Source organism: Sorghum bicolor, chromosome 4 (assembly GCF_000003195.3).
Source record: "Sorghum bicolor cultivar BTx623 chromosome 4, Sorghum_bicolor_NCBIv3, whole genome shotgun sequence".
NCBI lineage: Eukaryota > Viridiplantae > Streptophyta > Magnoliopsida > Poales > Poaceae > Sorghum > Sorghum bicolor.
Genome location: NC_012873.2, coordinates 67,263,325 through 67,381,010, shown reverse-complemented (window position 1 = coordinate 67,381,010; position 117,686 = coordinate 67,263,325). Strand labels below are relative to the sequence as shown.

General features: G+C 43.1%; 22 protein-coding genes across 31 annotated transcripts; 12 read left to right on the top strand and 10 right to left on the bottom strand.

The window, feature by feature from the left end:
* On the top strand, nucleotides 1,343–3,440 carry LOC8056440 (exosome complex component CSL4). Its single transcript, XM_021458692.1, has 7 exons — nucleotides 1,343–1,577; nucleotides 1,652–1,726; nucleotides 2,032–2,120; nucleotides 2,315–2,399; nucleotides 2,618–2,699; nucleotides 2,799–2,911; nucleotides 3,147–3,440. Exons 1-6 carry the CDS (start codon nucleotides 1,395–1,397, stop codon nucleotides 2,885–2,887), a joined length of 603 nt encoding a protein of 200 aa, XP_021314367.1. The 5' UTR covers nucleotides 1,343–1,394; the 3' UTR covers nucleotides 2,888–2,911; nucleotides 3,147–3,440.
* LOC8084705 (carboxyl-terminal-processing peptidase 2, chloroplastic) lies at nucleotides 4,120–8,923 on the bottom strand. Its single transcript, XM_021458472.1, has 13 exons — nucleotides 8,691–8,923; nucleotides 8,111–8,450; nucleotides 7,854–8,006; nucleotides 7,347–7,429; nucleotides 7,041–7,249; nucleotides 6,804–6,872; nucleotides 6,582–6,697; nucleotides 6,398–6,473; nucleotides 6,280–6,321; nucleotides 5,050–5,158; nucleotides 4,802–4,899; nucleotides 4,622–4,715; nucleotides 4,120–4,486 (listed from the first exon to the last, which is right to left on the bottom strand). Exons 1-13 carry the CDS (start codon nucleotides 8,775–8,777, stop codon nucleotides 4,358–4,360), a joined length of 1,605 nt encoding a protein of 534 aa, XP_021314147.1. The 5' UTR covers nucleotides 8,778–8,923; the 3' UTR covers nucleotides 4,120–4,357.
* On the top strand, nucleotides 9,111–11,961 carry LOC8056439 (2-(3-amino-3-carboxypropyl)histidine synthase subunit 1). The gene is made up of 2 exons (XM_002454727.2): nucleotides 9,111–10,654; nucleotides 11,666–11,961. Exons 1-2 carry the CDS (start codon nucleotides 9,268–9,270, stop codon nucleotides 11,740–11,742), a joined length of 1,464 nt encoding a protein of 487 aa, XP_002454772.1. The 5' UTR covers nucleotides 9,111–9,267; the 3' UTR covers nucleotides 11,743–11,961.
* LOC8056438 (alcohol dehydrogenase class-3) lies at nucleotides 12,127–16,147 on the bottom strand. Its single transcript, XM_002452987.2, has 9 exons — nucleotides 15,945–16,147; nucleotides 15,675–15,811; nucleotides 15,166–15,212; nucleotides 14,748–15,073; nucleotides 13,835–13,917; nucleotides 13,682–13,757; nucleotides 12,842–12,999; nucleotides 12,551–12,712; nucleotides 12,127–12,456 (listed from the first exon to the last, which is right to left on the bottom strand). Exons 1-9 carry the CDS (start codon nucleotides 15,982–15,984, stop codon nucleotides 12,340–12,342), a joined length of 1,146 nt encoding a protein of 381 aa, XP_002453032.1. The 5' UTR covers nucleotides 15,985–16,147; the 3' UTR covers nucleotides 12,127–12,339.
* On the bottom strand, nucleotides 16,379–19,403 carry LOC8056437. Its single transcript, XM_002452986.2, has 9 exons — nucleotides 19,120–19,403; nucleotides 18,945–19,004; nucleotides 18,666–18,713; nucleotides 18,417–18,549; nucleotides 18,243–18,319; nucleotides 17,748–17,843; nucleotides 17,598–17,668; nucleotides 16,991–17,081; nucleotides 16,379–16,886 (listed from the first exon to the last, which is right to left on the bottom strand). The coding sequence occupies exons 1-9, from the start codon at nucleotides 19,342–19,344 to the stop codon at nucleotides 16,770–16,772; spliced, it is 918 nt and encodes a 305-aa protein (XP_002453031.1). The 5' UTR covers nucleotides 19,345–19,403; the 3' UTR covers nucleotides 16,379–16,769.
* LOC8056436 lies at nucleotides 20,876–21,720 on the bottom strand. The gene has a single exon (XM_002452985.2). It carries the CDS (start codon nucleotides 21,601–21,603, stop codon nucleotides 21,103–21,105), a length of 501 nt encoding a protein of 166 aa, XP_002453030.1. The 5' UTR covers nucleotides 21,604–21,720; the 3' UTR covers nucleotides 20,876–21,102.
* On the bottom strand, nucleotides 22,194–24,368 carry LOC8084704 (28 kDa ribonucleoprotein, chloroplastic). The gene is made up of 4 exons (XM_002452984.2): nucleotides 23,801–24,368; nucleotides 23,463–23,564; nucleotides 23,060–23,332; nucleotides 22,194–22,636 (listed from the first exon to the last, which is right to left on the bottom strand). Exons 1-4 carry the CDS (start codon nucleotides 24,260–24,262, stop codon nucleotides 22,586–22,588), a joined length of 888 nt encoding a protein of 295 aa, XP_002453029.1. The 5' UTR covers nucleotides 24,263–24,368; the 3' UTR covers nucleotides 22,194–22,585.
* On the bottom strand, nucleotides 27,454–29,196 carry LOC110434862. The gene is made up of 2 exons (XM_021459624.1): nucleotides 29,166–29,196; nucleotides 27,454–29,013 (listed from the first exon to the last, which is right to left on the bottom strand). Exons 1-2 carry the CDS (start codon nucleotides 29,194–29,196, stop codon nucleotides 28,502–28,504), a joined length of 543 nt encoding a protein of 180 aa, XP_021315299.1. The 3' UTR covers nucleotides 27,454–28,501.
* LOC8084703 lies at nucleotides 31,618–33,183 on the bottom strand. The gene has a single exon (XM_021459414.1). The coding sequence runs from the start codon at nucleotides 33,143–33,145 to the stop codon at nucleotides 32,324–32,326; it is 822 nt and encodes a 273-aa protein (XP_021315089.1). The 5' UTR covers nucleotides 33,146–33,183; the 3' UTR covers nucleotides 31,618–32,323.
* On the top strand, nucleotides 34,136–36,157 carry LOC8056434 (nicotinamide/nicotinic acid mononucleotide adenylyltransferase). Its single transcript, XM_002454725.2, has 10 exons — nucleotides 34,136–34,291; nucleotides 34,377–34,459; nucleotides 34,573–34,658; nucleotides 34,748–34,831; nucleotides 34,915–34,999; nucleotides 35,071–35,150; nucleotides 35,278–35,379; nucleotides 35,473–35,531; nucleotides 35,633–35,765; nucleotides 35,885–36,157. Exons 1-9 carry the CDS (start codon nucleotides 34,230–34,232, stop codon nucleotides 35,745–35,747), a joined length of 756 nt encoding a protein of 251 aa, XP_002454770.1. The 5' UTR covers nucleotides 34,136–34,229; the 3' UTR covers nucleotides 35,748–35,765; nucleotides 35,885–36,157.
* LOC8056433 (glutathionyl-hydroquinone reductase YqjG) lies at nucleotides 36,363–38,428 on the bottom strand. The gene is made up of 2 exons (XM_002452982.2): nucleotides 37,291–38,428; nucleotides 36,363–37,162 (listed from the first exon to the last, which is right to left on the bottom strand). The coding sequence occupies exons 1-2, from the start codon at nucleotides 38,052–38,054 to the stop codon at nucleotides 36,715–36,717; spliced, it is 1,212 nt and encodes a 403-aa protein (XP_002453027.2). The 5' UTR covers nucleotides 38,055–38,428; the 3' UTR covers nucleotides 36,363–36,714.
* On the bottom strand, nucleotides 38,586–41,060 carry LOC8084702 (60S ribosomal protein L23). Its single transcript, XM_002452981.2, has 4 exons — nucleotides 40,925–41,060; nucleotides 39,851–40,135; nucleotides 39,003–39,044; nucleotides 38,586–38,870 (listed from the first exon to the last, which is right to left on the bottom strand). Exons 1-4 carry the CDS (start codon nucleotides 40,935–40,937, stop codon nucleotides 38,788–38,790), a joined length of 423 nt encoding a protein of 140 aa, XP_002453026.1. The 5' UTR covers nucleotides 40,938–41,060; the 3' UTR covers nucleotides 38,586–38,787.
* Nucleotides 41,127–44,410, top strand: LOC8084701. The gene is given in 10 exon segments (XM_021459411.1): nucleotides 41,127–41,412; nucleotides 41,553–41,651; nucleotides 41,731–42,170; nucleotides 42,294–42,495; nucleotides 42,595–42,762; nucleotides 43,231–43,331; nucleotides 43,420–43,488; nucleotides 43,576–43,619; nucleotides 43,725–43,772; nucleotides 43,775–44,410. Coding segments are annotated over 10 exon segments (1,368 nt in total). The 5' UTR covers nucleotides 41,127–41,244; the 3' UTR covers nucleotides 43,804–44,410.
* Nucleotides 44,566–48,297, top strand: LOC8056432 (protein PHOSPHATE STARVATION RESPONSE 2). 6 transcript variants are annotated; one of them, XM_021459413.1, is made up of 8 exons: nucleotides 44,566–45,315; nucleotides 45,711–46,333; nucleotides 46,535–46,736; nucleotides 46,883–46,959; nucleotides 47,048–47,078; nucleotides 47,226–47,277; nucleotides 47,525–47,594; nucleotides 47,709–48,297. In XM_021459413.1, exons 2-8 carry the CDS (start codon nucleotides 45,734–45,736, stop codon nucleotides 47,889–47,891), a joined length of 1,215 nt encoding a protein of 404 aa, XP_021315088.1. In that variant the 5' UTR covers nucleotides 44,566–45,315; nucleotides 45,711–45,733; the 3' UTR covers nucleotides 47,892–48,297. The 6 variants fall into 6 exon arrangements, 3 of the variants coding, with proteins under 3 accessions (XP_021315088.1, XP_002454768.2, XP_021315087.1); XR_002452380.1 differs by having other exon boundaries at nucleotides 44,566–46,333; nucleotides 46,883–46,941; nucleotides 47,491–47,594; nucleotides 47,709–47,786; XR_002452379.1 differs by having other exon boundaries at nucleotides 44,566–46,333; nucleotides 47,497–47,594; nucleotides 47,709–47,786.
* LOC8084700 (cytochrome c1-2, heme protein, mitochondrial) lies at nucleotides 48,148–49,211 on the bottom strand. The gene is made up of 3 exons (XM_002452980.2): nucleotides 48,838–49,211; nucleotides 48,535–48,757; nucleotides 48,148–48,444 (listed from the first exon to the last, which is right to left on the bottom strand). The coding sequence occupies exons 1-3, from the start codon at nucleotides 49,005–49,007 to the stop codon at nucleotides 48,316–48,318; spliced, it is 522 nt and encodes a 173-aa protein (XP_002453025.1). The 5' UTR covers nucleotides 49,008–49,211; the 3' UTR covers nucleotides 48,148–48,315.
* On the top strand, nucleotides 58,982–62,651 carry LOC8084699 (protein ECERIFERUM 1). Of its 2 annotated transcripts, XM_021459213.1 has the most exons (9): nucleotides 58,982–59,181; nucleotides 59,288–59,362; nucleotides 59,519–59,736; nucleotides 59,935–60,167; nucleotides 60,255–60,877; nucleotides 61,007–61,114; nucleotides 61,538–61,741; nucleotides 61,884–62,174; nucleotides 62,254–62,651. In XM_021459213.1, the coding sequence occupies exons 4-9, from the start codon at nucleotides 60,035–60,037 to the stop codon at nucleotides 62,437–62,439; spliced, it is 1,545 nt and encodes a 514-aa protein (XP_021314888.1). In that variant the 5' UTR covers nucleotides 58,982–59,181; nucleotides 59,288–59,362; nucleotides 59,519–59,736; nucleotides 59,935–60,034; the 3' UTR covers nucleotides 62,440–62,651. The 2 variants fall into 2 exon arrangements, with proteins under 2 accessions (XP_021314888.1, XP_002454767.2); XM_002454722.2 differs by lacking the exon at nucleotides 59,288–59,362.
* On the top strand, nucleotides 63,186–70,320 carry LOC8084698 (phospholipid--sterol O-acyltransferase). 3 transcript variants are annotated; one of them, XM_021459214.1, is made up of 16 exons: nucleotides 63,189–63,503; nucleotides 64,211–64,346; nucleotides 64,924–65,068; nucleotides 65,573–65,742; nucleotides 65,831–65,907; nucleotides 66,441–66,654; nucleotides 66,756–66,930; nucleotides 67,938–68,037; nucleotides 68,115–68,212; nucleotides 68,444–68,495; nucleotides 68,578–68,649; nucleotides 68,812–68,980; nucleotides 69,239–69,343; nucleotides 69,434–69,518; nucleotides 69,596–69,678; nucleotides 69,756–70,320. In XM_021459214.1, the coding sequence occupies exons 1-15, from the start codon at nucleotides 63,270–63,272 to the stop codon at nucleotides 69,675–69,677; spliced, it is 1,914 nt and encodes a 637-aa protein (XP_021314889.1). In that variant the 5' UTR covers nucleotides 63,189–63,269; the 3' UTR covers nucleotide 69,678; nucleotides 69,756–70,320. The 3 variants fall into 3 exon arrangements, 2 of the variants coding, with proteins under 2 accessions (XP_021314889.1, XP_021314890.1); XM_021459215.1 differs by having other exon boundaries at nucleotides 63,191–63,503; nucleotides 68,118–68,212; XR_002452275.1 differs by lacking the exon at nucleotides 69,756–70,320 and having other exon boundaries at nucleotides 63,186–63,503; nucleotides 69,420–69,518.
* LOC8084697 (desumoylating isopeptidase 1) lies at nucleotides 71,971–73,576 on the top strand. Its single transcript, XM_002454720.2, has 3 exons — nucleotides 71,971–72,316; nucleotides 72,427–72,524; nucleotides 72,612–73,576. The coding sequence occupies exons 1-3, from the start codon at nucleotides 72,308–72,310 to the stop codon at nucleotides 73,300–73,302; spliced, it is 798 nt and encodes a 265-aa protein (XP_002454765.1). The 5' UTR covers nucleotides 71,971–72,307; the 3' UTR covers nucleotides 73,303–73,576.
* LOC8084696 (transcriptional corepressor LEUNIG_HOMOLOG) lies at nucleotides 82,080–91,820 on the top strand. Of its 2 annotated transcripts, none has more exons than XM_002454719.2 (18): nucleotides 82,080–82,419; nucleotides 82,539–82,571; nucleotides 82,655–82,752; nucleotides 85,104–85,213; nucleotides 85,298–85,590; nucleotides 85,705–85,780; nucleotides 85,879–85,990; nucleotides 86,820–86,869; nucleotides 86,959–87,261; nucleotides 87,371–87,475; nucleotides 88,449–88,664; nucleotides 88,758–88,899; nucleotides 88,967–89,076; nucleotides 89,186–89,335; nucleotides 89,759–89,914; nucleotides 90,024–90,140; nucleotides 90,385–90,582; nucleotides 91,163–91,820. In XM_002454719.2, exons 2-18 carry the CDS (start codon nucleotides 82,540–82,542, stop codon nucleotides 91,304–91,306), a joined length of 2,412 nt encoding a protein of 803 aa, XP_002454764.1. In that variant the 5' UTR covers nucleotides 82,080–82,419; nucleotide 82,539; the 3' UTR covers nucleotides 91,307–91,820. The 2 variants fall into 2 exon arrangements, with proteins under 2 accessions (XP_002454764.1, XP_021314951.1); XM_021459276.1 differs by lacking the exon at nucleotides 82,080–82,419 and adding an exon at nucleotides 82,954–83,020 and having other exon boundaries at nucleotides 82,533–82,571; nucleotides 91,163–91,653.
* On the top strand, nucleotides 93,094–95,289 carry LOC8084694 (5-pentadecatrienyl resorcinol O-methyltransferase-like). Its single transcript, XM_002454717.2, has 2 exons — nucleotides 93,094–94,133; nucleotides 94,658–95,289. The coding sequence occupies exons 1-2, from the start codon at nucleotides 93,258–93,260 to the stop codon at nucleotides 94,955–94,957; spliced, it is 1,176 nt and encodes a 391-aa protein (XP_002454762.1). The 5' UTR covers nucleotides 93,094–93,257; the 3' UTR covers nucleotides 94,958–95,289.
* LOC8084693 (5-pentadecatrienyl resorcinol O-methyltransferase-like) lies at nucleotides 96,097–97,824 on the top strand. The gene has a single exon (XM_021458897.1). It carries the CDS (start codon nucleotides 96,324–96,326, stop codon nucleotides 97,530–97,532), a length of 1,209 nt encoding a protein of 402 aa, XP_021314572.1. The 5' UTR covers nucleotides 96,097–96,323; the 3' UTR covers nucleotides 97,533–97,824.
* On the top strand, nucleotides 112,484–114,692 carry LOC8056431 (3-ketoacyl-CoA synthase 3). The gene has a single exon (XM_021458801.1). The coding sequence runs from the start codon at nucleotides 112,863–112,865 to the stop codon at nucleotides 114,249–114,251; it is 1,389 nt and encodes a 462-aa protein (XP_021314476.1). The 5' UTR covers nucleotides 112,484–112,862; the 3' UTR covers nucleotides 114,252–114,692.

Sequence of the window (117,686 nt, the reverse complement as noted above, 5' to 3'; positions counted from 1 at the left end):
ACTGTTAAGTTAAAACTTAAAAAAAGGGATGATTTGTTTTTTGCTAGAAAAATCAAAGTATTAACCGACTACCTCATTTTGTTGGACTGAATGGCTTATGCTAGTTGTTGACTGAAATATACAACTGCTAGCAAAAATATATAGCTCAAGCCTGCATTTAAGTTATCAACGTAGCTGTTTTAAAAAGATATTTGAATAACCATAAACTATGTCTATATATATTGTCATATAACTATTAAACACGAACCATTAGCTCTCATATATGGCATGGATTAATGGACTAATTTATAAAACAATCAATAATTTAGATTCATACCTACACTACACATACTTATAATTACTAGATCATATTGGTATTTTTAGTCAAAAACTATATAGCAGTCTACACTTGTCCTCTTCCTTTTATCTCTTTTGGAGTTTTGGTTTAGCCTATCCTATTACATGAGGTTCTCAATCATGACCTATTTTTTTCTCATTCGATCAGGCTATGAACCTGTTTGGTTCGCTTGCTCCTTGCCTCACCTTGCTTAGCTGTAGGAAATGGGAAAAAAATAGCTGTTTGATTAAGAGGCTAGCTTGTCTTTGAGACTTGTGCTAGCAAGAAATACCTTGCTGTCATGGGAGAGCCAATCTGGCTAGCTCCAGCCATCAAGATAAGGCTGACCCTACCCTCGCTAGCAAGGAAAAATAATCCTTGTCTCAACCAAATATACCCTATATCTTATATGAAATTAGTTGTTTTCTATTTATCGCTCGTATCTTGTTAGATATGAATGCCATCACAAGAATGGTTTAGTTGACTCACCATGAAAATGACCACTCTACCCCATGCAACGCAAGGGCGTGCACTATTAAGAGGCTGAATAGATGCTAGGGCAAAAAAAGAAAGGTAGGGTAAAAGTGAAGGCGACAAATACATGGGAGTATGGGATCCACTCCTAAAGTGGAGAAGTGACATGGCACCGCGTTCAACAAAACTATGATTTAACCGTTCCAGGGTAGTCAATAAACAATTTTAATAATATTGAAGGACCATAAACATCTTCTGTTTTATTTTATTCGACGGTAGAAAAGTGAATTTAATAATATAGAGAGAGCATAAACCCATTATTTGGGCCTGAAAATTCGGACTATGAGAAAAGTGAATCTACGTGTTTCTAGTGGAGAAATTCGGACTATGAGAGAGCAGTGAGGAATGCCAAGAGGACCTTTTCTATCCAAAATAATGGAAAGAAAACAAATGGGCCTAATCTGTTATTTGGGCCTGGAAACCCATTGCTCTGAAGCCCACTGACGACTAGTATCATTAGGAAGCCCACGTAATAGAGTGAGGAGGAAGGCAACGAAAACCCTCCTCCCCCGCTTTGCCCCCAAACCCCAGTCACCAGCTACCAATGGCGGCCACCGCGATGGACCACGACGGCGGTGGGGGCGACGTGGTCACACCAGGGGAGCTCCTCGGCAACTCCTTAACTCTCGCGGCCGGACGCGGCGCCTACGCCGACGGCCGCTCCGTGCGCGCGTCGGTCACCGGGCGCCGCCGCATCGTGCCGCCCGCACCTGGCTCCGACGACCAGGTAGGGCTAGTTTGGCAGGGTTTCGGAATCCCTTTTATTGGTGCGTGTGATGAGCTGCTTTGATTGGGCTGCAGAGATCCACGGTGGAGGTGGTGGGGCACAAGGCCCATGGAGCTGTGCCGCAGCCGGGAAGTGTCGTCATCGCCCGAGTAAGATGCTAAAATTCCTCATCAATAATGGGCATCATCTGGTTTACAGAATTGCAATTTATACTTGTTTCTGTGAAAACACTCAATGGCCATGCTCGTGTGAAATTCCGATTGCCACACGCATCCCCTGGTTCAGGTTGGTGGTGGGGTGATGCATGTGTCTGACAGTCTAAGCTGTCACAGTGGTATTTTTCAGGCATCTTTGCTGAAGGAAGTCTTCGAACATAGTTTAGTGCGTCATTTTATTTGAAAGTAGGAGTAGAAGTTTGTAAATCTCTGATTCCTGAAAGGTGTTACTTTGGCAGGTAACAAAGGTTATGGCTAGAATGGCCTCTGCAGATATCATGTGTGTTGACTCAAAGGCTATCAAAGAAAAGTTCACTGGCATGATAAGGTGGTGCCTTCCCCATAATTTTGTTTTGCCTTGTGTTGCTTCCATCTTCTACTGTTTCCAGTTGATGTCCTGCACTACATTTGCTTTAGTTGCTTGCTGAATTCTATTCTTGGATTCATGCTGTTGTTCATCTTAGAGATTTAGGCAACCTATCAGGGAAAATTTCTCATGTATGTCCTTTGTTTTACTTGCAGGCAGCAAGATGTTCGTGCAACTGAAATTGACAAGGTTGATATGTACCAGTCATATCGGCCTGGGGACATTGTTAAAGCTATGGTTGTATCCTTAATTAGGCAAATGATGCAGTACAAATAATAATCTGTGTTTTCTTCTCTTGTTATCAACCTTGGTTAGGTTCACTTGCCCTTGGGTTATCCACATCTACCTGCTTCAACTGTTGTTATTTTTTTAATCTTTAAACTTTTGCTTTAAATATCTTTCCTGTTTGGAGTAGTTAATATTTTTGTCTGTCTTTGGATCCTTAAATGATGCCAAAGCTTTCCCTTGGTGATGCAAGGGCATATTACCTTTCCACGGCGAAGAATGAACTTGGAGTCGTTTCAGCACAAAGTATAGCTGGTAGGAAAGGGTGCAAAAGGCAATTTGTTTGTATGAATACATGGAACTGCTCCCATTATTCTAGATTTTGTTAATGTTGCTGCCCATGTGCTTCTTCAGGTGGCACATTGGTCCCAATCAGTTGGACTGAGATGCAATGTGACTTGACTGGTCAAATTGAGCAAAGGAAAGTTGCGAAGGTGGAATAGATGTGCTGGCCTTCCTGACAAATGGTAAGCATGTTAGTAACTTATCTTAGATTGAGTTTTCCCTTGTGTGGGATATATGTACTTCTATCTGCATGTACTATGTAAATGGTGATGATTTGTTGCATCATGACTTATGCTACTCTATACTGCTGTAGAAATTTGACTACCTTTGTTGTCATTCACAGTCGAATGCTCGTCTGCCTTGCCATTTGGTCTCATTCACTCATTTCTCACAGATTTCTTTGTTCTCACATTACAGGTGGTGATGGTGTACAAAATGTGGACCAGTGACACCAGGTCCTTGGGCGTACTACTGATTCTTCGATGTCCAACTTCATTACAGCTGATTGAGCATGATTTTAAAAACCCGGGCTGAATTTAACTAGACAGTTCACAATGAATCATAGACATGGATCCTGTAATCCAACAACCTTGTGATCTGAATCATCGCCTTGGGTCCTGTAATCCAACAACCTTGTGATTTGTAACTCGTGAGCTAATGACATTACAGTTTTGCCCCTGAGTTATAAGTTTTGTTTGGTCGTTGTTGAGATGTGTTGCTGTCTTTCTGGCATGATGGGAAATGGCTTGAGTTTTGAGGACAGGACTTGTTTCAAACAGGTCTGGTCAGCATTTCATTTATGGACCACCCTAGGCTTTAGGCTAGTCTCAATGTATGTTTTATGAGAGTGTCATGCACATTAAATAGGATGCCACATAAGCAAAATTGCTGACTTGGTAGGGTCATTAAATGTAGGACTCATGTGGCTCGGTTACCTAGTTTAGTCTTGGTAACTGCGCCATGAAACTATGCATTGAGACTGGCCTTACGAGAGTCCCATGTCTCCAGCTCTAGTTTCATACACTGGCTTTCAGGGAAGCTCTTCCAAAATTTCCAAAATTGGTCTGAACCGGCACGAATGGCTGTCAACATCATGGTAACATGGCTGATGGTGCAGACCCAGCGCAAGCTGCCCGAAGCAGTTGGTAGTGGTTGTCATTCTTGCTTTTCAAGAAGTCATGTATTTTCACTTTGACCAAATATATATAAAAGAGATTATTAATATTTATAGTACATAGTTAATATCATAATAACATTGCATATACTTTTATAATAAACTTATTTAAAGATATAAATATTGCTAGTTTTTTTATGAATCTAGTCAATTTAATCAACACAAACCCTACAGCGACACGGGGACGGAGGGAATTCAGTAACACTGATGCATAAATGACTGACAATGAAGGACAATTTGCAGGTTTCCTCAGTGCTTCCATTCAAAATTGTTGAAGTAAGGATCTGTTCAACACGACCGTGACTTCACCCAGTAAAACTGGAACAAAAATCAATGCTAATGAAATGAATTGTGGATGCTGAACCATCCACACACCACGCACAAGCAGCTCCTAGGAAACACCATGGTTATTTGTACAATCCATAAGACCCAAAATGCTGAGTGAAGGGCTTGGTCATGATCTTGCAAACAGCTGAGCAGCATTCAGATTGCAAGCAGCCGTCGAATCCCTAAGGCAGCTGCAGAAGCCATCTTCATCTGTAGGGAATGACGCTGGCAATGGTCGGTCTGGAATCACACCAACCTAAAAAAAAAACATCATTCACAACGACTCAGAAACAGCTAAAATCATAAGAGGTATCAAATTCTGTTTTTTAACGCAAAGAACTGGTTCGCTTGTCCTATATATATGTATATTAAATTTTTGCTAACAACACACCTTGTCAATGTCGGTATGTGCAGGAGTTTCATAGCGTGCTACAGTCACAGCTAAGCCAGATCCATCAGATAATCCAAAAACCGACTGAATCTTCCTGAATGTCCGCAGGTAATGGGAGTGAGACAACACACATTCAGAATAAGAACAAGGAGATCATGATAGGGGAGGGGAAAGCAATACCCTTTTCCATATGTTGGTTCCCCATATACGACTGCCCTTTTATTGTCTTTCAGTGCTCCAGCAAGGATCTCACTTGCACTCGCAGTTCCTTTGTTTACCTAACAAGTTTAAAAGTGGTATCATTTGATGTGTACTAACCTAAGAAACAACAAAATAAGGAAAGCAGAAGGACATAAAATGCAATAATCTAGGTAAAGATTTACTAAATCTATCAGTCAATATTTTCTTTAAGCAATGGTAGGTCATACCAGCACCACCAAAGGTTCTGATGCAGCAATTGTATCAGCTCCATCTGCCTCATAAATGTCACGAACACCTTGGCTATCACATATATATACAATAACACCCTTGTCCATCCTGGCAAAGCAGGAGTAAAACTTAATACTTCAATCAACATAGACAGCAGTTCAAAGCTAAAAAATAATCAACTTAGATAGCAGTTGTTATTTATTGCAAGGATACTGAGTGATGAGTCGCTAGATATATTGTGACAGCATGCACAACCAACACAAAGGTGACTGACAGAGAATAAGTTTATATATGAGCTTTTTTAATGTCAAGAAATATATAGCCCATTCACTTCTTTCCGATCTAACGGACTAGATTTGGTAGAACTTTTATGTACCCCTCATGGTGATAAGGAGGAGTACGATCTGTTGGAGGGTGTAATCTTTAAGGAACAAGAAAAAAAAAGAAAGAACAGAAGTTCCATGTTTCTAGGAATTCAGCATTCTTCGGCTCTGCCTAGGTAGCCACCAGAAATCAATCAAATCCTCCACGGAGAAATTGCTCTAAAAATACTGTGGAGATTGATTTTGCACTTCTGTTGATGAATCATTTCCAAGTTGTACTAGACACAAACAAGAACGTGGATATCATATTATCTTCTTTTGGCATAATTCACGCCTCTACGGTAAGGTGTCGTCGACTCATCGTTGATAAAAAAGTTAAACAGTTAATTATCAATCAACATTAAGTTTCATTCAATTATTGACAGATTTCAATGGACCAATGGAGCCTATTCATCAGAATGATGTAGCACAATTGCTGCCTCCATCGTAGAAGACATATGGTGACTGAGATAGGAGCAGAAGGTCTTGGCATCTTGAGAGTTATGAGTAAGCAACAATGGAGATGGACAACTCTCCAACAATGGAGACAATCAGGGAGAGATTAGGATGCAAATAGTTAGATCTCAGCGCTCCCCTGTTTAGTAAGCAACTACGTAGGAAAGTTTCTAAACGAATTATTCAGGCAAAAGGTACTGGCCTCTAAAGTTCAATGATCAGATTTAGTCTATTATTCCAGCCTGTCTGAGTTGGAGTAGAAGGTGCCGTAAAAGTTCTGTCTTAGAAGGCCAATTAGTATTCCAGTAATTTTCTAGGTGCACCAGGACATATGCACAGTTAAGTAGGCCACCAAGACATATGGATAAAGCTCGCATACCATGAGACAATTTGTGGTTTAAACAAGCTTACCAAATCTTAGCAATTTGAATTCCTTCAGGAAAAAGGCCACCACTGCATAACACAACCACGTTAAAATTCCAACAAAAAAAAAACATCAACAAACATCCCAATTTCTGTAGACGCAAACCTGTTATTTCTCAGATCCAACACAAAGGATTTGACATTGTTGTCCCTTAATGTCTTAATGGCTTCCTTAACAGATTCTGTAGGAGGATAATGAATTGACATAATCAGCACTTAAGCAGGACTTCGCATCTGAGAAACATCATGATGCTTCACAATGATATTATAAATTTCTCAAAGTGGTAAACCTGCAGCATTTTGGTTAAATGTTGTCAATTTGATGTAACCGATCTTTGAGCTATCTTTTGAACCTGGAATCTCACACATCCTTGACCTCACTGGGTTTAAAGTGACTGTTTGTCTCCTGTAAATAATAAACAGAGGATGGAACACTTAATGGCTAGTTTTCAGCAAATGGGTTTTATCCTTCTGTTCTCACTATGTAGAAGGGGATTGTATGTATGGCTTACTTCAGAACGACATGCCTGGTATTGGTCCCACTACGAATAGACAAATCTACCGGACTTCCTTCAGGGCCCCTAGCAAATCAGTTGACAGAAGAACATCACCTCTTATTAAGAATATTAAAAAAGCATTGACCTAGGGCAACCAAAATTAAGGAATACAAGTATATAATTATCTGTCTTTTTGTAGTACTACATTTTAGCCACTGATTATATTTACATAGCAATGATAGTTGGCCTTACTGTAAGCGTTCTGCGGCATCATATATATCCATGTCTTCAGTGCTTCTGTCATCAATTGCCAAAATGATATCTCCAGGAAGAATGCCGGCCTTTTCTGCAGGACCACCAGGGGTGGCTGTCATGACAGCAACTCCTGAAGGTGATCCATTAATTGCCATTGGGTAACTAATCGATAAACCTACACCCGTGAGTGCGCCTTGCGTACCAGACTTCCTTCAGAAAAGATAATGGCCTGCTTTATAAGACAGATTACACTAACTAATTGGATCAAAGGCTTTTATGGGAATCAATGACTGAGTTTTATACCCGCAAGCTCTTCAATTTCTCAGGCTCCAAGAAACGAGTAAATGGATCATCCAATGTTGAAAGCATTTTCTTGATTGCTGCATCTGAAATTCAGTATTGATTAAGCAAAATGATCATATGGAATTGAAATTGTACAGTGTGATGGTTTGCTTTCGCACAAATCTATAATGCACTTGAGTTCTGGATCATAGAATTCCCATAGATAATTAGTAATATACTAACAGTGCAGTTCACAAATTTAGCTCCTACCAAAGGAGATGCATTGTAATATCTGTCTGCCTATGATAGAAAAGTAAGGGGCAATGTGCAATGGTGGTTTCCTTTAAACACTTAAACTTGTCCTTGGTTTGTGACAAATGGATTTGAAACACTAATATTAAATGACTGCCAATGCCTCATGCAGTTATTCTGACACGATAGAAGTGTGGTTGTGATGTATTGTACTAAAGGCGTGGTTCTAGTTGCAGTTACGAACGGCAAAGTTGAGGCAGTATTCAAGAATCATACATGTCTCTTCCCTTGTGTTCATTGGTTCATTGCGAAGGGCATTTTCACGGTATCTAAACCAACTTTGCCCATTGAAAGATTTGTCATAGTATGCTCGATCAACCGCGCGCCAAGCCTCCAGGAAAAGCAAGTTTTCCTCTGTAAGCGCCGATGCTTGGATTGCCCAAGAACCAATCATACAAAGGCGTCAGCAGACATAAGAAAGAACATGGAGAGACGATAAAGCCATATGGTTGTACCAATGCTGGAACACTTACAAGAAGGTGCTGTATAAGAAGCCGCTGAGATGGACATCACCAGCACCACCCCTAAAACGACGCGTCCGAAACCAGCAGACATGAAGTGCCTGGATGCCCCATCTGGCCGCAGCGCGCTCATGGCCTTGTAGCACCGGCTGAGGTTGCCGTGCAAGGTGATCATCAGTGAAGAGTAACGAGACAGCATTCTCCTTATTGGCCGCGTCAATCTGGACACGGATGCTCCACTCGCCAAACACTCGGTGGATCTCCTTGAGCATTGCTTCGTTCGGGAGAAACGCCAGGCTACAGCCCGCACTGGTGGGCGGGGTAGGGGTTCCCATATCGATACTACTGCTACCTGCAGTTCAGTCAGCAAAGGTTCACTCAGGAATTGAAGCATCAAGACAGTAGAAGCAATCAACAGGAACACGGCCCACAAGAGTTATCAGTAGGTAGCCCCTGAACCAGAACCCGCCCGCACGCCGCACCCGGCCACCCGGGCCGGAACACAATTGCTTTCATGGAGTATATATCAACAACAGAGCTTGAGAGAAGGAAGGAAGGGTGGGTGGAAGAGACAGAAGCGGGGTGTCATCACCGTGTGAAGGCGGCGAAGGGACGCCCGCGACGGCGAGGCGGAGGACGCGGAGTCGGAGACGAAGAGCGGGCGAGAGCACGTCGCCATCGATCTTCCCCCTTTTCGCTCACCCGGCGATGCCTTTTCGAATGGAATGGAGACTCGAGAAGGCGAGGCCTCCACTTTTCTGGGGTCGCCGCTTTTCCTAAGGCCAAATTGGAAAATAAATTCTTCTGGGACTGGGAGGAGAGGAGCCGAGGAGTGGATAATGGCCACGCGCTGAGAGCCTGAGACACCACGAGCTCAGCTGGAAGACGACGACGACGGCGACGCTGGATTGGGCTAAGCGGTCTGGCCCACCATTCCGACGAGGCTTCACCTTTTCCGGGCGGGCGCTGGCTGGCTGGGCAGCGGCCACGCCACTCGATAGCGACTCGCGTGTGTGGGCCGGGCCAATGAGGTGGCAACTATTGGGCTGGGCCGTATCTGTCCGAGGCCCACTTGTCTGACCTCGCTTCGTCGTCTTGTTTTGCTGAAGAGACACCCGCCGGCGACTAACTAAACCCTCGTCAGCCTTTCCTACCCGCCGGCCGCCGCCATGGACGCCGGCGACGCCTCCACCTCGCTTGCCCTCACGGCGGCGGAGCCATCACCGCCGAGCCCCACCAGGAGGAGCACGAGGCCGGGCAACCCTCCGAAGCGCTTCGTGCACACCCCGATCCCGCCCTCCATCCTCTCCGACCCGACCCTGGCCGCCGCCGCCATCTCCCTTCTCCCGGCCAACTACAACTTCGAGCTCCCCAAGACGGCGCACCGCATACGGTCCGCGGGCGCCCGCCGCGTCGCGCTCCAGCTCCCCGAGGGCCTGCTCCTCTTCGCGCTCCCGCTGTCGCACCTCCTCGCGCCCTACCTCGAGCCCGACCCGGCCAACGACGTCCTCGTCCTCGCCGACGCCACCTACGGGGCCTGCTGTCTCGCCGACCGCCCCGCCACGGCGCTCGCTGCCGACGTCCTCGTCCACTACGGCCACTCCTGCCTCGTCCCCGTCACGTCCTCCCTCCTCCCGGTGCTCTACGTCTTCGTCGAGATCCGCGTCGACGCCACCCGCCTCGCTGCCGCTGTCCGCAACGCCTTCCCGGACCCCGCCGCCGCGCCCCGCCTCGCCATCGCCGGGACCGTGCAGTTCATCGCCGCGGTGCACGCCGCGCGCGAGATGCTCACCAAAGAGGGGTACCGCGACATCGTCGTGCCGCAGGCGAAGCCGCTCTCCGCCGGCGAGATCCTGGGGTGCACCGCCCCGACACTCAAGAAATCGGAGGAGGTGGGGGCGGTGGTGTTCGTCGCTGACGGGAGGTTTCACCTCGAAGCCTTTATGATCGCCAATCCCGGGGTGAAGGCCTACCGTTTCGACCCATTTCTCGGGGTTCTCGTGCTGGAAGAGTATGACCATGTTGGCATGAAGCAGGCGAGGAAAGCGGCGGTGCTGGCGGCGAGGAAGGCCAAGAACTGGGGAGTCATACTCGGCACCCTGGGCAGGCAGGGGAGCACGAAGGTTCTCGACAGGGTGGTGGAGCATCTGGAGGAGAAAGAGTTGGAGCACACAGTGGTGCTCATGTCGGAGCTTTCCCCGGCGAGGATGGAGCTGTTTGGAGATTCAATTGATGCCTGGGTGCAAATTGCTTGTCCTCGTTTGTCCATTGATTGGGGGGAGGGTTTCAAGAAGCCAGTGCTGACAACCTTCGAGTTTGATGTCGCACTGGGCTATGTCCCTGGGTGGTGGGAGAAGGGGAGTAGGGAATGTGGTGGTGAATGTGGTAGTGGGTGCTGTTCAGGATCAGGAACTTGTGGAAACTGCAACTGCAGTGGTGGGGATTTTGGTGGTGACTACCCGATGGATTACTATTCGCAAGATGGTGGTGATTGGAATAGCTGCTATATGAAGAAGAAGCCATCTACTGGCGAGAGGAAATTGCGGGTTCGGATTGGTAAGCACTCATTCTTAACACTTCGTACACAGCCTCCATCTGCCGTTTGACTTGTTCTTATCCTGCACATTACAACTCAAACATAGGCAAATATTAATCACTTAACCAACATTAAGTGCAATGACACGATCGTACTGTAAAACTACAGATGCATGCATCTTGCTGTTGAACTGACCTAGTAGCTTATTTTAATTGGTCAACATGAATCAACATTCTACAAACTCTGGCATCACTGAATCATATACTTATATTATATGACCCAATATGTTATTTCCAACGAGGTTATTTATTTACTACTCAGAGGTTAGGCTTAATATTAAGAAACAGGGAGTGTTTTATAGCCTCATGGAAAGAAAAACTGAACATTAAGAATGCTTTCAATGCTGTACGAATATGTAGTTGTCTGTCGTTTCATGTTTCAGCCTCTGACCCTAGTTTCTATTTACTACTCTGTGGTTAGGCTTCATATTAAGAAACAGGGAGTGTTTTATAGCCTCAAGAATAGAAAAACTGAACATTAAGAATGCTTTCAATGCTGTACGAATATGTAATTGTCTGTTGTTTCATGTTTCAGCCTCTGACCCTAGTTTCTGTATGTAAGTGTGTTAGGTCATGGCAGGGAGAAGTTTCATTTGTCTAATGTCACAGAAGACTGAATAACCCTAGTTATTATGTATATGATGTTTATTTGAGGAATCCCATCTAGAATGTAATGGTCGTCCCATGAATTTTGGTAGGATGAACCCATTCCTAATTATTAAGTTAACCATGTGCTAGTGAGAGATGGGATGGTAATGGATCAGTCTATTCCATTCCTTAAGCCAAACAAAATTGTGAGTGAAAAGGTGCGTTAAACCAAACACCTCCGTAGTGCTTTGCAAACTTGACTGTGATGCAAATTGCCCTGGTTTAATCGTGAGGTCATTGTTTCATGGCACGGCTTAGGTTGCATTGTTTTGATCCCATTTTTCTGGTATGGTAATGGTTTATGTTTTTTGTGATTTTAATTAGCAAGCAACGGAGTTCAAGCCGAGAAGCGTGGAAATCAGGACTCTTGTGGCGTGGAAATCAATACTCTTGTGAGGTAGTCAGGTGAATAGGGATACCGAGAACAGCTTCATGGCATTTAGAAGAATTTTTGACACCAGGGTTTAATGTGGTTGTAACACTATTTAGTTACCAAAAGGAATCTTGTGACATTGTACCTGTATCATTATACTCCACCCTTCATCATCATATAATGTAAATTTGTATCGTACAATCTTTTATGGTAAACATCTTCCCAATATGTGGCCCTATTTGTTTGAGCTTATCTATCGAATCTACTAGCCATTCAGCAATGTTTTTTTGTTTAATGAACAATATTTTTAGCTATAACTTTTCTGACGAACTCTTTAGATTTGGTCAACCGTGTTTTACATGTCTCATTTGGGCTAAGCTAGATAAAATGACGGATGCTTGATACCGTTCAATTATCCATGCAAGGAAATTTGACACGCATAAACTTATTTTAGAAACAGCACTTGTTTACAACCGTGATACAGATCAATAAGTACCACATACCTAGCACACAGCAAACGAGGCAAACGGAGCTCTAGTTCCAACAGGACAAACGAGGGCAAAGGAGTTCTAGTTCCAAAAGAAGTCTATGACGACATATATGCAAACTGCTTTGCTTAGGAATTTCAAATTTGCATTGCCAGCACGCAGCGCAGGCAGCCACCTTCGTGGAGCAGGTGGAACGCGTCGTTGATGTCAGCCAGGTTCATGTTGTGGGTAATGTACTCGTCCACCTTAATTTCCTGCAGACAGCATCAATTTTGGTTGAGCAGAAGAACAAAAATTTCATTCAACACTTGATCTGGTAAGTGTTCATGAATCATGATAGTGCAGTACCTTGTTCATGTACTTATCAACAAGCCATGGGACCTGGGTTCGGCTCTTGAAGCCACCGAAAGCTGTTCCCTTCCAGACACGACCAGTCACGAGCTGGAATGGCCGTGTGGCAATCTCCTGGCCAGAAGCAGCGACGCCAACGATGACAGAGGTTCCCCAGCCCTAAAAGGTGTGCACCCCAAATTTCAATAAGTGAAAGGGAAGGATATAGTACTTTCAAATGGTTGAATAAACAAGATACAATTCAGAGATAAGCAGCAACACTCCAGATGTTGCAATGGGAATGCTTACCTTGTGGCAGCATTCCAGTGCAGCCCGCATAACTGAAACATTTCCAATGCATTCAAAACTGTAATCCACGCCACCATCTGTAAGATCAACTAAGACCTGCTGTATTGGTTTGTCATGATCTTTTGGGTTAACAAATTCTGTAACTCCAAAGTTCTTTGCTGCAAACAGTGAGACAAAGATTAGAGTAGGCATGTGTTTCGCAGGTATATACAAAGGATGGAATAATGAATACATAATTTGTTTAAATGATAGCTCAACCAGTACAAGTAACTACACATCCTGTGCCAAAAGGCAATTTGGACTAAGAAGCTACTCCAACTGGATTGCTTGTATCAAGTTTGTACATTTGCACTCATGGATTGTTTTGGAAATTCACAATATCCCCAAAATGTACCTTTGACTGTTGGGAATACATTAACACGAGGAAAGAAAAATCAGGTTCAGGAAATTCAGAACTCACAAGTCACTCAGATTCAGTAACTACAGTTGTTGCATCAAAGTTTCCCTGCACTTAATAAACATATGCTTTGAACTTCTATTAGCTGGGGCGGTAGATATACTGCTTACATGGTAGAAATTATTAGGTTTAGCCTACATAACATAACTTTGGAGATTTTCTGTTCCACATTAGATAAAGGTGAGCACTAGTAAAAAAAGCAACAGAACTTAGTAGTCTCAATTTATTAACAGGTTCCACAACTTGCACAAGAGAATGGACACTTTCAATGCATTGGAAACAAAAGAAATTGGATTTGCCCATTTCATCAGCTGATAAACAAAAAACAACGCAAGAGGAGAATAGAGGGTTCATGAACAGAATTGCAAGGATATAAATCATACCAACGTCAAACTTTTTATTGTCAATGTCAATGCCAATGATTCGAGAAGCACCAGCAGCTTTTGCACCCTCAGCAACCTAAAATAGAAACTCAGAAATCAAAATCCTATTCACTAACTCAGGTTTATGAGAATGACCTAATAAGAGAAACTTACTGCAAGTCCAACTGTGCCAAGGCCAAAAACAGCAACAATAGAGCCAGCTTCAACCTTTGCAGTATTCCACACTGCTCCAAGACCTGGATGATTGTACTTTGTTAGATGTATGGACAAACTAAACACCACTTATTATTGGAAAACATTTAGAGGATAATGAGAAAATATGTAAAAGTGCTAAGCTGCTAAACATGTTGTCAGTAGTTCAATCAGTGTAGCAGCAGTATGGTAATTCACAATTAATTCATTTCACTGAATAAAAAATTAGGGATTTGCATCATCACAAACAGAAATGGAGTGCAAGTTTCTGCATGAGATCAAAACCACTAACTTTTTGCTAGTTGCACAGGTCATAAACAGATGTAAGAACATCTTGGTCATTGAGTATGTTAAGAAAACATTGGTGCTAACTATTGCAGTTTAGGCACAAACAATGAGAAAAAACGTTGGTAGTGATACAAGTATACAGCTATACACTGAGGCAGACAAATATATACTGTAGCGTGTGAACAGTGCCGGATTGGATTTGATTATATTGATTTGGTTTGCTAGGGAAGAGATAAGTTAGATTGGTTTGGTTTGTTAGGAAAGAGATAAGTTAGATGATGATTCAGTTAGGATATTTCCTTAGGAGTCAAGTCAGTCATCTCTATAAAAGAGAGAACCCGGTATCAATTGTAATCAAGCAAGAACTAAGAAGTAGTCTACGGACGAAAGGATTCTTCCTGCTCCCCCAGCTAATCCATATCACACATGCAAAGTTACTTAGCACTAAGCCACACAACAATCAGTATGGCAGGATAACTGTCCTGAGGATCAAGGAATCCTCAAAAGAATGGAGTAATATGTAGCCTGAGTCAGCAATTCATATCCTAAACATAAAAGCCAGTAAACATATATGAAAAGAACATACCAGTAGGAACACCACAACCAAGCAGGCAGACTTTATCTAGGGGGGCCTGTGGGTTGATCTTTGCAACACTGACATCATGCACCACAGTGTACTGGCTGAATGTTGATGTCCCCATGAAATGGTAAATGGGCTTTCCATTTACAGAGAACCTGCTCTTCATATCATTCATCATGACACCTACGCCTGTGGCACTACGAACCTTACCACAGAGGTTGGTCTTTCCGCTCTTGCAAAACTTGCATTCTTTGCATTCTGCTTGGTAACAAGGAATGACATGATCCCCAGGCTGCACCTCAGTTACTCCTTCGCCGACACTTTCCACAACTCTATTAACGCAAACAGAAAAAAATTTGTCCACCACAGCCCAACAATGAGTTACTTCATGTATGAAACCAAAGCAAATATATATGCTTATTACCCGGCAGCTTCGTGGCCAAGAATGCAAGGAAACAGACCCTCAGGATCCTGCATAGCAAATGGAAGTATTAATATTGATCTAGCGTTATGACATGACCACATGGTCAACTAAATAAATACCCACAACTGCACAGCATGCGTCTAACTAACAATACCAAGTTTCAGCAATATTCTTAGGTTACCGCTGATGGCACGATCCCTGATAAGAGGGAAAAAGTCTTACAGTGCGCCATCAAATCCTCGTATTTGTTTAGGAACATTATTTTTATCAACCATTCTATAAAATTCTAGGGACATAGGCACATAGCCACAAGATGAAGTGCCAAAACACGAAGAAAATGCCAAATTACATCAGAACAGCGACTGCCCATCAGCATCAGGATTGCCATTTGCCACTATGGCAAACTACACCCACCAGTGTGAGTGACCAATTCATAGAATTCCAAGAACCCTAGATTGGAAGAAAAACCCCAAGCAAGCATGGGTGAGTTGGGGGAAACAAGACAATACCTTGCCGCTCCAGGTGTAGTGGTCGGTGTGGCAGAGCGCGGTGAAGAGGATCTTGACGCGGACCTCGCCGGCCTGCGGCGGCGCCACCTGCACGTCCTCGATCACGAGCGGCTTGTTCGGCTCGTACGCTACCGCCGCTGCACGCACAGGTCAGCCATGAACCCCCCACGCCAGATCAAATCAAACGTCGTACGAACTCGGAACAATACCAGGGAACTACTACCACCACAGATGCGAAGAAGCTAGAGAAGACAAGATCAAGCAGGTTACCTTTGCAGGTGATGACCTGACCCTGGGTGGAGGAAGCCATTGCTTCCTGGGGGGAGTAGGGTTTTGGGTGTGGGTGGTGGATGTGATGGAATGGAGCAATGGAGAGGATGATGTGGCTGTGAGGTCCTCGGGGATATAGGTAGGGGAGAAGAAGAGCAGCCGGCGGAGCAGGTGGAGGATGAACTGGGCTGGGCCCGCTCTGGACATGGGCTTCCCAAATTATTGGGATGTAGCCACCTTGGCAGATCAGTCTGAGGTTCGTATAGAGAATTTTCTTTCTTTTTTTTCAGTAATATATAAAAAAGAAAGAGAATCACGCGGAACATAATTAAAGATACGTGTTAAAAAAGGATACCGTCAACTCTTGTTTCCTGGTTTCTTGTTTTTGAGCTTGCAGATTCATAGGAAAGATCATGCTCTTCCTCGCTAAAAACTATGCAGAACATATCATGCTTACTCATTCATTATAATTAACGATGATGGTAAAAAACAAAAATTTACAGTTTTGAGTAACAGCAGTACCACATTCTGAAAGCACAATTTTGAGTATAAGCAGTTCCCTGTTGACCTGTTGTGTTCATTAACAATTTGTTCTTCAGTCAGTCCCAAGCTGACGACTTCCATGTTTGCTTCAGCATCTTCACCGATTATTCGTAATCACAGACAATTGGCTCTTTGTTTTTGTACAGAACATTGCATACACTGATACACGCATGGTTCCAGTGTCAAAAGTATAGCATTACAGCAGTTCGCTATGAACGTTTGCCTTATTGGAGCATAGAAAGGCATGGCATGAGGTCCACAACTTCAGCAAGTCTCTGTCAGTTACTCCGATTTGTTCTCAGAGTTAATCCGCTGGGCTAGCAACAGCAGCCCAAAAGCCGTGAATAAGGATAGGCCGGTAGATGTGTAGCCAAGAACAAGCAGTGCGGTCTTGAGCGACTGTTTTTGGAAGAAAAGGGTATGAGAGAAGTTAGCTGGAAGGTCGAATAGAACTCACAAGTTGACTGAACTTTATAATATTCAGGTTAGCTATGTTTTATTACCTTGGCCAGCTGCAATGCATTGTCATTTGCGTATTGCATTGTACTGTCAGGAACATTTTGCACACCTTGTGCTAGTTGCCATGAGATGAATCTGCGTCAAGAAACAAATGTCAGATCAGATGTATTTACTTCCTAGTTCCGAATATCACAGATGCACTAAACCAGCCCGTAGGGCATTCCAATGATAATGCAAAATTGCAAAGTATGTGGAGGTGAATTCTTTAGACAAAGAATGTGACTGGCTGACCAGGGTTTGAACCTTGTTTCCACGCCAGTCGCCAGGGGCGCGATTCTATTTCTACCCTCTACCCCGTGACAAGAAAATAGAAGAAAAAATTTGTAGTGTGGTGTGTCTCTACAATCAAGGGCACCGCTAGGTTATCCATCTGATAAATGGTGTTAACTAGTTGCAGATAACTTAGGAGAATCTTTTGACGACAAATCACGAAACATGTTGGCATAAATTATGTAGCCACGTGAAGTGAAGCATAAACATCATACCAAGCATACCATAAACTATGTATACTTGAGAGTTGACCAATATCAATCTAGTGAAATCCAAATTATACTTTCAGAATAAGAAATTTTGTGGGAGTCTGAATATTACCCAAAAATTGCCGCTACTGCAGCACCGATATTGGCACTTTCAGCAGTCACTTCGAACTCCAGTTCTCCAAACTGGCAGGAGCAAAAGATTAGATTTAAACCATGTTCACAATTCACATAAGGGTCATCAATGTGCTTAGAAGCTTATTACCTTAAGTCTCCTTTTTTCTTTCATAGCCTGAACATCAGATTGAACCACTGGGCGTGTCCAAAGTAGCTTACCATTCTTGATCATTGTTTCAGCAATCTACAGAAGTACTACAAAAGCATGTTACATTTGTACATGCCCTGTGGTTTAATCTCTTGACAATTATCGATAGAAGGTAAGTTAGCAATGATGCAGAGGAAAAAAAATGCCTTGCTGTAAGTAGTGGACATATTTGTCATGCTAGAATCAAATTCTTTTATAAAAAAATGATTATGTGGAACATTTTTTTTTGGGCAAAACTACGGCAGGCGATTGCTGGCCTGAACTTTGTATATAAATCATATGCTAAGGTCAGAGCATACAAGATTTGTAAAGGTATGTGGAAGTTGGAACCATTTTTATCTCTGATCCCAGTCATAGCATCGACAAGGAATAATGTAGTTAGCCAGGAATAAGGTGGACCACAACTAATGGTTAGAGCGTGAACAAGTAGCTGACCTTCTTGAGTTCTCCCTGACCATACTGCCCCATTGACTGAAACCTCCTTCCAGCTGACACCAGCCGCTTGCCAAATGCTACACTATGTAAAGCAAACAGCAAGGGACGCAACCTTCAAACAATCGAGGACTGAATGCTGACAAGTGAAAACATCATATAGGTGGCAGTCCATGCCTGGTTTGGCGCTGTGCGTCAAGTAGGGCTCCATCGATGGCAGCTGCTTGGCGATGCTATTCGATGCTGACGTATCAGCCAACTCCCATGCTTTCGCCAGGTTCAGGAGCAGATCACCCACTTCTTGGCCACACTATGTCTCAGCAAAGAAATGAGCATTGTAAGCGTGGTTGCACTGCTGCACTGAGTTCTCTAGCAGTCTAGCATATATCACATTGCTGAATGCTGAGCTCTTTGGTGCATGTCTACCTCATCGAGAACTGGCCCATTGGAGAGATCAAAAGCGGCATCATTGAGCTTCAAGAAAGGAAAAAACAAGTGCTGTTATAGCAAAAGAATATTTTCCCACTAGATAGTAGAATTTCAGTGTGGATGCTGTGTGATCATGCATACTGCTTACTGAACCAGTGGTATTTCCAGTAGAGCATAATATATATTCTGAATGAACTTTCCCACTTTGCTAACAAATGTGGGAACAAGCAGGTGGATCCTAAAATAAAACGATGAGCCTAAGCAGCAGCCACTTACGTCAAGACGAAGGTCGCGCGGGAGCTGAGCGAGGAACTTGGGCGGAAGAACCAAGCAATCCTGCAACCAACCAACCAAATTACCAGCCGGCCGCACGGCACGGAGACAATCAATAGCTAGGAATTTGAACAGGTAGCGGCATAGACTAAACACTGTAGGAAGCACGTGGTCTTACCGCGAGCTCCTGGAGGAGCGGCAGGACCGGCGGCTCCTCCTCGGGGCTGTCGCCGCCAGCGGGAGAGGAAGTGGATGCGACGGGCTTGGGGGAGTCGGAAGACACCGCGCGCGCAGGAGGCGGGGACATGCGTCTCCGGAGACGGAGCCGGGAGGGCCCGGACTCCCCGGCGCCGGCCGGGAGTAGCGCGGCGAGGAGTGGGCGGCGGAGGACGGCCGTGGCCATTCGGAAACGGCAGTGTGTGTTACTGTGTTTTCTTGTTGGTATTTCGTTTCCTTGTGGTGCTGGTATTTTCGGAAGGAACCGAACGGAATGCTGGCCTGTTCCGGTTGGGCCCACGCTATCTCTTCGCTTCCAATGGAAAGCCCGGGCCGTCGTCTCGTCGGCGACAAAATGGATCGCACACGAGACGGCGACGCAAATCCACCCCACCTCTGTCACTACTGGAATCATCAAGCTTAGACTATCTGCATCACTGCAAAAATGGCGATGCCCGGGTAAAAAAGAGAAGGCCTAGGAGTTGAGGATGCATGAACAAAAGATTCTTCAGTCGTCAATGTTACTCATCCATTTTGAACTAAAAGACTTTTTGTATTTGTTGATGTTGAAATCCATCCTAAGCCAACATACTAGCTGGACCTTGAACGTCCAAAAAGATTGTACTCCGTCCCTAAAAGCTTCAATTTCTAGAATCCGTGTCAGTCAAACTTGTTTAACTTTGACCAACTTTATAGAAAATAGCATCAATATGTATAACATAAAATGAGTATCTTATGAAAATATATTCAATGATAAATCTAATGGTATTAATTTGGTACTATAAATCTTAGTGTTTTTTCTATAAATTTGGCCAAAGTTTTAAAAAATTGACTTAAGACAACTTTAGAAATTACAGCCTTCAGAGACGGAGGGAGTAGATAACCTGTAACACAACAAGAATGCAGTGTCATTGATCAAATCGATTTAGAGACCCATAAAACTGATGTAGAGCCTGTTCTTGGTGAAAACTCTTCCGAGTTTCACATGGAAAGACCCATCAAAAAAGAGCACGTGAAGAATCTTCTATAACTAGTAAGGCCGCCTAGGATGCCAATAAATCTTGCCAGGAGACCTACTAAATAGGAGGAGTTGAGATAGTGGAGTCAGGGTAAAGGAGTTGATATGTTTTATTTTTTTTTGATGATTGGATAGACGGGATCTCAATCGTACGTGGAGAGAGGGAGTGATCTTATCTTATCTTAGTAGAAAACATCTTGAAAACACGTTCTTCAAGTTTTACACATAAAAAATTACCTAAAACCGAGTTTTAGTCTGAACCTGGTCGGTTTCCAAACACGAGCAGGCTAAGCCGACTTTCACGGACCTGACGAGGTTCTGGTTGCCTGAAAAGGGGGTGTCAGCTTAGCCGACTCAGGAAGTTACTGGCACTGTTTAAGTCGGCTAAACCGACTGGATGCAGCTCGCTATGGCTCACTGTTTTCACTATGCAATTTATTGGTCTTTTTACCGTGTTGTTTGACCTCAAATATATTCATGATGTCTTATAATTTGTTCATGGTGCTCAAAATCACCTTGGGACATTCTTGAGTGCCAACAGTTTTTTTAGATATGTAATTATAAGATGTTTTGATTATTTAGATCTATAGTTAAATTAATTGGCCAGTCTTAGTTACTGACCTCTATTAAGCTCTACCAGCCAAAAGCGTGAACGTTTGCAAAATGGATTTTTAGGCATTTCTAAGATGAAAAGCTTGGATTACATACTAAAATATTATCCAGTATTCATCAAACAAAGGATCCACAAACTTTTTTTATTTGCACAAATCCACACTCTAATTGCTACTAATTTACACCAAAAAGGTCATCAGCATTTTTCTTTGAGAAGGTCATCAACAAATTACAGCAGCACCGACAACGAAGCACTAAAGCCCAAACGCTTGTTGGGCCAAAGCTACAAGGCCCACCACACACATCCTCTTTCCTCTAAGCTTCGGGCTTCAAGATGCCATTGACCACGGACAGGCCCACGACGACCCCGAGCGCCTCGGCGCCGGCGACCACCGCGGCCTGCACCAGCCCGTCCCCGGCGATCTCCGCTCCGGCCACCAGCTGCAGGCCCTCGCCGGCGACCTCGCCCGCCTCCTTCTCCGCCTCCGCCACCGCCTCCTTCACGGCCTCCCCGCCCACCGCCGCAGCCTCAGCCGCCGCCTCCTCGACGGCCTCCTCCACCTCCCGCACCGCCTCGGCCGCCGCCTCCTCCGCACGCTCCAGCTTCTTGCGGATGCCGAAGAGCCCGATGCCCGCGGCGCTCGCTGGTGGAGCTTTCGCTGCCGATGCCGCGGGAACCGCCGCGGACAGCAGGAGCAGGGCCGCAGAGCGCCGGTCGAGCCGCGCGGCTCCCGCGGCTGTGGCCACGCTCCCGCGGCGGCGAGTGGGCGGGGCAACGTGGAGGCGGATGCTGCTGCCGGCGATGGAGACGGCCATGGTGGATGGTGGAGACCTCTGCTCTGGTCTGGTGGTCGCTCAGGCCGTGGGGGACGACTGGGCAGTGGCGAGTGGCGCGGAGGTTGCCTGGTCCAGGATGTGGTGGGTGTTGGCACCAACGAGATCCGGACATGTCACACGCAGACGAAGCAGCACATGTGGCTCTCCCTTCGCTGTCTCTTTGTGCCCTGACCAAAAATCTCTCTCGCTCTATCTATGTATGGCTGCCGTTAAATTCCATCGAAATCAAATTTGTTAGATTGAATAGACTGCAAACAATTTCTATCTAGAAAAGAACATCCAGTATTCCAGTTACTTGACAGTCCGCTGAAACTGAAAGAAATCTGGCCCTAGTCCGGATACAGTCAACGTAGACAGGGGTGGCCCAGGATTTGAAGGATGGGTATTCAAATTTTAAATGCAGTTTTTTTTTTCTTTTTAGGGCCTTGAGACTAGTTTTTAGCATGTACAATTGATTATAGCATCACTTAATACTTATAAACACAGAATTGAACATTATACTACCCTTGATTTGAACCAGGCCTCCCCCGGAATGCAGAGGTGACCTTAAGTTCTGGACTAGTCATTGGTTTAAACGGAGAGAAAGTATCTGTCAGTACTTCGATAATCATTTGTATTTTGTATACAGCTGTTGCTTTCAGACTTGAGTCTATAATCTCTTTCAGCAACAGTTGCTTCAAATGTGCATGGATCCAACCAAATTTGTGTTCCAGTGATCAGAGGAACCAGCAGCCCAAAACCGTCAGAATCACAATTCACAATGTATGATCCTTCTTTGCTAAATACAGACCAGATGGCAACCAATTTCCATGCTATGCTAGATTAGAAAGATTTACATTTCGTGTTCCCCACTCCTGTGATGTGCTCGTAGGCGGCGAATTCTTTGCTGCATTTCAAACCTCGCATTGCAAGGAGACATCCAGCACATAACAATTGCAGCTTCCTCCCCATCTGAACCATGTTACTTGTTTCCGAGGGCTAAGTTGACCCTGATCTCCCTGCCTTCCAATTCCTGCATTGTGCAGATTAGCATTCAGCTCGACACATTCTGCAGATTCATCAATATCCAATGCGCCATTTGAACAAAGTAAACGTTGTTTTTTTCTCGATCACGCAACAGGTTTGCGCATCAAAGTAAACGTTGTTCAATCAGCAGAAAGAAAGAGCAGTTAGAATTCAGTCCCTTTTCAAGTCTATGTGAGCCATAAAAATATTCCGTTATCTGTAGTAACTAGTATCTAGTAAGCAAACATACTTCAGTCTTCAGCACAACACATTTTGTCTGAAGCCATTCCTCTTTTCGTGGTTGGGTAGCATCATTAGTGGGTGCATCTGAACCATGTGCTTAATCAGGCAGCAGGATTTGCAAAGAAGTTTTTTTTTCAGAGATACCCGTGTGCAAGTTTCCTTAACTTCACAGATCTCTCGTACGTACCGTTCCGTTGAGCGAGGAAATAGCCTCGTCCATCTCCTCCTTGGTGGAGTAGCAGACGAAGCCGTAGCCCCGGGAGCGGCCGGTCTCGCCGTCGTAGAGCACCCTCGCGCCGACCACGTTGCCGCAGCGTCCGAACGCCTCCGTGAGCATCTCCGAGGTGACCGTCCACGACAGGTTGCCGACGAAAAGCTTGTGCTCCGTCTCCGGGTACAGCGGCAGCTTCGGCTTCGGCCGGTCGGCGAAGTTCACCTTCATCGTCCGGCCACCGTACAGCTGGTCGATCGGAGAAATGAGATCGATCGAAACCCGTCACGAACAAACACAATAGAGTGATGTGCTGCTGGAAACACTGCTGGCAGTAATGGTAATGCGTGTGGCTGACATCAGCACTGTATATACTTACGCTGCCGTCGAGGTTCTTGATTACCAGCTCGCAGTCTTGAACCGTGGTCATTGTCACGAAGGCGAACCCTCGGCTTCTTCCCGTGATGCGATCGTACAACACCTAATGAACATGTAAGTTCACATGAAGTTAACCCAATGTTGTGCAATTTCAGTTTGTCGCAAATACATCGATGTTAATTAGATTGTTCTAGTTGCAACAATTGTGTAAAGGTAACAAATTTCCTGGGACAAACGAAGGATAATTCTGAAGATATCGGACTGCAATTACTGGACAGCCGATTGATATGCACAAGCAAAGATTGTTCATTTCCGTATTTGAGCGAACACTGCACGTACCTCGACCATCTCCGGGCTGGCGTACTCCTGCACAATGCCGGCAAGCTGCGCGCTGTCGCAGTTGTACGGCAGGTTGCCGAAGTAGAGCTTGGTGGTGGTGGTGGTGCTCGCGGCCACCGACGGTCTGCTGTCTTGCGAACTACCCTCGACGGCTCCACCTTCCCCATCCTGAACTTCGTCTTGCTCTGGTAACTGTTCCTCTCGCTCCGCGACCTCCTCCAACTCCTCGACAGCCGTGGCCGCGGCCTCCTCCCGCGACGCCATCACTGTGACCGCGAGCGCGCGCCTCCAGTGCCCGGGCACTGCCACCGCGGGCGCGGCGACGAGCCGGTGGTGCGGTGCGCGCGCCGGGCGCGGAAACACTGATGACGACGCGTGATGGAGCTGCGCCCCGGCAGCGCCGTCGGACAGGAGGCGCAGCGCAGAGTGCGCTGCGGCGGTGGAGAGGCAGGAGTTGACCATGGTTTCCGGTAGCCGGAGGAGCGGGAGGGAGGCGGCGGCCACGGCCACGGCGAGGCAACGGAGCGGGAGCAGCTGGGCGTTGTGATGTGGAGGGGCGCGAGGCCAGCCAGTGGGAGGGGATAAGTGGCGGGGTTGACATGAGCCGTTGACACGTGGGCCCGTTTGTGTGGTTCTTGATGTGGGTACGTGTACGTCATATAGTAATTAGATTATCTATTACTTTACATTTTGGTTTGGTTCTTTGTAGCATCACACGTCAAAGTCTTATAAAGATTCACATCTTTTTGGAAGGTTATTCAAGCCCTACGCTCATTTGCCAGCTTGTTCCAAGCTAATGTCAATGCTTTTTCTTTCTATCTTAAGTACTCCCTCGGTTCTAAACTACACAATACTAGTTTATTTTATTTTTTTTATGAAACTAAAGTGCAGGCAATAGGCATTTAGATGGTGGAACGGCTTTCACTCTTGGGCAGCGGAGTAAGCATCTGCAGAAGAGCTTCACTGGCCTTTTCTTATGAATCATGCAGAGCGGTGCAAACTGCAAAAGGCTTTACATAAATAGTTGGGAGAAGCCTCTCATTGCTAGACCAATAGTTTTGATCAGTGATCACAGCAACTTGATAATGATGTAGATTACAAGAAATCCTATTATACATGACGGTTTACAGGTGACATATTCTAAAAACATCATAGATCAAGGATGGGTTTATTTGGACTCCAACAGCTAGCCCATTTACAAGCATCGAGTATTATATAATAACAGACTTAGGATTTCTAGATCGACTATCTCCCACCGCCGGTGGTCTTTCTCTCACTATGTTATCCTAAACGCTAAACGGTAAACAGTCGGTCACCCTTCGTTTAGCGTTTAAACTGTTTAGACGGTGTTTAAACGGATTAAAACGGTCTAAACGGTTTTACACAATATTACAAAAATGTGCATATTTTTTAATGTAAAGTCAATCATTCTATCATTTATACATATTTATGCAACTAAAAACCATTTATTTTATTATGTAATATATGTTTATGCATGTTAGAAGAATTAAATATACATATTTATGCATGTAACAAATCAATTTTATATATTTATAAATACAATAAATTAAAGTATACAAATTGTTGATATAAAATTCAACTAGATTCACCTGGTGTTTGCCTAAACGGCCGTTTAAACAGCCGTTTATCACGTTTAATACCGTTTACAACCGTTCCGTGTAGGCCGTTTCGTTTTCTCCTTTTTGACCGTTTAAACGGTCAACCGTTTAATTTCCCGTTTACCCCCTAAACAAAACAGTTTGCCACCGTTTACCGTTTAATCGGCCGTTTAGGCCGTTTAGGCGAACACTAATCTCTCATCTCTCTCTAAAGCAGATCGGACTCCCTCCGATAGCGTCCCCTCCCATGCCGAGCTGACTAGTCAAGGGACAACCTAGCTCGAATTCAACTGGTTCAAGATTGTATACCATTTTAGTATTCTTCCTGGTACGAATAATACCAAGACCAAGGAGCAGATGGAGATGAAGATAATGCTGCAAAATGGCATGCAAGCAGAGGTCCTTCAAATGGTGATTTTCAATTTCCTGTATTAATCCTTTTAGATCAACTGAGTTTTAGAACACATGGTGCTTACATGACAACTCAAACCTATGACGGAGAAACATCCTACATGGTAGATTGCTATAACGATCAATTTTTTCACACACTATCAGGCCCAGTTTGGGCTAACTGGGCTCCCAGGGATTCCATTATAAACACAAATATCAATCTATGATGGTTCAGTTTGGTCCAATAAATATATTACGCGGGATACATAACTTTTTTTCAATCCTCATGATAAGTTAATCGTGACATGTTTTGAGTGTTTATGATGAAAGTAGATCGTCATGTACACCATATTTCTTGTAGTGGTAACTAATCAATGTGGAAACCTAGAAGGAAACAAAAGAATAGTAAAGATCTTGCTGGGCCTAGGCCTTCGGTCCTAGCTGGATAAATTCCTAGAACTATAATTACAATGCTTATTGTTGTGCCTAATGTGTTGCCTATGCTATGAATACAAATACTAGCAGCTTTTGTTTACTCGAAAGTCAAAAATGAAGCTGTTTTGAAATTCCATTTACAGAATTTTCAGTATAGATATTGGGCTGACAATCTGTATTGTGTTGTAGTCAATCTTACTATTTAGATAACCTGTTTTGTTATTCTTAGCCTAGAATTGCAGTAGTTTGAAGACTGTTGGTTCTAACATTAGCCGCTCAATGGATGAATTCAGCTTTCCAAGGGATCTATGGCTACACTGATACCAATTTCAATGCCATGACCATACGGTCCATACTCTTTTCTCTTCACTTATGACAAAAGCACCAATTTACAGGCACAACACGCCCTTGGGTTCTCATGCGAGGACCCGAGGCAACGATAGTGAGCGTCGATGTACGACTGCCACGTGGCAGCAACAGACTGTGACCAGTCGACCACGTTGAGTACGTGAAGGCGTTCAAACGCTTAAGAGCAAGTATAATAACAGGCTTATAGCCAAACTAATGCTGATGTGGATGAGAGAAAACACGAGAGAGATGATAGTTTGGCTCTCATGCAAGCACCAAGCTGGGCATGAACCCAAATAGCAAGTGTTGTGAAGAGGAATAGAAAAGAGGAAGTATATTAGAGACAAGTATGAGACAATTTACAATATAATTTGACTCTAATCACTTGACTTATAGTCAATTATTGACCTTGCTCTAAAGAAACCGACTGAAAGAGACCCCTTCCTCCCCTCCGTTCTCCCGATCCAAGCCATGATAGATCAAATCAGCTAGCCATAATTGTAGAGCTACGTGAGGGTAACAACTTTCGTCAAAAGAATCATGGTCTAAAATGGCTTGATTTGGAAGATCAAAGGTTTCAGAGTAATGCACCGGAAACTGAATTCGAGATTTAGAGAAGTTAAGTGTAGGCAAAGCAGTAAACTAGCTATCTTGGTCTGTAATCATGGACTCTTCGCGCGGCGCCAGGCTCAGGTGCGGGGCGCAGGCAAGCGGCAGGGCGGCAGTGACGGGTGAGGGACGCCGGCGGCACCAGCCCAGTCATAAACTCCAAAAAATGATTCGATTATGAATCTGTTTGTTTATAACCAAAAGAAAATATAAAGGACAACCTTACTACATCAATGCAGCGCGTATCAAATCTAAGTCTCGAATATTATTTTCAGTTGTATTAAAGGATCCGATGCATTGATCAAGTTTGACTTCTGTGGCTTGGCTTCAGGTTACATGGGAAACACATGAACTGTGGTAACTTGGGGTCTGTCAGACGTAGGAGCAATGTATTTGAACAGCAACTACTGCTTATGACCTAAATACTAGGCTGTTTTCAGTCATTAATTAACCTGTCCTATATCTGAAGATGCTACTGTATGTGATTGAACAAGCTCGGGATGCTTTGTCAGCAGGAGCCACCCGTGACCACCGTGTCGAGGCCTGAACCCGCGCTAGACGAAGCCATAGCCCGGGAGCGGCCGGTCTCGCTCTCGCCGTCCTAAAGCACCCTCGCGCCGACCGCGTTGCCGCAGCGTCCGAACGCCTCCAACAGAGCGTCGATTGTCGCTCGTCTGGCAGATAATGATAAACCATGACTGAAAAAAATACTGTTTGTTGTATAAAAAAATATTATTGAATGGATTGTTAGATTTGACAGCGAACACAGCGGCATCATGCGGTTGCCGACGATGAGATAGTGAGCGCCTCCGAGGTGGCCGGTTGCCGACGAACAGATGGACATGTGCATACTCACAGACGACTATTATTTTTTATTCGCATAAATAAAGTCGATAGATAGAGACACAACCAGGCTCCCTGTGTTTAACAAAAAGACAGGCTTTTCTCTATACGAGATTAACTCTGCTTTTTTATTCCAGTTTGCGATAACAGAACGAAAGACACAAGTCTCAGTCACACAAGAACAAAGATATATAAATAGGAGTCACTGCTTTTACTACGCGTGTAAACGGGAGTATTAATCATCACATCATCACTATGCACGAAATACTATAAAATCGTTCACTTATCTTTATAAGCTATATTTTTTCTATCAATCAATAGTATTTTTTCTCTCACAATAAATCAGCGAACGATACTTTCAGTCATATCTTTTCGGACAAGCACTTGTCTGATTAGTTTGTAGTAGGTACGTGAATTATTTCTCTGGGCACAATACGATATGCACATAATTAATCTATCACTGGGAGCAGTGATATATTTTTTCACAGCGACGATTGTACGGGTAACCGGATTTGCCAGGGCAGTGGGGATCGCACGCGGCTCTGCCTGCGTTGAGCACGCTGCCATAGGGCAACGACGCCGCGCCATGCAGCGCCGCCAGCACCACCCTCCGGTGCGCCTCTGAGCTCATCTGGGCCGCCGCCTGATCCTCCACCCTGCTCGTGCTGCTACGGGCTGCCGCCGCCTCCATCACCATCGTCATCGGCGGCGCCAACACCACGGGGGTGCCCATGGCGCCGCCGCTCAGCGGCACCGCTGATGCCAGCGACGCGAAGACGACGACGCTCACGCTAACTGCAACCACGGCGACGACGGCCGCCGCGCTCGGCCGCAGCACCGGGACCAACATCCGGTCGATCACCTGAGTGCCTGACCACTGCCGCCGGGGCGTCGTCGACGACGCGTTCGATCCGCACGGCGCGGCGCACGCATTTTTATATACTAGTACTGGATCGGCTCCGGCTGAGCCTGAGCGAGCGCGCGGTAGGGCGGTTCAGATTCAGAGTTGGTGGCGCGTCTCTCTCGCGCGTGCGCGCGCGGCCGGCCGGCTCGAGGTTGAACGGCGGGCCCTGTTGGTGCTGCTGCTGCCACTGCCCTCCACTCCACTAGCTAGAACATACTGTATCCTACAGCTAGCGCCGGCGCGGCCATCGTCATCATGCGTGCTCGTCTGCCACTCGAATGCTCAGCTGCGGTAGTGCTGCTACTCGAGGAAGGGTTTGAATAATATAATACTCGGTACCATACCCACATGGAAGAATGACATGAAATTTGCGTGGAAGCTTTTAACTCCTAGAATATATGTCAGTTAAATATTTTTAAGTTTGATTAACTTTATAAACAACATCAATATTTGTGACATAAAATAAGTATCTTATAAAAATATATTCTATAATAAATATAATGGTATTAATTTTGCACTATAATCTTAATATTTTTTTTCTAGAATTTTGCCCAAAGTTTTAAAAGCTTGACTTAGAACAACTCTAGAAGTTGAAGTTTTTAGCGATAGAGGGAGTAGGTTGATTAATCTGTAATGATAACAAACTTTTGCTAAAGTTTAGAGAGGTAATGTAGACTTTTTCTAATCCAAAATAGATTGGTAGATACTCCCTCTATCTCTGAAAAAAAATCAATTGCTAAAATCCGTGCCAGTCGAATTTTTAAGTTTGACTAAAGCCTTGTTTACTTCTAAAAAATTTTGTACAATAGGAATAGTAATACTTCTGTTTGTATTTGACTCAAAAGATTCGTCTAGCAAATTACAGGTAAACTGTGTAATTAGTTATTTATTTTATCTATATTTAGTGCTCCATGCATGAACGCAAGATTTTGATGTGATGGGGAATGTGAAATTTTTTGCAAAATATTTTGGAAACTAAACAAGGCCTAACTTTATCGAAAAGAGTATAAAATGAGTTGTGAAAAATATATTCTATGAAAATTCTAATGATACTAATTTTCTATCATAAATCTTAGCATTTTTTAGAAATTCGGTCAAAATTTAAATTTTTTGACTTGAAACAACTTGAAGAATTAATTGTTTTATTAGGGACAGAGCTAGTAGATACTTCAGATATGGTCCTCCTGGCTTTGGACTTGAGTGGTTACTTGGGCCAGTGGATCGGACTTGCCAGCCCATGTACGCGTCGATATGGTCCATGGCACTGCTGGCATGACACGAGTCCGATCCACCAAGGAGTGGACCGACAGAGGAAATCGATCGAGGAGCAAAACAGATCGAGCCCACGTACGTACTTACCCTCCACCAAATCGTTGGAATCGAAATTACGAACCCAATGCAAACCAAGGGGGATGAAATCGTACTCGGACCAGCTCACCTATAAACGGACCAGCTCACCGCACCGGCTCCGGCCTCTCTTGCCTTGTGTTGGTGCTACTGCTAGCTGCCGGAGCGATCCAGCAGAGCAGAGCAGCGCAGCGAGATGGCGCCGCCTCTGCCGCCGGGGCTCATGGACGACCTCATCGGCGAGATCCTCCTCCGCCTCCCGCCGTCCGACCCGGCGTGCCTCGTGCGCGCCTCCTTGGTCAGCAAGCGCTGGCGCAGCCTTGTCTTGGACCGCGCTTTCCTCCGCCAGTACCGCGTCTTCCACCGGACGGCCCCCGTGCTGGGCTTCTTCCACGACCAGCAGTGCGGGTACGCCGACGACATCTTCGTTCACCGCTTCGTTGCCACCACCACCATGCAAGCGCCCCCGTCGCTTCCCCAGCCGGCAGCAAGCGCCGGACCCTCCGGCAGCGCCGCCAAAGGCAAACAGTACTCCTGCCGTACCCTAGATTGCCGCCACGGCCGCGTGCTCTTCCACACCGTGACCGTGCTGTGGCCATCATCAACGCTCACCGTCTGGGATCCTGTCACCGGCGATCACAAGAGCTTCCCCCCACCATCGGACATCGACCCGTACTACGAGTTCACAGGCGCCGTGCTCTGCGCCTCCGCGGCCGCCTCTGACGGCGGCGGCGGCGGCCACCTCGAATGCAGCGGCGGGGGGCCTTTCCTCGTGGTTATTGCGGGCGTAGACCACGGCGAGGACTACGACGAAGACGGCGTGGCATGGGCTAGAGTCTACTCATCGGAGACTGCCGCGTGGGGCGAGGCGACCACCCTTGACGTCGAGTCCTTCGTCGACCCTGCGCAACCCAGCCTGCTCGTCGAAGGCGCGGTCTACTTCATGGTCGAGTTCGGCAGGAGAATCCTCAAGTACGACTGCCCTGTCGGTGATGAAGGCGCCGCCGCACCATGGACATGGAGACCCAGACATCATCTTCGCCGCGGCACGGGATGGCGAGCTGGGAGCCGCCACAGTGGAGGGCTACAAGTTGTACCTGTGGACGTGGGACGCTGGCGTTGGCGAGTGGGCACGTGGCAGGGCCATCGAGCTTGACATCATGATCCCAATCTCCATGGGTGACCCCTCCACTGAGTTTGATCTGGCTGGCTTTGCTCAAGGCGCTGGCTTGATTTTTATTAGTGCAAACGATGATCATCATAACATCTTCACCGTTGAACTCAAGTCTGGACAAATTACCAAGACAGGCAAGACAAGACATTACGGCAAAATGTTCCCTTTAATCAACTTCTACACTCCTGACCTGCTTGGTACTAGCTAGCAGGTTCATGCACCACATTCATTTATACACTTATACCGGTGCTGATTGGAAGACCACTGTGTTGTCGGAAGAAGCCAAGGCAGCATTGCTGATCGGATTATAATGATATAGAGAAGGAGACGTTGATTGGAAGGGAAATAGATCCAGCTTTGCGGGTATCGGTGAAGCGAGCGTGGGGATGTACGTAGTTTGGTGCTCTTGTCAGTTCTTCGTCTTTTAGTTGTCAATTCTTCTTGGAAGGGAAATGGTTCCGCACAGTGTATCGTTTTTTTGAGGCTGAACTACTCTGTAAGAATGCTTAACTGTTGGTTTTTGCAATAAATAAACCCATTGCAAGCCAATGATGAATGAGTGATCAATGGCATACTACTGTATGCATCTCAGGACGAGTTGATGCTTGTGATGTTCTGTATCAGCTATTGTCGATGAATATCTTGTTATGGTTTTTCGTCTTAACGAGGAGTCCATGACGGTCATTTTTATTGTTTTTTGCAAGGGTTTAAATTAAACAGGTAATGAAGCCGAATCACTGCTGCAAATCTAAAAAAATATTGAGAAAATTTACTGTGTTTTTTTTTACATGCCCATGCATCCTCCCTCTCCGTTCAAGCCGTGCATCCTGCTCCACTGCTCAATGCGATCATTGTTACCTGTCCCAGTCGCCGCTGCCCCGGAAGCAGGAGGACGCCCGGCGCCGCCTCCGCCTGCCACTGCGCCGGCCTTCCTTGAGGCCAGGCCACAGCTCCGCCTTCCACCTCTCCAGCGTCAGCTCCAGCTTCCTCTGCTCCACGGCGGCGCCCCTGGGGTCCAGGTGCCCGGACTGACCGACCAACTCCGGGTTGCTTCGCGCCTGCTGGCCGTCGTCCACACCCGTCTCCTCGCTGACCTTGCACAGCGACGCTGCCGGGCTCTTCATCACGAGGTCTTTGACGGCGACGGCGTCGGGCGAGCCGCCAGGCACGCCGTATAGCGGCGGCGCGCGGGCGACGTCCAGCAGCGCGACGGCCACGTTAACGATACCCTGTGGGCGGAGCGATCGCGGCCGCCGGAGCTGCAGCGCCGCCACCTGCGGGCCACCGCGGCCTCCGGCACCGCCGGGGCGCACGAACGTGCTCACCACGATGCGCGTGACGCCCAGGACGGGGTCCGTGCCCAGCCCCCCCGTGCCGCGCACCTCGACGGTAACCGCCGCCGTGTCGGAGCGCAGGAAGGCGCCGTCGACGCGGAACAGGAAGCGGTCGTTCCACGTGGGGACGGCGCCGCCCGCGAGGTCCACGCCCGTGCGCAGCTTGTGCCCCGCGTCCGCCCACGCCACGGCGTACGCGCGCACGCGGCGGCCCAGCCGGCGCCGGTGCAGGTCCTGCGCCGAGATCACGGTCACCTCAAGCAGATGCAACGGGGAGGACGGTGGAGGCCGTGATGGTGACGACAGGGGTTCGTCGACGACGTTGTCGGCCGGCGCCGACATCCCGCCGGCTGGGGATGATGGAGGTGTCCGACGAAGCAAGAAACATCAGCTATTACCAACCGGGGCACGGTCGGCTACGATGAAAGGAAAATTATAGGAGTGGTCAGAGACAAGTTTAGGCTGCTTGCAGAGTTGACCACAGCGCAGATGCTGCATATTTAGCGTTCTCCAGAGGGGATTCCTAACAGTTATTATTATTACCAGCGAAGCCAGCACCTTTGTCAGCCAGAAATGCTACCGTTTCACCAAATTTACCAGCAGGCTATAACCCCCTTACAAACAGAAGGGTCACTGGTACTGCGCACACTCAAGTTCTCAAACAAACATGATAATCATATATTCATATCACAGGAGATTCATGAAGATACCATATACTAATAACCAAAAAGAATCACAAAGGAAGCTGTAGACAATTCTGTAACCAGGGTGACAAAACTCACACTCGGACACTAGCAATCTGGCACGATACAACATTGAAAACCGACGGATTAACATCTATGAAATGACATAACCAAGCATCATATCGTTTGCCTCTCATTTAGGAACATACAATTTTTTTTGTAAAGCAACAAAAACACTAGTCTCATGAGTCATGACCCACAGCCCAGTCTAGCATATAAGTGGAGAACATATTTATTTAGAGTATGTTCACTTGAGCTTATCTGCCAAGTCTACCAGATATTCAACAATATTTTTTTTTTCAAAACAAATCTATTCAGGTTAGGAGTTTAGCACTTCAATGTCAAAAAATCCAAAGGATGGACTGGATGTCACAAGAAAACAGAACAGTATGGGAAAAAAAAAAGAACAGGAATTTACCCTCTCTGAACTTCTGAAGTTGCTGATGAACCTCCGGGGCACGTGGTGATTGTACCTCATATGGGCCTAGCGAGCTTTTATAGAGCAGACTGAAGGGTTTGTCTTCTAGTAGGCCTCATATGGGCCTCATTGGTTGGTCTGCTAGTAGGCCTCATATGGGCCTCATGCCAGCGACGAGTCGAGGACGAGATTCCCCCCGCCCCCACACACACCGCAGCACCGCGCGGGCCACGGCGAGGCGCCGCCTGCTCTCCTCTCGCCGGCGATGGAGGAGGTCGGCGCGGACGTGCCTCTCCCGCGAGAGAAGCTCTCCTCTGGACCGGTCAGGTAGCAGAAATCTGGTCTCGTCCTGTTTCGATCGCGTGGTGGATGGGATCGTGTCATCTGATCCCCGGATTCTCTGATGCGGCAGGGACGGAGGAGGCCGAGGTGGCGTCGTGCTCGTGGCCACCGGGAGCTTCAATCCTCCCACCTACATGCACCTGCGCATGTTTGGTATGCTTCGAAGCTTGCTAATTTCTGCTGCCACTTCTTTGGCACCCCTTCGGTTTGTGAGTTGTGACTAGGAGCTACCAGTGAAGTTTCTTGCTTGTCCCTGTTTGCTGTAGAGTTGGCAAAGGATGAACTCGAGCAGCGAGGTTATTCTGTGTTGGGCGGCTACATGTCTCCGGTGAATGATGCATATAAGAAGAAGGTGCATATATGGCCTCGCAGAAAGCATATGGAACTGTATTGTTTATGTTCATGTTCCCTTGACTGAGTTCAGATTTAAAAGTTATTTAGGACCTCTTACCAGCTGCTCATCGAATTCGCTTTTGTGAACTTGCGTGCAAAAGCTCATCTTTCGTGATGGTTGATCCTTGGGAGGTAACTTGAGTTTACATGCTCCCAATCGTAAGTTTCTTTGGGTTATGGTATGAATAATATGGATATTTGTCTTGTCTTGATAGGCAATGCAGAAAGGTTATCAGCGCACTTTGACCGTTCTTTCGAGAGTCCGGAACTCACTGTGCAAGGATGGTGTAGCTGACCAAGGTATGTACATGAGGATTTTTTTTTCAATGGTGTCATTTCCTTTTATATCAGCTACTAATTAATTCTTTCAGGTAGCCTAAAGGTAATGCTTTTATGTGGTTCTGACTTGCTCGAGTCATTCAGCACTCCAGGTGTTTGGATCCCAGACCAGGTAGGTATCTTGAACTTTGCTAATAATAAACTTTTCCATTCTTTTTGCAAACTTATGGCATGGTCTGTAATTGCATTTTGATTTTCCTTGATCAACTTGCTTTGATGGCATTTACTTTTGCTTCCAGGTCAGAACCATATGCAAGGACTTTGGTGTGATATGTATACGCCGAGAAGGAAAGGATGTTGGAACAATGATAGCCAACAGTGATATATTGCAAGAATGCAGGGTACAAACTTACTGTCTGACGATTTTAATGGAAGTAGAATAAGTTTCTTTACTGATGTTCGCTGTGTATGATCATTTCTGAACTCTTTTCCAGGATAACATCATTTCAGTCGATGAGATTGTGCCAAATCAGATCAGTTCATCCAGAGTAAGGTATATTCTTGCAGGCATCTGTTTGTTGATAGTTTTATGCTATTCATGTCCATAATCACTTCTTGAACAATGACGTGCTTCTATGTATGACTGAATTTCAGAGACTGCATAAGAAGATGTCTATCGATAAAGTATCTTACTAGTGATGAAGTAATTGAATACATTAGAGAACACAAGCTGTTTATGGAAACTGAAGGCGTTGATACAACGTTGTAAAAATAGTGTTGTTTGGAGGTAATTTTAGATGCTGTCTTCTTCATCTTTGAGCATATACCATATTTATAAGCAATCCACGTAATGTGAATGAGCATTGGAATATGTGGTCCTGATGCAGATTTTTCACTATTATGCAGTTAAACTCTGTAATCAACATGTATCGGCTGTGGACATCTGCCTCTGGATAGCATCTAGATCGTGCATGCTGAGCAGTTACTTAACACAAACTCAGCGAAATAAACGGTGCTGACCACTTAAATCATACTACTACAATTTGGTTAAATGTGGTTCTGGAGATTGCAGTGAGTTGTATTTTGATTAATTTTGCTCGAGTGCCAGAATCAAGTGCTACATACAACATGCAATTCTCACTCGCAGTTATATAAAAAATGCTCACCTTTACTTATTAACCAGTGCCACACGATGTTCTAAATACCAGTTCTTGCGAAATAGCAATCGTGGATATACTATCGTTTAGACAAACAAATCATATAGAAGTAAGTCTCATTTGCAGACAGTTCTGATGCATATTTAGACAGTGATGGGCTGATGGCTCTACGATACAGACTAACAAAGATATCTTGTAAGCTGTACCAGACAATTACTCATGGAACATACAAATGCCAATAGTCAATAAGATTCATCTTTTATACAACTCATCAGCTGCTTTACAAAATTTACATGTCCAAAGAGGAGCGGTTTATTACACTAAGGATTCTAATAAGTACATGGAAATTCACAGTTTGGGTACACTGAGCAGAACCAATTCTGTCTTCATCCAAAAGACTATCATAATCATCACTGGCAGCACAGATCTTGACAACATATTTAACCAGTGACTCATATAGCCAATAGTTTGCAAATGCCAGTTACTGCTGATGTGATTTGATCCTGTGAAGCTGAACCATCAGTATCTGGTATAACTATAAACTCTTTCTGCAGTTTCTAGCTTTGTTCATAGCCTGAGTTATGAAACAGCAGCTGCTTCAAGCGGCGTGTCAGCAGCAGAGGACAAGGCCTCCCTGCCGTGTGGCCTCAAGAGCGACTCCCTATCGCACGTCGCCGGCGGGAGTGGCTGGATCCCGCCGGGGTTGAGCGGGAAGAGTGTCTTGAAGTATCCTGCCATGATGGCCTCCGTGTCGCATGTCTCGGCAACCTTGGGCATCTGGTAGATGTCGCGCGTGTAGGCGTGGAGGCTGGGGTACTCGGCCAGCTTCCGCCTGGTGCACCGGAACAGGGTGTTGTACACGAGGTCGAAGCGGATGAGCGTCGTGAAGAGGCAGACGTCGGCCAGCGTGAGCCTGTCCCCGCACAGGTAGCGGGAGCCGGCGAGGTGCGCCTCCAGCTTGTCGAGTGCGCCGAACAGCTCGGTCGCCGCGGCGTCGTACGCCTCCTGGGTCTGCGCAAACCCACACCTGCAATTGTCAAATTGTTCACAGAATTATCAGTTGCTGCAGTTGATAATTTGAATCAGAGAATTCAGTTGCTGCGATTGACGATCTGATCAGGGCAATGGGGCAGTGGAATCCAGTTCTGAATATACCTGTACACGCCGTTGTTGATGCTGGGGTAGATGAGGCCGTACCAGCGGTCGATGTCCTGGCGCAGCTCCGGCGGCCACAGGTCGAGGCCGCCGGCGCCGTCGCCCACGAGGCCGCAGAGGAACTTGACGATCTCGATGCTCTCGTTGCAGACCACCTCGCGGCGCTCGGCGTCCCAGAGCATGGGCACGGAGGCCCTGCCCTCGAACCCGCCGCTCCGCAGGGTGTACACCTCTCGGAGCTTCCGCTTGCCGTAGAGCCGGTCGGGGCTGCCGGGCGTGAAGGACCACGCGCCGTCGTCCCCGGGGACGGCTACGGAGACCGGGAGGCGGGCCTCGAGACCGAGAAGCGCGCGGACGACGAGGGTGCGGTGCGCCCAGGGGCAGGGGAGGCCCACGTAGAGGTGGAGCCGGGAGCTGGGCTCCCCCGCGACGGCGGGGAAGCGGGCAGGGGTACGGGTGAAGGCGCCCGTCGACGGGTCGGACGGCGCTAGCTGCCGCATCAGGAGCTGCCACGCCGCGGTCCAGCCGTGGCGCACGGCGAGGACGAGCTGCGCCGGCGGCAGCGCGCGCCCCCACAGCACGCGGGTCAGCGCGGTGAGGGGGTCCTGTGAGGCTGCGATGCGGTCCAGCCGCTTGTTGTGGCGGCGGACGAGGAAGGGAGGCGGCGGCGGTCGCCGGAGATGGAGTGGGTGTGGCGAAGGAGATGTGGCCCACATGTCCGATTGAGTTCGACAATCGCCACTGGAGATAGAACGGCTGTCCATCTCTAGTCACCGGCGTTTAGGCGAGGCTGGGATGGGCCCGACCTGGACATCTATTGGGCCATCTGGCTGGCCCGCTGCCGCGAATAGGCCCGGGAGGAGGATGGGCTGTATAAGCATGTGCCTAGTAGCCTGACATTTTCGGTATAGTCAAATTGAAAAAAAATATCCAGTATTCTTTTCAAATTTTGAGCACATACAACTCATTTATAAATCGGGATGAGAAAGCAAAGACAAAATCAACAAGTATCTCGAATGAAGGAATCTTTTTCTTTTGAAATGGAGAGAACATACGTCAGGATGACAAAGCAAAGACAAAATCAACCAATATTTCGAATGACAATTTCCCCGGTTTCCAATTAACCAATATTTCGAATTACAGAATTTTTTCCCCTGTTTCTTGTATCTTTTTCAATGAAAACTAACAGATTCACTTGAGATTCTACACCATTCCAATGAAATTCCTGTATTCCATTCCAACACATCACAAGATTTCAGCTCTCCCAAGGAAAAGCAATGCAAAACAGCACGAGATATCAAAACTTATAACATTTAAACTCTGCCAAATGTCAGGCTAAGCAACAACTTATCGATATGGAGAGATGTCATCAAAGCTAGGAAACGATCTAGCAGCACAAACATCAAGCGGGGAAACATCTTTAGGGCCATCGAAAGCTGTCTAACTAAGAACTCTCAAGTCTCAACACAAGAAATAAACTTCAACTAGCTGCTTCCATTACACGATCGCATTTGCCGCGCTAGCAATCCTGGGCCAGAGATCAGCACACTCCTTTCCGATGGGTCCAGTGATGGCAGAACCTGCAGCATTGAAGACGTATTAGCGTATACTAAAGCGATTAGCAGCTTGCTGTATTCAGGGATGATTTTCAACTACGGCTATAGCAGAATAGTTGTAATGCATATAAACCATCAGAACTTTCAGGACTATACCTTTCATCTCTCCCTTTGGGTTCACAATCACTCCAGCATTGTCTGCAATATCACATAAACAGAACATTATAGAAGTATGAACCTTGAGGATAAAGTAAATGTGATGAACACAAGAGCAGGTAAATAAAAGAGTTGCTGACCACCACCAAATGTCTAATCTAAATCTAACAACATACAACATATGTGAGGAAGGCACCAAAAATGTCAGAAGACAGAAAATATAACTCAATTTTCATGGCATAACTAATATCAATCCAACCAAGATGCAACATTAACTCGCACGTATTCTTTCATGTTTATAAGGGGCCATAAACCTTCACCGTTAACTAGAGTTTGAATTAAAAAAACATGAGAACATGCTATTGCTGTCTGAGCAAATACATAGTAATAGGCATTGTTCCACGAATATTTTAACATGTGCCAGGAGACAGGTAACACTGCACAGCAGAAAAATGCACAATGCTGTTTAATACTGGCCAAGTCGCTTATATGCTTCCTCTTGACAAATGGCCATACTGGATGGTCACTCTTTACTATGTAAAGAAGCAACACTGTTTACAGAGCATCAAGCTTCCTAAAATCTAATAATAACTTCTTAGAATAAAGTATTCTAGAGCACAATTTTGCAGAAAACAACTATCATGTGTTGATCATCATGTTTAATAAAATTCAGAAGTAATATCAAAAATAAACGTAAGCTAAGCAGACATCACACTCTAAACAAACAAAACTAAATAAAAAAAGCCTACACAAGAGAACTGAATTCTCAATAATTTTACAAGCACACAGAAGTCAAAATGAGCAAACCATTTTGACTCAATGCATCCAGTCAGGATAAGGAAATGTACCTTCAAAGTACATGTAGACACCATCCTTTCGGCGCCATGGCTTGCGCTGCCTCACAATGACAGCTGGCATCACCTTCTTCCTAAGGTCAGGCTTTCCCTTCTTCACAGTTGCCATAACCATGTCACCAACACAGGCAGAAGGAAGCCTGTTAAGGCGCCCCTTGATTCCTTTCACAGAAATGATGTACAGGTTCTTGGCTCCAGTGTTATCAGCACAGTTCACAGTAGCTGCCACCGGTAGACCCAGTGACATCCGGAACTTGTTACCAGCAGTACCTCCACGTCCTGCAGTTCAAAGCACATTTAGACCACAGAACTCCAATACATCATTATGAAGTGTAAACTATAGATAACAAGCAGCATTTAAAGCACAGAGATGCAAAATGAATTGTATAGATGCCCAAAGTTTGTTTACAGAAAGCTTTCATCTGATTGTCCAGTAATAGAGGAGCCTAAGTAGGAGTAAATGGTAAAATAGAGAAATGTGACATGCGGCGTTTCACTTAAGATCAACTAGATTAGCTCTATAATGCACATGAAACAGGAAAACAATGGGACAATTCGATTAACTCTACACACATGAAACATCTCACTGGAGGACTAGTAGCAGCTAAACATTTAACACTAATATTGGCTAAATCACGCTGCCACCAGTCATCTAAATAGCATCATTTTTCAGTCTAAGTGTGGATCTGACTACAAGGAAGGAAGTGTAACACTTCAAGCATTAGAACTGAAACAAAATACGTATATAGAATAGCATCCGTAATAAACCACAAAGCTCAACGTCTAACCCCCACCACAAAGCTCAACGTATATCCTCAGATCTAACTACGTATCAAACTCATGCCTTGGCATCAAAATTTAGACTAATTCGTTTAAAAAGATCAATAATCCCGAACCCACCAGCTGCGACATCAGATGATCTACTCAATTACGATGGGCTACAAATAGGGCAAGGACTCGCGCATCAGAAACGAAAATTTTCAACATATAACCGGAACGATAAACTACACAGCACAAGCAGCAAACCATGCCAGAGAAGATCGTGTGGGAAGGGAGTATGGGATTTACCTCGCTTCGACATCTTGGAAGCGGAGAGGAGGAAGCGCAAGCGCGGCGCTGAGTGGCGGCGGCGCGGGGGTGGGCGGGTTGGCTCGTTTATACGGTCGCGAGGTTAGGGTTTTTGCGGCTATTAATCGATTAACCCCTTGTTATATTCTCGTTTTCATTTTCCGGTCCTCAAAGCTAGTGTGCGAGGTGCGAACCAAACAACCGAGAGATAGAAAAGGAAAATGCGTAAGAATAGGGTTCTGAGTGGAAAGTAGAAAGTGCAGATTTCTTTCCCATTAGTCCCTGAAGAAGTCAGAATTTGTGACGAAGGGACTCGAGAAATGGGGTGGGCGCACCCGGCGGTGGCCATGGAGGAGGTGCTCCGTCTGGTGCGGGGATTCGTGGACGTCCTTGTCCTTGCCGGCGGTCGCACCTCGTCGGGCGCCGCGGCTACTTGGAGCGCCGAAGAGGTCAAGAAGGCCCTCCGGTGGGCGCTCTTCTTCGAGGAGGTTAGTGTCTTTTCTGAGCCGCTTTCTTATATTCTAGAGATTTGCAGTATTTTTTTGCTACAGTTAGTATGAAGTAATGCCGATTAGTGCGTCGGAGACGTGTCTCCTGAATTGCTCGATTGTTTCTGCTTTGTGTTCAGATTTTCAAGGACCTGCGTGACTCGGGCCAGTACGAGGATTCTGCAAGAGAGCTCGATGCGGCACTCCTCGAGCTCACCTCGAGCCCCGGGTTCCCGAAGGTGCTTCTCCAAAGCTTGTATGGTGTATGTATTGATTTTGGGGGGTTTTACACGTAGTGATGTCGTGTTACATGTGCAGGGTCTTGCTGTTGTGCGTTCAGAAATGCTTTCCATGGCAAGGGTGTTGGTTGTGCGACATTTTCTGAAAGCAAAAACAGTGAGCGTGGAAAACCTTGGTGCTCTTCTTGAAGCGGTTGTTGAGATAGATATTGATGGCATTTGTGCTAATGGTGTGCACAATGCATGCCAAGAGTATGCTGAGTCAATATTGAATATGAATCTGCCATGTTTTGCGCAGACCATGAATGCTCGTGTTGGTGGACTTCCCACTAGTTCTGATGAACTGCATGCAGAATCCACGGGCCATTCACGGATTATAGTTAAAGAATTTCAGAAAACGCTGGATTCAGCATTGTGTGCTTGTTTGGCTGAGAGAGGACTGGAAACACTTTTGAACAGTGTGAAAAGAAATAGCTTGGAAAATAGTATTAATAAGCCATCCATCCCAGCGATTCCAAAGTAAGCATTCACCTTTGATATTTTGCCTTTTGTTGTCAAAATCCACATTTCTGTGTCCTTTATCTTACATGATAGCATGCCCCAGTGCCCAGTCTGAACTTACTCAATGCTATTACAACACAGAACATCGCGAATGATCGACGAGTTTCTAATGTGGAAGCAATGGAGAGCCAAGTGTTTGTCATATTTGCTTGATGAACGGATCATTCGGGTTTTAGCTGGAGCTAGTTTGATTTTTAAAGCTCCTAAAGAGCAGTGGATGAAAATATTTGAACCCTTAAAAGGTTTAGCCGAACCATGTCATAGTGGTCTTGTCGAAACTATGGTAACTACTCATTTTGGCCTTCATCTGTATACGGTTCTAGTATATAAGCTTTCTACATTGTCACATCATTACATCAACATGTATATGTTATCTTTGTAGGAGCTATGCTTGCTGGGTTCAATTACAGGGCGATGGAACACATTGATAGAGCGCTTCATATCACACACTTTCTGTTTCATTCCTATATCCAAGATGTATGCTGATCTGCACCAGTGCCTTCACAGAACTTCTCAGGAGAAATTCCAAGACGAACATCTTAATTTGGAGGTTTTTCCTATTCTGGACTTAGGATTCTGTATGTGGGAAATTTAACTCAGTGAGAAATATTCTGAAATATGGGGATTGTACCCCTCTCAACTAAGTATTTATCTGTACATCTTAAGAATAAATTCTAAGGTTCACCTAAATACTGAGCACTGTTATGTGTCTTTGTGCAAACTATCAAGGGTTTTGGAACACTTACTGATAAGAAAATTTGACACGCTATGTTGGGCCTTCTATATGTTTTATCTACAAAAAAAAATCTTTGGAACTGATTGCATAATAGTTTTATTAGTTATGATTAGCATCCCTTTCAGAGATCCCTCAGGAAATAAAATGCATAATGGGCCTGTCACAAGTCGCAATAACAATTGTTAGCAAGAGGGCATATATTTTTAATCTTGGTATCTACAATGTTTTGTTTTCTCAGACCTCCTGAAAAAATGTATCTTCATCCAAAGCATTGAACTACAGGAAAAGGATATTCTTGACTATGCAAGACAGTCAATAGAGAGTAAACCATCCTTACTGTGGCTTCTACCTCCAGTTCTTACCGCCGCAGCAATTCCACCATGGTGAGCTGACCTTTTACCTTATGGGATGGCTTTTCTTAATTTTTTGTGATCATTAATGGTAATTCCATGTTTGTAACTGATCGCATAGGTCAAGCTTGTTCCAGATATACCTTGCTCAAATAGATAAGCAATTTCATGATACTACTTCTGCAGATCGGTATGCTATTAAAAAAAAGTTACTATGAGATATGTCACATTTCAAATTCCTGTGTTAGTTATTTGTGTTAATGTTTACTGTTTTCAGAAAGTGTAAGTGCAGAGGAGATGAAATAGATCAGCATAGTAACTGTAAGTTATTCGTAATTGCAGCTGCTCCCTTTCTCAGATTTCAAATGAGATGAGCACCCAAGTGCTCAGAATTCTTCAGCTAAAGCTTGTTTTTCTTCCTTCCAGGTGAGATTACTGAAAGGATTCAGTGTCTCTACGCATTCCATATTCAGCAACTTCATTTAATGGTTCCACGATGACATAGTTATAGTTCAAGATCATGCTGAATATTACAATTTGCACGCTGATTCTGACATTTCACTTTTAAGTTTTAAAGAATGACTGATCGGCTATAGCTTCCTTGGTTGTATCTTTTACTTTTCATGTAGCATGATCAAAAACTAACTTGTGTCACTGGTATGTGTTCGTGCGTGCGTGTGTGTGTTGCCGGGGTCAGGGTGATGTTGTACATCTTTGCACTCTTCTGCTTTAATGAAATGACGCCAACTCTCCTGCATCGTTCAAGGAAAAATATGAGTGACTGATTCCCCAGCTGACTGCAAACATTGATTGGCTGAACCTGAAATAGCAGAAAATCAATTGATTCCACCTTTTTGCATGCTGGAAACAGTTGAAATGAAAAGGATATAGATTATGGCCATTTCATGCATGTAAACCTAGAGACTGAATTTGTTCTTGCTCTTTTTTGTCTTCAAGGTGAAATGGAAGACTGTTACTAGATTCACCCTGTGTTCATTCTTCTATATTTTTTTTGTGCATTCTGCACATGAAATGTACGGAATTTTTTTAGGGTGATAAATGAACTGTTTGTGATATTATATAATAATATTTTAGTGTGGATTTTCTTGTTATTTTGTTTGCAGTCCAGTTTCATCTCTTTATCTTGACTGCAAGCAGTGTTTCACATCGGCCTAAGTATGTTTTTACCTCTGTTAAAGCTGCTACCATTTCGATTCTGCAAACCAATCAATGCCTAGTTGACTTTTTCCTCATTACCTTCTCCCCTATGCTTTTAGATTCTACCTACCCCAGATCAGAACTCCAAACGTAAGTAATGAGGTGTCTGAGAACCTCTGGTTTTCTATTTCTGCTACTCTAATTGAAATTAAAAAGTGTGAGATAATGGATAATGGCAAAAGAGAAATCTAATGTAGAATGGGTCATTGTCAAGCCAGCTTGTCAATGAAAGTTTGGTACATGCCAAATCGGGTTTGTCAACTACAAGGCACATTGCTGCCAAGAGAAATCCTAGAATGCAAGCTCATTGTTGGAATTTATTATAGATGGTGCTTCATCCACACAGTTTGCTGATCAGACAATAAGCTTTGGGAAGGTAGATGCTGGTAATTTAATATAACCAGCTTTCACAATATAAACGGTTGGGTCTGTATATATCTGAGTCACTGGTTCCTGCTTGTACTAGCAACCTAATTTAACTATCTTGAGAGTTGCCAGCTTTTAAAAATTGAAGGTATACATGTTGCTCGTAGGAAAGGGTGTGCAATAGCTTGTTGGTTTCGACAATTATCATTTCTAAATTAAGAAAGCATGTTGTTCAAGTTGCTGCAGTATGGAATGGCAGTGGACTATTAGTTTGGTCATTGAAGAAAGGGGTACATGTAGCAGGTCCAGAACCATGGTCCCCACTCCAGATCTCTGAAAGGAAAACAATTGATGATTCCAGATGATGCTAACCTCACATCTATCTAAGATTTAAAGTTTAGCGGCACTTCTTTCATCGATTCCGGAGAAACGAGTAAGTAGCAACCCAGAAGCCAATTTGAGCTTACTCTTGTTGCAGTTTGTTCTGTCTGTTTTTTCACTTATGATCCCTTTCTTTGATGTTCTATTTCCCTTGTATTCTTCGTTGCATTTATTAACTCTTTTCATAAACTAATTTATTAGGTGTATCTTGCTCTAATCAGTTTTCTGATACTTCTTTACTTTTATCTCTTATCTTTATGTTTAAGGAGCGGTTTAACTCCGCAATTCATGCTAGATGTCTTTTGTCAATCCTTTGCAGTTTGCTCTCTATTACATCATGATTACAATCTTTAGTTTGCCTGCAGCCACTTTTTTTTTCTCTCCTATTGTTTTCTTAACATGATTGATAAACTAAATCTCTGCACTTGGTGAATGATATGAATGAAGCTTCACTTGAACAGATTAAACTGATGGGTACTGCATGCAGCCATACATCAACCATGAATAGGCTTCACAGTGGAAGAGTTCCCCCATGTCTTTCATCAGCTATAACATTAGTACCAGCATTCTCAGAGGTGTCATTTCCTAGTTTTCCAGAGCAGAGATTATCTTTTGTTGAAAGGGAACTGCCTATTAGTTCTGTCACTTCATTTGACACTTCTATGGCTGCACCTGATACCATGTCAACACATTTAGCTTCCAGTTTCACCAACGAATCACCTAATGGGCAGCTTTGTTCTGGATCATATGTTACTGAGCCATGTGATCCTGATACTCCATTGCTAGCAACACATTCATCATTAATGGGTAATTCAAGGCCTTTGGTGATGGACTTTCCAGAAATATCTGAACAGATATGTTCGAACCAAGAACAGCTCCTAGGTTTATTTGATTATCCAGCAAGTGTCGATTGTTCCAAATCGAAAAATGTGACCACGTTTGGCCAACAAGTTCAAGCCACCATTACAGTCGATCCTAACACTCACCTTACATCACAAAATGAGTGGTTCTCATCTGGGAGTCCTATGCAGCTTCAGAAGAATGTAGGTTCTGCTGAATCTGTGCTGAAGGTATCTGGATATATGTTTGGTTCATGCCATGGCCTAACTATTTCATTACTTCTTCTCCTTAGTTTTATTCTGTATTTGTACTACCTGTAAAACAATATGATATGATCTTTATCAGTGAACTTAATTTGAAAACTAAAGTAGCGGACTTCTTCTTGCAATGTCGAATGCAGTTAAAGACTTAAAGTTATTCCTTGTTTGTAGACAGTTGATGCAAGAAGTGCAACACCTCAAAATTACTTATTCTGCCATACTCAGAGGAGTGTACCAGATCCTTTCAACTGTGACAGACTTGGCGCTGACAGCCTCCCTTCTTCAAACACTGCTCCAAAGCCAAGGTTGCGCTGGACACCTGAGCTCCATGAGCGTTTTGTTGATGCTGTTAACAAGCTTGGTGGGAGCGAAAGTAGGATACTGATGTTTCTCTCTAACATTTGTGTTACATTTTTCTTACTTGGACATTCAAGTGCAAGTCTCAATTTTTTCAGTCACGCTGCGAGTCGCCTTACCCTTGTCAGCAGATAATTTTGTTCCTTCTCTTTGTTCCTGCAGAAGCAACTCCAAAAGCAGTCCAGAAGGTTATGAAGGTCGAAGGATTAACTATATACCATGTAAAAAGCCATCTGCAGGTTTCAATTTGTTGCTTCTAAGTTCTCAGTGCCTTTTTTCTTTATCATGCTTGTCTTTTTACTGACAGACATGTTTATTGTTCTACAGAAGTACCGTACAGTTCAACATCGTTCTGATGGTCCGTCCATCTCTCTTTGTTGTAATATCAGTTTGAAGGCATCCTGCATCATACGTATATAAGGAGCATATAGGACAATGCAGTCAAATTATTATTTGGCAAATTGAATAAAGTTATAATTTAATGATTGCTTCTCCTTCCTAACAGGTGTGTCTGGAAGAAGCGGCAAAGCAGATGAAGATTCCATTCCACAATCGAAGTGAGATGACTTTTACTTGACATCAAGTCTTTCCCAGCTTCTACTTTTACATAGTCCATATGTTGCCCATTTTTGTAAACAGTGATGCATAAGATTTCACCTATTTACCTGACTGGGTTAGTTTTTAGTTACCACCTATTCACCTATTTTAGGTCCAAAAATATGTTTTCCTTTCTTCAAGGGCATGAACTTATAGTGAAGTTTCCTTTTAAGGTTCAGTTCAGATTTAAAATTATGCCTACTGCAGAGGCAAAGGGAACGTTGAAGGAGTAATGGCTCAGATTGGCTTGCAGAAACAACTTCATGAACAACTTGAGGTATGTTCTTTAAAAAAAGATATATGCTGATTGAAAGGAAAATGGAACTGCCAGGAGAAAAGAAAGAGAAGGCATGCCGCCTCGTGCACCCACTTATATTTTTCCTTTACACAGATCCAAAGAAAGCTGCAGCTGCAAGTTGAGGAACACAGCAAGTACCTTGAAACGGTGATTGCCAAGCAAAAAGAGAGCCTTAAAAAGCTCGGAGCGCTACGAGGCTTTAGAGATCAAGTGCGTCAGATTTTGAAAGACGGCGAAGCACCTGAAGAATGGACACATTCAGCACAACAGAGGTAGTGAGAAATGGAATGGTTGTGGAACTCATTGCTCCAGCACGCGCGAGTCAGAGCCTAATTCTTTTTCAGATAAGAGTTACAGCAACTTATCCGTTTCTTGCGGATATTACTCTGAAACTACGTTTTGTGTCAGTGAGACTGCAATTCATGGTTCATCGATTGAGAGTCAACACAGCGACTTTGGCATCACAAGCTTAGTCATGCTTGTCACATCGTCTTGTTGTTGCACTTTGAGAGTTTGAGTACTGTCAACAACATAGCAAAGACCAGAGTACATAACATAGTGGTGTGGTAGGATAGGTTTCATTTCAATACACAAATAGAGGATCATCCTACACAGATCCAAATGTTATTTTCACACATGAACATCGCACACTGACATTGCAGCGGAGCTGGGTTCTTCTAAATAGTGAGAATCTGGCATTTCAGGCTGCCTGGGGAATCCTCATGTACGGCTGAAGAAACTGCAGCCAGACAGGAGAAGGCAGCGCCACCGGCTTCTTGATCTCGTCGGCGTTGTTGTACAGGTCGCCGTGGCGCAGCACTTCCAGCATCTGGTTTTGGTTTTGCCATGGACAGGACAGACCAGCAACTCGTGTCAGCAACGGATTATGGTAGCAGAGTTGGAGTTAGAAACATCTTACTTTGGTGATGACGGAGAGGTCCGGCGGGCAGGCCCCGCCATGGAGCGTCGCCGCCAGCGCCGTCGCCGCCTCCTCGTGGTCGTGGACGACGACGATCTCGGCCGCCTGGGCTTCCACCTCGCCTCCGGCCACCAGGGCCTCGTCGGCGAGGCCGGCGTACGGCAGGCCGGAGTGGCACGCCGCGCAGTCGTGCTGCATGAACACCTTGTGCCCGCCACGCGCCCTGCTCGAAGCACACGCAGCCAGCAGCAAACTGACTCAGAAAACCACGGTGGAGTGGAGGCTAGCTAGCTACGAGCTTACCCGTCCTGTGGTGACCACGGGTAGGCCGGGCAGGCGGCGCCGTCGGACGCCGACGCGACGGTCGCGGCGCTGAGGAAGCCCGCCGCCACGCCCACGGCCGTGCCGCAGAGCCGGCGGGTGCCCGTGGTTCGCAGGAGCTCACGCAGGAGGCCCATCGCCGCCGCGGCCATTGCGCCGGATTCGCGGTCGCGGCAGGAACTCCGGTGGCCGGCTGGTCAGCGGTGAAGTGGTGGTGAGTGCCGCCTGTGGTTGGTGGAGCTCGATGATTTGTAATAATCCCTCCACTGCCAGTGCTCTGCGGATAAGAGGGCCGTGGCCGTGGGCATGTGTGGCCATGTGAGAGACTGAGAGCTGCTGCTGCTGGCTTGGAGTTCGGACTGGCGGAGTGACGATGTCCTTATCGAATTTACTTATCATTTAGTATTATTTTTTTTGTTTCACTGAAGATCGTCGTTGGAACCACCCGGACCAATGGACCAGCTTGCCTGCTGGAAGGAGGCGGCATTACTGCAATTCATAATTAGCTACGTCGTTGATCTTTCCTGGTGATCTTTTGTACTAGGGTCCAAAATAGAGAAAAAGAAAAGGCAACTCGGTGTCACAGCAGCCTTATTGGGCTGGCACACGTGCATGCATATGCTCTCCTTCCTGTCACAAGCCTTGTTGGGCCGAAGCAACCCAGTCGGGGTGTTTGTGATTGGGCCTGGTGACACGACACGATCTCTCTTGTACACTGCGGCCAGCCCAAACAATGGGCGCTGGTTGGTTTTACTTTTACTTTGACGGCACTGCTGTCATTGCATGCGGTAGCTCCCCGCCACGGCCCGGACAGGAACCGCTGGCAGTTGCTCGTCGGCATTTATTTTTATTATTATATATACACGCCGTGGCCTGCGCTGCTACGACTGTGACCACGCAACGCTGCAAACCTAGCTAGTAGCCTAGACTCCGTACCCCAGGGCCCGGCCATGCAGCAGCGGGTGCACGACATCAGTGGGGCACGAGGCCACGAGCTGCCGACGACTTGCATTGCATTGCATTGCATTGCCGCCGTCGACCAGAGCTTCGGGCCAGCCGATCGACCGGGGACCACGCGCAGGTGCATTGTCTCCGGTTACGCCTGGATTGTTTAATTCCACCTAAAATTTAAGGAAAACAAAAAATCAAGATTTCCAATCACATCTAATCTTACGGTACATGTATAAAATATTAAATATAAATAAAAAATAACTAATTTCATAGTTTTTCTGTAATTTGCGAGACAAATTTTTTAAGCTTAGTTAGTCTATGATTGGACAATAATCGTCAAATACAAACGAAAGCATTATAGTAGCCAAATTCAAAAAGTTTACATATGGCCAAATTTTTTGGTTTTTTGCTACTGTAGCACTTTCGTTTGTATTTGACAATTATTGTCTAACCATAGACTAACTAGATTTAAAATATTCGTCTCGCAGACAAACTGTGTAACTAATTTATTTTATCTATATTTAATACTCCATGCATGCATTCAAAGATTTGATGTGACGGGAAATCTTAAAAAAATTTAGGAACTAATGTAGCCTAGTTTCTAAAAATTCCAAGATTTCCAGCCACATCGAATCTTTGGACGAGAGTATTAAATAAAGAATAAACAAAACTAATTATGCAGTGTAATTTGCGAGAGAAATCTTTTAATTCTAGTTAATCCATAATTCATTGACAAACGAAAATGATACAGTAACCGAAGCCAAAAGTTTTTTGCAAACTAAACAAGGACTAAACTGTGAAACATAAAAATTTAAAATCTACTAGTAGTAGCAAATTCCACCAGTACCTTGAACATGCATCATGCATGCAATGCAATGCAATGCAGCTTCCCGCGGATCTTTTATTATTTCGGAGAAAACCACTGGATAATCATACTCATACAATGATACAGACAGCACACAAAGACTCGAGCGTCAACAGAAAGGGAAAAAATCGATCAGTAGTCAAGAATCAAGATAGGCGACAGCAGGCAGCAACGTTCGGAGAGATGAGGTGAGCGGAACCACCACCAGTACGTGGCGAGGCATCGTCTTCCTCTGCTCCTGTGTTTGGTTCCTGCTGTCCTGCTCCTCTCTAAACCCTTTCCATTTTCTAATTACTTTTGATGAGATTGTATCTCAAAAACTAAACAAACAAAAGCCTATTTATTTGTTCAAAATGTTATAACTTACTGTTTGCTGATTTATTACGAGGGAAAAAAATAAGAAGAAGCGAACGAATGTCTGGTTTAGTTCCGAAAAGTGAAAAGTTTTCGTACTGTAGCATTTCGTTTGTTTGTGACACATATTATCTAATTATGGACTAACTAGGATCAAAAGATTCGTCTTGTGATTTACAGCTAAACTATATAATTAGTTTCTATTTTTGTCTATATTTAGTGTTTTATTCATGTGTCATAAGATTCGATGTGACGGAGAATCTTGAAATTTTTTTGATTTTTTAGGGTGAACTAAACAAAGCCGAACTAAAAAAATCTAATTCACAGCGTCTTGAATGCTACTCCACAGTAGTAACTGACAAATGCAGATGAAGAAATGGCGGTTGGTTGGTACTGTATTGTCCTTGGACGTGAACATTACTTCTATCCAACTAAGGCTAACTAGAGTCAAAAGATTCGCGATTTGGCAAACTGTATAATTAGTTTTTGTTTTCATCTATATTTAATGCTTCATGCATATATCGCAAGATTCGATGTGGCCGTGGTTGTCGAGTAGAAAAAGTTTTTAAGTACTATAGTATTTTTTTTATTTAGTAATTATTATACAACTATGAATTAATTAAGATAAAAAGATGTGTCTTGCAAATTACATACTCTCTCTGTCCCTTTTTAATTGTCGTTGTTGGTGTACGTGCCACAAGTTTTACTCGATTTATAGAAAATACGTGCAACATTTATATCTTCAAATAAATTTGTTAAAAAACTAGATTCAAAGATCTTTCTAATGATACTAATTATGTATTATAAATATTAATATTTTTTTAATATATAATTGACTGTAGTTGTTTTTCGGAAAGCGCAAGCGACAGTTAAAAAGGGACGAAGGGAGTATAAACTACACAATTAATTATTTTTTATTTATATTAATGTTCTATGTATATGTCATAAGATTCGATATAATAGAAAATTTTGAAAAGTTTTTGTAAATTACATATAAACTGTGCAATTAGTTAAGTCTTGTTCAGTTGACAAAATTTTGGGATTTCAGGTACTGTAGCTTTTTTGTTTGTATTTGACAAACATTGTCTATCATAGAGTAACTAGACTTAAAAGATTCGTCTCGCGATTTATAGGCAAAATGTATAATTAGTTTTGTTTTCATCTATATTTAATACTCTATACATGCGACGCAAGATTCGATATGACGGGAAATCTAAAATTTATGGTTCCATCTTTCATGTAGCACTTTGTTGTTAAATCATAGACTAATTATTTTTTAAAAAATTGTCTCGCAAAGTAGGTGTAATCTGTATAATTAATTATTTTTTAGTTTATATTTAAATTCTATGTATGTGTCTAAATATTTAATAAGATAGACAGAGGCGAAGCCACGTTAAGTTTGGGTGGTGCACAGGCACCAGGCAAGAAAAAATATTTAGTACTAAGTAGCTTATTTTGACCACATAAATCAGTTAAAAATAGGCATGTTTCTACACTACCATAAATTTTATGGTAGCTTCGTCCCTGAAGATAGAGTATAAATATTTAGAGAGAAACTAAACAAGGCCGAGAAGTGCTCCATCGGCCACCGTGGGTTTGGTGTGACTCTGCTAGTGGTAATATGTACCAAAAATACAAATATAATTAATTTATTTGTAGGTGATTAAATAAGAACTTTTAATACTTTATTATGCCTAATAAGGTTCTAGTAATTGCAAACAAACATGAATAGAAGATGTCATATATGACTGCACTCTATCCTCATCCTCTAGCCTCAAGCGCTTCATGGAGCAAATCACAAAGCCGAGGCAGACATCACTTCTAGAGTTGTCCGATGTCACGATCCACAGCAGATGTACGCTGTCCATGCTCCCCATTCCCCAAGCAGAGCAAACGGATAGCGGTGCAAAGTATATCATGTTATCCTGACTTCTTCGACATTGGCCTTGTTTAGTTCCGAAAAGATTTCGGATTTCGGTACTGTATCAATTTCGTTTGTTTGTGACAAATATTATCCAATTATGGACTAACTAGGATTAAAAGATTTGTCTCGTGATTTCCAGCTAAACTGTATAATTAGTTTTTGCTTTCGTCTATATTTAATGCTTCATGCATGTGCCGCAAGATTCGATGTGACGGAGAATCTTGAAAACTTTTTGCTTTTTGGGGTGAACTAAACAAGGCCCTTGTCTTAAAGCGCTTGGCACTAACCATCGGGATGGTGACTCCTTCGACATTGGCCTTGATTGAAGACGTACGATGTAATTTTTAACGGGGATCCCGATGATATACAGGCACTATGTGAGTTGTTCCCATCGGATGGTGACGTGGGTCGTGCAAGCAGCGCCGTCGCTCGATAAGCCCAGGCATAATGTCCTAGCCGGTGTCACAATTCAGGTCGATTAGTGTCCATTGTAATAACATTGTTTTAGTACACTATGCAGGGTCCGAGCATCTATATATATCTCCTATGACCACCTAGGGCGCCGGCCAATTGTATTGAACTTTTCCGCTGTAATAATACAAAGACGTGCAAACCTTTTGCGTGATTGAGAAAAAAAAACATGAATAAAAGATATATGTACACAAACACTTGGCGGCATGAAAAATATGCAATTTGTGTCAACCATTTGAACTGAGCCTTCGGTTCATATAGGTTTAGAAAAACGACGTGAATCACCGAGGAAGGGAAAACGGAATTTAATTTTATAGCTAGAGGTAGGTGATTCATTTTTGTCCCGACCAGCATATTTTTTTTATTAAGGCCTTGTTTAGTTCGCAAAAAAATTTAAGATTTCTCGTCACATCGAATCTTTGGTCGCATGCATGGAGCATTAAATATAGACGAAAATAAAAACTAATTGCACAGTTTACTTATAATTTGTGAGATGAATCTTTTGAGCCTAGTTACTCTTTGATTGGACAATATTTATCAAATAAAAATGAAAGTGTTACAGTAACTAAAAATCAAAATTTTTGCGAACTAAACAAGGCCTAAGATGAATTAGAGTTTGAAAAGGAATAAGAACTCGCAAGTAATTATAGCTAGGTTTACCATAGCAATCCCAAAACACATTGAGGAGCAAGAGAAAAGCATAGGAAAAGGATCCTCAACCTCAACACCCCAACAGACTAAACCTGTGTCAAAAAAATACATCGACAACAAAGTGGCATAGAAAAGACTAAAGTGACATTGTGAGCAAAGCATCACCCAAGAAAGCCGATACAACAACACTGGCCAAAAGCATCCGCTAGAGAAAAATAGTGGATAAGTATTTAGTAGAGACAAGACATACTCCTTTAATTCCAAATTATAAATCATTCTAATAATCTTAAAGAGTCAAACTATTTTAAATTTGAACAAATTTATATGGTAAGATAATAATATTTATGATGTTAACTTAGTATCATTACATTATTCGTTAATTATATTTTTATATTATACTTATCTGATGTTATATTTTTTTTAATTTTCTCTATAATTTTGATAAAGTTGAGATATTTTGATTCTCTAATATTTTTAGAATAATTTATAATTTGAAATGGAGGGAGTACAACCCTAACATCAAACTCGTATCCGCTGCGAAAGCCCCACAACAGCAGCACAACAATCGCAAGAGAAGAGACCTGGAGCGGCAAAAGTTTCTGCTCAACTAGAACTAGCGACAGGTAGTTGATTCATAGTCATAGGTTAGGTTACATGAATACAACATGAAACGCCAAGAAAAGGAAAAGGTAGTTGATTCATAGGTTAGGGAAAACAACACAGAATGAGTGAGAAAGGGCAAGCAGAATTTAATTTTATAGCTAGCCTAGAGGTATGTTTTGTAGCTAGGGGTCGTCGGTTTTTTTTTTTTTGTTGAGGTCGTTGGTTGTAATCCAAGAACAAGGCAGGCTCGGATCAGGTTTGTTCACATTGAGAAACACATGTTTGTGGGTTTGTTGAGCGAGATGAACGACAAATAATGTTTAAATATTTATATTTATCTGTCATATTTATTAGTGTTTTTCTTTCATAATATCAGTGAGTAATACTTTTTTAGCCAAGAGAGCAGACTATAGATATGTGATATAGTGATAGGATATATATGGATGTTGCACGGATGAAAGAACCATATACTATGTATCACCAAATCTTACATCTACTTGCCCTTTTATCCTTACTTGACTGTATTTATAGAAAATAGTATCAACATTTGTATCTCAAATAAATCTATTATGAAATTATATATCATTATCTATTTGACGATACTTGTTACGCGCCATATCTGTTAATATTGTTTATATAATTTGATCTAAGTTAAGATGCATTGACTCTTGTAAAGAGGGAATAATATTCTTTTTAGAGTGGATAAAGTATACTACTGTCATATGCTCCCTCCGTCCCAAAAAGAGTATCGTTTTAGGTTTTTGTGCCATAAGTTTGACTCGATTTGTAGAAAATATATACAATATTTATATCTCTAAATAAATTTATTAAAAAAATAGACTTAAAGTTTTTTCCAACGATACTAATTATGTACTATAAATACTAATATTTTTTACTATATATTTAGTTAGAGTTATTTCTCAGGAAGTGATAAATACAATAAGCAATTCCTCTACTTTTCTTCCTACTATAGAAGATAAACGTACATGCAGTAGCATGTAATAAGCGGCGATTGTGTGTGACTGAACCATGCATACGACCTGAGCGTTCAGTTCATAATTAGGTGCGATTGCGAACCAGCGGTCGTAGCATGAAAATGACGCGATTTATGTGTAAACCAGCAAGAACGTAAGACGATGCAATTGCCCTGAAGAAGAACCACACGAGGCAGTGTATGACACGACTGGCCGAGAAAGCGACAACAGAATTTATTTTTATAGCTGGGGTAGTAGATTATCTAAATCAAAGAACAGTTTCATAAAAAAAATCAAGGAACAAGACAAACTCGGATCATGAATTCATGATGTTTTTTGTACGATACAACCTCCTCGTCTACTAATTAATGTTTCGACATTGGAATATGATTTTAATATTGACAAGTGCTTTCAGCGGTGTCATATTAGGCCTTAGTTTTGCGAAAATTTTTAGCTTTAGCTAATATAGTATTTTCGTTTGTATTTGATAATTACTGTACAATCACGGATTAACTAGGCTCAAAAAATTCGTCTAGCAAATTATAGATAAATTGTGTAATTAGTTTTTATTTTCGTCTATATTTAATATCCCATGTATGTGTCTAAAGATTTAATATAACGGAAAATTTTGAGAAAATTTGAAAACTAAACCAAGCCTTATTATAGACATATGATAGAGGGAGTTAAAAAACTACAGTGATTTTTATTATATATCTAAAAACATTATATATCTCGCTGTATAGCAATGGCTACATATTTTTAAAAAAAGTCAATACAGTTTGTAATTTGGGTGGTGATTAGTGAATCTACGATCATAAAAAAATGAAAGCAGCATACCAATCCAATATATATGTGGATCTTTTTTATGACACATAGATGCAGGTATCTGTGTGTACATGTGTGTGTTGCGCCCTGTCAAGTATGTGTATAATATGGCCGCTGAAAGCGCTTGTAAATGTCAAAATCACTCAATACTAAAACATTATTAATTAATTAGTAGACGAGGAAGTTGTGTATTACGTTTTGAGAAGGGAGACGCTTTCTTGAAAACAAGGGAATAATACCAAATGGGTTTTTCCCCTTTTTTTTTAAGTTACATACTAGTTCAACTTAGATATCCACAACATGTACCTACACTTACTTCTATAAACATACATACATAAACGTTTTCTTATGATCACCTCTGAAGAACTGAGTCGGTAGAGAACTAAGTCGGTAGATCTTAAGATTCATGAAGTTGCCACGCATCTCTGTGACGGGAATGTCGCCTATCACTGAAAGTTAGGAAAATACGAGCATCTGAGTCAAGTCGAGGGCTTGAATCTAGATGGATAAGTTCTACCACAAAGAACCTAATCAACTAAACTATGGGCCTGTTTAGAGCCTAAATCTTTGCATCCCAAAACTTTTGGCTGTAAACTTTACATTCAAATAGGTGTTTAGATGCTTTCCAAATTTTTTGGTATGCAACACACAAGACACGGGTCCCTAAGCAAGTTTACACAGTTTTGGGGCTCCAAGATCTCAAATTCCAAATCTTTACGGCCAAGTTTTACAAGTCATTGTTTAGATTCATTCTTCCAAAAAGTGCTCATTTCTCCAAAAGTTTTGGCTGTTTGGTTGTGTATCTAAACAGGGCCGACCAATTCACAATGGGTTCTTTCTTGATTTCAGGAGGAAACTATTTTGCATTCCTACTTCAAAACATTCGTAGGAGACACCCTAAAGAAAGATGTTTCTTTAGAGTCAGTTCATGAGAGCATCCACAATGGTCCAATAATGTTAACTTTTAGCACATATTTTCTCTGTCTCTAAATGTTTGTCGTCATGATTTACGTGACGACAACTTTAACTCGAATTATAGAAAATACATGTAACATCTTTATCTCCAAATAAATTTATTAAAAAACTAGATTCAAATATCTATCCAAGGATACTAATTTTGCATGATAGATATTATTATTTTTCAATATATATTTAGTCAAAGTTGTTTCTCGAGAAGCAAAAACGATAGACATTTAGGGACGAAGGGAGTAGCTTTTAAAATGAATAGCCCCTTATGGCACGTTTACATAATCTTGAAATGTGTTTTTATTATCTCTTCCATAGTGTATATTTAAATATATAAAAAATATATGTAGCTAGAAAAATCAAAAATTACTATAATTTGAAACAGAGTGGATAGTTGATAATCTTTTTATTTGGCATCGTCTATGAACTAAAATATCCAAACGTTTTCTTTGAATTTTTTATGCACCTTTCTGATTGAAATATGCTAGATATTCTCCGTATCAAAACTGTACTCGTTTCAAATTATAATTTATTTGACCTTTTTATCTTAAATTTAACCACTCGTCCTCTTTACGTAAAATATTAGTTTTTTTTGTTGTGGCTTGTTTTATTAATAATTTTTTCAAAAGTAATTTAAATTTAATTATATTTGTATAAATTTTTAAAATATAATGAGATATTAAATTTAGAGTTAAAAAAGTCAAATCAATTTTTATAATTCGGAATGGACGAAGTACTGGGTAAAGTAAAATTTGCACCTAAAGGTATATGTCCTCGTAATATAGATTATAAGATTTGCATTGAGATTCATGCCTAACAGAAAAGAGACAATTTTCTATTATTTCTCTCCTAATAAGGCCTTGTTTAGTTCCAAAAAAATTTACAAAATAGGAATAGTACCACTTTCATTTGTATTTGACAAATATTATCCAATCATGTACTAACTAGACTCAAAAGATTCGTCTCGTAAATTTCGACCAAACTGCGTAATTAGTTTTTATTTTCGTCTATATTTAATACTTTATGCATGCGTCTAAAGATTTGATGTGACGGGGAATCTGAAAAATTTTATAATTTTTTTTAGGAACTAAACAAGGTCTGTGACGTTTTTGACTTTTTGAAATCGTATTTGACCGTTCGTCTTATTCAAAAATTTTATATAAATTATAAAATAAATAAATCATCAGTAAAGTATCTCTAACTATAAAATAGGTCTTAATAAAATATATAATATTTATGTAAAAATTTTAAATAAGATAAATGATAAAACAAGATGTTTGAAATTATAAAACGACGTTTTTTTTTTGGACGGAGGGAGTACATATGTCGTGAGGGCACGTGCACTTGTGGTAAAAATACTGCGTTCCGGAGTACAAGATGAGCAGTACTCCTGCTCCGGTGTGGATGGAAAGTTTTGCAGTTACTGCTAGACTCCTAGTGCTAGCTACTCGGGAAGACGACGACGAGCATTGGGACCAGAGCTGGTAAAATAAAAGCGAGGCTCCATTGCTATGGTTATGATCGATTCCTTTGGCACCTCTCCCTTCTCCCTTCTCCCTCTAGTCCTCTATATAAAGATGGCAATGGACATGCCATCTCACACTCACAGCCAGCTTTGTGAAAGCAAGGCCCTTGTAGCCAGCTACACGCAGGAAGCCAGGAAGAGAAACCAGCAGCACAATATGGCCTCAAAGCCTGGCCCTCTCAGTCGCTGGCCATGGCAAGATCTCGGAAACTACAAGGTATAAACACACGCGCCCGCCATTGATTGTTGCATTGACTGTTGTTGCATGCATTATATTCAATAATTCTGCTCACATTTCTGATGGTTGCATGTATGTATGCAAGCAAACGCATATATATGCTGCACGCAGTGGATGAGATGAAATTGAATGAAGAAGATAGAAAACTCTTGTTGCATATGTATGTTTGTTATTATGCCTTGCCAAGCTGTCATGCATCGATCAAATAACTGGACTGACGATGCTTATTTGTTGCCTGCCTTGCCTTGCCTTGCCTGTGCGTACTGCACCGGCCGCGTGGCTGACGGCGACGACGAACTGAATACTATAAACGAAGTACGCGCTGGTGGCTCCATGGGCGGTGCGCAGCACGTACAGGTTCGTGACGAGCGGGGAGCGGGACCTGCTCGCCTTCGCCGTGCTGCCGGTGCTCCTCCTCCGCCTCCTCTACAGCCAGCTCTGGATCACCGTGTCCCGCCACCAGACGGCCCGGAGCAGGCACCGGATCGTCGACAAGAGCCTCGACTTCGACCAGGTCGACAGGGAGAGGAACTGGTACGTTGTGTACTAGGATTATTGGATTGGATGCATGTCTGTCTGTCTGTCTGTCTGCCTGCCTGCGTGCATGCGTTTATGACGACGACGAAGAAATCCAACAGAAATCCGATCCGTCCTGCTTTAATTTTTCTAATTGCGGCGCCCATGATGCATGCGTGTCCAACAACAATTTTTTTTTTTTAAAAAAAAACGCAGGGACGACCAGATCCTGCTGACGGCGCTTCTCTTCTACGTGGTGAACGCGGCGTTGCCGGCGGCGCAGTCTTTGCCGTGGTGGAACTCCAAGGGTCTGGTAATGGTCTCCCTCCTCCACGCCGGCCCCGTGGAGTTCCTCTACTACTGGCTCCACCGCGCCCTCCACCACCACTACCTCTACTCCCGCTACCACTCGCACCACCACGCCTCCATCGTCACCGAGCCCATCACATGTACGCATGCATCTTTGCTAGCTAGCTGCATCCATGTACATATAAAATGAGATTTTTTTTTTTGCATGCATGCATATCTGTATGCAGCGGTGATCCACCCGTTCGCGGAGGAGTTGGTGTACTTCACCCTGTTCGCCATCCCGCTGCTCACCATGGTGGGCACCGGCACTGCCTCCGTGGCTGTAGCAAACGGCTACCTCATCTACATCGACTTCATGAACTACCTCGGCCACTGCAACTTCGAGGTCGTGCCCAAGCTGCTCTTCGACGTCTTCCCTCCGCTCAAATACCTGGTGTACACGCCGTCGTTCCACTCGCTGCACCACACGCAGTTCCGCACAAACTACTCGCTCTTCATGCCGCTCTACGACCACCTCTACGGCACCGCCGACAAGTCCAGCGACGACCTGTACGAGCGCAAGCTCATGCAATGCCGGAACGAGGAGCAGGAGGAGGCGCCCGACGTCGTCCACCTCACGCACCTCACCACGCCGGCGTCCCTCCTCCGCCTCCGCCTCGGCTTCGCCTCCCTCGCCGCCGCGCCGGCGCCGCTCGCGTCTTCGACCCGCGGCTGCACCAGCGTCCTGGCGGCTGCCGCGCGCCCGGTGGCCGCGCTCCTTGGCCGGACCGCCACCGCCTTCAGGTCTGAGGCCAACAGGCTCCACAAGCTCAACCTCGAGACGTGGGTCGTGCCAACATACACCTCTCAGGTACTACGTGTGTGTGTGTGTGTGAGATTTATTTAGAAAATGATTTATAGTGTTCTTCTTGAATTTTGAGGGTTGAACATTTTTTTTATTTGGATGCAATGCGATGCAATGCAATGCGATGCAATGCAGTATGAGTCGAAGCAAGGTTTGCATGCAGTGGGGCGGCTGGTGGAGAAGGCGGTGGCAGACGCGGAGGCAAGTGGCGCCAGAGTACTCACGCTGGGTCTACTGAACCAGGTCCACCACCCGCCCATCTTCACTGTTCTGTCGTCCTGCAGCTCCTTCAATTTTTGTTTCTTGGTAGTCGACCAAACTCCTCTCCGGTCTCCCCGTGCGTCTCCGGCACCCCCGTCCCCGTGCCGTGCATGTGCATGTGCACCGCCGGAGACTTTTTGCATGCAATGCCTCCCCGTGCGTGCTGCCAGTAGTAATGTCTGCACGTCGCAGCAGGGGTCAGGCTGTGTGTGTATTAAAAAATCGCAGCGTGCCAGGCAGGCTGCATTGAACCCATGCCAACCACTCCTCTGAATTCGAATTGAAAATTTTTCACCGCTACCGTCGTAGCTTCGAGTCAAGTTTTCACCGCGCTGTAAATAAAAGACAAAAAAAAGGGGAGAAGATGAGTGATGAAGGGCTCTGACAGCGCCAGCTTGCCTGCAGGGAAGCGAGCTGAACAAGAACGGCGAGCTGTACGTCATCAGGAAACCTGACCTGAGGACCAAGATCGTCGACGGCACCAGCCTGGCCGCCGCCGCCGTGCTGCACATGATCCCTCGGGGCACCGCCGACGTGCTCCTCCTGGGAGACGCCGGCGCCAAGATGGCGGCCGTGCTGGCGTCGGCGCTCTGCGAACGCGGGATTCAGGTACTACATACCTGCCTCCTGTTGTTGCCATGCATTGTGTTAACACTGCTGCCATCACAAACGTTGTTGGATTATCCTGCTGTCGGATTTGTTTATGAACGAGAACCCTCTAATTAATTTTTGGTGTAAATGACGCTTGCAGGTTCAGATGGTGGACAGGGACCTGTACGAGTCTCTGAAGCAGGAGGTGCGCCCAGAGACGCACAAGCATCTTCTTCTCCTTTCTGACTGGAGCCGCAGCCGCAGCAGCAGCAGCAAGGTCTGGCTCGTCGGCGACAAGCTGACGGACGAGGAGCAGAGGAGGGCGCAGGGCGGCGTCCACTTCGTGCCCTACTCGCAGTTCCCTCCCGACGCCGTCCGCGGCGACTGCGTCTACCACAGCACGCCGGCGCTGGTTGTCCCGGACGCCTTCGAGAACCTCCACGCCTGCGAGGTACTGTACGTGACACATCGTCTTTTGCCTGCCTGATCGCGAATGCGCTGACGGGTTGTCTGTCGCATGCACATTGCAGAACTGGCTGCCGCGGAGGGTGATGAGCGCGTGGCGCGCGGCGGGCATCGTGCACGCGCTCCAGGGCTGGGACGACCACGAGTGCGGCGCCAGGGTCACCGGCGTCGACAAGGCATGGCGCGCCGCGCTCGCGCACGGCTTCCGCCCCTACGACCGCCATCACACCGCGGGTGGCGCCAGCAAGTGACCATCAAGGAATATTGAATTGGGTGGACGGACTACGATTCTCGTGTGCATGGCTTGGCTTGTCTGTGACGCTCATCTACTACTGGTGGCATAATGCGTGCGTGGTTGTTCTGTGTTGCTTTCTTCTGCTGGAAATGCGTAACATTCCTATTCCTATTATTATGATGAAGAAAAAAAAATACTCTGGCAGACGATTGAAAATGCCTTTTTTTTCAAGGAAGAAGGCAAAAAAAAAACGATTGAAATGAAAATTTCATCTTTGACGCCATGGTCCATACCAGGGTGAATTCCGGTTCACGGCCGGCCCAATTACAGTTGGGCCAGGCCCGGCAAGGCGGCAACGACTGACTTGTCTGTGACTGAGCCCTTACCTGCCGGCCCTGGTAAAATCCAAACCGTTGGTTCGCAACGGAGCGCTCCCAGATTCAGAGCGCACGGGCGGGACGGACACACACCGCGCACGTGGCTTGCCCGAACTGCCAGTTCTCGTCCCCCTAGCTGGTACTGGTGGTAGCTTTGACCATCCTCCGTCCCTTCCGCCTGGGGAAGACGACGATCACGGCCATCCTTCGAGAGCGGACGGCACAGATGACCACCACGTCTCCAACCAAATTCGACACGCTCCCCGGAGTTGGGGCCCCACGGCGTGAGCGAACAGCGAAGCCGATAGAGAGATCCCCCCAACTGTCTGTCTTCCGACAGAACGAACGGCCCAGATCGCCCCGCCTCGGCCTCGCCTTTTCCACTCCACATCCCCGTGCGCGGACGCGACGCGAGCCATCCCGAGGGAGGGACCGGTCCGGAGCAGCGAACGAATCGACCCGGCTCGTGATGCCGTCGCGGCAGCGCCGACGCGGCGACCTCGCCGTCGCGGCTGCGCTGCTGGCGACGGTGGCGCTGGCGGCCGGGGCCGACGGCGGCGCGGAGTTCGATTACCGGAAGCTCTCGGGGATCATCATCCCGGGGTTCGCGTCCACGCAGCTGCGCGCGTGGTCGGTCCTCGACTGCCCCTACTCGCCCTTCGACTTCAACCCCCTTGATTCCGTCTGGCTCGACACCGCCAAGGTTCCAAACCACTGAGCTGCATCACCTCGCCTCGCCTCGCCTGCCCATCTAGTAGTGATATGATATTTCTGATTACTGCTCTGCTAGTGCTGCTCGTTACTGCTGTCGTTCCAGGATTAGTAGCGTGGCCATTTGGCTCTCTTAATCGGTTTTGCTTTAGCTGTTTGTTAGCTTCGCATAGATTATATATGCTCTCATACGCTTTAGGGATGTGAGCAGCATACATAATTGTCAGGTCTCCATACTTCTTTTTCCCTTTTTAGTGAATCATCTATCTATTAATAGATTTGGGGACTGGAGCAGTTTTTGTTGGGATAAACTTGTACTGGACCGGAGTATCTTATCTCTGGATGTGAGTGCCATGAAAAGGGATACCCAACAGAAACAACTAACTTTAGAACACCTTTGGTTTGTCGGGTACTCCAGTAGGTGCAAAGCCACCAACTACTTGAGCAGCTTTGGTCAGTTTTTGCTAGGAACAATTCACTGCTTGACTGTCTGTAATGCCAGTATGCCTCCATGAATAGCCATGTGTTTGTCATCACATGACAATGCCTTGTTCGTCCCAAACTAGGCCAGAGTAAGGCTTAGCAACGATTGCATTATCTAAAATGGAAAACATGTGCGGCCTATAGAGGCTAAATTTGCTCCATTTCTATGCTTAAGTATCCAGATCTACTGGTTTTCATACGTCCAGTTTGCTGCAGCTTTTCTCTGCAGTGAATTGCTGGCTTAAATGCATGCTGCTTGAACCCTATAATCAGACAGACCATCCGGAATGCAAGTCAAGGCCTGATAGTGGTCTTTCTGCAATTACAGAGTTGGACCCTGGTTATATTACAGGTAAACTTATGGCTTACTCTCTTTTCTTAGCACTGACCTCGCAAGTTCTAGCCATGAGTTACATATCTGTTACATGATAATTTGTAGCTTATATCATAAGTCAGGTTACTTAATGCTGAGTGAAAAGAAGTTCATTCTAGACAACATTTTTGCAAGTTTTGAGCTGAAGTGGCTGAAACGATAACAAAAAGAATGTGTTTTTTTACACGAGATCACCAGACTAATGCCATAGGTGGTACAACAATGTATTATCAAGAAAGAATCATGTTTGTTCTTTGTTCATGTGCGAGCTGAAGAATGTGGAATAATTTGTGCAAGTACGGTTATCTGTAGCTCATTCACATGTTTCTTTCTTTCAAAATAATCTATGTTCATCAATTTGCAAATGGCAACTCCCCATATTTGCTTTGACATTGGCATTGTGTTTTACACTTCAGGAATAGTCCTGTTAGACAGGGTGCATTCAGTACTCATATTTGTTAGTGCATTATAAAGCCACCCATCTCATTCATTCATGAAGAGAAAGGGAAGGGAAAAACACCTTACACTGACATCATTTTATTGGGCAAGGTTTCAGGTCCTCTCTCTTCAGTATGGAAAGAATGGGTCAAATGGTGTGTAGAGTTTGGCATTGAAGCTAATGCAATTATTGCTGTTCCATATGATTGGAGACTGCCCCCATCAATGCTTGAGGAGCGAGATCTGTATTTTCACAAATTAAAGTTTGTAACACTTACCTCAACTTGTTATGAAGCAACCAAATTCCATGCAGCTGATAGGGTCTAGATCTTTTGGTGTTTCCAAAGTAGATACCTAGATTACAGTCATTTATATTGTTTTAGTTACCTTGCATTTCTTATATCAGCATTGCCATAACTTCTGAACTGAATATGTGATATGATACTGTCTTTGTTGGCTTCGTCAATTTAAAAGTTGGCAATCCAATCTCTGGAATAATTGTTAGTGTTACAAGTAAAACATGGTGTGTTGCATTTCATGCGTTTGCAGCCTGCAGGTGACCAATTGCTAAACGATATGCTTTGGCCTGTGAATTTTAGTTTTGTCATATCTTGTGGTTAGTTTTATTCAAGCAAATACGATTTTCCAAAACAATGGCAAACAAATCATGCTGAGATTCTGAGCATAGATGTATGGTGTAAGGGCAATTCATTGTTGCATGAGGAGAGAATGTAGTATGTGATGCTCATACATCCTTGTTGATGCAGGTTAACTTTTGAAATTGCTTTGAAACTCCGAGGAGGGCCATCTTTGGTATTTGCTCATTCGATGGGAAATAATGTGTTTCGCTACTTTTTGGAATGGTTGAAACTGGAAATTGCTCCCAAGCACTATATCCAGTGGCTTGATGAACATATACATGCATACTTTGCAGTTGGTATGTCAACTAGAATGAATACTACTTTATTATTACCATATTTATTTTATCCACTTATCCTCAATTTTTTGAGTTTTCTGTGCTTTAGGCGCTCCTCTTCTTGGATCTACTGAAGCAGTTAGAGGTGCTCTTTCTGGAACAACTTTTGGTCTTCCAGTCAGTGAGGTCAGTCATCCTCTATAAATCTTAGTTTCATCTTATTGTAATAATTTATTAATCCGTCATCATTGAATATTTGAATGCCCTGTTCTGTTATCAGATTTTTTTCCTGCAACATAGTTAGTATTGACTTTATAGTTTGCAGTTGACAATTTTGATGCCCAATGCCCCATAGGTTTATTCTTGACTTTTTGTATACACAACTTTCAACTTTAAATAGTTCTTTTTACTGGCCCATGCACTAAATATCATGGTAATATTTTATTCTTGTTCGTCTGCACTGCATCTGCGGTTCGTAGTCATGAAGTATGCTCCTAGATGTTCATGTGAGTTATGGTAGTATTTATTGTGTTTCATCCTTCCATTTAATGTTTCGCTGAATATAGTATGTCATTTTATGTTTTATTACTACCATTAAAAAGTCCAATTGTGTCCAAACTTTGAACTGTCACAACTGTCCAAATAGCTTGCCGTAAGTCTTGTTGCATTTATGCATCTTATTAGTTTCTAACATTTCGTATCTATAATTACGTTTTCAGGGCACAGCACGATTGATGTTTAATGCATTTGGTTCTTCTCTATGGCTTATGCCATTCTCAAAACACTGCAAAGCTGATAATATCTACTGGAAGCATTTTTTTGAGGGAAAGGCAGGTTGTCCTCACAGACAACAATGTGATGAAGCCGAATATATTTCAGACTACGCTGGATGGCCCACAGACCTTGTTAATATTGAGGTTCCTTCAGTTCGAGGTTCTTTGCGAAAATCGCTTTCTTTGTTGATGTGACATTTAAGAATTTCTGTTCCACTAAGCAGGTTGAAATGTTTTTCCATTTCCTCTTTTTCATCACAGGTATGGGGGCATACCCATCCATCACGGATATAACCGAGAACATAACATCCAGTATGGAGTGTGGAAAGCCAACTCTTCTGTCATTTTCTGCCAGAGAAGTGTCAGATGGTACTTTGTTCAGAACAATAGAGGATTATGACCCTCAGAGCAAGGCACTTGTTTATCAGCTTGAGAAGTAAGTCTACATTTTTGAACTTGCTTGTTTCCTTTTACTACCCTTGTTAATTTGCAAGAAAGTCTTTGCTTGAGGAGGGAAGCCAACTTTGTTGTACCTCAAAAGCAAGGCCGCTCAGCTTGTCCAGCAGGAATTTTAGCAAGAGAACCGAGCATGTATCCTCCCCCTGTCTTGCTAGTCAAGGTTAGGCAACACCAAGAGTTGACAGGGAGGAGCAGTGATACTGCACTTGGCTGAACAGGCCACAGAATGCTATGTTTATGTAATTCCTAAGGGATTAGTCAATGATTACAAATAATCACAACAGATCACAGGGAATTTGTCCACCTATGAAGTAATCCTGAGTAACCATATTCGATGATTGGTGGACAAGGATAGGCAATAAAGTGGATGGAGAGGTTAGAAAAGGGCTGAATTCCCTTGTCATCTTGGGGGCTTGGTCCATTTGGAAACATAGGAACTGCTGCGTTTTTTATGGAATGCTTCCCAACCTTGCTGAAGGACTCCTGCTCACTAGGGAGGAAATTCACCTTTGGGGTATGGCCAGTGCCCATAGTATTTCTTACCTCGTGTCCACTACATCAGGGGTTTCTTAGGTCTTTGGGTCGAGGTCTGTGCTTGTTGAAATTAAAGGTGAGTATGTAATCCAAAGGCTTGTGTGTGGGTGTGTTATATGGGCTCTTACCCTGTTTTTTCTTCAGCTCTCTTGTGTGTTCGATAAAAAATCCTAAGTGACCATATATAGGTAGGCGGTTAAGGAAAACAATCCTAAACGCCACATATACAAAATTGCTACAGGCAAGGGATCAAAAGCGCATGCGTCCAACTTGCTCCTACAATGTATTCCCTGCATCTGTTCTTTCAAACAAAATACAAAGTTTAAGGCTTTAGTATGCTTATGATATGATATTTGGCATTTATTAATTAGACCTTGTATTTTAATCATTAGGTGGTAAGTAAGAGTGACTGAGTCTAAGGCCTTGTATTTTGGTCTGAGTTGATCTCAGGTATTATCAGGGTGATCCAGTTCTGAACCCTCTAACACCCTGGGAGAGACCCCCAATAAAGAATGTATTTTGCATTTACGGGATTGATTCAAAGACTGAGGTATGGTTGGTGATGTTTATTTCATAGTGAACTGTCCCACTTTATGTTGTTTCAAAATAGATTCTTTCTTCATCAAGCAGGTAGGATATTACTTTGCACCAAGTGGCAAACCATATCCAGACAACTGGATAATAACTGATATTATTTATGAGTTTGAAGGTTCCCTACTTTCAAGGCAGGTATCGTATAACTTGATTTGAGAAGTCTTTAGTACTCATTTTAGTCACGTACCCATTCTAATGGTTGACACAGTGACAAATTTGCTGAGAGTAATTATGTAAGTGCAACCTGTTTTGTGTAGAATGTCCTAGTGGTTCCTCAGTTCTTCTATACATTTATCTTTATTAGTTCTCTCGGTTCTTCTATACATTTCCTTTTTGTTATAATTGTAACATATTCTTACCAGATCAGGTAATTCTGTTTCGGGAAAGCCTAACAACTCCAGTGGTGATGGAACAGTATGTATTACCAAATAAAATTCTTAGTTTGTATCAAGCTAAACCAGTTTATTTAAGCAACTGAATAGCTATTTCATGGCAGGTATCCTACAACTCCCTCTCATGGTGCAAGAATTGGCTTGGAGCAAAAGTGAACATAACGAGGGCTCCACAGGTATTCTGTTTTATGCTTATTGGTGCGACTCACCATGGTGAACTTGTGACCTGGCTATATTAGTATACTATGTTTTGGTTAATTGAAGTGTTATTGACTGTTTCTTGCAGTATATCGCAACACTAAGCCACCCTCCCTAATTATCCTCTTCTACTCTTGAAGGCAGAACATGATGGATCTGATCTGCAAACAGCCATGAATATCGATCACCATCATGGCCAGGACATACTACCAAACATGACGAGGGCTCCGCATGTGAAGTACATAACCTACTATGAAGATGCTGAAAGTCTTCCGGGATGGAGAACAGCAGTTTGGGAGCTTGATAAAGGTGTGAATCTAGATTTTTTTTCTTTTATACCATTTTGTATAGCTTAGCTGTAGCACTTTTACTTATACCTGTCGTTCTGCATTGCAAGGCTGCAAGGGAGCCCCTCAGTTTGTGCTTTTGCCTTTTAGCACATGATGCATATCTTTGTTTTACTTGCACTAAGGAATATCTTGTTCTTGTGTGTGGTGCTACCTTTATTCGCCGCATAACTTTCTTTTGACATCTATTGAACAGACTAATATATAAGTTATTTAACAGCAAATCACAGGAATATTGTTAGGACGCCTGTACTAATGCGTGAGTTATGGCTTGAAATGTGGCACGACATGCATCCTGATTCAAAATCAAAGTTCGTGACGAAAGGTATGCTTCAATTTGAACAGCCCAAAGAGCAATGTCGTTACCTGGTTTGACTCATGGCTTTTCAAGTTACTAACAGGAGTGTATAAACAGCTTTCCGAGGTCCGCTAAGGAACGACGACTGCCACTGGGACTATGGAAAGGCTCGATGTGGCTTTCCAGAACACTGTGAATACAGGTCTGCACGCAGTTTTCCAGTCTTTCCTTTTTCAGTTTCAGCAACAAAGCCCCCCTATTTAGTGATTGTAAATCCAGGTATGTATTTGGCGATGTCCATTTGGGAATGAGCTGCAGACTGAAAAATACATCTGCCAACCTTCTTCAACAGTATCTCTGAAGTATGTTGCATTACTGTTATTCCATTTTTTCCCTTATTGATGAAAACTGCACCTGACATTCTATTGACATCCTGCAGATGCTGTGGGCTGAATAATATAGTGGTTTGTTGCTCGTTTGGGAATGATATTTGATTTCCCATTTTGACTTGCTGATGAAATTAGTCAGCAAGGTAGATACAGGATCAATTGGAGGCCAGTGAAAACAGGTCAACTCTTACTCTTCCCACCATTTCGGTACACTTAAATCTTTGAAGTAGACATATGCAAAGCTGAAACTACACGGTCCCATGACTAATTTTGGTTGAAGATGGAGGTCAAAATTCCCAGGAGTGTATAGTTTTGCTCATGTTTTCAGCCATGTAGGAGCCATTTGTAGCACTGGTACCTTCGGTGCCCTGAAGGTGCCATGAGATCACAGTGATGTATAATTGTATATTGTAGGCATGAGTTTGTAAATCAAGCTGTCACAAATTGACTTATCTTGCTAGAAAGGTACTCTATAGATTGGCAGTGTTAAAATTCTTTAGGACTCCCAATTAACCACCTTGATTGTAACGTGTCCTTGAGAAAAATGAATGCTTGCTGTCAATACTAGTTGCTGTTCATTGGTGTAATGAATGAGCGCATTGCCTTTGTTTGATAGTATCAAAGTTCTTGAATACAGTGGGTCTTGTTATGGATCCGCGGTGGCATGTGGGGTATACCTGAATATTGTACGTAGCGAAGTTTTTTAGATACATCATTCTCATCTCCGCTAGGTTTAGGGCTCCTGTGGAACAAGGGATTTTTCATGAATCATGTGGTTTTCCTATGAAATTGAATTGGTTTCATAAAATTCTTATATATTTTGTGCCTCCGAAGGGGGCCTCAAATTGTAAGATTGTTCCATGATGCTGTTTGGTCTGAAGAAATAGCACCTTTCATGTGCTGATGTGCCAGTGCAATGCAAAGCCATGGTTATGTGAAGTTGTGAACGCATGGCATGAACTATTCTGTAGTGGCAATTTTGTTTGCTCAAATCTACTGGTGCAACGTCTTCTTCATACTAGGGGTAGATGCTGCGTGCATCACAATGTGGAGTCGAAGAACTGAGCGAGACATGCAGGAGTGCACAACAATTCTACTCTTCCGTCTTAAAAAGAATGCAATTCTTTTCTTTGAAATCAAATAATTTTTAGATCAAATCAATAGAAAAAAGTTAACTTTTGTGATACCAAGTACTTCCTTCGTCAAAAGAATGGACATCTCGCTTCTTGATTAGTCAAACAAATTATGACTAGGTATATAGAAAATAATATCAATATTTTCTATAAATATATTTACTTAGCATATGTCATAAATATTATGTTTTTATATTTTTAGTTAAATTTTAAAAGTAGTTGACTAGTCAAAAACCAATATATACATTGTTTTTTAGGAAGGGAGTAAATGTAGAATATATTTTTATACTATATCTATATAGTGATATATAAATATAAATACTATTTCTATAGTTGACTTGTTCTAATAAATATAGTAGTAGTAGTTGAATTGTACTTCCTCTATCTTATTAAAAAAAAAGTTGATATAGGATTCGTATTGGATAAACTTTTCTAGGTTTAATAACTAGATTTATATATAAAAAGAGTAGTAGCAATTACTTCTTCCGTCCACAAAAGAATGTAATTCTCACATATCGAGAAGTCAAATAGTATCAACTTTGACTAAAATTATTTTAAAAGGTACTAATACTCTTGAGACAAAGTAAGTACCGTTAAATTAGTTATAGAATATATTTTTATAATAAATTTATTTAAAGACATAAATACTAATACTATTTACTATAAATTTGATCAAAGTTGAGGTAGTTTGACAAACACGTTTCTCTTAATTGTGATGGAGAGCATATTCACTTGAACTTATCTGCTCAATCTACCAGTCATTCAATAGTAAATTAGCCAACAATATTTTAAGCCATAACCTTTCAGCCGAGCAATCAGGCCTGTCTCTAAATAAGTTTAATATGAATAATTGAATATAGTTAGATGAGGCGCGTCACGCATCACGTCATGGCAGTCGTAAACACGAGCACAAATCTAGCAGCTGGATTGGAGGACTCTGCGTTCCAGATGATCCCCCCGCTTGGAATCTCGTCACACGCTTGGAATCCAACGCGAAAGCTCCCGCTGCCCCTGGCCGTCCCCATCCGGCCACCCGATCCCTATCAGACGGCCGCCAGAACCCCGCAGGCCGTAGGCCTCCCAAACTCCCTCGCCAGTCGCCTCGGACTCGGCCCTCGGCAGCTCGGCCTCGCGAGCTTCCTGGAAGGTGGAAGAAACCCAAGCGGCGAAAGCGAAACGAATCCCCTTCCCTTTCCTTCGCTTCCCCTACCCCCGCGCGTTCTAATTTGGACCAGACGGCTCCAGAAGCTTCCGCCATTAAACTAACCTAACCGCGTCGCTTTATTTATCGAGCCAACCCCAACCCCAACCCCCGCTCGTCTTCGCCCAGATCCACGCGTTTTGGAGGAGTAGCTGCGTGTATTGACCACTCACTCTCCGAGGCATTTTCTCTCCTCTTCTTCCTCGTCCTCCCTGCGAATTCGCGACCTCCATCAAATTCCAATCCCATCTGCACGGAGAATCGACTAATGGCGGAGGTAAGGGCCCCCACGCTTTCAATTGCTCGACCGATGCATGGATTTATTGAGGAGGAAGTGTAGATAGATCTGACGCTGCGTTCGTTAATGGCGGTGGTGCCGCACGGCAGGAGGGGTACAAGGTGACGCTGAACGTGTACGACCTCAGCAACGGCCTCGCGCGGCAGCTGTCCACCTCCTTCCTCGGCAAGCCCATCGAGGCCATCTGGTGAGTAAGCCTCAGCCCCTCCCCGGATCTGAGCTGATCCACCTCGCGCCGGCCGTCGCCTAACCAAAACCAAATCGGACCTGGCAGGCACACGGGCGTGGTGGTGTACGGGAACGAGTACTACTTCGGCGGCGGGATCCAGTCGTCGCCCGCCGGGACGACGCCGTACGGGCGGCCGCTGCGGACGGTGGAGCTGGGCGTCACGCACATCCCGCGCGAGGTGTTCGAGGACTACCTCCGTGACATCGCGCCCCGGTACACTGCCGAGACGTACCGCCTCCTCACCCACAACTGCAACAACTTCAGCCACGAGGTGGCGCAGTTCCTCGTCGGCACCGGCGCCGGCGTGCCCGACTACATCCTCAACCTCCCCGCTGAGGTCATGTCCAGCCCCATGGGCCCGCTCATCATGCCCATGATCCAGAACCTCGAGTCCACGCTCCGGGCCAACACCGCGCCGCAGGCCACGCAGTTCGTGCCCACGCCCGCATCCGTCTCTGCGCCCGCGCCCGCTCCCGCTGCGGCTCCTGCCAAGCGAGAAGCGCCGGCGCCAGCGCCGGCGGAGAAGGCTTCGAAGGAAGCTCCCTCTTCTGCTCCAGCGCCTGCTCCTGCCGCTGACCCGCTCGGGAGCGCTAGGGGGAAGGTGCAGGAGGAGGTGATGAGGGAGTTCGCGGCCATTATGGCCAGTGGCACGCTGCGTGCCAGCGAGGCGGCGGCGCTGGCCATGCGCCGGGTCATGGAGCGCCACGGCGACGGCGCCACCATGCAGCAAGGCTAGACGGCGCGTCGTGGACAGGCTGCGCCGGGCCTGCTGAACATTGTGAGCGCGTTGGTTGCAGCTCCATGGGAATTTGTCATCCGCATGCTTCTGCTGCCGCCGTATGGAAATTGTTATGTTCGTGCGATTGTTTGGGTTGTTGATTGCGACCGAACTTATTACCCATCGTTTATATGGGTGGTTAATTTAGGGGAGATGATAATTTACGTTGGCTACATGTTTTTGTCCTGCTTCCAACCGCTTGACGGCTTGAGTGCTCATGATAACGCTGTGATTTCTGGTGCTTGTTCCAGATTCTCTCACATTTAGACCAGTGTTACGACGCACGCTCGCAATTTAGGCCAGTGTCACGATGGCACTTACTCCTGCAAGCTCGCACGCACATGTGCAAGGGCAAATGACGGTAGGGATGTGTGGACGCTTGACCGTGCAGTATAAGATTTCAGGTCACATCGAATCTTGTGGCAATAATTTGCATAATTTATTTATAATTTACGAGATGAATTTTTTTAAGTTTAGTTAATCTATAGTTAGATAATATTTAAACAAAATTATTTTGCAAGACGAATCCTTTGAGTCAAGTTAATCCATGGTTGGACAATAATTATTAAATATAAATAGAATTGCTACAATAACCAAACTCAAAAAAATCTTGAGCTAAACAAGGCCTAAAGTATGTGGGCGCTACTCTAAAGTGAAAATGTTTGAGCTAAACAAGGCCTAAGTATGTGGGCGGCTACGCTAAAGTGAGAAGGTTTAACTTTGGGTAGTGTGTATTTGGTTGAAGAGCATGGTAGAATGGAATGATTTTCTGGGGATGAGAGCTTATTCTAGTATTTGGTTGGAAGGATGGAGCGGTTTGTGAAAAATTTTAGGTTCGGTTACGTTTGTATTTGATAATTATTGTCTAACTATGAATTAACTAGATTCAAAAGATTCGTATCGTAAATTATAGGTAATTATAAAATTAGTTATTTTTTATTTATATTTAATATTTCGTGTATGCGTTCAACAATTCGATGTGACGAGAAATTTTTTTAAAAAAAATTGGAAACTAAAAAAGGCCTTATGTTCTTGCACTTGGTTGGAGGAATGAAATGAATAAGATGCTAGATTAGGTACCCTCGTTTGCTGTGGAGCCCATATGCCATACCAACTTGTGCTTCTTTCTCCTGCTCACGTCCATGACACTGTCGCCGCTATGTTAGCGCCTTCATCTCTGCCCATCCTCAGGCCACGCGCCACCGTTGACGGATTCGTTCACATGGGATGTGTGCTCGTTGACCCTAGGCCACATGCATCTCCACCATCGGATTCACTTACTCGGTCTACGTGCTCACCAGCCTTAGGCCACATACTGTCGTCGCCGCTTACCGTTCTCGGTACCCGCTCGCTTCAAGACGTGTATCCAGTAGGAAGATGGAATGAGTGTCGTTCTATTGAGACGAGCACAATTTTTATGGAGTGAGCTCATAATAAAATCTCAAGAAATAACCAACCGCTTCATCCTTCTACTCTGTAAACAAAAAAATACCCTTGAATCAAATAGCCTTAAGAATAGAGAAGCTCCATACCATTCTCATTTATCGCACCAACCAAATGCACAACATAGGTGTTTAGCATATATGTCATGGAAGAGTCATGCTTTAAGAGACGACATGTATACCTAGGGTAGAATTTTAAAAATCCTCTCTAAGTGAGACCTGTCACCGTTAAAAACGATATCTCGTCAATGCCATAGAGCTAAGGGTTCAATCCTCTTTGGTTCCATTGCCGTTGCATATAAGAGATTAGAAGTCAATCCAAAATAATCATATGTGTGCCACAGAAGATGCGCTTGAAGGATTATTAAGTCCCTTTGGAACGTGGACTTCCTCCATGTTTAATTGTTTAGTGCACTTTTTCATGAAAATGAACTGATTTTTACGAAATTCTCATGCAACTTTTGCCTTGCAAACATGTACATATTAGTTTTAACTCCGGAGGTTGAATAAACATTATTCTACATCCCGAGAGGATTACTTTTTAAATTAAGGGATTGAAAGAATATTTATTTTAGCAACAGAAGATTAGGTACCAGAGTTTGTCGTAATGACATTTAAGGAATCTATCATATTCGATTCTTCTTTAGAGTACTTTTTTTTATCTTTCAAAATCCTATTATTGAAATCTCCAATCTAGGTCTACTACCGCTAAACTGATATATCCCATCGATGCCATAAAATTACATCAATCACATCTACGCTGCTAAAATGCGGAAATCTTCCCGTCTGAATATTCGGATGGGAGACACCGTCCGACAATTCCCGCTCACGACTCCCGCGCGAGCTTCCGACGGGTCGAGGTATGTTTTCTTTTCTATTTTCTTTTGTTTTTCTTTTTCTTTTATTTTCTTTCCTTCTTAATTTTTCTTTTTAGTTTTCTTTTCTTTTCCTCTTCCACTAGTTGGCATTTACTTTTATTTTCTTGTTTCTTTTTATTTTTTGGTATATTTTCTTTTTAGTTCATTTGTTTTCTTTTTCGTTTCTTTTTTTCCTTATCTCCTATACATTAGTTTCTCTTTTTTGTTTCATATTCTTTTTTTCTTTTTCTATCTTTCGTTTCTTTTCATGTTTTATTTTTCATTTATGTTTTCTTTATTTTTATTTTTATTTTTATTTTTCTTGATGTTCGTGTTGTACTTGTGATGTTCTATTTTTTCTTTTGATTTTCTTTTATTTATTTCTTTTTGTTTTCTTTTTGTAATTATGTTTTCTTTGATTTATGTTTTTATTTCTTAATTTATTTTGTATTACTATAGTTAAATATTTTGTTTGTTTTATTTTGTTTTGTCTTTATGTTTCTTTTTATTGTTTTTCCTTAATGTTTTTTTATATCTTTTATTTCCCCTTGTTCTATTTACTCTAGTTAATTGTTTTGTTTTTTGTGTTTAGTTTTTTATTTTATTTTATTTTCATGACATGCTATGTTTACTTTTTAGTTTCACCTTTTTATTTTTTTATTATTTTTTTATGTTCGCACATGTCATGTTCTATTTTTATATTTTTTATTTCTTTTCTTTTGTTTCTTTTCTAATTATATTTTTATTCAATTCATGTTTTTTCTTAATTTCTTTTCTTTTCTTTTTCCTTTGTGTGCCTTACTTATTTTTTATTTTTATTTTATTTTTTATGTGTTTATTATTACTTTCATTTTTTATAATATTTATAATTTTTACCTTTCTTTCATTTCTTTTTTCTTTTATTTGTTTATATTATCTTTTATGATGTTCTACATTGTTTTTTATGATTATGTAGTGATGTTTTTTTATGTTCACATATTATACATGCGATGTTCTGTGATGTTTTCTTTTGTGTTCACGTGATATACATATAATGTTTCAAAGATATGATGTCCTCGTAGTATACATATGATGTTTTAGGATATTTTTTATGATGTTCACATAATATATTGTAATGTTCTATGATATATTTTAGTGATGTTTACGTAATACATATGTCATGTTCTATAATGTATTTTATGGTGTATTTAGTGATGTTCACAAAATATATACGATGTTCTATAATGTATTCAGTGATGAGTGATGTTCACATAATATATAAGATGTTCTATAATATATTTAGTGATGTTCTATGGCGTTTTTTGTGATGTTCACTTAGTACACATATGGTGTTCTATTATTATTTAGCGATGTTCACGTAATATATATGTGATGTTCTATAATACATTTAATAATGTTCTATGGTATATTTAGTAATGTTCACTTACTACATAAGTGATGTTGTGTAGTATATTTTAGGATATTTAAAAAATATCTATGTGATGTTCTTTTAATTTTTCTCCATTACATGTTTTTATTCTTTTTCCTTATGTGTTTTCTCTGGATGTTATTATTTGTACTTACGTTATTTTTTTTGTGTACATCATACTATAAATTTTACGAATCTAAAACTAGAATACCTACTCAATAAAAGAAAATGTTCTATCTTTATAAGATAAATGGCCGTTAATTAAATTTTATTTAAATATATTCATGTGAGATCTTGTTTTGAAGCATTTGCTGCGAGGAATTTGATGGTGTAATCAGAATTTAACTTTGATATTTGGTTCAGAAGTTATAACTTTTTTTAATCTGTTAAGATTTATTAGTATCTATAGGTGAGTAGGTCCCATGCGATGGGACAGCCTGTCATATGTCTCCATGTTCACCTACTTTACCAGTGCGCCTTGTTTAGTCCCAAAAAATTGCAAAATTTTTCATATTCCCTATCATATCAAATCTTTAGACACATGCATTAAGTATTAAATATAGATGAAAATAAAAATTAATTACACAGTTCACATGTAATTTGCGAGACGAATCTTTTAAGCCTAGTTAGTCCATAATTAGGTAATATTTTATCAAATACAAATAAAAGTGCTACAAAGCCTAGTAAACGAAGAGCCTAATAATTTATATGTTGCCTCAATTTCTAGCCAGTTACGAACAGTCAACGTTGCCGCATGCATCAAAACAATAAAGAAACAGTCTAAACAGTCCACACTAAAAGCCTAATAATTTAGACGCGTCTGATTTCGGTGGGAAACAATACAGGCGAAAACAATTTAGGCGGGAAACAGCCTAGCGGGAAAATCGCCGGACGGACGATTCGGTCCGAACGGCCGGACCCGAGGAGCCCCCGCTAAAATGCACTAAAAGAAGTAATTTTCAACAACAAGAGGATCGGACTGGATGAATATCTACTTTAGCTAAAATGATTATTTTTGCTCGAGGTGTTGAAACAAAGCGTTGATTCAATGAACCTGCCTAAATTGATGAAAATTCCTATGTTAGTCCCAACGAGGAAGAATTTTGATGGAATGCATGTGATCAACCCTCACGGAAAATTCCTTCAAATAGACTAAATATACCTCTAAAAAACCAAGCACTTTTTTCTAACCTTCACTGCATCGGAATGGCTCTTTGATAACTCGTGACATTCTCAACCCATAAGACTGTAAATTGACAAATAAACTCTCATATCGCATCTTCTCACTGCCCCCACTACGTTCCAAAGAAGCCTCTTTGTAAAGAGTGACATGAGAGTCCTCTATTAAATTTGAACGGAGAGCGACAGGATATTTCTACTTGCTAATATAAGCAAACCAACGCCAAACCGTTACCATCACGAATCACTAGTAGTAGCACCATAGAAACTACCGACACCACCAACCAACCCAAATGAACCGCGCGCGCGAGCGAGAGAGAGGCGAGGCGAGACAAGACGTGCCAAAGAAAAACCGTAAAAAGGAAGGAGACCAGTTGCCGCTGGACTAAACGCGAACGACGGCACGAGAGGAGAGGAGAGGAGAGGAGATCCCACCACAGAAATGTACTACGTACAGCGTCACCGGTGTCGCTGCGTCGTCAGAACGTGCTCTTCCGAGAATGGTTCGGTTCACCCCGGGCCGAAAAGCGACGCCGTGCGGGCTGCCGTCTTCCGTTTCCGTTTCTACCCAAGCCAACCACCCCGCGCTCGTGCGCCTCACGCGCGGCGGCGACGGCGAGCGGCGCCGACCGGGACCCCGACCCCGCGAGGACCGGGCGGGAGCGGGATCGCTCGCTGCCTTGCCTGCCCCGTACCGTGTAAACACGCGGGGCCCAGAGCAGCCTAGGGGTGGCCTCACCGCCCGGTCCAGCCACCGCATCCTGCCCGCTCTTCTACGCCCGATGCTGCCTGTGGTCTCTGCTGTGGCCCAAGGCGTCCTGGCTGGCATACGGAGTACTACTAGGCCTTTTTAGTGTTTGCAAGGACATCTTTTTGTGAATTTTTGAATGGACCGCGTCTCCTAACCTTTCTTCGATTTATTTTTTAGGCCGTGTTTAGTTTTTAAAGTAAAAAAATTTTACGTAACACTTTCGTTTGTTTGTGGTAATTATTATTCAACTATGAACTAACTAAGCTCAAAAGATTTGTCTCGTAAATTTCAACCAAACTGTGCAGTTAGTTTTTATTTTTATCTATATTTAATACTTCATGCATGTGTCTATAGATTTAATGTGACAGGGAATCTTGAAAAAATTTTAAGTATTGGGGTGGAAATAAACAAGGCCTTAGGACACTCACAATGCAGATTCTATTATACTCCCTCTGTCTCTAAATACTGCTATTTCTAGGAGAAAATTTTGTCCACAAATACTGCTATTTCTACTAGCATACTCAGTCCACCAACCCATTTAATTCTCCTCGAAACTTCCGTGGTCCACCAACCCATTTAATTTCTTCTAGGGAGTAGTACTTTGGCGCATGGTAATTGTTTGAGTCTGTTTAGTTGACATTAAATGCAGCTCATTGGAACCAGAAAACCATGGCTTAACGTGTATGATTAAATGGTGGAACCCAAATTAATTGAGGGTAAAATGGTCTTTTGTTTGCCACACTAATCTGTCTGAAATCTGCTAGAAATAGCAGTATTTGAGGACGGAGGGAGTAAAGTCTAAAGTTATTTATTACCTCGAACAATATGAACTTGGAGTCTAAATAAGACTTGGAGTTTTATTTTTTTCTACTTTTTTCTTCAATAAATATACTGCCACATCAGCAAAATATCATAAATAATATGTAATTAATTGTCTTCGACTCTGTGACAGAGTCTTGCATTGTGAGTGCCTTTACTGTACCATAATATTTTTCTTTTTTTGTATTGACATAAAAAATCTATAGTACAGTATACTTATAAACACATTTGATTGATCAATTATTACAAGCAGTTTAAACGGTATGAGATGTGTTTGATTTCGGTTATGCTTGGCTGCGATTTTTTTTCCCGACGGTGTGGCTGCAGCAGCTACTGCATTAAGTAGTGGTTACCAATTGTAGGCGTTTTCTGAGTGCTTGTTGTAACAACAATCACAACACTACTCTGCAAACAATCTTTTCTGAGCAAAGCTACTATCCTCAGCCGTCTAAAAGTGCTTACATCAGCTTATAACATGAAGGACGATGTATCGAAATAGAAAGAAAGGAAAAAAGAACAGGAAAGAAAACCCGCACGCAGGGAAGGCAACAGACGAGGTGGCCTCAGAGGAACACAAAACGTGCGAGACATCGTCACTGTGAAAGGTCACCAGCTCACCTCCGTCTTTCACGAATCCCGTGGCAAACAGCGGGCGTCGCAGGGGCTCCAGCCGCTGGCCGCCACGCCATCGCATCCCTTCACGCGGTTGGTCAGGTCCCGTGCGCGCTGTTTGGCCCTCCGCACCAGCTGGGCCGTGGTAATCCGGGCCTAATCAAGCACTCCAATCCCCACGCCTCCGAGCCTACTCCTCGCTCCGAACCTCTGCGTGCCAAATCGCAGCTTGGCCCTTGCACCTTTGGAATATGACGACGAGCTAGCACAAGCATCTTTATTCACGGATAGAGTATCTTCTTTCCCTGAAAATATTATTATTATTAAGAGTATCTTATATGTAATGAGATAAAGGCACATAATCCACAATATATACATTTTATGCCGTAACAAGAACTAAAAAGCGTGTCCATGAACCTCCTTTTAAAAGATTCTAATTGTTTTTTCTAGTCAAAATAATGTTAAAATAATGTCAGATAATGTTAATGTTCACTTCTACCTAGACTAGAAAAGTAGCTACAATAAATGTCTGATGTCTTATATTAACCTAATCTCTTATGATAATAGGTCCTTATATATTGCAATAACTAATGATCATGGCTAAATACTATTCATTGTAGATTCAACATTACAACACTACTTGTCTTATATTAATTGTTTGTGGCTACTCAACCCTTTATTGCACGACGTTAAGTATACATAACAACGTGCATCCATTTTTTTATATATTTATATTGAATTATTAAATTTAAATTTGTTAACTTATCAAAATAATATATAAACAATATGTACTTCTCTCAAATTTAAAATTAGTTGACTTTTCAAATATGAGTATTAATGGAGGAGATCCCTTAAGATTCCATACGAGTAACTCACCTACAAAGTGATTAATATTTTAACCGAGGACACTACTACAAAATTGTCTTCTCAAATTTTAAGCAATGATGCTTATTTAATATCATAAATATTAATATATATTTAATCAAATTTAAAACTAGTTGACTTCTCAAAATACAATAAGTATATTTATTTTTAGACGAAGAGAAGTGTTTACTATTAATTGAAGGTGCTCCATTTAGATATAGTTCGAGTAATTCAAATTTAAAATTAGTTGACTTCTCAAAACAGAAGATGCAGAGTATTAATTGTAGGAGATCCCTTGAGATACTTGTTCGAGTAAGGCCCTGTTTAGTTTCCTACCCAAATTTTTTTCATCCATCCCATCGAATTTTTGGACACATGCATGGAACATTAAATGTAGATAAAAAATAAACTAATTACACAGTTTAGTTAAGAATCGTGAGACGAATCTTTTAAGCCTAGTTACTCCATGATTAGCCTTAAGTGCTACAGTAACCCACATATGCTAATGACAGATTAATTATGCTTAATAAATTTGTCTTGCAGTTTCCTGACGATCTATTTAATTTGTTTTTTTATTAGTTTCTAAAAACCCATCCCGACATCCTTCCGACACATCCGATGTGACACCCAAAAAATTTTCGTTCCCAATCTAAACAGGCCCTAATCCCATCTGCAAAGCAATTAATAGTTTAACCGAGGATCCTCCTGCAAAATTGTCTGGCGCCTGCCTGTCATCCGAACCTTCCTGAACCGGAGTCCTGGCTCACCCTACCGAGCCAGCCTCGCTCACACCCGCACCCCACCCATGCCTCTTCTCCTTCGCTCTGTCTATGCCTATTCCTTTCTCTCTCTCTCTCTCCTCCCTCCCTCACTTTCTCTCTCATCTACTACTAGTAGTAACTCCTCTCCGCTTCTTCCGAAGCGGCGCGGGCGGAAGCGAGCTCACACCACCGTAGCGCGCGCGCGCGCTCCACCCACCACCAAATTCCGCCGCTGAGCTCGCCGCGAACGCCGACGCGGCCACCCTCGATCGGGCATTGGAACCCCGTCGCCGCTCGCCGCCAGCACGGCGGCTCGCCGCGGGAAATTTTCTCGAGGCCGTCTGTGACCCCCCTCCCTCGGCCGCGAGATCACGCCCAGCCGGTAATGTGGGCTCTGATCCCTTGTTTTCCCTCGAGTTTGGTATCGAATCGCCTGGCCCCGCTGCTAATTTCTGCTGGTTTTGCCTCTTTGTCCCGTCTCCGCTTCGCCGCCGGTCGCAGAATGGCGCAGAGCAACTGGGAAGCGGATAAGATGTGAGCGATTTTGATTTGTTGTACCCGTGTGAATTTTTTGCCCCCTCGCTTGCTCTGGGTTGATTCCGTTGCTTGTGGTGCAGGCTCGACGTGTATATCTATGACTATCTGCTGAAGAGGAACCTGCAGACGACGGCCAAGGCTTTCATGGCTGAGGGAAAGGTTGCTGCTGATCCAGTCGGTAATTGTTGCCTCCTCTTCTGTTGCTTCGCCCTTTTGCATTTGTTGCTGGGTTAGGTTTTGTTCGTGACAGTGCACGAGAGTTTAGCTATTGGTTGCGGGTGTGAATTCGAATTTTGAACTAGATGGAGTGGGCAGTATTTTTCAGCTCTGATACGAATTTTCGGTATGGAATACTCCATTGTTTTTTTTTTATGTGTAGGTGAAGTAGGGCAGAGGATTGGAATCTGAACTTATCCAGTTTGGCTTTCAGCCAAACGGGAGTGTAGGTAATGTCAATTCAAAGGGGTTTGGAGAGCTTTGTGACAATTTAGACAGAGAAGTTCTGATGTTATATGGTGGGTGTGAGGGTTGAAGAGGAGCCAGTTGAGATGGGTTCATAACTTTTCGCGGGAAACTGCGGGATTTCGCTTCCCTATATAGGCAGATAATGGTTGTCGTTAGCTGCCGTTGTTTAGAGGATTGACGGTGTGCGATTGCGTTTATGCATGCTAATGCACATGAATTTGGTGGAAGCGGGAATTGATGCTACCCATGATGTTACAAAATTTTTGTCGTGTTGTCGAGAGGTGCTTTAGTGGGAATGTAATAAATTTAGAACTCCAAATGCAATAGTGCACTTTATATATGCTACTATTCTTTGTCTAGCTTTCTTGTTTAAAGTATATTTATTTAAATAATAGCTCACGTTAGTAATTGTGAAGTGGGTGGTGTTATCGTATTGATGGATTGTAGATGTGTGCCAAGCAGAAGCTGCATGAGTAGCATTCATATAACAAACATGATGCATCTGTATAGCCCCTACTCACTACTAAGCTATTAGTGGCGATTTAGCTAAATGCTACTGCTATTTGCTAATGCTATTCAATTGAATTATCTCAACATGTTATGCTTTTCTCAAGTGTCAAAGCTTTGCCTGATGTTGAAACTAGCTGGATTACTACTGTCGTTGCTTGTTCTTGATATGGTTTTGGGAAAGCTACTGGGCGTCTTCGTACTAGGGATGAAACTGGACCAGATACGAATGGTTATTACGGATATGGATACAAATAGAGGTAGTTTCTTTCTGGGATTTGGAGTTGGATACGGATAGCGTTGAATATTGACACCCATCTCACATAACAAAAATCTTACTTTGAGTATCAGATTCAGATACGGTACAGATATTAAAAGGCTGGATTCATATACGGATTATCCATTTAGTATTTGAACCCGTTGTGGATGGATGGATATCAGGAAATATGTCCCGTTTTCATCCCTATATATAGGGATTTTACTTTATAACACAATCATACATGCCAAAATTAGAAATTAACATTAGGCTTTGACATACTAATTTATCTATAGCAGCATAGATTTTAATTTTTTTTATATTTTTTATGTAACTGGGTGACACACTTGTAGTGCAACTGCGAAACTCATCACTGATAAACAAAACTGCAGCTGTTTAGCAAAATTGGATCCCCGTAATTACTTCTATGCAAGTATGCAGTAGAAAGCACCGTTCTGTTTAATGGATTATGATTTGATAAGAAATAATCGATTTAGTGTGGTTATCATCTGAAGTACGGACCTCATGTTCAGGGGCCCACATGCATTGAGCAAACAAGTAGTACCAATATAATTTGGCATATTGTTCAGATGCGTGGTAGGACTAGAATCTCAGCAAATAGTGTAGGGTCCAGTTTCGAAATTGTTGTAAATATTCTTATGAAATGGTTATCGAAATAGTACCAATGTACCATTTTCTTCTTAATATAATGATACACAACTCTCCTGCGTGTTCGAGAAAAAAGTACCAATGTACCATAGCCACTTGCTTACGAAAGACAGGATATTATAAAAGGGTAATTGGTACAACTGCTGTTACATTAGGAGTTTAGAACCTTCATCTCCGGCTTTGTTTAGTTCCCAAAAAAATTTGCAAAATTTTCCAGATTCCCTGTCACATTGAATCTTGCGGCACATGCATGGAGCATTAAATATAGATAAAAGAAATAACTAATTGCACAGTTTACCTGTAATTTACGAGACGAATCTTTTAAGCCTAGTTAGTCCATGATTGGACAGAATTTGTCAAATACAAACGAAAGTGCTACAGTGTCCATTTTGCCAAGATTTTTGGAACTAAACAAGGCCATCTAAAAGATGCTATCTTGTGAAGATCTCAAACCCTGGTAAGGAGTGAAGTGCTGAGTATGAAACGATGATATATGTGACAGATGCCTACCCATTCCAAGATCACATGCATTCGTGTGATATTTTTGTAACTATTTCTGTCCAGTGTCCATTAGTTTGTTTGCCCAGGGGATCCATCATAAGTATGAGTTTGACTTGTGAATTGTGATGCAGCAATTGATGCTCCTGGAGGGTTTCTCTTTGAGTGGTGGTCTGTCTTTTGGGATATATTCATCGCAAGGACAAATGAAAAGCATTCTGAAGTTGCAGCGGCATACCTAGAGGTAACTTGGGATTTCTTAATTTACAATGCACTTCTTGTTTTTCTTAAGCTAACCTAGTGTGAATCTCTGTTCTGTTGGAGATAGGCACAGCAAATAAAAGCAAGAGAGCACCAGCAGCAGATGCAGATGCAGCAATTGCAACTCATGCAGCAAAGGCATGCTCAACTTCAGCGAACTAATGCGAATCATCCTTCACTTAATGGTCCAATAAATGCTTTAAACTCTGATGGCATTTTGGGGCCATCAACAGCTAGTGTCTTAGCTGCCAAGATGTATGAAGAGCGCTTGAAGCACCCACATTCAATGGAGTCAGAGGGATCACAACTCATTGAAGCTAGTAGAATGGCTCTTCTCAAGTCAGCAACAAACCATGCAGGGTGCTCCACCAACCCCCATTTTTCTCTTACACACTTCTATAAAAGGGAAAGGAAAGATAGTTGGAACTGAAACATTTGCGGTACTGACTGAACTTACTGTTTTTGTGGAATCAGGCAATTAGTTCCAGGGACTCCTGGAAATGTGTCTACAACTCTGCAGCAAATCCAGGCTCGGAATCAGCAAACGATTGTAGGTTATTGGTTCCACTTCCACTATATGTCTATTCACTCTGCAATTTCTTACACTAGTTCATTAAATGATAACCTGAATGTTCTAACTTCTAACAGGATATTAAGAGTGAAGGTAACATGGGAGTACCCCAGAGATCTTTACCCATGGATCCATCATCGTTGTATGGACAGGGAATAATTCAGCCTAAACCTGGATTGAGTGGTGCAGGTGCGCCCTTTACCTTGTTTCTTGTGAGTTCCTCCTATGTTGCCAAACTAGCACTCACTATAAAGGCACTTCTTTAGAACACCTGTCCTTTACTGCTGCTGCCTGAGGATACATACTCCCTCCAGTTGCAAATGATGAAACAATTTGGTTATGAACATTGTCATGGTCTCCCAAGTGTAGCTTTGAGTGATAGTTTCTATCCTAATATAATTAGAAAGTACAACAAAACTTTAATATTATCTAGTTGCTGTTGGAGATTAATCTCACTCATCATTTTGAAATGTTCAATCTCAATATATACGATTTATATGATGGTTGAAGTTTAATTGGTTTGGATGCAAGCAACACAACTTTTTGACCTTTTTTTTTTGCAAATTTATATTGAAAAGTTGGTTGCATCTCATTGAACTACAGTACTGTTGTCCTGTCATTCTTGCACTGTAATAGGATTCTGACAAGTGTTTGGAACTCAGCAATCCACATTCCTCTTGCCATCCTTGCTGTTGTTGATACATTGTTTTTTTTAGCGTTTTATCCTCTTTTATGGCTTCTGTTAGGTTTCATCCCTAGCCCCAACTTCATGGGTTGTTGAGAGTAAGTCTTTGTTGTTGTTGTTGTTGTGTTCTATTAACTTTTGATGGCATAGATTGTGCCATACCAGTGCAATGTTGTAACAGTTGGATATACTGGCAAGTAATGAGTAACTCGCTACAGTGGTTCTTCTTTTGGTTAATCGGGGTGTTTATGATGTGACTGATTCATTTCAAGAACATCATACATTTCACATTCTTTCTGTTTCCTTCTTTTTAATACCTCATATTTTGAACAGGACTGAACCAAGGTGTGAGCGGTTTACCATTGAAAGGCTGGCCATTAACTGTAAGCTACGAAAAAAAATGTTCCCTTATGTGCTCATATTTTGTTTTGGAACCTGACCACCTATGAATATCCATGCTACCATCTTACAGGGAATTGATCAATTAAGGCCGAATTTGGGTGCTCAAATGCAGAAGCCATTTCTTTCAACACAGTCACAGTTCCAACTTATGTCCCCACAGCAGCAGCAGCAATACTTAGCACAGGCCCAAGCACAAGGGAACCTTGGCAACTCAACTAATTATGGGGATATTGATCCCCGCAGACTTACAGCGTTGACCAGGGGTGGGTTGAATGGTAAAGATGGTCAACCTGCAGGAACTGATGGGTGTATTAGTTCCCCAATGCAATCCAGTTCACCCAAAGTCAGACCAGACCAAGAGTATCTCATGAAGGTTGGATTGCTGTAGATGTGCCCTTCCTTTGTTTAGAGTTGTTCTCTTAAGTTTGTACATTCTCTGGCTCTAGTTTGTTGGTATCTTACTATATCTGAAAACTATTCAGATGCAGCAGACATCTTCACAGCAACCCCAGGAACAGCTTCAACAGCAGCAGCAGCAGCATCAGAACCAGCAGCAGCAACAGAGCCAGCAACAACAAATGCAGCAGGTACTGAAAGCATGCCAAACCTATTGTTTTCTGTTCTATTCTTGAACTATGGGCTTTCCCCTGTTGATCTGAATCTTTAAATTTTCCCGTTATGCATCTATTGTTGCTCTTCTATCAACAAATTAAGTAATTAAATATAAATTATAGAGTGCACAGTGGGACTGATATGTTTATCTGAGGAAGCCTTAGAAGAAAACTTGCACATCTTAGGAAGGGTTCTTATTAAGATGCTGAAATGACATGAGATCGTTCATGGAGGAAGCAATAGTTTTCTTGAAAAAATGATGCCAAAAGGGAATGCCACACAGTGATGTGTAAAGAACAGTGCTGGTGGCATCAGATTCAATGGAATATGAAGTTTGGATGCTAAATTATTACAATTACGCAAATCCTGCCACTGATGAAACTATAAATCCATGACAATGGGGTTAAAGCCCTCGGCGAATTAATGATAAAAAAGTTCCGTGATTATATTATCATGAATATATTCATCGTATTCTAATATAGTACAATATGATAAAAGTTGGTGCGATCAGCTGGGGTGTTGTTTGGATTGCCCTGCCCCTTGTTTCTGGATCTGCGATAAACTCCATGGCTTTGAAAGTTAAAGTTAGCTTACTGTTAGGACTTCATATGCCACGTGTTATTCGCAATATTTTCTGCTTTTGCATATATTTGAGGTCTGTTTGTCCAAATAAGTTGACATAACTTATCTTCTTCGTACATTGAAGACCAAATTTGAAATTATTATATGTAAATTTGCATACTGTAAACGTGTAAGAAAGAATTTGTTTTCTTTGGTTGGTGCATAGTATATGATCCCTGGCAACTAAAGCTGAATAGTCGGCTATTTACCCTTTTCTTTATTTCACTGCATGAGTTACTACAAATTTGTTCTTAAGAAATAAGAACCGATGTGCTTGCCATTGACCTTATACCTCCTCCTTGTTCTGTAATTATTTGTTATTTCCAGAACAATAGAAAAAGAAAGCAGCCTACTTCTTCAGGACCAGCAAATAGTACTGGTACAGGAAACACTGTGGGTCCTGCCAACTCCCCACCATCTACACCATCCACACATACGCCTGGGGATGGACTTGGAATGGGTGGTAATATGCGCCACGTTCCAAAGAACTTAATGATCTATGGTGCTGATGGAACTGGACTTGCCTCCTCTTCAAATCAAATGGTTACAGCTTTTACTCTTCATTTAAAGTATATAGTGAATATAGTGATTATTATATGCTACATAGATGGGTAACACAATTGTTGTATGTGACAGGATGACCTTGAGCAGTTTGGTGATGTGGGCTCTTTGGATGAAAATGTTGAATCCTTCTTATCCAATGATGATGGAGATCCCAGGGATATTTTTGCAGCACTCAAAAGAAGTCCTGCAGAGCCTAACCCAGCCACTTCGAAAGGTAATACTTTTTGATGTTTTTTCCTAACAAAATTCAAATATCAAATGACGTGTCCATTTGTTTCTAGGTTTTACTTTCAGTGAAGTGAACTGTTGGCGCACAAGCAACAGCAAAATTGTTTGCTGCCACTTCTCTTCAGATGGCAAGATTTTGGCTAGTGCAGGACATGAAAAGAAGGTACGAAGAAACTGTCTTACATTATGGTTTTTGTTCCAAGTGACACTTCTTTATGGAGCCTCTGATGTTTCTCAGACTGACATACTATATTTTTGTTCATTTGTTGTAGACTGTACTTTGGAACATGGAAAATTTCCAGACACAGTATACGCCAGAAGAGCATGGCCTTATTATCACTGATGTTCGTTTCAGGCCTAACTCTAGTCAGCTGGCAACATCTTCTTTTGATAGAACTATTAAACTGTGGAATGCTGCCGATGTAAGTTATGTTTGCTTGTCCATTATAGGGATCGTAGATATATGCTATTATACCTCCTATAGTAATGTCACCATTATCCTATTGCATACTTCACTACTCCTGCGTGCTATTAAGACATTGAGTGTTTATTTTTAGTATTCATATTCATGGCTGCAAATCTAGTTATACTTGTCCATATTGTCACCATGTCTCAACTTGTAGCAAGGCCCAACTATGACATGATTGAATTGACATGTAAATATTATATTTTCCCCCTTTTTGTGTCTTGATCTGCAAATTGTGTTATACTATGAAAATCCTAGTTAAACACATCAATGTATTGGGTGAACTGTGCCATCTGTGTTACTAACCTTGAATCTTAAGCCTCAGCTTTTTTTCCATGCACTTGCATTACGGCATTTCTTATGCTCACATGTTTTGCAGCCTGGATTCTCTCTGCATACGTTCACTGGGCACAGTGGCCAGGTCACATCATTAGATTTTCATCCAAAGAAAACAGACCTTCTGTGCTCTTGTGATGGCAGCGGTGAAATCCGGTACTGGAATGCAACCCAGCTTACATGTTTGCGTGCCATAAAGGTTGCTTATATTCCTTCTACTCTTCAAAGTTTCATGTATGAGTTTGTGCAAAAAGAGTCTATGGATTTAGTAACTCAGTACTTTGTCCAATTCTGCCTTCTTTGTACAGGGTGGTAGTGCCCAAGTTCGATTCCAACCTCATGTTGGCCAGTTTTTAGCCGCAGCTGCTGAAAACGTGGTTTCCATATTTGATATTGAGACGCATGGGAAAAAATACACTCTACAGGTCTGTCCTTGAATACCAGCATATCCTCTATTTTTGTTTGAAAAGTCTCTTTGCTACATTTCCTTTACTTGACCCTGCACATGCACATCTCAAATTCCTCAGCATACTGTTGGTATAAGTTATAACCGCGCAACAAGTACTTTTTTCTTCTGCGTGTTGGAGTAGTGAAGCTTTTTTTTCCTGGACACTAGTAGTGTTTTTAATATAATGATGTGAACCTGAAGTACTTGATTTGTAATCTCAGGGCCATAACACCGATGTGCAGTCAGTGTGCTGGGACAACAATGGGGAATATATTGCATCCGTCAGTCAGGACCTAGTTAAGGTTTGGTCAATATCTTCAGGGGAGTGCATTCATGAGCTTAGCTCCAATGGAAACAAGTTCCATTCTTGTGTGTTCCACCCGAGCTATTCCAATCTCTTGGTTATTGGAGGCTACCAGGTAACTATGGCTTGTCTATTGAATGTAGTTATTTGTATCAAACAAACTTTATGAGGAAGTGTATGGCGCTGTATTTTGGTACCAAAACTTGTCTATCCTTAAGATGTCTTGGTCATTTTTGCCTCATCTTATTGACAAGAATATACATAATTCAATATACTTGATATTGGAAAGCAGTTTATTCCTACTCCCTCACCACAAATGTGGGTGGTGTTTTAGAATGTGGAACAAAAATTAAGGTGGTAGGTGAAAGGATCATCCTGCACAGAGTTAATTTGATCCTCTATATAAAGTGCAGTTGGGAAATGAGGGAGACGCTAAAGGAAGTTAGTTAATGATAACTATTAAATTCCGTAGAAAACTTAGAACACGATACACTTATTAAATAGCAAAGGAGTTAAAAACGAGATATTCAGGAATCAGGAGCTTATTAGTGTGCCCTTGGTGAAAAAAAAAAAGTTCTGTCAGCAATAGCACTTTACCTTCTCAAGGGACTGGATCCATAAATTTTTTTTTGGGTGTGTGTGTGTGTGTGAGAGAGAGAGAGAGAGAGTTTCTCATTAAAATGTTGATGATGCAGTCTCTCGAGGTTTGGAACATGGTGAAGAACCAGAGCCTGACAGTACAAGCTCATGAAGGTCTAATCGCTGCGCTGGCGCAGTCACCAGTCACAGGGATGGTAGCTTCTGCGAGCCATGACAACTCTGTCAAGGTGTGGAAATAACAATAACAAGAATAATGATGGATCTAGGTAGCTTTTTTCCCGGGTAAGTGATATTTCTCCGGCTGAGGCATAAAATGGGGGTGAGCTTGGCTGTCGTGGGCGACTCAGGCCAATAAGGAAGAGTAGTAATTAGCTGGTTGCCTGTCCCCGTTCAGCTGTCCAAGAGCAGTGAGTTTGTTGATGGGTTGTATTTATCCTGATAGGCTGTTTGTGTAGCTCAGAAACAAGAAAGAAGAATAGAATATTGGCTGAAAAGGTGGCCGCCTGTTTTAATTTTGTTTACGCCGTATCATATGTAACCTTTTAACATTCCCTGTTTTTAATTGGAACTCACTGCGATTGGCATCTGGCGGTTGGTTTGGAAGTCGCGTCTTGTCGCTAGTTGCTGCAGTGTGTTTGATCTGCTTGAATGATGCACTGATGTAATCCGACTGTTGTAATGCGTGCCTCCTAATTGCAAATTTTGATTCGCCATAAATGAAGAAAGATGGTGCCTCTTCAGAAAAGAGGATAATTGTGCTGACATGACATACAGGTGTCTTGCAATGCACAATGAAGAGAATTTTCTTCCTTTCTTTCAAAAACATCTCATAATACAGACATGCTTTGTTTCAATGGATAAATAATTGTTTGTTTTCTTGGTGCTTATATTTATTCGCCAACTTATATGTGTGAGATATACATATAGTATGTACTAGCGAAAAAAACTCGCTCGATCAGAAATGAAATCTTGGAGATTTTGCGCGGATTGAATGAAATGGCTGCAAGGCTTTGTTTAGCAAGCCCTTATTTCAAAGAGCACTCCATAATATAAAAACAGGGTCAGGGTCTGTTGAGTTCACCAGACTCAGAAGAATATGGTGGCGATGGCGCCGAGGGCAGCGCCGTCGTCTCTCTTGTCTCTTGCATTCATCAGAAGCTACCTCATGTCGTTGCCGTGCGTGCGTGCATGCAGGCCCGGGAGCGGGAGAGACGGTGGTACGGCTACGGGACGACCCCAAGTGCGAGGAGATGGCGCTGCATCCAGTACTGCGGGCTGCAGCCCAAGGCAAGGGGGTTCTGCAACGGGAAGCCCAACATGCAGCTCTACAGTGCTGCTGCGTCATCGGGCGCTCGGTCCCTCCTCAACGGAGTCAACGCCTCTGCTAGACAGCTCTAGTGCTAGAGAAGTGTCGATCTCTGTGCAGACAGGCTAGCTGCAGCAATAGACGGATGAATAATAATAATAATCGTGCAAGCATTGTCAACATACTACAGTTGCATGCTTATAAAACGCTAAGGACTCGGATCATACCGTGGACATGCACGCCTCTGACCACAAACGATCCGATTACACGCATCTAATTAGTTTATAGCTAATAATGCAACTAGATTAATGCAAACAAATGCGTGTATGATTATTCCTTCCGTGCTACTCTTTTCGTTGTGCAAATTATAAGATATTTTGGCGTCCTATTCACCTCGATATGCACTTATGTATATAGTTAAATTAATGTATCTGTTAGAAAAGCCAAAACATCTTATATATCCCCTCAATTCTAAAATATTTGATGTTTTAGTTTGGACACGAGAATACGAAGGCTTGAAAATATATGTGCACAGAAAATAAGCTCAATTCTAAAATATTTGATGTTTTAGTTTGGACACGAGAATACGAAGGCTTGAAAATATATGTGCACACAGAAAATAAGGAGAGAGAGAGAGAGAGAGAGAGAGAGAGAGAGAGAGAGAGAGAGAGAGAGAGAGAGAGAGAGAGAGAGAGAGAGAGAGAGAGAGGTATACTGAGAAAAGAAAAGAGTGTGTTGGAACAAGCGAAATATATATTAAAAAACGAAAATGTCAAATATGTATCCACCCACAAGCTAACCCCTCAACCTCATCAACAAACAAGAAGAAGACATACCCATCGCAATCGCAACACGCGATCTGCACAAGCACACAGCAATCAGCAATGGCATTCCTCGGCGAGTACAGCAGTCAGGAGCTGCTCCAGGGTCAGCTCCTGCTCTGGCACCAGTCCCTCAGCTTCTTTAAGCCCGTCGCGCTCGCGGTCGCCAAGGACCTCCGCATCGCCGACGCCATCCACCGCCTCGGTGGCGCTGCCACCCTTCCCCAGATAATCGCGGAGGCCGGGATCAACCCCTGTAAGCTCCGTGCCCTGCGCCGGGTCATGCGCGTGCTCACCGTCTCGGGCATCTTCACCGCCGTCCAGCAGCCAGCGACAGCAACGGCCGCGGCGGCGTCGGGTGGCGGCGGCACAGAAGGTCCTGTCTACAAGCTGACGGCAGCCTCCAGCCTCCTCGTCGTCGGAGAGAAGAGCTCGACGGCGGCGGCGGCGGCGACGACGAAGAGCCAGCTGCCTCCTTCTCTGAGCGTGCAGGTGCAGCTCTTTCTCGACCCTTGCCGGGGATCCGCGTTCAGCAGTGGCATACGCGCGTGGTTCCGGCAGGACGAGCACCAGCAGCCGGCCGGTCTGTCCCCGTTCGCCTTGGCGTGCGATGGCCAGACGATCTGGGAGCGAGCCGAGCGCGACGCCGACGTGTTCCCGTTCGACGACGCCATGGCCTCGGACAACGCCTTCCTCATGCCGATCGTCCTCAAGGAGTGCGGCGACGTCTTCCGTGGTCTGACCTCCCTCGTCGATGTTGCCGGCGGCCTTGGCGGGGCCGCCTCCACCATCGCGGCGGCGTTCCCGGACCTCAAGTGCACCGTCTTGGATCTCCCACAGGTTATCGCCAAGGCTCCCTCTGCTGCTGGTACCAGTGTGCAGTATGTTGCTGGTGATATGTTTCAAAGTATTCCACCGGCCGACGCTGTGTTCCTCAAGGTACGTGTACGTCCATTGCATTCGTGCCCAGTCCAAAAATAATTACAAATCTCGAGAGTCAAACTTGTTTAAATTTAACATATATACAAATAATATAACCTAATAAATAATAATATTTATATTGCGTAATACAGTACGTAGTCTCTCTATAAAAAAAAAACTCATTCTAGCTTTCAATATGTGCTTGTCCAGGCTCATTGTCCAAAGAATCGCATTCTTTGTGAAATAGAGTGAGTATTTATTAGATTAGTTGATATACATTTTTACAACAAAGGAACACATTAGGAGATGCATATTTTCTATAAGTCTAATATTTGACTTCTAAAGACATACAATTATTTTATAGCAAATATTTCAGCAATGCAAATTTAGCTCAGCATATTTTTCTAGATAAAGGAACTAAGTTCCAGCCTCTAACGTCTATGGATGGTACACAACTGAATTTAGCTCGGGATATAACCAAATACCCTCATTGCTTGTGTTTTGACTTATGTATTGAATGATTGCCTGCATTGTTTCATCAGTGGATTCTGCACGACTGGAATGATGATGACTGTGTCAAGATACTAAAGAACTGTAAACAAGCTATACCTCCACGAGATGTAGGAGGAAAGGTAATAATCATAGATATGGTGGTTGGATCTGAGTCGTCAGATAACAGGCACGTGGAAACACAAGTTTTGTTTGACCTCTTGGTCATGACTATCGATGGAGCAGAGCGAGATGAGCAAGAGTGGAAGAAGATTTTCTTGGAGGCTGGATTTGAAGACTATAAAATTATACCAGTCCTGGGTGTTCGATCTATCATCGAGCTCTATCCTTGAAAGCTTGATGCTAAACTAATAAGAAACAATGTTTCAAACAGCCGGCCATAGCCACCGTTTTAGCTGGATTTAGCCTGCTGGAAGCTAATCCACTTTTAGCGCTAAACACTTTTGCTGCTATTAGCCGGATTTAGCCTGCTAAATTCGTTAAATAGCACCCCATTTGCCCTGCTAATCAGGGGGAAACCGAAACAAGAGGTTGTCGAACCAATTAAGCAAAGACAATCCACTTTGAACTTATGTGTATATCGTGTATGATTTATTCGTTTTCGAGACTATCACTTGATAGTTGATATTTGTAATATCTGGTTCATCTATTATTATTACGTTTATATACGTGTAAAATTTCCTGGTGTTTTTTCTTCGCAAAAAAAAAAAACTTCCTGATGTTTGACGTATCTTTTACTTAGCCAGTAAATGGGCTTAGCCGGCTATTTAGCCCGCTAGTGCGAGTAGATGGTGCCCTGGACCTTCAAGCGCTGCATCCAGTACTCTGTCAGTATTGGGCTATAGGCTACACGGCCCAAGGGGGAAATTGGAAGCCCAACATGCAGGTCCGCTACTGCAGAGAAGAGATGATCTCTGAGCTGTCTAGCTAGCCGCAGTCTGCAGAGATATATAGATGGATGAATCGTGCGTTTGAACGATGATGCTGGAATCTGTAATAGTATAAGCGGATCATCCCAAGTGCCAACATATAGTTTAAACTCTTTTTTGCTTGTTGCATGCTTAGCAGAGAGCGCTCCTGCCAGTGACGGATCCAGACCAAAACTCACCTATACGAAGAGCTTATTACTGCTACAAATTTCTTGAAATCGAACATTGTTTTGGTATTTATCATTTTTATTTTATTTATTAGCTGAGAGCCCATTCACTTATCTTATAAACTATACCTTTTCTGTCAGTTAATAGTGTTATTTTTTTAAACGACAAATCAGCAAACAGTATTTTCAGCCATGACTTTTGAAACTAGCAAACAAGCCGTCATGGGGACTAGCAGCAATGCAAGAGCCCTGCAGATCGTTTTTTTCCTTACAGCTCAGAGCCAACCGCTCATCCAGGTTTTGTCTCGTATAGCTAGAACAAATGAACAATGCTGCTCGTTTGAACTTATCAGCATTTTCTTTTCATCAATTATAAAACTGTGTTTTTTTCTCACCGAACAGCATCAGCGGCCGCTGCGAACTTTCAGTCGAACGGGGCGCAGACATGCAGGACCTTGAGCCATCACACGGTCAACAACAAGTTTGATTCAGACTGCGGCGCAGCCCATATATACATCTCTGTCTCTCTCTCGTCGTTCTGATCTGCACCACTGGCACGACGAACCCAAGATCGACCGATCTGCACCACAAGCACAGCAGCAATGGCATTCCTCGGCGAGTACAGCAGCCAGGAGCTGCTCCAGGGTCAGCTCCTGCTCTGGCACCAGTCCCTCGGCTTCTTCAAGTCCCTCGCGCTCGCGGTCGCCATGGACCTCCGCATCGCCGACGCCATCCACCGCCTCGGTGGCGCCGCCACCCTTCCACAGATAATCGCGGAGGCCGGGATCAAGATCGACCCGCGTAACAACAAGCTCCGCGACCTGCGCCGCGTCATGCGGGCGCTCACCGTCTCGGGCATCTTCACCGTCCAGCGACCAGCCTCGGCGGTGGTGGCGGCGGCGGCGGACGGCGGCGCAGAAGCAGAAGGTCCGGTCTACAAGCTGACGGCAGCCTCCCGCCTCCTCGTCGTTGGAGAGAAGAAGAGCTCGACGACGACGACGATGCCGACGCCTTCTCTGACTGTGCAGGTACAGCTCTTTCTCGAAACTTGTCGGGGATCCGCGTTCAGCAGGGGCATGCGCGCGTGGTTCCGGCCGCAGGACGAGCAGCACCAACACCAGGAGCAGCCGGCCGGCCTGTCCCCGTTCGCCATGGCGTGCGGCGGCCAGACGATCTGGGAGCGAGCCGAGCGCGACGCCGACGCGTTCCCGTTCGACGACGCCATGGCGTCGGACACCGCCTTCCTCATGCCGATCGTGCTCAGGGAATGCGGCGACGAGGTCTTCCGTGGCCTCACCTCCCTCGTCGACGTCGCCGGCGGCCTCGGCGGGGCCGCCGCCAACATCGCGGCAGCGTTCCCGGACCTCAAGTGCACGGTGCTGGACCTCCCGCAGGTCGTCGCCAAGGCTGCTGCTGGCAGTAACGAGAAGGTCCAGTACGTCGGCGGTGACATGTTTGAGAGTATTCCTCCGGCGGACGCTGTGTTGCTCAAGTGGATTCTGCACGACTGGAGCGACGACGAGTGTGTGAAGATACTGAAGAAGTGCAAGCAGGCTATACCTCCACGAGCTGCAGGAGGGAAGGTAATAATCATAGACATGGTGGTCGGATCAGCCGATGAGCCGTCGCCGGAGTCGGACGTGAGGCACGTGGAGACGCAGGTGTTGTTTGACCTGTTGATCATGTGCATCAATGGCGTCGAGCGAGACGAGCTGGAGTGGAAGAAGATCTTCTCGGAGGCTGGGTTTCACGACTACAGGATTATACCGGTTCTCGGCGTTCGATCCATCATCGAGCTCTATCCTAATTAGTTGAAAGCTAAGCCTTGCTGGACTGTAAACGTCATCGTCGTCGTCGGTAGGTAGCAGCGCGTGTCTGCGTACGTGTCGAGCATGCGTGTATTGATCAGCTGAGTCAAAGCAGCGCGAGCTCGTTCGCTTGTGTTCTTATAATAAATCAACTGAACAATATTTTTAATCATAATTTTTTCAAACAAGCAGAAATCGATCCCGCCGTGTTAGTTTGAACAATCCCGATGGAAGAAATTAGCTAGAGCTGTTTTCCGTGTTTCATTCCTCTACTTGTTTTGAATTGAATTTGACCTCTACTTGTTTATTGTTTTGTTCTGTTTTGCTATTCCTTTCTTTCTACTTGTTTCACTATTTTTAATATATTCTCGGTATGGGCTCCTTGCCCCTCCTGTTCTTAAAAAAAAAAAAAAACCTTCTCCGGCCTCAATCTAGCTGGCTAGCTGCCTTTCCCAGCGTGCAGCATTGTCGATGTGCCTACTGCCCAGCTATCGTTCAATGCGGTAAGGTTTATTTTGCCTTCAAGAGTATATGTTTTCACTTTTTTATTTATTGAATTCATTTTAAAAAGTATGTAAACACGTATCTTAATGCAAAACTGCTTTGAGATGTATATTTACATATTTTTCAAAACGAATCTAATGGATAAAGAATGAGGACATATGCCCTTAAAGACAACAAAAAAAACCGCCTTTGCGTCAACGCTTGTCAATAATACTTCTGTCTCGATCTTGCTAGTTCCTAAAAAAAATTATAAAAAATTTTAGATTACTCGTCACATCAAATCTTACGACGAGTACATGAAGCATTATATATATATATAATTAATAACTAATTGTACAATTTATTTGAAATCTGTGAGATGTATCTTTTGAGCATAGTTAGTCTATAATTGGACAATATTTGTCAAATACAAACAAAAATGCTACGATATCCATTTTGTAAAAAAAATAGAACTCAACAAGACCTTCCTACAACGTCCAAGAAGAACATCCCTCAATTGCATCGCACTATCGCAGCATTGCTCTACGTACCGGCTGCTTAATCATATTTGATTTCATCATGAATTCTTACTATTAAAAATAAATATGAAATTAAAAATGCAGAGATTTATGATACCAAATAAATATGAAATTATGAAATGTATCGTTGTACTTTACCTATTTATTTAAAAATTATGACTATTAATTATTATTGATACTGTTTTCCTATAAATTTAGTAAAATCTATTCAGATCATCAAATCTTCAAATCTAGAATTACAATCTTTTTAGAACAGAGTTAGGAGGTAGGAAGTCCATTGCATAAAGAAACTAATAACAGTGATCCAGTATTAATAAGGGGCGGAGCCAAGATTTGAACATAGGGGGGTCGTGCAAACCAAGAACAATCATGTGTGTCAAAATATTACATGACAAAGGTGTACATAGCACCAAAATAAACATTTGTGTTGCGATGCAAAAAAAGCAGAAAAACTAAAAAAATAAAAGAAAAATTTAACTAGTCTCAAGCCTCTAACATTCACCTGATCATTCTATTTCTTTGTCCAGAAAAAGAATCACAATAAAAACAAGTAGTTAAATGGGGGCAAAATTAATTAGTACTAGATCCTAACATCAAATGACAAACAATCAGTTACATATCATTTAGTCTTAGACAAAACGATCACTTAAACAGGTAAAACGGTTATTTAAATAGAAGGTTAAACAGAAACACCATACCACTGTTAGTGTTTAAAAGTTGAGTACAACGGGCTAAATGACCGTTTAGAGTTTAGACGAATATTGATAGAAGCACAGGAGATAAGAAAGATAATAGCAAGACTAATGCTAAATAATATAGATCCCATCGCTGGAGATCAATCAGAAGGATTAAACAAGGAAAACGGTGATTTTCAATTAACTAGCTAATTAGAGTGTGTGGTAGGAGACAAACTGATGTTTGATAGACAATAATAAAAATAAAAGATATGAAGAAAATATTAGAAAGATCTAGATTCTATTTGTATAAGAAACTATTAGAGATTAATATAAAATAAGAATAAAAATCTTAGTACAGATAATATCATTAACTAGCTAATTAGATAATTAAACATCTAATCTATGTGGTGTATTAAGGGAGTTATGGGAAGGTTTGGGGGTGCCAGGCCCCCCTCAGCCCCCTTCCCTCCGCCACTGTATTATCATAAATATTGATATATATTCAGCAAACCTAAAAAATTCGGCACGTGGGTATCGCTGAGCAAGCCTATTGTGTCTGCACTTGATAGGAGTAGCTTTGGTGGGAGTTATTGTCTCGATCATAGGATAGGGCAATAGTCTACGAACTGTGAGGTGGGTTGAGCCAGCCAGCCCGGCCCACAGCTAGCCTAGCACTGAATGCTAGCTGTCTTGGGCCTTGTTTAGTTCTAAAAAATTTTATAAAATTTTTCAGATTTCCAGTCACATCGAATATTTAGATACGAGTATTAAATATAGGCCTCGTTTAGTTTCTAAAAAATTTTGCAAAATTTTTCAGATTTCCCGTCACATCGAATCTTTAGACGCATGCATGAAGTATTAAATATAGATAAAAATAAAAACTAATTGCACAGTTTGGTTGAAATTGACGAGACAAATCTTTTGAGCCTAGTTAGTCCATGATTGGACAATTTTTGTCAAATACAAATGAAAGTGCTACAGTGTCGATTTTGCAAAAAATTTTAGAACTAAACAAGGTCTTAGTTCCAAAAAATTTTGCAAAATTTTTCAGATTCTCCGTCACATCGAATCTTTAGACGCATGCATGAAGTATTAAATATAGAAGAAAATAAAAACTAATTGCACAGTTTGATCGGAATTGACGAGACAAATCTTTTAAGCCTAGTTAGTCTATGATTGGACAATATTTATCAAATACAAACGAAAATGCTTTAATACCCATTTTGCAAAATTTTTTGCAACTAAACAAGGCCATATATGAAAATAAAAACGAATTGCACAGTTTGGTCGAAATTGACGAGACGAATCTTTTGACCCTAGTTAGTCCATAATTGGACAATATTTGTCAAACACAAACGAAAGTGTCACTATTTATATTTTGCAAAAAATTTTAGAAGTAAAGGCTGACTTGCTACAACGCGAATGGTCGAAGTTTCCGAGAACGAACATGCGTGCACGGTGCACCATGCCAACAGTAGAAAGATATCTTCTTCATGGAGTTTCTGAACCATTGCTCGCGTTTTGGTCATTCACTGTTTCACGAAAAGGCCAGCTTCACCTCTTGCTAGTTACGGAGTACTACTTCAATTATTTTGACCCAATTAATAAGTTATTAAGGCAAAACTAATTAGTTATAAGAGAGAGACTTTCGCTTAGGCCAGTCTCAATAGTGCATTTCAATGCACTGTTTTCAAAATAAATCTGCTGACAGAGCATCAATGAAACGAACAATGAAACAACCTCCACAATGCATGAGTTTCACCTTGATGTTTCCTAGACTGGGCAAAGCATTTAATTACTGCAAAATGATTGGATCACATGCAAGATGGTGAAATGATTTAGTCCTCAGTGGGGATTTCATTCTGTTTCACCGCGTGGGAAACAACGCCCAGCGGAGTTTCACCATGGTGAAACTACTTCCTTCTCTCTCCTCTTCGTTTCATGCAAAAAGTACAGTTTTGCTGACATGGCACTCTAATAAATGTGCATGACATCCTGGTGAAACCCCCACTTAAACTGGCCTTAGAGCAAGTTTAATAATGCAGCTCACTTGCTGGCTATATGATTCCTTGCAGCCTTTTTCCAGCCTACCCATACAATATAGGCCTTGTTCAGTTCACCCAAAACTCCAAAATTTTTAAAAATTTCTCGTCACATCAAATTTTGCGGTATATGTATAGAGCATTAAATATAGATAAAAATAAAAACTAATTACATAGTTTGCCTGTAAACCGCGACTGAATCTTTTAAGTCTAGTTATTCTATAATTGAACAATGTTTATCAAATAAAAACGAAAGTGCTACAGTACCCGAACCAAAAATTTTTGCGAACTAAACAAGACCAGAGTTAGCTATTCACAATTAATACATGGCCCACTTATCTTTCTCACAAAGCTTCTTGGTTCCTGTACCTAAGAGCAAATATTATAGTGGGCTGTAAGCTGGCTAAATGCTGAGGTAGAGCAGAGAAGAGAGGAGAGAGAAGAAGCAGGATGTAAGCTTACATCCAACGCCTCGTTTAGTTCGCAAAAATTTTCAAGATTACCCGCCACATCGAATCTTTGGTCGCATGCATGAAACATTAAATATAGACGAAAATAAAACTAACTGCACAGTTTATATGTAATTTGTGAGATAAATCTTTTGAGTCTAGTTACTCCGTGACTGGACAATATTTGTCAAATAAAAACGAAATGCTACAGTACGCAAAAACAAAAAAATTGCGAACTAAACAAGGCCTATGGCACAAGAACCAAAAAATTTTGTGAGAGATAAATGAGCCATGTATTAATAGTGAATAGCTAACTATTATATAGGTGGGTTGGGAGAAGGCTGTAAAGAACCTTACGGTCAGCAAGTAGGCTGTATATATTATTCAACTTGCTCTAAGCTGGCTCTAAGCTTACAACCTGCTTCTCTTCCCTCTCTTTCTTTCTCTCCTCCACTCAGTATTTAGTCAGCTTATAACCCACTATAATACTTGCTCTTAGCTAGTTTAACCCATTTCATTATTCGATCTTGTGTGGATGGACAGACAAACAAAACTAATTTTGAGAGCGATCACATGCATGCTGCTGCGTCATTGTTGTTAGTTGCATTTATCATGGAGCGCGTCACACGCTCGCTCACGTAGAAAGGAAGTCAAAGTAGTGTCCAAGCAATTAATCAAGCGATAACTTGCATTGCTTGGTCCAACGACCTCAATGGAAATCAAGGAAAATGAAATGAGTAAATTCACGATAGATGGCACAGGCGAGACGGAGTTGACATTTTGACGGATAAACTGGATTTTCCTAGACTCCAACGAATACAAAGAAGTTTAATAGAGCTCTCCACTGTTCTATCTTTTTGTTGTAGCTCCTCAATTCTTTGATGAGTAATAATTCTTGCGGAGAACAAGTCTAAAGTGATTACGGTGGGAACTGAAGATGCAGGAGTAAGGAGAATTTTTTTTTAACTCACAACTCCCTATGTAAATGAAAAATTGATTTTTTAATCTAATTCCCACCAAAATCTAATTTAGAAAAAAGACCGTTTTTTGTGAACAATAGAAGAAATAAAACTGTAAAAAGTAATTTGATTTTTCAGGAGTCGAGCAAATAGATCCTTAGCTAAGCATGAGTGATTATGATGAAGAAGGCTCTTGAGCGCTGCTCCGCAAGATAAGAACAAATACAAAGTTCCAAACTGCCTAGAAGACAGCCTTCAAAACAAGAAGGAAAACAATACAAAACTCGATCAAACAAGCTTCAAAAATCATGAAATTTTGCACACACCTTCTCTAACCTCTGAAGAAGTTGCTTCTAAGAGATGTTGTTAAAAGTATTGAGCTTCCTTCATCAATCTCACGGATTTTAGGAAAACCTAAGAAAATGAGGAACTTGGAGGAAACTCAAAAATACTTGGAGCTCAAGTGAGGGTTAAAGTCATTAGAGAAGCAAAGAAGGCCTTGACACTCTTCATGCACTCACTACCGGAATTCTTTGCTGAGTGTTTAGTGGTATGCCGAGGGTTTTTTCGGACACTCGGTAAAGAGCTTCTTTGCTGAGTGCTAAAGAAAAAACGCTCGGCAAAAAAAAAAAACACTCGGCAAAGAAAATTTCAAATCAAAATTTGAAGCTGTAAACAAATTCAAATCAAAAAGTTTTGAACTAAAAATTTATATAACTTCTCAAGATCTATAATCTTTATTTTGGCCATTTCTTCATTTGGCAAAGTGAAAATAAATTTGTTCTCAAATTTTATATCTCTCTCTTATAGTTCCTAGAACTACAAGAGAGATATATAAGATTTATGAAAAATATTAGAATTACCGTGTCAGATGAGCAAATGATCAAACAACCAAAATAAACTTTATAGATTTTGACAAGTTATGAAATTTTATAGTTGACAATTTTTTCATTTGAGTTTATCTTATCATTTAAAACTACGTCTTTATTTGAAAATTTTTAATTATAATTTTCTAAAATTACCTCGGATGAAAAAACTGACTAAATAAACTTTATAGGTCTCAAAAAGTTATGAAACTTTGTAGTTGATAACTTTTTGATTTGAAATCATGTTGTCATGCAAAAACTACGTTTAAATTTTCTAAATTTGAAATTCAAATTTTGTAAACGACCTCGGATGGAGAAATTTTCTAAATAAAAATTATAGTTCTAAAAAAGTTATGAAACTTTGTAGTTGATAACTTTTTGGTTTGAAATCGTTTGGAGCCTTAAATAATCAATTTACATGTGATTTAGTATGATATATGAAGAACCAAAATGTAATATAATCATAGCTGGTGGTGTAGTGCAGTGGTGAAGGAGGGAGCTATGTGAGCTTAAGATCGTGGGTTCAAATCCTGCTTGTGGCGAAAATCACTATCTCGAATAGAAAGGGTCGCGACCAAGGATACGAAGCGAGTGCAGTAAATGAATCGTATGAGCCTCAATACATGTAGTATAGAGGGGGTATACTTATGGACCCTCAGCGCCATGGACCCTCGGCCGTCGCACTCCCTGCACCCCTATGAGACGGGCCTGCTTGTTATCATGCCAAATGCTTGTCGTCTATAATCCTTTCTCTAGGCTTCCATCTCTTGGTTTCAAGCTTTCATGTCCATCCATGGTCTATCGACCTAAACTTCTCGCTCAATCGTCGCCATCGCCACTGACCACTATGACATGCATGTTCAACACTTGCACAAGTCAAGAGATACATGTTGCATCGACACTACTTTGCATCCGGTTAGTCATAAACAAGAACAAATCAACTGCACGCAAGGACTAATCGTCCATGACAATCACTCGGTGATATACGATGACAAGGGCACACCTCTCAACCTTCGCGCTACCCTTTACGATGGATCGGATACAAAAGGCGCCGCCATGGATTGATGGATATCTATCCAACCGTGACTTGGTGTGCAGTGAATGAATTAATGTAATGCATGGTCCCTTCGATGTCTCGATGGATAGACCATTGACAAAATCACAAAATGGCCTTGTTTAGTTTTATTTTTTTTACAAAATAAATATTGTAGTATTTTTATTTTTATTTGGTAAATCTATACCTATTTATAAAAGGAGAAAATTTCAGTCTGCCCCACATTTTTCTGCCAACCGCTACTCCGTATGTCCGTTTCCGTTCTGGAATCAGTAGAGGAGGAGGAAAAAAAGAACTAGAGTTCCCAATGCAAAATCTTCTATACACATTAGAACATATTAAAATTAAAAAAAGTACAGGGGCTTAAGTGCAAATTTGTCAGCATCATCGGCCCCTACATAGACTAGAAGAAAAAAAAGAATAGAAATTTTTTTAGGGTTCCTAATGCAAAATCTTTTATAACATTAATAAATATATATAGTAATTCATAGAAAAATCTAAAAATTACAAAATAAATTTTGTTCAGCTCCACATATTTAGATCCATATAGTAAACAAAAAAATCATAAATTTTAGTATATTTTTCTGTTGGTAGATGCTTGCCTATGCTTTTTAGTGTAAAACTAAAATTGTAGTTATCTTGCTCCAATTATTATGAAAATTTTATAATAGCCTATTTAATGTGATGCTTGATTTATGGTAAAAGTTTTAGCATAATTCCTGTATATCTCACTGATTTACTAATTTAACTAAATTTATGCTTGAGGATGCTTACACTACCTTTGCATTATGTGTTGTTATGTTATGTGAACACTTTATAAGTTCATGTGTTTATAATCTACATACATTTAACTGATATATCATATTTTATAGAAATCCTAATCTTTCTCTAATACTTAATCATGAAAATTTCAGTCTGCCAATCCGTTTCTGTCCGTCACCCACGCCAACTTTTTTTACCGACCGTCTCCGTCTCCGTCTCGGTGTAGTGTTGTCTTTTTTTTACCCGGCGGTACCATGTGCACCTACTTCGCTCTCCCACACGAGCCCGCAGCAACACCAGCCGCCGCCGCTGCCGATACCCGCGCACCTCTTGGCGCCGCCCCCGTCCCAGCTGCCCCTGCCGCGCCCACCCCTCGAGCGGTGGTCCGCCACCCATGCCCGCACTCCTGTCCACTACCGGGCTGCTTCCAGTGCCTGTCCCGAAGCGGAAGTGGGAGAATCAGGTTAATAGTGGTGTGCCCAGGGAGTCCTCCAGAAGCAAGCAGCAACAGAAGTCTGAGATGCGTGCTGCGAAGCAGGTGAAGGTGGAGGAGACGGGGGTGGACCCAAAGGTGCTGAAGAGCGCCTTTCTTAAGATGGTGAAGCTGATGAATGAGAATGAAGCACATAAGAAGAATTACCGGGCCAATGGGAAGCTTTCCCTGCTGAAATGCCCTTGTATGTCAAAGGTATGCTGAAAAATCCGAAAGCCCTATTAGTTTAGGCTTATGTTTGGATGTGTTTATTGACTGTAGAATCAATAAAATAGAAATGTTCAGACTTGAGGTACGCTCATGAAGTAGATGTGGGTCTGACCTATATTAAGACTCTTATTCCATATATTAGTTTAGACTCAAGTTATTTTAACTCGTATAAGCACGAGTTATATATTAGTTGAAATAAAAGAAACTCTCTATCGTTCGGTAGTTAGAGGAAAATAGACAAAAAAAAAGATGGACGAAAAAAAGAGCCTAAAATTTTGCCTCTTTATTATTAGGTAGGTATAGATATATATACAATTAGGTAATAGAGATATAGATATAGATTTGATAGTTTTCTTTTCTCCCGTTGCAACGCACGGGCATTTTTGCTAGTATTATCTAATTATAGGCTAATTAGAGTTTAAAAAGTTCATCTTGTAAATGACAGTCAAACTATACAATTAGTTATTTTTTTTATCTATATTTAGTGTTTAATGAAGATTTAATTTATCCTAAAATTTTTACAAATTTAGTCAAATCAAATACTAGCGATGAATAGGGCGACTGTTGGCCACCTGGCACAGCGGGCATTTATGCAGCGAAGAAAGCAAAGTTCCGGTTGGCCTCCATCGGCACCGGCCGGCTGCCAGTATGCGCATGCCGACAGGCGACAGGTAAGCTTAGGTCAGTTCATACCTACCGGCCTCCCCGCCAGGTCAGCTACGCATGGTCACACCTCCGCCCTCACCAGTCAACAGTCACATGTTCATCTCCCTCTCCTCTCCTCGTTGCCAAACAAACAGTGATCTGTACGTTGTTGCATGCATTATTGGCAGGAGAGGATGAGGATGGAGATCGATCTGGGGATCTGATGAATATAATGACGATGATGAAATGCAAGTGCACATCAAATTTCCTCGTGAGGTGATAAAGCAGCTTAGCGCTTTCCGGTACACGAAATGAGCGGCCAAACTTAGCTTGCGACTTGCATTGCCTCCTCCTTGTCGATCCACCATCCGTTGTCGATCGGGACTACTCTATTAGTCTGATGTCTGATCGATCGAGTTCATAACAAATCTTTTTGTCGATCGATCGGTTATTATCATAGAAAAAAATAGCCCGCTATTTTTGTCGCTATAGTCCGAAATAGCTTGAAAAAAATTGTGCCGCTATTTACGTTCATGCACAATTTTACCGCTAAAGTACGCTAATTATGATTTATAAAACACTAAACACCTTGACGTTAGCTCGCTATTTAAAATATGGGTTATTATTAGCCAGCAGTATCCGTATGCATGCACACAGAGACTCGTGATTATAATTAGGGCCTTGTTTACTTCCCAGAAAAATTTTACAATTTTTTTCACATTTTCCGTCACATCAAATTTTTAAACGCATATATGAAGTATTAAATATAGACGGAAATAAAAACTAATTGTACAGTTTGGTCGAAATTGACGAGACGAATCTTTTGAGCCTAGTTAGTCTATGATTGAACAATATTTGTCAAATACAAACGAAAGTGCAACCGTGTCAATTTTCCAAAATTTTTCAGAACTAAAAGAGGCCCGGTATCGTTAAACAGTTGGCGCACACAGTTCGTATTAATTCGTTGAATGGCCATCTAGCTAGCTAGTATACTACTACTACTCTCCATGGCCCAGCTAGCAACTCTCTCCATGCATATGGTTGATGCATCGGTGAATCGGTCAAATATTTTGTAAAAAAAAAAGTCAAATATAACTTTCCTAAGAGCAACCACAATGTGTGCCATAAGGTAGTTCATAGAATTAAAATATTTGCTATCAGGTAACTGAAACATTGTGAGACTAGTCCATAGAGGAGTCCATAGCAAAAGGTACCCATAAGCTTATGGACTACCCATAAAGATTAAAAAAATGTTATTTTTTCTCACTCCTCCCTCTCTCTCGGCTTTGCACAGGATTGTAAAGAGAAATAATTATTTATCTTATATGGGACCCACCTTATGGACTAGTTGTTGGCTGACACATTGTGGAGACAGCAATAGCTATTGTCTACTGACACAAAGCTGCTCATATAGACTACTTAGTCTATATATATTGTGGTTGCTCTTATTGATGATGATGCATGCATTTGCATGGAGTACTCTTGATGGCCCTATAGCTAGGAGAACGTACCGGGACGAACAGGTCTCTGCGATAAGATAGCTAGAGATTAATGATTGTACCGTCAATTTCGACAAGGACACAGGACAGTTATATCAATTACGTCGCACCTGCTGTTGGTCAGTTTCTCTCTATATATCAAATAATAAAAATAGTACGAATATTTTCTAACACTAAATTTATTTAAATGGTTCATATTCAAGTCTGAATATTCAACATCTAATAACGTATTCATATCCAAATAGGTAAATACTTAAATTATATATTTATAATATCAATATTCAATTATATGTTATATAATATAGTTAATATTCGTAATTTGAACCATTCTTATCAAACCATTTTCATCCCTGACCACTCGGAAAGTCCGGATTTCGACGTACGTAGTCGCGGACTGATCTGCACCAGATTTCCACGTCCGATCCTATCCTATGTATCGAAGACGAAATGCCGGAATTCCAGCTGTGGACGACTGGACGTACGTCGTATTATAAAGGCTCCCCCACTAGTATTTACAACTTTACAAAAATAATTCATAAAAGAATTAAAGATCAAAACCTGTTAAAACTTTGGCATGTTATGATACACTCATACACATTAGTCACATCCCACGAAATTAAAAGTTGAAGCTCAAACTCGCTAACTCTACTCCACATCGGCGTTGCCTTTCCTTCCCGCGCGCGGCAGGAATTTCCCCCCTCCTTCCCGTGCCAAGGCCGTCTTTGTCGCGATATATTCGCGTGCCCCCACTCCTTGCGATAGATCTTCACCGCGCCACCTCCCATCCCGGCGATCAGCAGCCACGCCGCCAAAGACAGGACCTTGCCACGTTGCTGACCGGCCTCCCTCTCGTGCAGACCCCGGCTCGAGTTTGAGGTACGTCATTCCTCTATCTCCCATCAACCTCCATACCCAGATGAACAACCTGCCTAGATCAATCTCCATGCCCAGATGACGGCACAGGGAGGAGGAGTTGGCGGCTTCTGTTGGATTTGTCCGGCTTCTATTGGATTTGGCTTGGCTGGTGGAGTAGGGAGAGGAGATCACTCGTCCCGTGGCAGAGAAGTGGAACAGTCACGACCTCCAGGGCGACAGCGGCGTTCATGCTATGATAGGAAGTTGGATCGCTCGGCCTCTCCAGATACCGGTCAACAAACAAAGTTTGGTGGGCCTTCTCTTTTTAGTTTTGCCAAGTCAAAACTAGGAAACTGTTGGAGAGAGGCTTTATTTTAACTTGGCAAATTTTTGGCAACTTAGTAAAACACAAGATTTGCCAAGTGAAAATTGTCAAACTCTTGGAGATGTTCTGCAGTACCGCACAGTCGGTGTAGTGCTGTATGTGGTTGAGACCACGTTCTCAGCTGTCCTTAACAAAAGTTTTGTTATGCATACACTTCGTGTTTAGTTCCGAGAAAAAGTAGTAGGATGAAATATTTTTGTCCCTCATTTTCAAGACATAACCATTATATATGGCTCTATTTGGCTAGGAGGAGCCAATTTGGCAAAGCGGATAGGGAGTCGCCGGGATCAGGTTGCGCGGAGAAAAGGGAGAAAGATAGTGCTGTTGATCTTGTATTGGATCTCGTGCAGACAACTATGTGGTGAGTTTGTTGAAAAGCTATGGCCTTGTTTAGTTCCGAAAAAATATTGGATCTCGACACTGTAGCATTTTTGTTTTTATTTAACAAATGTTATCTAATTATGAACTAACTAGGCTCAAAAGATTTATCTCATGATTTATAGTCAAACTGTGTGATTAGTTTTTATTTTTGTCTATATTTAATGCTTCATGCATGTGCCGCAAGATTCGATGTGACAGGAAATCTTGAAAACTTTTTGGATTTCGGAATGAACTAAACGAGGCCTATGATCGCCTCATCTTCTAGTGCAGAGTTCACTCCTACGGTGACATCCACCCTTCTGTGCGGAGAACTCCGTTGCTCGCTCATTCCGTATGCATTTTTCATTCTTTTTGCCTATTATAAGGAGCTGTGTTTTGTCAAACGTGATGCTAAAATAGCTTTAGTTCCACTGGAAGAGCAGTTCGTAGAGCTAAAACAAAAAAACAGCTCACTTTTGAAATGAAGTCGTGCCAAACGGGGTCTAAAATTAACTTCTACTCGACTAATCAAAATTGTTATTTTTACATATCCTCTCAATTGCTTATATATTGCACTCCCTTTGGTCTCTCAAAAATAAAACTAACCTCTAACATTAAAGTGATATAGATTTAGCGCGTTGTATAAATACAAAAAGATCAGTACGGTGGATCCCCGATCCAGTACGTGATCGACCGTCGGCCGCTCGGCCGATAGATCGTGATCCCCGTAAAAGCTAAAAATGAATCACAAAAGAGGCGGGTACAATACAAAAAACAGTGTAAAGCAGTAGAGAGAGACAGGCTTGATCCAGGAGATCCATTGGTCCCTTCATGTTCAACTCCTTTCGATCACGGAGAGCGTGTGTGCGTGCAGCTCGGCCGCACCACCCCGCGTTGTATTCATGGCCACCGTGATGCATGCATGCATGGGGCATGGCACGGCTACCACGCTAGCCCGTCCCCTTCCATCAGGCCAAAGTATATATGGGGTAGATCATATTTTCTAATTTCTATACCTAGGTGCAGTTAACAAACCACTTTCAGGTGGAACAATTATGGTAATCGTATAAATGAATTTTCTTTAAGCTAGAGCTTTGCAAATCTGAAGGGGAAAAAAATCAACCGAATCTGTCAGCCATTAAACAATGTTTTTCTCTCACAAAAAAAATTAGCCAATTGTATTTTCTGTCATGACTTATCAGCCAAACAAACAAGGCCAGATGAAAAGCCCCCCTTTCTCCTCGGTCTATATAGAAAAAAATGTAGGACTAGAACGGGTTCTATAGGTGTGGAAAAAAGCTTACTGGAGTGGATCATGAATACCAACATGGACTGGGGTGACTACATTACCGAATACCGATACCGTTGGGATAAATATTTTCATCTTGGCTCGGGAGTTCTTCCCTTTTCTTTGCTTGATCTCTAGAGTGGCATCTGTTTCTACAGCTGCTACACACACATATAGCACTAGGTGCAGCTGCAACCGAAACAACTGATTCGAAGTTATTTGTGTGGCTTCTAAGTTTCTTAGAGGGCTAGATAATAGGATTGATAGTGGATTGCAAAACTCTATGTGGATGGGTTAGTAGAAACACTAGATAACCCTCTATAGGTGCATACATTGCTAGATATTTATATAGTGGAGAATCAAGTTTGAGCCCTAGGTTAAAATTGGTGACCCTCTACACCCTCTCTCCCCTGTTGTAGGTCACATCCTCCTAGGCTAAACTATAAATCCAAAAATTCCTTAGTTGTAGGTTCTCCAAAACAAGGTAAATCTTTGACCAGAAGACCATGCCAAAAAAAAGATGAAGGTCTCACCATAAATTTCTCAATTTTGACCAAAAACACTAAGAAGATTTTTAGAAAAAATTCATCCAAAAAAAAGATTTTTTAGAAAAAAAAACAAACTCAAACAGAAGGTGCTCGACAAGGATCTCACCCTAAAGATGTCCAAACATGTCCTAGCGTGATATTGCCCTAAAAAACATTAGCAGAATTGCAACCAAATAGCAAGGATGAACGATGGGGCTACAAAAAAAACCTGATAATGAGAGAGAAAACCTCAAGACTTGAGAGAGTAAGAACAATCGGAACATAGATCCTAAAAAAAATTCTAGTTTTAGTTTTGAGAATTCAGTGAGCTAGTTAAATCGGAACGTAGGAGAATTCGGATCCCCCTAGCTCAAAACAAATTAAACTCATCCGAAAGCTTCTCGACTTACCCCGGCAAATCACTCTTATTGTATGCAGACAAAATGGCACATCTCGACCAGCAGCTCTTCTCACACATTCGAAATACCATAATTTTCTTTTTGTTTCGAATGTATTATTTAAATAATTCATTTATCAAAAAGTGGTGGTGCCTTGGTGAGCATGCTGCTGCTTTCTGAAGCGACGTACAGTTAGGCACAGGCGCAGCTCTGAGAGAAGCCACTCACGGTCGCGCTGCCTAACGACTGAGATAAGCAAAGCAAGCCAGTAGTTGGCCGTTGGAGGCTACGGCCACCGTATTAACCTCCTCCCAATCGGGATGTTTGGTTGGTAGCCACAATCTACCACAACTAACTTTACACAAAAAGTGTGGCAAGATACAAAAGTGTGGCTAGCAAATTGGTTGCCACACTTTGCCATGTCTTGCCATAATTTTTAACTCTATGACATGTGGAGCCTAAAAGAATCATGCCTAAGCTTTGTTGTCAACCAAACACTTGCCAACTTGGTCAAATTTACCTAAGGTAAAGCGTGGCAAATTGTGGCTAGCAACCAAACAGCCCCTAAATACCCCGGCCAGGGAAGAAGGCAGCCATGTGTTGCTGATGCGTACATGCATGCGTGTGTGTAGTGTATATAGATACCCAACAGCTTACGACCCACGGCGCGTACGTACTGGCAGTCCCAGTCCCAGCCCCAGCTTCTATATAACACGCCACACACTACACCTGCTGCCTGCCAAGCTAGCTGATCCAGCCACCTTGTTGCCACACTACTCCTGCTCTGTGTGTGTCACTCACTTATTGTGACCGACCCACCACCACCACCACCGGCCCCGCCCATGGAGATGCTGGCCCTGCTTACCGTCCTCCTGCTGGCACACGCCGTGGCGTACCTGGCGTGGCAGGCCGTGTCGCGCCGCCGCCGCGCGTGCTGCTACCTCCTGGACTACGCGTGCCACAAGCCCTCCGACGACCGCAAGGTCACCACCGAGATGGCCGGCGACGTCATCGAGCGCAACAAGCGCCTCGGCCTCTCCGACTACCGCTTCCTCCTCAAGGTCATCGTCAACTCCGGCATCGGCGAGCACACCTACTGCCCGCGCAACGTGCTGCAGGGCCGGGAGGAGTCCCCCACCCACCACGACGCGCTGGAGGAGATGGACGACTTCTTCGCCCACGCCGTCGCCGGGGTGCTCGCCAAGACGGCCGTCCGCGCGCGCGACGTCGACCTAGTCGTCCTCAATGTCGGCTCCTTCTCCCCGGCGCCGTCCCTGGTGTCCAGGCTCGTCCGGCGCTTCGGCATGCGGGAGGACGTCATGGCGTACAACCTCTCCGGGATGGGATGCAGCGCGGGGCTCATCGCCGTCGACCTCGCCCGGAACGTCATGCTCACGCGACGGCCGCGCACCACCATGGCGCTCGTCGTCACCTCCGAGTCGTGCGCGCCCAACTGGTACGTCGGCACCGACAAGTCCATGATGCTCGGCAACTGCCTCTTCCGCTGCGGCGGCGCCGCCGCGCTGCTCACCAACGACCCGGCGTTCCGGTCACGCGCCAAGATGGAGCTGCGCTGCCTCGTGCGCGCCAACATCGGCGCCAACGACGACGCGCACGCCGCCGCCGTGCACCGCGAGGACGCCGACGGCCGCCTCGGCGTCAGCCTCAGCAAGGCGCTGCCCAAGGCCGCCGTGCGCGCCTTCACCGAGAACCTGCAGCGCCTGGCGCCGCGGATCCTCCCCGCCCGCGAGCTCGCGCGCTTCGCGTCCCGCCTCCTCCTCCGCAAGCTCCTGATGGGCCCCCGCAAGCACGCCGCCGAGGGCCCCAAGATCGACTTCAAGACCGGCGTGGACCACTTCTGCCTCCACCCCGGCGGGACGGCGGTGATCGAGGCGGTGAGGAAGAGCCTGGGACTCACCGCCCACGACGTGGAGCCGGCGAGGATGACGCTGCACCGGTGGGGGAACACGTCGGCGAGCAGCCTCTGGTACGTGCTCTCCTACATGGAGGCCAAGCGGAGGCTCAAGCGCGGGGACAGGGTGCTCATGGTCACCTTCGGCTCCGGCTTCAAGTGCAACAGCTGCTACTGGGAGGTGACCAGGGACCTCGCCGACGCCGGCGCGTGGGAGGACTGCATCGACGAGTACCCGCCGGAGACACTGGTCAACCCCTACATGGACAAGTTCGGATGGGTCAACGACCTCCAGGGACTGGGGAGCGGCTTATTTTAATAATCTTATTTAAAAACAATAACTCAGTTATTCAATTATTAATTAACGCCACCTATTTATCATTAGTCCGACCAATTTTCAGAAATTATAAAAACTTAAAATTTCTCAACTCTAAATACTTTTGCAACGAGACAGGCAAAGCTAGCTAAGATTTTTATATATTGGACAAAATGGACAAGTGTACGTATATATGAAATACAAATGGCGTGGGCCGGGGGACTGTAATTCTTTTCTGTCTGGTATATGTATACCTGTAAATGTTTAGGGGTCGCTTGCATGTGTGTTATGTGCTCTAGCCTGTATATTGAAAACCTATTCTTTCACAGTATGCTCCGCAAAGAAGGAACTTTTTTGAATAGTAGGGTGGTGTGGTAGGGAACATTTGTATGCGTGTGGGTTTTTAACCTTTGCAGAAAAATATACACCTTGTTTAAGCTAAAAGCTTCCGAAATGTATGTCTGCGTCCAGTCAATGTTTAGTTGACGTTTCAGACAGCAAAAGAAAGCTAAAAACAACATGCTTCCCCTGGGCCTTGTCGGAAGACCATCAAAACTACTCCCTATATCTCAAATTCAAATTATAAGTTATTTTTTAAAAAATCAAAACATATCAACTATAACTATATATATATATATAGTATTAAAATAATAATATTTATGATACCAAATAAGTATCATTATTTTTTTCCTCTGACACGTGTCAAATATTGAGCGTAGGAAACATGTGGCTGGTTGAATGGACCCATAGTCCATGCATCTTTTTTCCGCAGCCGAGAATAATCCAATTATTATCGGTTCTAGACGCAGACTCAGCTCCATTAATTTGCAAGCTGTAGTACCAAAGCAAACCTGTACCTGCCTTAGCGCTTACTTTATTGCTCGATAAGTACCACACTCACCCCAATCAACACAAACACCATCCCTGCCACTCCTTGCTTCATTCTGCCGGCAACAGCAATGTTTTCCAAACAAAAACACGCCGTGGACACATCGGAATAGCCATTAACGTTGCTTTGCTGGTCTGCTAATTTGGTGCATGCAATGGAGATCAGAGAAAGGTTACAGATTCAGTTGATGAGGAATATGGATCTGGACCAGGACGTGTACGCCGCCATGCATCGTCACAAAAGAGGCGCCTAGCTTAGCGACAAGCAAGCTAGCATTCAAGGCCTACTTACTTCTCCGCCATCGATGCTCTGCCGCGAGCTTCTCCTTCATCATGGTTCATGAATGAAACACAGCAATGGTGTGACGACGACCTCTCCGTCCGGCGTAGAAAAAACGCGTGCGTGCATTTGAAGCAGCCCCTCCCATGTCGGTAAGGTTGCACAATGATGTCACAAGACAGTGACAAGAAACGGACAGCGTGGCAAAAGGTCTCGTTGCTTGATGATCGACTTGTGATATGCGTATATATGCATCCATCTATATGTATATCTTTGTATAGAAGGATAGGTACGTAATTAAGGTTTCTTTTGAGTTTGGAGTTGCGATGGATAAGGAATGTGACGCATCGTGAGGTAATGTAACAAAAAGGTTGTGCCTTTTGCGAGCTTAATTCGTGACATGGACCAATGCAACAAGCAAAGATATTCGATACCCGGTGCCACGCCCCTGACCTCCTCGTCTTCCTCTCCAACGCAGGTCGGTATGCTCACTCTTGTGGCACGGGTGTTGTGAAGCCCACGGACTAGATCTTAGAGCAACCTCATCATATTGACTAAATTATTGTCCAGCCATATAGACTAAATAGGCTTAAAAAATCCGTCTCGTATGCGTTCAACCATCTATATTTAATGTCCAAAGATTCAATGTGACGAAAAATCTTGAATTTTTTTTAACTAAACAAGGCCTTTGTATGGAAAATTTATAAATAATTTTTTATGCAATTATTTAAAGAGACGGACATCTTAAGATGTCACCTCTGTTAGTAGGTCTTTAGATGGGCTTTGCCTCTGTCAATTATCAATTAGAGAGAGAATGTGTCCTAAAATCATTTTTATGATCTGAATTAAACACTGCAACTAAACCATATCGAACGTCCTACAAAGCTAACCGCTCACGGTGACAACTTTGAAACGAGGGATAGTGCAAGTTGAATTTCAAGTATCTGCTACCGATCTGGTTCGTTTTTCTGTTGTATCCCGTCGCCGCTGTCGATCGATCTTGTCGACAGTTAACTGAAATGGTTGATTAGTTGCACGAGCTAGAAAAACAAAATTTCCTTTGCTAGTTTGGGGAAGCCAGTAGTTAGGCCTTGTTTACTTCCCAAAAAATTTTGCAAAATTTTTCAGATTCCCCGTCACATCGAATCTTTAGACACATGCATGAAGTACTAAATATAGACAAAAATAAAAACTAATTGCACAGTTTGGTCGGAATTGACGAGACAAATCTTTTGAGTCTAGTTAGTTCATGATTGGATAATATTTGTCAAATACAAACGAAAAAGCTACAGTGTCCATTTTGCAAAATATTTTGGAACTAAACAAGGCCTTAATTGTACAGTTTTTCTTTCAAAATTTGATTGATGAATGTGAAATTTCTGTGCAAGTTAATTGTAGCAACCTGCATTGATGTCCTCATGGTATTTATGATTTATGAAGAAGAATGGACAGACCATAGATGAGCAGGGGACGTACGTGTTGATACCTACGACTGCTAGTTTGCGTCAGAACCAACTGTAGCACCGGGCATGCATTCCAGCATGCATCAATGCAGGTTGGTCGAGGCGTCGTACCAAAAAAAAAAGAAAAAGAAAGGTGGCGGCAGGGTAGGCTAGCGTGTACACTCTTGGCTGCGGCTGCGCGGGCCGGGAATAGGGTAGAATAGCCAGAGAGCGAGACCTCATCAAAGCTTAGCTGTCTAATGGCTAGTGCAAGCAAGCTTAAAGTTTGTACAGTAGGGTCCTGTTTGGTTCCACCAACTGAATTTTAGCTAGCTAAAATTATTTTAGCTACTCTTGGTGGACTAATGGAACTAAACTAATTTAGCTCCTTTTAGTCAATGGGTTTGGAACTTTAGCTACTAAAGTGACTAAAGTTTAGCTAGCTAAAATTTAGTTGGTGGAACCAAACAGCCCTAGGTGTGCTTCTGCTTGAGCAGACAGCACTACAGGAGGGGTCCCGTTGCCATGCATGCATGATGCAGCATGTCTCACGCTCTCGCTGACCGATCATGGGCCACACACGGACGCATGCAGCCTGCGGCCTCCGGCCTATACGTGTTCCTGGACCACCGCTTCTCGCGCGCCCTGGCGCCGGCCAATCGAACACAACCGCGCGCGCGGCGCGGCACGCGCGACGTGACGGAACGCCCCCCCGGCTGGCGTGACCTGCCTGCACTGCATGGGCGTCGTCAAGGCGATATAGATAGTATACCCACGGTTTTCGGTGGAACACGCGCGCGGCGCGGCGGCGTCCACGGCGGGGCACCA

Bases quoted from the DNA above. Each gene is read 5' to 3' on its own strand.
- LOC8056440 (XM_021458692.1), top strand. From the start codon at position 1,395: ATGGCGGCCACCGCGATGGACCACGACGGCGGTGGGGGCGACGTGGTC. The intron at 1,727-2,031 runs GTAAGATGCTAA...TTACTTTGGCAG, and splicing joins GAAGTGTCGTCATCGCCCGA to GTAACAAAGGTTATGGCTAG. The intron at 2,700-2,798 runs GTAGGAAAGGGT...GTGCTTCTTCAG, and splicing joins TTCAGCACAAAGTATAGCTG to GTGGCACATTGGTCCCAATC.
- LOC8084705 (XM_021458472.1), bottom strand. From the start codon at position 8,777: ATGGCGACGTGCTCTCGCCCGCTCTTCGTCTCCGACTCCGCGTCCTCC. The intron at 4,900-5,049 runs GTATGACCTACC...TAAACTTGTTAG, and splicing joins CAGAACCTTTGGTGGTGCTG to GTAAACAAAGGAACTGCGAG. The intron at 4,716-4,801 runs GTATTGCTTTCC...GCGGACATTCAG, and splicing joins GAACCAACATATGGAAAAGG to GAAGATTCAGTCGGTTTTTG.
- LOC8056439 (XM_002454727.2), top strand. From the start codon at position 9,268: ATGGACGCCGGCGACGCCTCCACCTCGCTTGCCCTCACGGCGGCGGAG. The intron at 10,655-11,665 runs GTAAGCACTCAT...GATTTTAATTAG, and splicing joins GAAATTGCGGGTTCGGATTG to CAAGCAACGGAGTTCAAGCC.
- LOC8056438 (XM_002452987.2), bottom strand. From the start codon at position 15,984: ATGGCTTCCTCCACCCAGGGTCAGGTCATCACCTGCAAAG. The intron at 15,812-15,944 runs GTAACCTGCTTG...CTGTGCGTGCAG, and splicing joins TCAGGTCATCACCTGCAAAG to CGGCGGTAGCGTACGAGCCG. The intron at 13,000-13,681 runs GTATGATTTATA...CACTGTTTGCAG, and splicing joins CAATAAAAAGTTTGACGTTG to CAAAGAACTTTGGAGTTACA.
- LOC8056437 (XM_002452986.2), bottom strand. From the start codon at position 19,344: ATGGCCACGGCCGTCCTCCGCCGCCCACTCCTCGCCGCGCTACTCCCG. The intron at 18,714-18,944 runs GTAAGTGGCTGC...CCTTTCTTGAAG, and splicing joins CGCGCGACCTTCGTCTTGAC to CTCAATGATGCCGCTTTTGA. The intron at 17,082-17,597 runs GTAATATTCAGA...TTCTTGACGCAG, and splicing joins GCAGTAGCGGCAATTTTTGG to ATTCATCTCATGGCAACTAG.
- LOC8056436 (XM_002452985.2), bottom strand. From the start codon at position 21,603: ATGGCCGTCTCCATCGCCGGCAGCAGCATCCGCCTCCACGTTGCCCCG.
- LOC8084704 (XM_002452984.2), bottom strand. From the start codon at position 24,262: ATGGTCAACTCCTGCCTCTCCACCGCCGCAGCGCACTCTGCGCTGCGC. The intron at 23,565-23,800 runs GTACGTGCAGTG...CATGTTCATTAG, and splicing joins CCAGCCCGGAGATGGTCGAG to GTGTTGTACGATCGCATCAC. The intron at 23,333-23,462 runs GTAAGTATATAC...CCGATCGACCAG, and splicing joins TCAAGAACCTCGACGGCAGC to CTGTACGGTGGCCGGACGAT.
- LOC110434862 (XM_021459624.1), bottom strand. From the start codon at position 29,196: ATGGCCGCGCCGGCGCTAGCTGTAGGATACA. The intron at 29,014-29,165 runs GTATGTTCTAGC...GCGCTCGCTCAG, and splicing joins GGCGCTAGCTGTAGGATACA to GCTCAGCCGGAGCCGATCCA.
- LOC8084703 (XM_021459414.1), bottom strand. From the start codon at position 33,145: ATGTCGGCGCCGGCCGACAACGTCGTCGACGAACCCCTGTCGTCACCA.
- LOC8056434 (XM_002454725.2), top strand. From the start codon at position 34,230: ATGGAGGAGGTCGGCGCGGACGTGCCTCTCCCGCGAGAGAAGCTCTCC. The intron at 34,832-34,914 runs GTAACTTGAGTT...TTGTCTTGATAG, and splicing joins TGATGGTTGATCCTTGGGAG to GCAATGCAGAAAGGTTATCA. The intron at 35,151-35,277 runs GTAGGTATCTTG...TTTTGCTTCCAG, and splicing joins GTGTTTGGATCCCAGACCAG to GTCAGAACCATATGCAAGGA.
- LOC8056433 (XM_002452982.2), bottom strand. From the start codon at position 38,054: ATGGACAGCCGTTCTATCTCCAGTGGCGATTGTCGAACTCAATCGGAC. The intron at 37,163-37,290 runs GTATATTCAGAA...TGACAATTGCAG, and splicing joins ATCAACAACGGCGTGTACAG to GTGTGGGTTTGCGCAGACCC.
- LOC8084702 (XM_002452981.2), bottom strand. The intron at 39,045-39,850 runs GTACATTTCCTT...GTGATATTGCAG, and splicing joins TGTCTACATGTACTTTGAAG to ACAATGCTGGAGTGATTGTG. The intron at 38,871-39,002 runs GTATAGTCCTGA...TCAATGCTGCAG, and splicing joins CCCAAAGGGAGAGATGAAAG to GTTCTGCCATCACTGGACCC.
- LOC8056432 (XM_021459412.1), top strand. From the start codon at position 45,701: ATGAATGAAGCTTCACTTGAACAGATTAAACTGATGGGTACTGCATGC. The intron at 47,278-47,524 runs GTGAGATGACTT...TGCCTACTGCAG, and splicing joins GATTCCATTCCACAATCGAA to AGGCAAAGGGAACGTTGAAG. The intron at 47,595-47,708 runs GTATGTTCTTTA...TCCTTTACACAG, and splicing joins AACTTCATGAACAACTTGAG to ATCCAAAGAAAGCTGCAGCT.
- LOC8084700 (XM_002452980.2), bottom strand. From the start codon at position 49,007: ATGGCCGCGGCGGCGATGGGCCTCCTGCGTGAGCTCCTGCGAACCACG. The intron at 48,758-48,837 runs GTAAGCTCGTAG...TGCTTCGAGCAG, and splicing joins CCGTGGTCACCACAGGACGG to GGCGCGTGGCGGGCACAAGG. The intron at 48,445-48,534 runs GTAAGATGTTTC...AACCAAAACCAG, and splicing joins ACCTCTCCGTCATCACCAAA to ATGCTGGAAGTGCTGCGCCA.
- LOC8084699 (XM_002454722.2), top strand. From the start codon at position 59,017: ATGGCAATGGACATGCCATCTCACACTCACAGCCAGCTTTGTGAAAGC. The intron at 59,182-59,518 runs GTATAAACACAC...CTATAAACGAAG, and splicing joins AAGATCTCGGAAACTACAAG to TACGCGCTGGTGGCTCCATG. The intron at 62,175-62,253 runs GTACTGTACGTG...TGCACATTGCAG, and splicing joins AGAACCTCCACGCCTGCGAG to AACTGGCTGCCGCGGAGGGT.
- LOC8084698 (XM_021459214.1), top strand. From the start codon at position 63,270: ATGCCGTCGCGGCAGCGCCGACGCGGCGACCTCGCCGTCGCGGCTGCG. The intron at 64,347-64,923 runs GTAAACTTATGG...GCAAGGTTTCAG, and splicing joins GGACCCTGGTTATATTACAG to GTCCTCTCTCTTCAGTATGG. The intron at 65,069-65,572 runs GTTTGTAACACT...TTGTTGATGCAG, and splicing joins CTGTATTTTCACAAATTAAA to GTTAACTTTTGAAATTGCTT.
- LOC8084697 (XM_002454720.2), top strand. The intron at 72,525-72,611 runs GTGAGTAAGCCT...CGGACCTGGCAG, and splicing joins AAGCCCATCGAGGCCATCTG to GCACACGGGCGTGGTGGTGT.
- LOC8084696 (XM_002454719.2), top strand. From the start codon at position 82,540: ATGGCGCAGAGCAACTGGGAAGCGGATAAGAT. The intron at 82,753-85,103 runs GTAATTGTTGCC...ATTGTGATGCAG, and splicing joins GGTTGCTGCTGATCCAGTCG to CAATTGATGCTCCTGGAGGG. The intron at 88,665-88,757 runs GTTACAGCTTTT...TGTATGTGACAG, and splicing joins CCTCCTCTTCAAATCAAATG to GATGACCTTGAGCAGTTTGG.
- LOC8084694 (XM_002454717.2), top strand. From the start codon at position 93,258: ATGGCATTCCTCGGCGAGTACAGCAGTCAGGAGCTGCTCCAGGGTCAG. The intron at 94,134-94,657 runs GTACGTGTACGT...TTGTTTCATCAG, and splicing joins CCGACGCTGTGTTCCTCAAG to TGGATTCTGCACGACTGGAA.
- LOC8084693 (XM_021458897.1), top strand. From the start codon at position 96,324: ATGGCATTCCTCGGCGAGTACAGCAGCCAGGAGCTGCTCCAGGGTCAG.
- LOC8056431 (XM_021458801.1), top strand. From the start codon at position 112,863: ATGGAGATGCTGGCCCTGCTTACCGTCCTCCTGCTGGCACACGCCGTG.